This window comes from Sarcophilus harrisii, chromosome 2 (assembly GCF_902635505.1).
Source record: "Sarcophilus harrisii chromosome 2, mSarHar1.11, whole genome shotgun sequence".
In the NCBI taxonomy this organism is placed as follows: Eukaryota; Metazoa; Chordata; class Mammalia; order Dasyuromorphia; family Dasyuridae; genus Sarcophilus; species Sarcophilus harrisii.
The window spans coordinates 5762056-5902272 of NC_045427.1; the positions used below are offsets into that span (position 1 = coordinate 5762056).

At 52.6% G+C, this 140217-nt stretch overlaps 1 protein-coding gene and 1 long non-coding RNA gene across 3 annotated transcripts; both read left to right on the plus strand.

Moving 5' to 3' along the window:
• The first annotated feature begins 9353 nt into the window (after positions 1 to 9353).
• NBAS (NBAS subunit of NRZ tethering complex) lies at positions 9354 to 108365 on the plus strand. Its single transcript, XM_031949614.1, is given in 53 exon segments — positions 9354 to 9774; positions 11177 to 11231; positions 11838 to 11874; positions 12171 to 12248; positions 12787 to 12834; positions 13120 to 13163; positions 17500 to 17633; positions 18281 to 18414; positions 18503 to 18601; positions 26457 to 26595; positions 27372 to 27440; positions 28470 to 28598; positions 29138 to 29201; positions 31030 to 31223; positions 31938 to 32082; positions 32085 to 32173; positions 32406 to 32531; positions 32826 to 32977; positions 33309 to 33443; positions 35295 to 35373; positions 36023 to 36127; positions 36330 to 36466; positions 41660 to 41743; positions 42444 to 42597; positions 43273 to 43458; positions 43728 to 43901; positions 45702 to 45835; positions 47027 to 47089; positions 47214 to 47336; positions 49090 to 49192; positions 51062 to 51285; positions 57478 to 57590; positions 58685 to 58798; positions 61552 to 61665; positions 63104 to 63261; positions 65288 to 65392; positions 69982 to 70149; positions 70699 to 70812; positions 71100 to 71223; positions 73249 to 73325; positions 74170 to 74307; positions 75860 to 76089; positions 76465 to 76575; positions 87913 to 88163; positions 88585 to 88919; positions 89813 to 90031; positions 90866 to 91068; positions 92461 to 92550; positions 94992 to 95187; positions 97272 to 97411; positions 98085 to 98229; positions 103729 to 103857; positions 107657 to 108365. Coding segments are annotated over 53 exon segments (7101 nt in total). The 5' UTR covers positions 9354 to 9660; the 3' UTR covers positions 107933 to 108365.
• Positions 108366 to 131788: 23423 nt separating this feature from the next.
• Positions 131789 to 138367, plus strand: LOC116421219. Of its 2 annotated transcripts, none has more exons than XR_004231514.1 (5): positions 131789 to 131976; positions 132302 to 132473; positions 134094 to 134292; positions 136660 to 136929; positions 137153 to 138367. It is a non-coding gene; the product is annotated as an uncharacterized LOC116421219 (long non-coding RNA). The 2 variants fall into 2 exon arrangements; XR_004231513.1 differs by having other exon boundaries at positions 132363 to 132473.
• Positions 138368 to 140217: the final 1850 nt, after the last annotated feature.

Here is a 140217-nt window from a genome sequence, read left to right on the forward strand (position 1 = left end):
GCCTTGGTATTTACAGCAACAGCATTCCCGGCGCCCCTCGTCTCCGGCTCGCCTGTTACTCAGGGGCTTTCCTGCCTCTCTTGTCCTCCCTCCTCTTACATGCAGAGACTTGGTCTTGTTCAGGGTAATAGCGCTGCCTGTCCAAGACCCCATCCCAAGGGCTCTGCAGCAGTTTGTCTCTACTCCTCCCCCATGGCTCTGTAACTACTGCCTGTAAAGATGCCGTGTGTCCCCCCTCAGAAAACCCTAACGACCCCCCCTTCCTGCGAACTGCCCATCTACATCTCTTGTCCTTTGTCGCTAAACTCTCAGAAAGGCTGCCTACACTGGGGTCTCCACTTTCCCTCTAATATCTCTTCTTAACCCTTATAATCTGGCTCCTCATCCGCCCCAAACTCGGCTAAACTGAGCTAATGTCAAGTCCTATGACCTGTTCTCAGTCTTTGTTCTTTTTTTTCTTTAATAGCCTTTTATTTACAGGTCATATGTATGGGTAACTTTACAGCATTGACAATTGCCAAACCTCTTGTTCCAATTTTCCACCTCTTACCCCCCACCCCCTCCCCCAGATGGCAGGATGACCAGTAGATGTTAAATACATTAAAATATAAATTAGATACACAATAAGTATAGCTGACCAAAACGTTATTTTGCTGTACAAAAAGAATCAGACTCTGAAATATTGTACAATTAGCTTGGGAAGGAAATCAAAAATGCAGGTGTGCATAAATATAGGGATTGGGAATTCAATGTAATGGTTTTTATTCATCTCCCAGAGTTCTTTTTCTGGGCGTAGCTGGTTCAGTTCATTCCTGCTCCACTGGAAATGATTTGGTTGTCAATCCTTGTTCTTAACCTCTCAAATCTCAACTGTGATCCTACCCTCTAGAGGAAGCTTCCCCAAATTCTCTTAATCTAATACCTGCTAATAATTTCCTATTTATCCTAGATTTAGCTTGTGTTGTGTATACTTGTATGCTGGGTCCTCCATTAGGATTGCAAGCTCCTCGAGCACAGACGTTGTCCCCATGCTTTGTATCTCGGTTTGGGAGGCTGCACAACCACCTGCAACAAAAGATCATGCACATGCTCCTTCCGCTTTAGTCTGTGCTCCAGCACCTTGGACCCATCAGTTACAGCGAGTGGAGAAGTTCTGAATGCTGCGGCTAAGTTCACTTTGGCAGAATATTTTCCAGGAATGTCCAGGTGGATAAAGAGATTACCCACATGTAGCCAGAGCTAACTCAGAGTCTGGTAGGTTCCAAAGGAGAGTGTGGGAGGGGAGAGGGATTATTAGATTGGTGAGCAAACTCAAGGTCTAGGGAGCCACTGTGCGCCTGGGAAGCCTGTCCACCAGCCCCATCCCAGGAAACGGAATCGCCTCCATCTGAATTGTCTTAGGAAGATTCTGAAGATCCCTGGTGGGAGAAGAGACCAGATGTCAAGGTCCTTTCTCTGACTCAGCTGCTGAGCATTCCCGCTCTGCTCCAGAGCTCAGCTCCTTTGGGGTGGCCACCTTTGACCACCAAATGCATGCTTGTCAAAAAGATTAAGAACTCACAAAGTGGCCTGAAAAAGTGACACAAGGACACTCTCAAGGTCTTAAGAACTTTAGAAGTGATTGTATGATATGGGAGACACTGGCCCAGGACCCCACAGCATGCCATGCCCTCATCAGAGAAGGTGCTGCCTTCTATGAGCAAAACTGAATTAAATTAGCTCAAGATTTTGCAAGGTGCACAGAGTTAGAGAAGTCACCCCAAATGTTCAAAGGGACTGTTTGTGTCTGACCTGTGACAGAGCATTCTGAGTCATACTGGTCTGATCAGCCACAGTCAGAGACACTGTAACTGGACTCTACCATATGATGTCATTTTGGTCCTCTGAGAATGAATAGCCACCAACCAATCCCCAGTGCTTAGTAAGGAGTCGGGCACATAAAAGGCACTGAATAAATTTGTTGAGTTCTTAACAGCTCTTAACCTTTTCTCAACATTTTCTCAACTTCTGCAGCTTTTGACACTTTAGCCTACCTCTTCTTCTTCCTCTTGGATATGTCCCTTTACTTCCCGTGACATTCATCTCTCTTGAGTCTCCACCTTCATTTCTTACTCCTTTTCAATTTCTTTTGCTGGATTATTCTAATTCCTTCACAAAGTACAGGTTTCCCTATAATTTTGCTCTGGGTTTTCTTTTATTCTTTGTCTAAATTCTTTTCCTTTGATGATCTGGACAAATCCCATAGCTTCAGTTATCATTCTTTATGCAAATGACTCCTAAAGTCTTTATCTGTTCCAAGTTTGTGTTCATTCTTCCTATGACACTATCCATCACATTCTCTGTCCTCCCCCTTTTCTTTTGCCTTCAATCTTTCCCAACATGAGAGGCTTTTCCAGTGAGCTCATCTTCTCATCATATGATCAAAGTATTTAAACTTTAGGTTCAGTATCTGGCTTTCCAATGAATAGTCAGAATTAATTTCTATGTAAGTATTGACTGAGTTGGCCTTTTTATCACCCAAGAGAGTCTCAGCGCCACAATTAGAAAGATCAGTTTTACCTTGTTCAACTTTCCTTATAGTCTAGCTCTCGTAGCTGAACTATATATGGAAAACCCCATAGCTCTTGAATATACAGGTGTTTGTTGGCAGGGTGAAGTTTCTGCTTTTTGGTATGCTGTCCAGATTTGCCACAGCTTTCCTTTCAAAAAGCAAGTATCTTTTAATTTCATGACTGTTGTTACTCTACAGTGATTTTTGAGCCCAAACTTACAAAATCATCAGTAGCTTCCATTTCTTTTCCTTCTGTTTGTGAGGAAAGGATGAGATCAGTTGCTATATTTTTTGTTAGATGTTTAGCATCAAGCCAACTTTTATATTGGCTTGTTAATTCTTGTTCACTTTCTGCCATCAGAGTAGTTTGGTTGTCCTTATCTGAGATTGTTATTTTTTTTTTCTGGCAACTTTAATTCCTATTTTTATTCATCTAGCCTGGCATTTCACATGATGCAGAATACATCATAAGTTAAATGAGGTGACAACGTACAGCCTTGCCTTGTTCATTTCCCAATCTCAAACCAATCCCTTCTCTGTTCTATGGTTTCTCAGGTGACGAGAAAATCCATCTCTTTGAGGACATGCTATATTTTGTTGTGATCCACATAGTCAAAGGCTTTAGCGAAATCAATGAAGCAAAAGTGGATGTTTTTCTGGAACTCCCTTGCTTTCTCCACATCTAGCAAATGTTGGCAGTTTAGTCTCTACTTCCTTTGCCTCTTTAAGAACCAGCCTGCTTTTCTTGAAAGTGTTTGTTCACATATTGTGGCAAAACTAGCTTAGAGAATCTTAAGCATAACCTTTCTGGCATGGGAAATGAGCGCTGTTGTTCATAATTTGAACATTCTGTGTTGCCCTTTTTGTAGGATTGCGATGTACATTTTTAATCTTTTTTCTTCTCAGAAATATTTCATTTTTCAAACACATGTAAAGGTAGTTTTCAACATGCGTTCCAAATTTTTCTCTCTCCTTTCCTTCCCTCCCTCCTCCCCAAGATAGCAAGCAATCTGTTATTTAATAGATAGGTTAAATATGTGCAGTCCTTTTAAACATTTCCATATTTGTCATGTTGTGCAAGAAAAATCAGACCAAAAGGTAACAAAACCACAAGAAAAAAAAAGCAAACAAGAAAAGGTGAAAAATCTATGCTTCAATCCACATTCAGTCTCTGTAGTTCTTTCTCTGGATGCAGAGGGCATCTTCTCTCTCAAGTCTATTGAAATTGTCTTGAATCATCACTTTGCTGAGAAGAGCCAAGTCCATCACAGTCGATCATCACATAATTTTACTGTGATTGTACAGTGAACTGGTTCTGCTCACTTCAGTCAGCATCAGTCCATGTCAGTCTTAACTTTTTTTGAGGTCAGCCCGCTCATCATTTCTTATAGAACCAATAATATTTTGTTACATTTATGTGCCGTAACTTATTCAGTCATTCTCCAACTGAGGGACATCCACTCAGTTTCTAATTCCTTGCCATTATTAAAAGAACTGCTATAAACATTGAATTGAGATGTAAATTGATCTTTTCCAATCCAGTGACTACTCTTGGGTCTTCCAAATTTGCTGGTGTGTTGTGTGCAGCACTGTAACAGCATCATCTTTTACTATTTTAAATATCTCAACTAGAATTTCATACCTCTACTAGCCTTATTGTTAGCAATGCTTCCCAAGGCCCAATTTACTGGAGAAGTGAATGAAGTCAACTTCATTCTCCAAGATGTCTGGCTCTAGAGCAGTAACCACACCATACCAGATAGCAGTAATCCTTAAATCTTCTTGGTATAGTTAGTTCTTTTGTATACTCTTGCCAGCTCTTCTTAATCCCTTTTGTTTCTGTTAAGTCCCTACTATTTTTGTCTATTATCATGCCCATTTTTGCATTATACCTTCCCTAGATATTTCTAATTTTCTCTATTTCCTTGCTTTGCTCATTCTGCCTTCAATTGGGTATATCTTTCCCTTTCTCCTTTTCTTTTTCCCTTTCTTCTTTCCTCAGCTATTAAAAAAAGCCTCATCATTTTACTTTCTTGCTCTTCTTTGGAATGTTTGTTGTTGCTGCCTCTGCCCATAGTTCATCAAACATTCTGTCTACCAGATCTAATCCCTTAAATCTATGAACTTCATTTTATATTTATAAGGGATATTATTTAGGTCATACTTATGTGAGCTGATGGTTTTTCCTGTTTTCTTCAATTTAAATCTGAATTTTGCAATAAGAAGCTCCTGATCTCAGTCATTAGACAGTTCCAGGGCTTGTTTTAACTGACTGGATAGATCTTCTCCACCATTAACTGCAAAGTATATAATTTGATTTCACTATTGACCACCTGGTGGTGTCCATATGTTAAGCCATGTTTTGGGTTGTTGAAAAAATTCACCTTTGCAAAACCAGTGCAGACACAATTAGAAGAAGAGCAATAAACTGGGAAAACCTTTTTACATTCAAGGGTTCTGATAAAGGCCCATTTCTAAAATATATAGAGAATTGACAATAATTTATAAGAAATCAAGCCATTCTCCAATTAATAAATGGTCAAAGGCTATGAAGAGACAATATTCAGATGAAATGAAGACCATTTCTAGTCATGAAAAGGTGCTCTAAATCACTATTAATCAAAGAAATGCAAAATAAGACCACTCTGAGGTACCACTACACACTTTTCAGATTGGCTAAGGTGACAGGAAAAGATACTGATGAGTGTTGGAGGGGATGTGAGAAAACTGGGACACTGATACATTGTTGGTGGAGTTGTGAACTTATCTAACCATTCTGGAGAGCAATCTGGAACTATATCCACAGGGCTATGAAACTGTGCATACTCTTTGATCCAGCAGTGTTTCTAAAGGGATTATATTCCAAAGAGATTTTTTTTTCTTATAGCTTTTTATTTACAAGATATTTGCATAGGTATTTTTTCGGCATCAACAATTGCAAGACCTTTTGTTCCAACTTTTCCCCTTCTTCCCCCCACCCCCAGATGGCAGGTTGACCAATACATGTTAAATATGTTAAAGTATAAGTTAAATAGAATATATGTATACATGTCCATATAGTTATTTTGCTGTACAAAAAGAATCAAACTTTGAAATAGTATACAATTAGCCTGTGAAGGAAATAAAAAATGCAGACGGACAAGGGTAGAGGGATTGGGAATTCTATGTAATGGTTCGTAGTCACCTCCCAGAGTTCTTTTGCTGGGTGTAGCTGGTTCAATTCATTACTGCTCTATTGCAGCTGATTTGGTTCATCTCATTGTTGAAGCTGGCCACGTCCATCAGAATTGATCATCATATAGTATTGTTGAAGAATATAACGATCTCCCGGTCCTGCTCATTTCACTCAGCATCAGTTCGTGTAAGTCTCTTCAGGCCTTTCTGAAATCCTCCTGTTGGTCATTTCTTACCGAACAATAATATTCCATAACATTCATATACCACAATTTATTCAGCCATTCTCCAATTGATGGGCATCCACTCAGTTTCCAGTTTCTGGCCACCACAAACAGGGCTGCCACAAACATTTTGGCACATACAGGTCCCTTTCCCTTCTTTAAAATAGGTCTTTGGGATATAAGCCCAATAAAAACACTTCTGAGTCAAAGGGTATGCACAGTTTGATACCTTTTTGAGCATAGTTCCAAATCATTCTCCAGCATGGCTGGATGTATTCACAACTCCACCAGTTTTCCCACATCCCCTCCAACATTCTGCATTATCTTTCCCTGTCATTCTAGCCAGTCTGACAGGTGTGTAGTGGGATCTCCAAGTTGTCTTAATTTGTATTTGTCTGATTAATAATGACTTGGAGCGTTTTTTCATATGGCTAGAAATAGTTTCAATTTCTTTATTTGAGAATTGTCTGTTCATATCTCCAAAGAGATCTTAAAGAAGGGAAAGGGACCAGTTCGGTCCCTTTGTTCGGTATTGTTCAGTAAGAAATGACCAACAGGAGGATTTCAGAAAGGCCTGGGGAGACTTACAGGAACTGATGCTAAATAAAGTGAGTAGAATCAGGACATCATTGTACATGGCAACAAGAAGATTGTGTGATGATCAACTGTGATGTATGTGACTCTTTTCAACAGCAAGGTGACTTAGGCCAGTTCCAGTGATCTTGTGATAGAGAGAGCCATCTGCATCCAGAGAGAGGAACTGAGTATGGACTACAACGTAATATTTTCACTCTTTTGCTGCTTGCATTTTTTCTTTCTTTTTTTGATCTGATTTTTCTTGTGCAGCATGGTAAGTGTGGAAATATGTAGAGGAACTGCACATCTAACATACATTGGATTACTTGTCATCTGGGGGATAGGGTGGGAGAAAAAGCAGGGAGAAACATTTTGGAAAACAAGATTTTGCAAGGGTGCATGTTAAAAATTATGCATATGTTTTGAAAATAAAAAGCTTTAATAAAAGAAAAAGAGTGTTAGCGATGACTGGCAGGTTATCTTGACAAAACTAATCTCTGGCCTGCTTCATTTTGTATTCCAAGGACAAACACGCCTATTCCAATGATCTTTTGATTTCCTACTTTACCATTCCCAGGCCCCTCTGATAAGTGTGACTTTGGGGGGTGTTATTTCTAGAAGATGTAGATTTTCATAAAACTGATCAATTTTGACCTCTTTGGTACCAGTGGTTGGAGCGTAGCCTTATATGAATGTGGTGCTGAGTGGTTTGCCTTGGATTCAAACAGGTATCATTCTGTCATTTTTGAGATCCTACTCTAGTACTCTTAACCCTAACTCTTTTTTTCAAGCAATATTGAAGGCTTCTTCATTCCTTCTAAGGGATTCTGGCCCACAATAGCACGTGTGTGATCCCCTGAATGAAACTCATCCACTTCCATCCATTTAAATTCACTGATACCCGAGATGGTGATGTTGAATCCCCCCCTCCTGTTTGACCCCATGCAGCCTTCCTCGGCTCAGAGATTTTAGATTCCAGGTTCCTGGGCAAGTTTGATCTTGACAGCTTGAACTTTCTCTTTGTCACCAGTTACATTTGCACCCGAATTTGCTTTTGACTTCTTTCTCTCTGGAACTAGTGTCAGTGTCTTGTGCTCTTCTCCAGTAGAGCCTGCGATGCCTTCTGCCCTGAGGGGTTCACCTTCCATTATTATCTCTTTTATTGGCGTTGTACCGTCTGTGGGATTTTTTTGGCAAAGGTACTGGGGTGGAGCCCTCCTATAAAGACGGCTGCTGTCAATGTGAATCCATTTCCCCATCTTAAATTCTCTCTGGGGCTCACTATGTCTTAGGATGCGGTGCTTCCCATCTTTGCTTCTCAGAGTCCTTCCAGGCCACGCTCTGGCCCCCCTCCTTTAGGAGGCCACTCGTGACTCCCACCCCACACACCTCAGAACACCCGCGCTCTCCCCTGCCTTTGAAATCAGACAACTTGGTCTTAACCGACAGTTAAGACTTGAAGCCAGAACCTGAGCTTGGCCATTATCAGCACCTGGTTCGCGGAGCATCTTTCAATTGTTTGTGAAATTCTCTGCACGCTTTGCCTCATTTGATTCTTGCAGAGCCCGTGTGGTGGATACTGCGGGCCTTCTGGCCCCCATTTTATGGATGGGGAGATTGAGGCTCAGGGCGGCCCCGAGGGCTGGCAGTAAGATTCGAACTGGGTGGAATGACTGCATCACTGCGTCTGCCCCCCCCCATTCCCTGGTTCTGTTCCTTCCTACTCCCTCTAGCTGTTCCCAAGGGAACATGGGGCCCAGCTCCCACCAGGCAGAGGAAGGCCATGAAGGGACTCCCCTGTGTCCACACCGGGAGCGCTCCTCTGAGCCTCAGGCGGCTCCCCACGTGCCCGGCCCGGGATGGGGCCTTCCTGGCGCCCCGCTCCCTGCCAGGGGGACGGCGGAGCCTCTTCCCAGCCCTGCCCTTCCTGCGCCCCCTCCCCGCCGGCCCAGGCCAGGGATGCTCCCCCCGCCCCCCCTTCTGAGGGTCTTCCCAGCGCACGCCACGTGGCTAGGGAGTCTCCGGGGAATTAGAAGCTGGGCGAATCCAAGGACGCGGGAGACCTGCCGTGGGTGGGGCTCATCTGGGCGGGGCCTGCGTGTCTCCGGGTACCAGGCCCCGCCCGCGGGGTCTCCCGGGCTTACTGACGGGAGGGCCACAAGGGAGTTAGTGGCTCCCAGGCCGCCTCCCCAGAGGGGATGACGCCATGACTCCCGGAGGCCTCTGCGGCCTGCGCTTTTTAAAGCTCGGAACGTAGCTCCCCGCGGGGCGGGGGCGGGGCGCGGGGGGAGGGGCGGGGAGGCGCGGGGGCGTGGCCCTTCCTCTGCCGGGGGTCCTACGTGAGCAGCTGGGGCGGGCCGGGTGCGGAGGCTGCCACGGGCGCTTTGTGGCCTCGGGCGCGTGGCTCGGCTCTGGTCATTCCCATTCTGGGGGGGGGTCGCAGCGGTCACTCAATAAATGCGTGTTCGTTTTCTGACAGTCCCTCACCGTCCCGCGGACAAGGTCACAGCCTGCCCGGGCCCAGCCCCCGCCCGGAGGGATTCCGTCAGGGCGGAGCCGGGAGAACCAAGCTCAAAGGCAGCCTGCCCCGCGGGGGTCTCGGGACTTCCTCTCCGCCGGCCCCAGCCCCGGGGAAGGGCCTTTGCCAGCAGGCGCCCCGGCCTCAGGGGCCCCCGGGGCCCCCGGGCGCCTGTCGGAGAGGCGGGGGAACAAAGGAAGGCGGCGCCGGCCTCGGGAGACCGATCGTGCCCGGCCCCGCTCCCTCCGCAGAGGTGCAGCGGCCATAGAGAAAGCCGGCCAGGAGCCCGTGCGGGGGGGCAGGGGCCGGGGGCCCGGGGGCTCTCTGCTCGCGCCCGGAGCCCCGGGCTTCGTGGCGTGGGGGGGAAGCTGCGGGAGGCGGGCCCGGCGGCTGGCAGACACCCCCCCACCCCCCGGGGTCAGCGTCCCGCAGAGGGGTCGGGGGAGGAGCGCTCTGAGAGGGAGGAGGGCAGCCGGGAGAGGAGCACCCAGAGCTCCGGGGACGCCTCCGCCTCCGGCCGGCAGGGGGCAGGCCTGACCGGTGACGTCACCAGGCCCCGCCCCCTGGAGCATGTCCCTCACGGGCAGCCGTAGCAGTTTCTGCCCCAGCCGGCAAACATGGCGGCCGCTGAGCCGAGGCCGCCTTCGGGGCCGGGTTCCGAGAACGAGGACGAGAACATCCTCTATGACCTGCTGGTCAACACCGAGTGGCCGCCGGAGACGGAGGTGCAGGTGAGGCGGGCGGGGCGGGGCCGAGGGGCAGGGGTAGGGGGCAGGGGTCACGGGCTGCGGCGCCGCGGAGCCACGTCATCCGTCCCGCGGGAGGAGCTGCTGGCTGGGGCGGGGGCGGGGCCGGCGTCGCCATGGCAACCGTTCTGCTTCCTTCCCTCCCATCCGGGAAGCTTCTGGGATTGCCATGGCGACCACCCATCGCTCCTGCGCGCCCCCCTTCCCCCACGGCCCTGCCTCGCGTCCGGGCCTCAGTTTACCGGTCTGCCAGGGTTTGGCTCCGGGGGTGCCTTCTGTGTTGTAGGTTTCACGGAACCCCCTTCCAAAGGATAGCCTAAGTCCTAAGGGCAGTCAGGTTCTGAGGTGCTCCCCCTCTAACATCCAGGTTCTAGGTTCTAAGAACCTCCCGGCTCAGTATCAGCTCTAGGGGCCAAGGGCCTCCCGGCCCCGGTCCCAGGTTTTAGGTTCTAAGGGCCTCCCGGCCCCGGTCCCAGGTTCTAAGTTCCAAGGTCCCTCCCGGCCCCGGTACCAGGTTCTCAGTTCCAAGGTCCCTCCCGGCCCCGGTACCAGGTTCTCAGTTCTAAAGGCCTCCCGGCTCAGTACCCAGGTTGTAGGGGCCGAGGGCCCTCCTGTGGTGTTCTCTGGTTCGGTTTTCTTGGGGTCTCTGGGAGCAGCCTTGGTTTCAGTTCCCTAATCCCCGCACGAGTAGCCAGGGGTTAAAGTCCAGATCCTTTATTCTGGCTTTCGAAGTCCCATCTCCCTCACTTGGGGCCCGGCTAGTTTTCTGGGGCCTGTCTGTCTCCTTGGTTCGGAGAACTTGAGCCCCCGCCTCCTTCCCTGGCTTCTGAATCTCCCGGACTGAGGCCTGGCTGAGGCTTCTCCCTATGTGCCCCCACTGAGCACACACCAGTTACATCACTGGGAAACCACTACTTGTTGCAGGATGAAATCGGTGCTAAACCAGATCTAACCACTGACACCTCAATCCCACTGAGTGCCTTGTTTCAAGTTCTGGCCCAAACACCCTCCCGGCCCCGGTCCCAGGTTCTAAGTTCCAAGGTCCCTCCCGGCCCGGTCCCAGGTTCTAGGTTCCAAGGTCCCTCCCGGCCCCGGTACCAGGTTCTAAGTTCTAAGGTCCCTCCCGGCCCCGGTACCAGGTTCTAAGTTCCAAGGTCCCTCCCGGCCCGGTCCCAGGTTCTAGGTTCCAAGGTCCCTCCCGGCCCCGGTACCAGGTTCTTAGTTCTAAGGGCCTCCCGGCCCCGGTCCCAGGTTCTAGGTTCCAAGGTCCCTCCCGGCCCCGGTCCCAGGTTCTGGAGCCCCTCGGGGAAGGGGTGGTCGGGCTTCCTCACGCTGGCGGGGCTGCTCTGGAGGCCTCCGAGTACCTTTGGTGTCCTTGTCATTCCAGCCCAGAGGCCCCAGGAGGCACGGAGCATCCTTTATCATCACCAGGGCCATCACAGGTACGCCCCGGGGCCCTCTGGGACAGCCCGCCCCCCACGGCTCCGGGGGCGCTTTCCGGGCCCCTCAGCACCGGGCAGGCGGGGTTCGGCGGGCAGGAGGCCGGCCTGCCTGAGCCCGCCACAGCGACCCTGGCTGAAGCTGCTCCTCCCCTTGGGGTTTCCCCCTCCTCCCCCCCTTCCTCCCTGTCCCCTTCCTCCCCTTCCTCCAACCCCTCCCTCCCCGTCTTCCTGAGCCTGTACTTGAGGCGGGGCGGGCGGGGAGGCTGGAGGGGGCCTGGGGCGCCGAGGCCCAGCTTGGCCTGGAGTGCGGGTCAGAGGCCTGGCTCTCCCGGGGCCTCCTCTCGCCAGGGTGAGACCACCTGCGGACTCCGGCTCAAGGGCGTGGCCCGTGGGGGGGGGGCGGGGCCTGTGGGGCGGAGCCTTGGGGGGTGCTTGTGTCCCGCAGAGATTGTGGGCGGAGCTGAGCCGCCCGCCCCGTTGGGATGGCTCTGAGCGCCCGCCCCCGGCCCTGGGCCCCCTCGTGGGGCAGCGCGGCCTCTGGGTGCGAAGGGGGCGCGCGTGGGGGCGGGCCCTGCTGGAGGCCCACCGGACCCTCTTTCCCAACAGGTCCCCTGCACTTCCTGCGGCAGTACATCTGGTGCAGGTGAGCCCCTCCCCGCTCCCGGGGGGTCTCCCTATGGGGGCCCGGCAGCGTCACGGGCGGGGCACGGGGGGGAGGGGCTGGCGCCCCGCCTGATCGCTGACCCGGCCCCGCCCGCTGCGGCAGAAGCTTCCAGACCCTGCGCCCAGCCTTTAATGGGGGCCCCTCCCCCGGGCTCGGTGTCCTGGCCTCAGCCGTGGCCTTCCGGGCATCACGGCCCCGGTGGGGGGGGCTGGGGGGAGTGCGGGACCGGCCTTGCGCCCTTTGCCCCCTGACCTTCTCCGACCCTGCCGTTTCAGCCCCACCGCCTTCCTGCTCCCCGACGGGCTGGTGCGCTTGGTCAGCAAGCAGATAAGCTGGCACCTGGTGCTGGCCAGGTGAGCTCGGGATGCCCGCGGACCTGGGGGGGGGCGGCCCCTCCCGGCGCAGTCTGGGATCGTGCGGGGAAGTCAGGCCGCGGGGAGGCGGCGGCCCCGGGCCCCGATCTGGGGGAGGGGGAGCCCGCGGGGTCTCGGCGGCTTCTGCAGGGGCCCCGGCCCGGGCCCCGCTTCTTTTCTGGCCCCTGCGGGGCTCTGGCGGGGGCTCCGTCCCGGGGGCGCCAGGGGGCGTGGGCCACGCCCTCCCTCATTAGGGCGGATTCACCCCCTGGGGAGATGGGGCCCCTCAGGGGCCACGCTGCGGGCCTCCCTTCCCCCACTGTCTGAGCCCGCCCGGCCCCAGGGTCTCTGCTCCCCAGTTTGCCTCGGTGGCTCCGCGTGCCCCTGGGGGGCCGAGGGGGGCACGGGGGGCCGAGGGGGGCACGGGAGGCCTTGGGCCGGGCAGAGCTTTCCTGAGCCGGCCCCGCCCGCGGTGCCCGGATCCCGGCCGGGCCAGAGATGGGGCCGGGGCAGCCCCTCACGCGCTCTCCCCCCACAGCAATGGCAAGCTGCTGGCCGCCGTCCAGGACCAGTGCGTGGAGATCAGGTAATCCCGGCGGCCCTGCGTCATCTCGGGCGGGGGGAGGCCCCGGGCAGCCTGGGCCGGCCTCCGGGAAGTGTAAGGAGCCCGAGGAAAGGCTTCGGGACCCGGATCGGTCAGGGAAAGGAGGGGCCTCCTCTCCGGGGGTCTTTCCTTGGGACCTTTGGGGGCCACAGACTCGGGCTAAGGCCCGGGGTCTCCGCAGTGGCTTCTGGGAATCAAGTCGGGCCCCAGCGCTGCTGCCGAGGCCGGGGCGGCACTAAGGGGGTCTCTGTGTGGCTTGTGCTGCAGGTCTGCCAAGGACGACTTTACCTCCATCATTGGGAAGTGCCAAGGTAGGAGCTCTGGGGTGAGACCGAGCTTTAAGCGGAGCCGTTTTCTCTAAAAAAGAAGGCCCTTCAGCCTCGGCTGGCTGGTAAAGGGCACTCCGGTGTCCGAGAGCCCCCGCGGGCCCGGTCCCTCCACTGGTGCAGGTCGCAGCCGCCCGTCTCATCAGGCCCTCCGCGGCCAGCCCGGCCGAGGGAGGGCCATTGTCTCCCTGAGCGCCTTTGTTTAAAACAAATACAGAATAGGAAAGTCAGGAAAAGGGAATAGAAAAAGTTGTCCTGCTACTCAGAACCTACGGGAGGAGGTGAAACGGTGACCTTCCGTCTCAGGCTGCGCCGCCCGCCGGGTGCAGGCCCCCCCCTTTTCTTCCTCCAGGGTTTCCTTCAGTTCTCTCCGACTTGGCTCTCCCCCCCCTTCCTCCCCCCCCTTCCTCACGCACACACGTGTCCGTGGGCGCTGCCCGTTCCCAGGGCGTGAGCCACCTTTTTCTTTTTCTGTCCGAGTCTTTCCAGAGTTTTCTGACTCCAAGAGCTCATCCACGGGCCCCAGAAACATTCCTTACACTCTCCGGTTGCTTTAAAAAATCCAAAATAACATCGGTTCATGTTGCTGACGGAGAGTCTGTAGTTTCCCTGGTGTTTGGTGGGTTCTATTTTATCTGGGACTTTGACCTTTATGATTACGGCCCTTGCTTTTTTCTAATAAATTCTACTCCTGCTCATTATTATGTTTGTGTGTATCTCTTGATTTCTCCCCCTGCTGGTTCTGCTTGCATTTATTACTTTGCCTTGTTATCATTTTACCTATTCCCCCTCCCCCAGTTTAAGGATCCCTCCCTTATTCTCTCCCTCCCCCTTTCCCCTTCCTCTTTATCCCATTCCCATTCATTTCCTCTTCCTCCTATACTCCCCCTTCCTATTCCCTCTCATATTTCTGAATACATTTAAATGACTTTTTTTTGTTTTTCTCGATGTTTCTTAATTTTCTAGGTACATGTAATCATGCTTTTCAACATGACTTATTTTTTTTTGATTATATCACATATCTTTAATACGGATTTGAGATCTAAGATAGAAAATTAGCAGAAATATAAAGGACAAAAAACAATCTTTAACAGACATTGTAAGATGTCATGTTCCAATTTTGTTCTCACCCTCAGAGCAGCAAACAGCATAGGTTATGCCCGGACCCTCTGATTAAACGTATTTCCACATTTGTCATGAAAGATCAGACCAAATGAAGAGCCATTCCACGATCGATAAATGATCAAAAAATAAGACCTATGTCCCTAAGGCTGTAACATCATGCTTATCCTTTGCCCTACCAATACCACTGCTGGACGTGAATCTCAAAAAAAGATTAAAATAAAAAGGAAATGGATCTCTGTATAACAAAAGATTTATAGCAGCTCTTTTCAGTGCAAACAGCTGGAAATTGATGGGATGCCCATCCCTTGGGGAAATGGCTGAATAAGTTATGGTATATCTCCCTGAACTCGAGCCAAGGGAAATGTGCTCTGTACAAAGTAATGACAATGTTGTGGGATGATCCGCTGAGGATGACTTTGCTATTCTCAGCAATACGATGATCCATGGCTGTTCTGAAGGACTTACGAAAAAGGCTGGCCATACTCCCATTGGGTCTGAATTTATGGAAACATACTTTTTTTAGACTTTATTTTTCTACAATTTTTTTTGGTGGGGGGTGCTGAGATCTATGCTTTCTTTTACAATATGACTTTTATGGGAATGTTTTGCATGACTTCACTTGGGTCTTAATGGAGGAAGGAAGGGAGAGAATTTACAACTCAGAGTTTTAAAAACAAATGTACAACATTTTCTCCATGTAACTGGAGGAGAAATAAACACACGCATATGTATATGTATATATAGATATGCACATACACACACACTTCTCTATATACGTATGTGTGTATATATATGTGTATATACACATACACACACACATATATCTATGTATATATGTAGGTATATAAAGAAAAATCAGACCAAAAGGGGAAAAAAAAACATAAGGTAAAGAAAAAAGAAGGTGAAAAGTACTCTGCTCCGATTCCCTCTCCCTCTCTCTGGTTTTCTTTCTGGATGAGGCTGACGTTTTCCATCCCAAGTAATTTCCAAGGCTTTGCCATCCCACATATATCTGTATTGTTGTCTCTTTAACCCATTCTTGATGTGAGAAGGATTCCCAAACTACCAGCCCCCCTCCCTCCCCATCTAATTCCTCAGTGTCAGTTCTCGTTCTCACCCAGCATTCCTGTAATCTAATTATGGCTCAAAAATCCTTCCCTCCGTGGTTTTTAGACTTACATCCGTTATCGAATCACATACTTGCTTCTATCTCAATCTTTCTCTCAAACTACCCACTTACTTAGACATATGGTTTATATTTCCATGTATAAAACATAAACAGTTTGTCTTTATTGGCTTCCTTGAAATTAATCTTGGATGGTTCCCTGATATTTCTCTTTTATGTCAGATTTTCTATTAAGTTCAGGTTTTTCTGCAGTGAAATCTGAAAGTATGAACAGTCATTGAATACCTTTTTTTTTTTTTGTTCAGGATTTTGCTTTGCTGGGTATGATTTTTTCAGCCGTTAACCTAATTCTTTTGTTCTTATGTGTAGTGTTCGGAGACCTTTGGTCTTTTCCTGTAGCCACTACCAGCTCATAGGTGGTTCCGATTGTGCCTCTGCCATATTTGGATCGGGTGTTTTTAGTGCTTGTGATAGTTTCTCCTTGATCTGGGTTTCAGAACTTAGCAGTGGAGTTCCCATAGGATTTGCTCACGGGATCTCTTTCAGGTGGTGATGGGTTTTTTTTTTTCTATTTCTACTTCCCCCTCTTGTTCTAACACTTTAGGACGATTTTCCTAAATTCTTTCTTGTATTATTGTATCAGGGACCTTTCTGGCTGTTCTGTGGTCCCCAGCTGAGCTGGGAGGGGCTTCCTGACAAGGCCCCAGCCCCTCATAGGTTTGCAGAGGAAGCCGGGCCCTGAAATCCCGATTGGACTCCCCTTCCCCCCCCCCCCCTATGATGGCTACCCTGTCACCTTGACCTGCTTGATTGATATGGTTTTATACAGAAAAAAATCTGTGCCCACTCTCCCTGGCATCGGCTTGGGGCTTGTGCCCCCTCTCCCCAACGCCTGCAGTTCTCTTCTGGCTCATGGCAACGGCCAGCCAGGTTTTGGGGGGAGGGAAAATCCCTTTGTCACTTCAGCTGGCTGGGGGGGGCTCTTGGTCTGAAGCGAGAGCTTTCCCTGACTCCCATGTCCTGAGGGAAACTATGGATGCCTCTTCTTTCCCCAAAGGTGTGGAGATTTCTGGTGACCAACGAGAGCTTTTGTGCTAGTCTAGGGCTCCCTATCTTTTCTGGCTGATGGCTCCTCCCCCCATCTCTCCTGGCTGATGGCCCCTCCCCCCATCCCTCCTGCCTGATGGCCGCCCCCCCCCCCTTCTCTCTGTGTGGGGCTCCCCTGGGGTGTGTGCTCCCACCTGCCTCCCGCCAGGAGCTCCTGCTTGGCCTTGCCCCCCGCCCCCTTCTCTCATTGTGCATCTTTTGATACAAATATTCCTTCCATGGAAGTGCAGTGCAAGTGCCCCCCACCCCCACTGAGAGCACTCAGGGAGGAGTTGGGCCCACCAGAGGGAGGGGGCCCCTCTGGGCTCGTCTGTGGCTTAGCAGGGCAGTGGGTCTCTTCTCTCCTCCATTTCCAGTCCCCTCCCCCCACTCTCCATGGACCCCTGGAGGCACCGATGCCCCCTCCCCCTCCTGGAGCTCAGGCTCTGGGCGTCCCTTCTTCCTTTGCCAGGGAATTCTGGGTGGGCTGCGCTCTGGACGGGGCCTCCTGCACCTCTGTGACTAGAGGGCAAGGGCCAGCTCCTGCCCTTTCTGGCCTGGCTGCGTGTGGCCTGGGGCAGCCACGGGCTTCTGAGGAGACTTGGGCCGGGGGCACCAGGCGGGCGCCCCTCACAGTCCCAGGCCAATGTGCAGCCCCCGGTTCTTCATGTGGGGAGGCTCCTTCTCCCAGCTCCCTTCTCGGTGCCCGTGGCAGGGCCCAGCCTTCTCCTGGGAGTCCGCGCCTGGGTGTGGGGGGTGTTCTCGGGGTCCCCAGGCCACGTCTCATGCGCCTCTTCATGGGAGCATGAGGCTTGTTCTTGCCAGAGGCTCCAGGCACTGTGGCAGGGGCTCGGGTATGGTGGGTGGAAGGGGCAGCCCCTGCCGCTTCTGACAGGTCAGACCACTGGGAAGCTGGGGGAAGGGGGAGGCTAGGCCCAGCTCGGCTTTGTTAATGGAGCTGAGGGCCCTCTTCTTTCTCGGCAGTTCCCAAGGACCCCAACCCCCAGTGGAGGCGCGTGGCCTGGAGCTATGACTGCACCCTGCTGGCGTACGCCGAGAGCACGGGCACCGTGAGGGTGTTTGACCTCATGGGCAGCGAGCTCTTCTTCATCCCTCCGGTATGGCCTGAGCCTCTGCTGGGGCCCGACCCAGCCTGGGCAGCGGGAGCGAGGAGGGCTCGGGGAGTCTCGCCTCCGATCTGGAGCAGGCTTGGGTTTGCACTGGGCCCCTCCCTACCCCCTCAGCTACGTGGGGGAGGGTCTGTGGTGGACGTGGCTCTGGGCAGGGAAGAAGCACAGGGGACTGCCTGGAGGGGGCAGCCCGGGCACAGGAGGCCCTGCCAGGAGACGGCTGGGCCCTTGCCCTTTAGGCAGCACAGAGTGAGGTCGGCCTTTGGGTCCCAGAGTCTGCAGGTCGTGTGGCTGGCGCTCCTCTGTGTGTTGTGGGCACCTCGCGGGCCTGGCGGGCCCCTGGCTGCTGTTGTGCTTGATCCTGACGGAGTTGGAGGGCACGGGGTGACCGCGTGCTGCCCATCAGGGTCTGAGGGGAGGATGTGGCCCAGAAGGCAGCGGTCGGCCTGGCCGTTTCTTTCCCGGGGGCCCTGCTGCTTTGGCCCCGGGGCGCCCCTATTAACCCCGAGGGAACGGACCTGCCTGGCTGTGCCAGATAGGGTCTGGCCCAGGTCTGGTCGTCCCTGGTCCTGCTGGGGCTGTCATCAGGGGCGCCCGGTCATCCCCGTCAGGAGCAGTTCTCTTCCCTTCTGCAGGCGCCCAGTTCTCCGAGAGATCTCAGCTACGCCATTGCTGGACTGATCTTTTTAGAGTACAAGGCAAGTGCCCAGTGGTCCGCGGAGCTCCTGGTCATCAACTACCGGGGAGAGCTGAGAAGTTACCTCGTGAGGTGAGGGCAGACTCTGGGGCCCGGCCACTCCCCCCCCCTCCCCGACTGGGCCCTGTTCTAACCCGGGCTCCTCTCTCTCCCAACTCAGCGTGGGCACCAACCAGAGCTACCAGGAGAGCCACAGTTTCAGCTTCAGTAGCCACTACCCCCACGGAGTCAACACCGCCATCTACCATCCAGGCCACAGGTGAGGGGGGGCTGTGTGCAGACCCTGGGGGGGGGTGTGGTGAACGAAGCCGGTCCGGAAACCTTGGGAGGGCCCCCTGCCTGTGATCCTGCTGTCTGCCAGCTTTGAGAACACGGTGGCCTAGTGGTGTGTGGGGGGGGCTGCTGTCCAGCCCCAGGTCACGGGGGATTTTGTTCTCCAAGCATCCCTCGTTTTCCTCGGGAGCTCACGGTGGCGTTGGGAGGAGGCGGGAGGGAGAAGTTACCCGCCAGGCTCATGTGACAGAGAAAGAGTCAGCACAAGTGTTGGGGGGCGTTGGGCTTTATTTGGGGACAAGAACAAGAGGCCTTTGCTAAGATGGAAGTCTTTTCATAAATTTGAATCATGTTATTGTGTGTGTTAGAAAAGTGGTTCAGGCTTTTCCTTGAATCAGAATGATTTCTTTTGATAATAGAATCACCCCATTTTCTTTGGATGGGAAAGCCATGGGGGGCTCCTTTTCAGAGGATGGCCGGCTTCTGACAAAGAGGGCGGCTTTTGAACATCAGTCTTAACATTGCACACCTTGTATTTGTCATGCATGATTTCCCTTTAATTCTAACATTTGAATTTTGTGGCTAGAACCAGCCCTGTCTCGCTTTGCTCTGCAAGCTCGGCTGTCCTGGGTGACGGGGACCAGGGGCCCGGGCAGAGCCGGCCCGGAGTGACCGATGCTGCTCGGCTGGGCCTCCTTGGGTTTGCCGTTAGTTCCTTAGGAGCCCGCCTCCCGAGCTCTTTCATTCTTGGTGCTTGTTCAGCCTGTGTCCATTGTGACCCTTCCATTGGGTGCGGTGTTAGGTGATGACAGTGAGACGGGTTTGTAACCAGGGCCCCTGAATCCTGGCTCCTCCGTGGGAGCTGTGGAGCCTTGGACAGCCTCTGAACCTCTCAGCCTCACGGTAGGGATGACGGGAAGCCTCCCTCACAAGTACCGGCATTGCCCCTTGCACCCTAGAGAATCTGGCCCTGTCCGGGGCTGCAGCTTCTGTTTCTGGGTCACAGATCTCGAGGTGGAGGGCATCTCAGAGGCTGTGGAGGCTGGCCCTTCAGAGAAGGGGGGTGAGGACCAGGGGAGGTAAGCATCTTGTCTGTCATTTGTTGCCTTCACTCCTACACCTGCTGCTGAGGGAAGGTGGAGACCCACACAGCTGCTCTGACCAGGCCCATTACAGGTTGATGTTATACAACCTCCCCCTGGGCCCTCTCATCTCCTCACCCTCCCAGCCTCCGCAGCAGCTCTTTGGCCTCTTCTCAGCCTTCCTCAAGCCTCCTACAGCTCCTCCTGTCTCACCTCACATCTTGACTCATATTTTACAGAAGAAACTGAGACTCAACTGGCCTTGAGCACCCTCTTCTCCCTCTTCCTCAGGCACCCCCTGCCTCTCTGTCCTCCGTCTCCCCATTTCACATGATGGAGTGGTCTCGCTCCTGACCAAAGCCGACCCCTCTCACTGCTAAGATGATCCCCTCCCAGCCCATTTGCTCCAGCAGTCTTCTACTTCCCCTTCTCCCCATCCTCTCTCCCTTCCCCCATTTGTTTCCAGTTTCTCCCTCTCTGCTGGCTCTTTCCCTCTTGGCTATTGACATCCCTAAATCTCCCTCATCCTCAAAAACCCTCCCTGGTCCTTCCATCCTTGCAAACTATGGTCTCTCCCTTTGAGAGCTAAACTCTCTTTTGTAGCTAAACTCGAAGGATTCTCCATTGGTGCTTCCGTGCTCCTCTCACTTTCTTAGTCATCCCTTACAGTTTGTTTTCTGACCTCCCCATTCCACAACTGCGCTCTCCAAAGGGACCGGTGAGCTCTTACAAAATCCAGTGGCCCCCCAGCCTTCATGCTCTGTCACTCTTCTGCTTCATATGCTCCTCTCTCTTATGTTTTTGGGATATTCTTCCTCCCTCTCTGACTCTTCCTTGTCTGTCTCCTTTGCTGGATCCTCCTCTAGTAACCACAGAGGCCCCCAGGACAGGACTCTGTCCTAGACCCTATTCTCTTCTCCCTCTAGACTGCTTCCCTCAGTGATCTCATAAGCTCCTATGGACTTAATGACCGTTTCTGTTCTACGCCATCGATCACTCTGCTGACCTCTGATCTCCCGTCTCCAACTGCCTTGCAGACATCTCCAACTGGGCCTTCAGGAGCATCTGAAACACATGTCCCTAAACATGGCTTTCTCTCCTACCTCCCCTGTGACCATCAAGAGCAATACCCCCCTCCCACCCCATTTCCTCCCTGTATCCACTAGGCCTGTGGATTTCACCTCTGCAGCATCTCTGGTCAGGTTCAACATCTCTTGTTGGTTGTAGCATCTCTGGTCAGGTTCAGCATGTCTTGTTGGTTTCACCTCTGCCTGCAGCATCTCCCTTCTCTCCCGTTAGCTGTCCCAAGCCTGGTACAGAACCTTGTCCTCTCATGCCTGGACTATGGCAGGGGCTGCTGGGGGTTTGCCTGCCCCAGGTCTGTCTCCTCGCTCCCATCCTTTCTCCATCCATCCACCAAAAGGGATCTTCCTAATGTGCAGATCTGACCGGATCACACTCCCTGCTCAACAGACTCCTACTGTTCCTCACACTGCAGTAGCCAATATAAAATGCTCTGCTGGGTATTCTAGACCTAGCCTCCCCCCCTTCCCTTTCCAGTTTTCTTACTCCTTCCTGTCGGCTGTGTCCTCTGTGAGCCAGTGACATCAGCCTTTTCTGTTCCTTAAACAAGATGCTCCATCTCCCGACTCCTGGCTATGGACTCCAGACACTTGCATTGACTGTTTCCCATTCCTGGAATGCTCTCCTTTATTTTTTCCTGTTGCCCTCCTTGGCTTCCTTTCATTCCCAACTAAAATCCTGCCTTCTACAGGAAGTCCTCCCCAAGCTCTCTTCATTCAGTGTCTTTTCTCTTTGAATTATTTTCTGCTTATGCCAGTTATATCTTACTTGTGCATTGTTGTTTGCTTATTTTCTCCCATATTAGATTGTGATCTCCTCCAAGGTGGGGACCATTTTTTGCCTCTTTTTGTAAACCCGGAATTTAATTCAGTGCCTGGAACATTAAGTAGGTGCTTAATAAATGCTTATTGACTCACTGACATATAAAGTGCTTGGCAAACTTAAAGGGCTTTATAAATAATAACATATTTATAAATATAGATATAAATGTTGCTATTATTATTGGATTATGAAAACTAGAGAATGACTTTTGACCATTTTAAATGGTTCCAGGATGATTTGGTAGACCATATGCAATTTCTAGCCCTCATTTACCTTCTTGCAGAGGGGAATGGATGTTTTTAGAGTTTCTTGTATCAGTCACTAAAAGAACAGCTAGATATAATAAAACTGTGCTAGTAAATTTTTCATAGATACTCAACTAGACCAAGTTTATTGTTTCATGGTGGAGCTCTTCTGGGAAGACTCTTAATGCTTTTAGCTGGGCTTGTAGGTAACAATCACGGCATTGCCATTTACTCCCCTCATGGAGGGTGATGGCTGTCATTGCTAACGGAGGAATTATTGGCAGCGGAGAGCTTAGTGTGCGACAGTATGCTTGGAGAGCTGGCGTATCAGTAATAGAGTTGACCCCCGAGCAGAGTGGATATTTCTTTTTGCTTTTTAGTTTTTTAGTTTTTGACATTTGATGGCATCGTTCCTCTTTAGAGCTCAGAGCCAACATTGTTCCCAAGGGAGAGCAGCCCTTTTGTCGGATGTTCTTTGGATGTGATTATAAAGGGCCCTGGGGTCTTTGGAGCCACACGATTCTGTATTTTAGAGACAATTGCTTTTGGACCTGCTCCTGTTGGTTCCAAGTGCAAGATAAGAATTAGCTCGTGCATTTTGTGGGCTAGGCTGATACTTGACTGGAAGGTCTTGAGCAATGGTTCTCAAAATCTGGTCCAGAGCATCCTGGAAATCTCTGAAATCCTTTCAGAGAGTCTACAAATTCATAATTAGCTTTTATTTTTAATGTGATCAATATCTATAACTATAAACCACATAAACAAAAACTCTTTGGACAAATCCTCAATCATTTTTAATAGGATAAAGATATTGAGAACAAAAGTTTGAGGACCACTGCTCTTGAGTTTGAGCCTTGTGTAGATATCCAAATACACCTGGCTCACCAGATCTTAGTAGCAGCTTCTGGCTTCCTGCCAAGTGTGAGAACAGTATGATTCCTTACCTTTTCTTTTGACTTCATAAAACATTGTGTGACACAGTTTGATAGAACATCACTTAGAAGTGGTCCTTCATCCCAATAGCCTTTTGGAGTAGCGATTGGGTCCCTCAACTAGGATGTGTCGCAACTGCCTTAGGTTGACTTAGAGACCTTTTGGCATTTCCAATTATGTTTTACTTGTGATTTATTTTTCCCTCTCTGAGAAAAGATTTCTTTTTTATTGTTGTTTAACTTGAGGCAGTAGCTTCATTTCATCTGTCACTCAGTATCATTTGTCCTAAAAAAAATCTTTTCAATTATAATTGTACTTCCTTTGGATGTGTTGAGAAAAGATTTATTGAGATGCAATTTTTCAGAGATTGTTTGAGCCAGGCTAGGTTTCTGCTGTTGCTGCTCTTGTGGAGAAGCCTCCTGCAATTGGCTTTTTGTATTTTTGCTTCTCCGGGGCCGAGTCTTCTCCATTGGAGTGTAGATCATTGAGTTCTGTCATTGGATCCTGGCTAGCAGCGACCTTAGAGATCATTTTCCCATGTTGTAGATGAGAAAGCTGAAGTCTAGTGAGGGGAAAGAGTCCACGGCTCACAGAGGCACCTGCTGACAGCATTAGATGGTCCCCGGGTCCGTTGCCTTTTCCCCACTGTGTCGGGATGTATGGTTTAATTCCCAAAAAGGACTTTCAGAGGTTTTGATAAATGGAAAAGATAAAACCGTGTGATTTAGGAAAGGTTGGAAAACAAAACCCTTCGAGTGTTGATAAAAATCCTTTCTCTTAATGTGTAAAAGAAGACTTTCTCCCCCGTAGCTGAGGCCTGTTGGAACACATGAGGATGGAGGTTTTAAACTGACCCAGATCAGGGTTCTTTCTCTCTTGATTAAGCTGAAAGAATGGAACCACGAGTTTAAAAAGCCCTCTATTGAAGTGGGGAGCGCAGCGTGTGGAGGATGGCCGGCTGCCCGTTTGGGGCTCAGGAGAAACAGTGTGAAGCAGGGGGAGCATTTGAGGTTCTTTAGAATGCCACCCCCTTTTTTTTAATTTTCAGAATTTAAAAATTGCATTGATAGCCTTCAACATCCACCCTTGCAAACCCTAGCGCTCCAAACTTTTTCTCCCTCCTTTCCCTCATCCCCCCTCTAGACAGCTCCCCTCCGCCGCCCCCCAGCAGATCCAATAAGGTCAACACTTTGTCTTCTCAGTCTCTTTGGGAATTCTAGGGGGAGGCTGCCCCCTGGGATCCCAGTCAGGACGTGCATAGACCGACCTTGCAAACGCTTTATCTGACAGATGGATAAAAAAAACGGAGGTTTTGAGAAGAAGGGAGCGCTTGTTTTGGGCAGAGCTGGGACGAGGAGCCTGGTAGCTTAGGGACCCCAGGCCGGCGGTGGCTGTGGGGGCCTCTCCTGAGGCAGAGCTGTGCCTTTAGTGCTTTTTGAGCCCTTGTGGCTTTCTCTGAGTCTTTCAGAGAGAGAGCTACCTCTGAGAGTGGCAATAATCACTACTTCTGTGATGCTCTGGACTTGGCAAGGCCTTTGAGGCCTTGGAGCCCTGGGAAGAGTCAGAGCCGAGCTAACGCGTCTGTGCCATCGGGCGGGGGCCTGCCTCTGGCCCCCCTGCTCCTGCCTGGCCCTGGGCTGGCAGACAGTTCTGGGACAGGCTCCAGCCTTCCTGCCTGGGTCCTCGTGCCTAGAATGGATCCATCCCTGCTTGTTTTGTCCCTCAGGGATACGAACCCAAGGATTGAAAGGTTCCGGATCACACACTCACTGTTTTTATCCTTCTTTGGGTTCTACAGGAAGGAGAATCTTTGCTCCCCCATTTAGCGCCTAATCAAGCGCCGTTCCAGCAGTCCTGAGGGGGCTTCTTGTCGCAGGGCCCCCCATTTCTGCCTCCCTCTGTAGGGGCCACGGTGGGTGAGGCTCAGGGCCGGCTACAACATTGATTCCCCCTTTGGCTGGTGGGGACCCCTGCTTCCCCAGCCCCACCAGGTGGCGCCTTCTGCCAACAAAAGGGGACAGTTTGGTGAGAGCCCGATGGATTCTGGGGCCCTCTTAGGTCGGAGCCCTCTGCCCCTCCCCCATAGTCGCCTGCACTTATTTTGCTCCGTGTGCTCCATGATTGCCTCCATCCCTTGAAGGAGGACGCCTCCTCCTGGTCACAATTGTGAAAGGGCTCTTCTTTCTCCTCTGATTTTTCCACTGAAAGGGTCGTCTTTCCGTTCAGTGGAGCTGCTTTTCATAGATGGCCCAGGGTAGAACCTCGTTTCCACCGGATCCTTAACAGGTTTCTTCAGCAGCTTATGTTCCATAGGGAGCGATCCCCTCAGTGACTGATGCTGACCGAGCACTGGGCTGCTCTAGTCACTTGTTTTTGCATTTCTCTCTCTTCCTCCCTCCCTTTCTCTGTCGGTCTCTATATCTCTGTCTCTATGCCTGTCTGTTTCTGTCTCTTCTTATTTCTCTCTCTCTGTGTCTCTTTCCATCTCTGTTTTTCTCTTGTCTCTGTGTCTCTGTTTCTGTCTGTGTCTCTTTGTCTCTCTGTCTCTGTCTCTGGTGTATTCCTCTGTGTGTCTCTCTTTGTCTCTCTCTCTCTGTCTCTGGTGTGTTTCTCTGTATGTCTCTCTCTGTCTCTTTGTCTCTGCCTCCCCTTCCCTCAATCTCTTTCCATTGATCAGCATTTTTACTTTTTAGCCAGGATTGCTGACAGTTCCCATGCCGTGTCCCATGCTCCGGCCCATCAGATTGCCCAAGATCCGTCTCATGTTTCTTCCTTCCAGCCCCAGGCCTCTTTACCTTCCTCCATCTTGCACCCATCTGCTTGCGACATGGTCCTCTGTCTCTCCGTCCCCTTCTTCCCCGGACGCTCTCCAGCCCATCCTTTCTCACACGATTCCTGTGCACTTTTCTTCCTGTTTGCATGGAATGTCTAGTTTAAAAGTCCATGAAGAGCCGTCCTTGGAAAACTGGGTTTTTCCAGAGCCCTCCTGGTCCCCGAATGCCTATTTTCTGGTTGGGAGCTTTTCAGAACATTGCCTCTTCTTCAGGTTCTCCGTTTCTAGGAGTGTCAGCATGTTACTGGGAGTCTAAGAAGCCGCCTCGTGGCCGCTGGGGCAGGACAGCAGTAAGATCGAGGCCCGTGGTCCATGGACGTGTCGGCCCATCCCCGGGTGCCCCAGATCCTCATTGGGTGCTCCCATTTTTCATCATTTTAATTTACGTGAACAAAAAGGGAGCATTCTGGCAGTGTAGCTGGGATGTATTTTCTCCGATGGCCCAGGGAGGGCAGACCCACGATCGCATCGATGTTGGGAGCTTTGGGGGCCGTGTTCTTTGTTCCAGTCCGGACAGGTCCATCTCCGTGTGGCCTCAGATCAAGGATGAGTGACCATTCCAGGAAGTCCTGCCTTTCCTCCTTGGCCTGTCTGATATTGAGGAAGCCCCATTCTGCTGAAGGGGGAGCCCCATGTGACTGTGGGAATGGTGGCTGGTGTTTGGCCATCTTGGAGGGGCCGTCTGGCCTGTGCTGCCCCTCCGTTGGGCTGCTTTGATGCCCGCTGTGGCCTGTGGCCCTGGGCTTGTGGGCCGGATCAGACGGATCCCCCGACGCCTCCATGCCTGCCCTGGAGCTGAGGTGTAGAATGGATCATAGAAGGGACTGCCTCCTCTCCATGCAGGCTGCTGCTGGTGGGCGGCTGTGAGACCGAGGAGGCGGGGCCCTCAGAAGCCCGTGGCTGCGGCCTCTCCGCTTGGAGAGTCTTGTCCGGTTCACCCTATTACAAGCCGGTGAGCTGCAGCGGGGACAGCCTTGCCGTGGTGAGTAACGGCGGCCGGGCTCGCTGCTTTGGGGGGCTCTGTTGGCCCCCCGAGAGTCCCACCACGGGAACCAAGGGGGGAACATGTGGGAAGCCCAGAAAACCCTCCTGGTTTTGTTGCATGTTGGGCTGATCCAAGGCTCTAGTGTTTGGCTGCAGAAAGGAGAAGCAAAGGTGCCAAGGGCTTGGGGGGGGCTGATCACTCGCTCCCTATTTATGGGTGACTATTGGCAGCTTTGTGCTGGGGGCTTGGGATGAACCCCCTCTCCTAGCTTTAGCGAGAGAAGCTGAGCTAGTGGAATGGTGGGCGAGGGCCGTGCATGAGGGGCGCCTGGGTCCCACTGCCTGGGCTGCAGGCCTGTGGGCACCGAGGGGGGCAGGGGAGCCCCCAGAAGAGGAAGTGCTCCATGGCCACATTGAGCTTCTATCCTTTAGTTAATCTGCATGTGTTATGGGCTGCCCATGCGCCAGCTCTGTGCTGGAGGGGACGGGGCAAGGCAGGGTCCGAGACAAGAGGCGCTCGCTCTCGTTCGGCCTATGCCCTGGGTGCGTCGAGCCAGACAAATGGGGAACCTCGCCTTGGGAGCTGGTTCATGTCACTGGGCAGACGCTCCCAGTGAACTCCCAGTCTTGGGGAGACTGCCCCGGGGCCTTCTGGGAAGCCTGTGCCAGGCCCATGGCTTGTCCTGGGAGGTGACCCTGGGGCTCCACGGGCTCTCCTGGCCATCGGCCTCTCAGTCATCCCTGCCTTCTGTGATTTCTTCTTCTGTTTTCTAGGCACCAAAGAGACTGGGGCTGCTGAGGATCTTCAATGTGAAGCTTTATAGCCGACAGGGACAAGAGCAGGTGAGGCCCGAGATGTGAGGGATCACATCAATCCCCGGGGGGCCCTGCCCGGCCCTGGCTCTGCTTGGCCTCTGGGGCTGGAGGTGCTGCCTGGTGCCCCGGGGCGCTGCCCAGTGTGCGGTGCCATGTTCCCCTGGGCTGGGGGCACTGCCCAGAGTGGGGCGCCGTGTTCCTCTGGGATGCACCACTCTTGTCCCTCGTGCCAGGCTGGTGGCTGCCGAGGGGCAGAACTGAAGCTCAGAGGCCTGTGGTGGTTATTAGGAAGGGGATGGAGCCGGCTACCCCCCCTTTCCCCCCGGCTGCTGGTTCTTGCCATGCACTGGTTCTTAGCATGCTGTGCCCTCTAGGGACGGCTCCAAAAAGACCCAAGAAGGTTCAGGTCTTGGGAGGCAACAGCTTCGAGTTCGATTAATAAATGAGATAATGGTCGGTGGGGGAATCCAGGGCCTGGGGAGGCGGGCCGGGGTCCTTATTCACAGCTGGGGCCTCCGGAGCCAGAGCTCCATGACTTCTTAGTTACTGCCCCCAACTTTGAAGAGAGAACTGGAAATGGTTTCCTTTGTAGCTTCTTGTGTGGTGGACTTCCTAGTATTGACTCTGATCCACTTGTGGGGCTGAGGGGCCACTTGGGGAGCCTTCAGGCCCCGAGAGACGTGAGCCGTATCTGGGGAGGGCAGAGAGCAGCTCCAGCAGGGGAGAGGGTACTGGCCCAGCATCGGGAGCTCACCGGGGGCTCAGTCAGTGAATGGAGACAAATCCAGACGTCGCATCATGGCGCCGTCCTAGAATGAACAAGCGGTTTCCATGGCTCTGGGACCTCGGGCCTGGTTTTTCTCAGTTTTACTGCTTCCCCAGTGATCTTGGTTATGATGACTGGAGGGCACAAACCCACAATCTCCACGGGGTTCCCCAGTCTAGCCTGAGAAACCCCTTGGGCCCCGTTAAGTAGATAGGGATGGCTAGAAAATAGTATGATGGCCTGCCCAGGACTCTCTTGACTCAGCCTTTGTCCCTCCTGCTCCCGGTCAGGACGGGATCTACAAGATGAGCCTCTCTCCCGATGGGACGATTCTGGCCGCCATCCACTTCTCTGGAAAGCTGAGCTTCTGGGCTGTCCCTTCGCTCCGACAGCTGAGGGAATGGCGCCAGGAAGAGCAGGTAATGCTCCTGGGACAGCTCCCGGGCCTAGTGGAAGGGAGATACTGTCCATGTGGAGCCAGTGGACTCTGTCATTCATGCCCAGCACCGAGGGATTCTGGGTTCTCAGCTGAGATGGTGAGCCCAGGCCTGTCCTGTCCAAGAGCGTTGGGCCTGGTTTGGGCTCTGGGGATATTGGAGGGAGGTTTAGGGAGTCAGAGCAGGGCCTGCCCTCAGCCTCCACATCTGGAAAGGAAGGCTGTCCTGTGGGGGGGAGGCTTGGGGGGAGGGGGCTGGGACCCCCATGGGCAAGAAAACAGGCATTCTGGACATGGGGGACAGGTGGGAAATAGAGTATTGGGGGTGGGGTGGGGTGTGTGTGTGTGTGTGTGTGTGTGAGAGTGTGTGAGAGAGATAAAATCACCTTGACCGAAGGTGGAGTGGGGGATGCCCTGGAGTGGGGAGGCAGCCGGACCCCCTTTCCCCAGGCCCGAGGTGATGATGGCCTGTAGGGAGCTTGTCTAGCTGCAGCCTGCGCTGACTGTGATTTTTGTTTTCAGCCGGGCTATGATGCAATCAACCCCAACTGGAGATTCTCCACTGAGAAAAGGAAGAAAATTAAAGGTGAGTTTGCAGGGCTGACAGCAGGGGAGAGAAGGGGAGGGGTACCCAGCGCTTCAGGGCCTTTGTGGTCCCTCTGGCCCCACAGTCCCCGCCCCGAAGCCACTGTCTGAGGTGGATCGCGCCCAAGATGTCCAGGGGCCCAGCTTGGGCTGCTGGCCTCCAGGGACTTCTCAGCTTCTCAGTCACATAGACTTGTTGGCACCGAGAGCCTTTGTCCTTGGTCTGAGATTCATCAAGATGCATGTGGATTCATTCAGACATTTTAACAGTCCTTTACCTCCTGTGTGACCCAGGCTCACAGAGTGCTGGAGCCCTACCCCGCCCGTGAGTGGCTCACGGTCTGATGGAGCAAGAAGTTACTTTAAAATTGTCTGGAGAAAAATGTTGGGAGGATTTGGCCGGATCCTGGCCTGTACTTTGTCACTTTGGCTCTGCCCTGCCTCCTACCTCTCACAGCCTCTTTACTGGACTTCTCCTCCCCAGCTTTCATCTGGCTTTGTTTTAGAATCACGCTTCTCTACTTGTCCTGAAAGTTTTGCAAGAAAAGTATGAAAAAAGAATTAACAGTTTGATATGAGACAAAAAAAATTTTAAAAAATAGCATCCTAAACAGAATTGGTCAAATGAAAAGAAAAAAAAGCACAGAAATCCACTGAAGAGAATTCCTTAAAAAACAGAACAAGTCAAGTGGAAAAAGTTCCAAAATTCACTGAAGAAAACAATTCCTTAAAAATTAGAATTGGGCAACTCCATGGGATAGCAAGAAACCATAAAACAAAGTAAAAAGACTAAAAAATTAGAAACAAATTGGAATATCTCATTGGAAAAACAAATGATCAGGAATAGTCTGCATGGCTGACAGAAAGGAGGACAGATTAAGGGAGGAAATAGTCAGAAGCAAAATAGAGTTTTGAGAAGGGACAGAATAAAAAGAAGATGATAAGCAGAAGTAAATGGGATGGAGGAAAGTAAGTTAGTAACCTCAGCGTGAATGTGAATGGGTCAGATTCACCCACGAAACAGAAGCAGTTAACTGAATGGACTAGAAACCAAAATCCAGAGACATGTTTATAAGATGCAGCTTGAAATGGGGCCACACATGGAGTTAAAATAAAGGGCTGTAGTAGAGTCTCTTATGCTTTAGCTGAAGTAAAAAGGCAGGCAGGTAATCATGAACTGATCATGAAGAAAACTACTTTTTGCTAAAAGTTCTGTAGATAATGAAGTAAAATTATTTTTATGGCAAATTTCTCTGACGAAGTTCTTTCTTCCCCTCAAATATATGAGGAACTCAAATTTATAAAAATGAGAGCCATTCCTCAATTGATAAATCATCAAGAAAGAAGAACAAACTTTTTTTTTTTTTTAAAGACAGCAAAATTATCTATAATCATGAGAAAATTACTTTTGATTAGGGAAATGAAGATTAAAACTTTAACCCCTGAGGTATCACCTCCTGTCAGAAATGACGAATGCCGTCAGAGATGTAAGAAGATGGGTTCATTAATGAGCTGTTGGTGGAGTTGTAAGCTGGGCCAGCCGTTCTGGAGAACAACTTGGAACTCTGCCCAAAGGACAGACAGCTGTGTGTGTACCCTTTGACCCAGCAATACCCCCATTAGCTCTGTAGCCAAAAGAGATGAAAGAAAAAGCAAAAAGACCTCTTTGTACCAAAGCGTTTATAGTAACTTTTTGTGGTGGCAAAAAAAATTGGAAATTGAAGGGATGCTCATTAGTTGGGGAATGACAGAATGAGTCATAGCATGTGCTTGTAATGGAATAGGATTGAGCAGCGTGACTTCCCCTTGGTTGGTCTTCCCTGTCGTAGATAAGGAGTCCTATTACCCACTGACCGACGTCAGCTGGTGGGCAGGCAACGCCGTGACCCTGGCGCGCTGCTCGGGCGCCCTGACCGTGTCATCGGTGAAGACCCTGAAGAACTTGTTGGGGAAATCGTGCGAGTGGTTCGAGCCCTCCCCCCAGGTGACCGCGGCCCACGACGGCGGCTTCTTGAGCCTGGAGGTAATTCTGGGGCTCCCAGGAGAGCAGCTGGAGGCAGGCGGCTTAGAGGAGGTCTAGTCACTCGCCCCTTGTGGAATCTGTCAGGCGGCACTTAATTAGCCCACACTGTGTGCCAGGCTCCGTGCCAGGCTCTGGGGATGTAAAGATAGGCTGAATCCGGCCCTTGCTTGCAAGGCGCTGCCAGCTGGTCAGGGGAGAGGGGTGGGCACTGTGTGAGCCAGGCATCCGGGGAGAGGGGCAGCATCCTCAGAGGGAGGCCCTGAGCTCAGGGAGGCCTGAGGAGGACTTCCTGCCCAAGGGGTGAGTGAGGAAGGAGGCCGAGGGCTCAGGGCTCAGAGTGGAGAAGGGAGGCTTAGGGCACAGGCGGAGAAGGGTCCAGGGCAGCCAGGAGGAGGTCTGGGGGAGGACAGGCACAGGGGGGCTCAGGAAGGCCCGTGATTGTCCAGCAGCCGTGTGCTTTCCTGGAGGCTCTGGTTCCTCCGCAGGGGGCCCAGGAACCGTGACGGGTCCTAGCCACGGAGCCTTTGGGGGGCAGCTATGCCCAGAGCTGGGGTCCTGTGGCTTTGGGGGAGGCATGAGGGGTGTGGGGCAGGCGCTGGCCTGCAGATTGAGCTTTCCTCAGGCCTGCCAGGAGGTGTCCATCTCCTCGTGGGGCTCTGCCCCTGGCCCTGGGGAGCTCGGGTTCTCACAGCCTGTGCCGGCTCCTTCCCGCAGTGTGAGGTCCGGCTGGCCGCCAAGAGACCCCGCCTGGAGGCCCGACCGGGGGAGAGCGAGGAGGCCGATGGGGACTCGGACTCGGAGGACAGCCGCCTGGGCGCGCACCGCCACCTGCAGGGGCCCCACTTCGTGACGGAGATGGAGCCGCTCCCGCGAAGCCTGCGTCCTCACCCAAGAGCTACCGCCTGGTCAGCTTGCGGTCCACCACGCCTGAGGAGCTCTACCAGCGCAAGGTGGGCGCCAGGGCCTGGTGGGATCTGGGCTGGGGGGGCCCTTGGGCATGGCCGGGGGGGCACAGAGGGAGCCCTAGGTGCCCTCTAAGGCCCGGGGGCTCCTTTGTCTGGCTGCGTCTGCCCGCCTCCCGCTGCGGCCGTGGGGCACTGAATGCTGTGCTGCAGGGGGCACAGGGGAAGGCAGGCCCTGGGCACGGGCGCGGGTCACTGACGCGGGTGCTTCTCGTTTAAGATCGAAAACGAAGAGTATGCGGAGGCCTTGTCTCTGGCGCAGGCCTACGGGCTGGACACGGACCTGGTCTACCAGCGGCAGTGGCGGAAGTCCAGCGTCAACGTGGCCTCCATTCAGAACTACTTGGTGAGGGGGCGGGGCTGGCGACAGCTAGTGGGGGGCAGGGAGAGCGTGTGCCCGTGTGTGTGCCCGCACACCTGGCACCTGAGGAGCCGCCCTTTTCTGCCCTCGCCTGTGGGGGAGGAAGCAGCGCACTCCGTCTTGGCGCTTTCTCCGTTTGGCTCGTGCCTGGTTTTGGGCCCACCAGTGACCTGTCCTGGAGGACGTGTGTCTGAGGCCCCGGCCGGCAGAGGGAGGGGCTGCTCCCGTGGGCTGGGGACTCCCGGCCTCTTGTCACCCGCGTCTCTGCTTGGCTCCCAGAGCAAGATCAAGAAGCGGGCCTGGGTTCTCCACGAGTGCCTGGAGAGAGTCCCCGAGAATGTGGAGGCCGCCAAGGAGCTGCTGCAGTACGGCCTGAAGGGCACCGACCTCGAGGCTCTTCTGGCCATCGGCAGGGGCGAGGACGACGGCAGGTGGGGGCCGGGGGCTTTCCCCTCAGCCAGGCTCCTCAGGTGCCTGTGGGGGCTTCTCCCTCAGCCGGGCTCCTCAGGGTCTGTGGCAGCTAATGATGTGGGGCCGCCTTTCCCCGTCTGCGCCGCTGTGCCCGCAGCCCCGGGATGGGCCTTTGAGGCCCCTTTCCCCACTTTACATACAAGGAGGGTCAGGGCCCTCCGGGAGAGGTGGGAGACCCCAGGGCCCCCAGGGGCTGCCAGAGCAGGGCTGCTCCGGAGGCAGAGTCAGTGGGTCCGTGCGGGGGGAGGGTCTCGGGGATCAGCCCCGCTTTGAGGTCCCTCCTCCCCCTAGGTTTATCCTGCCGGGGGAGGCCGACATGGCCGAGGTGCCTTATGCAGACCTGCTGTCGCCTGCGGGAGAGGCTGAGAACGCGGAGGGCAGAGTGCCCGGGCGCCCGGAGCTCCTCCGGCTGGTGAACTTCGCGGAGTAAGTCACATGCGCTGGCGCCGGGCCCTGGGCCCCTCCCTCCTGGGCCCCCTGGGGCTCCGTCCCCGTGTCCTCCTCGTGGCCCAGACTGAGGGTCCGGCGTTGTCCAGTCATTGGGCGACCATGGAAACCTGCGGGGGGACCCAGGGGCCCCTTTCCCTCTGTTCTTTTTTTTTTTTTTTTTTTTTTTTTTTAATTTAATAGCCTTTTATTTACAGGATTTATACATGGGTAACTTTACATCATTAACAATTGCCAAACCTCTTGTTCCAATTTTTCACCTCTTACCCACCCCCTCCCCTAGATGGCAGGATGACCAGTAGATGTTAAATATATTAAAATATAACTTAGATACACAATAAGTATACATGACCAAAACGTTATTTTGCTGTACAAAAAGAATCAGACTCTGAATTATTGTACAATTAGCTTATGAAGGAAATAAAAATGCAGGTGTGCATAAATATAGGGATTAGAATTCAATGTAATGGTTTTAGTCATCTCCCAGAGTTCTTTTCTGGGTATAGCTAGTTCAGTTCATTCCTGCTCCATTAGAAATGATTTGGTTGATCTCGTTGCTGAGGATGCCCTGATCCATCAGAACTGGTCATCATCTAGTATTGTTGTTGAAGTATATAATGATCTCCTGGTCCTGCTCATTTCCTCCAGCATCAGTTAGTGTAAGTCTCTCCAGGCCTTTCTGAGAAATCATCCTGTTGGTCATTTCTTACAGAACAGTAATATTCCATAATTTTCATATACCACAATTTATTCAGCCATTCTCAACTGATGGACATCCATTCAGTTTCAGTTTCTAGCCACTACAAAAAGGGCTGCCACAAACATTAGTGCACATACAGGTCCCTTTCCTTCTTTATAATCTCTTTGGGATATAATCCCAGTAAGTAACACTGCTGGATCAAAGGGTATCACAGTTTGATAACTTTTTGAGCATAGTTCAAACTACTCTCAAAATGGTTGGATTAGATTCACAACTCCACCAACAATGAATCAATGTCCCAGTTTTCCCGCATCCCCTCCAACAATCATCATTATTTTTCCTGTCATCTTAGCCAATCGACAGGTGTGTAGTGGTATCTTAGAGTTGTCTTAATTTGCATTTCTCTGATTAATAATGACTTGGAGCATCTTTTCATATGACTAGAAATAGTTTCAATTTCTTCATCTGAGAATTGTCTGTTCATATCCTTTGACCATTTTTCAATTGGAGAATGGCTTGATTTTTATAAATTAGAGTTAATTCTCTATATATTTTGGAAATAGAGGCCTTTATCAGAACCTTTGACTGTAAAAATATTTTCCCAGTTTATTGCTTCCCTTCTAATCTTGTCTGCATTAGTTTTGTTTGTACAAAAACTTTTCAGTTTGGTATAATCGAAATTTTCTATTTTGTGATCAGTAATGATCTCTAGTTCTGCTTTGGTCTTTCCCTCTGTTCTGAGCCGGGGTCAGGCTGCCCAGTCCCTCGGGCCCTGCTGAGCCAAGTCCAGGAGCCCGCTGAAGGAGGCCGGAAGCTTCTCCAGAGTGGGGGGCTGTAGGAGGGGACCGGGGCTCAGTGGGGGGTGGAGTCCGGAGGCAGGTGTCTCCCTCCCCCTCAGGGCAGCGATTCCTTGTCACCCCTGGGAAGGAGATCGTTTCCTCCTGAGGCTTGTTCCTGCGGGGCTCTGCCCTGGTTAAGTGAAGACCCGCACCCAAGGACCCTCCCCGGCCCCTTCCCCGCCCCTCCCCGGCCCTCCCCCATCCTCCACCCACTCCCCCAGTCCATCCCCCTCCCCTGGCCCTTCCCCCTGCTCCTGTCCACGGAGGCCCTGACCTGTCCCTCGGCCGCAGGTTAACGCTGGAGCAGAAGGAGCTGTGCCGCTGCCGCCTGAAGTTGCTGACCTACCTGGACCGGCTGGCCACGTACGAGGTGAGACCCCGCGGCGTCGGGCCCCGGCAGGGTCACCGTGGGCCTCGCCGGGGGCCGGGGGCCTCTGGGAGCCGCTCTCCTGCTCGGGATCCCCGCCCTCGTGCGGCTGCTCCCTTCTGTCCCTTCTTGGTCCCCCCGCCACCCGCAGACCTGCCCCAGTGATTCTGGGGGACCCAGTTTCCTCGTCTAAAACGGGAGGAAGGGAGCCGATGGCCTCTGCGGCCTCCTCCTGGCGTCACAGTTCTGGGTTGGCCGGGCCGCTGGCCTTGGGAAGAGTTGATGGGGTCCTGTCACCGGGGGCTGCCTGGGGGGTCTGCCGGCTCTGGGGCCTCCCTGCCAGTCCGGGGCAGCTTGTTCCCCCCTACCTCCGGTCCAGGCGGGTCTCCTGGCAGCCCTCGTGGGGGTCCGGCCTCCGGGCCTGGCAAGCAGCCGCCCTGTTATTTGTTCTGTGACTCAGGGGCCCCTCTCTGGACTGAAGCCCCAGCTGCCCACCTGGAGGGCCCCGGGCGCTGTCCCTGCCTCTCACTGCGGTGACGAGGACGGCTTCTGCCCCACAGTCTCTGGGGCCCCGCATTGGGTGCATGAGCGGCCGCCGACCTCGGTTATGGCCCTTTCCCATCGCGGGCTCATGAGCTCTCTGTTCCCTCAGGAAATCCTGGCGGTGGCCCAGGCGGCCGAGCCCAGCTACGACGCCGAGTTCTTCAAGAGGTTCCGAAACCAGAACATTGTCCTCTCCGCGAGAACCTATGCCCGGGTACCTTGTTGTGGGGCTCCCCGCAGGGCTTATGGGAACATGGCGCCTGAGGAGAGCTGGGGGGGCAGCTCAGCACACCCCGAGGGGCAGGGGGGGCAGGCGCACATTCTTGGGGCCCTCGGGGCCTCGGGGCTCCCTCCTCCCTCCTTGACTTCCACCCCTCCCCTCCCCGGCCAGTGCTTGACCCTGACTCTTGGTACAGGAGAGCAATGTCCCGGCGCTGGGCATCCTCTTCACCTACCACGGGGCCGAGCTGCTGGCGCACCGCCTGGCCATGCTCTCCAACTTCCCGGAGACCACCTCTCCGCATGAGTACGCGGCCCTGCTGCCTGAAGCCTGGTGAGGACCTTGGGACCGGAGCTTTGGGGGGGGCAGGGCTTTTAGTGGTGCACCGCCCTGAGAGCCCTGCCCGGGATGGGCGGGGGGACTGGCCGCATCCCCTGCTCAGTGACTGGATGAATCAGGGACACGGCAGAGTGAGAAGCCGGGAGAGGGGCCAGCACGGGGTCACTCTCCTGCTCACTGCCGGCCTGGGGTGTGTTAGGGGCAGGTGGGTGCCGATCTGCACGGAGAGCCTCGTCCCACAAGGAGCCCTCCATGGTGAGGTCATGGGTCAGAGCAGTGCGGACCCCTGTGGTGGCTGGGCCATCCAGCCCATGTAGGATGGGAGCCCGGGAGCCAGGCACAGGTCAGGACTGGGATGATGGGGGATTCTGAGCCCGAGCGGTCCAGTGAGAGCCTCTGGGCAGAGCGAGCCCAGCCAGAAGAGACCCGGTGAGCTCCCAGAAGCCCTGTCCCACAATCGCTCCCTCTGCCTTGGTCTGACCGGGCCCAGCCCGGGGACAGTCGCCGAGGGAGCCGCTGACCCGGCCTCCATGCTGAGCTTTCTGTTGCGTTCTTGCGCCTGGGCCTCCCCCCATGCGCCCTCCAGCGGGCCCAGGCGCTCGGCCCTCCGATGTGAAGATTAGGGGGCAGCATGTTGGGAACCTTTGCTCTGAGCAGGCTGGAAGGGCCCTCCAGTGGCTGAGCGGCCTCTGGGACATTTTCCCTGGGATTTCTTGGCTCTCTCTTTGTAGCCAAGACTTCATTACTATGGAAATACGCCTCCATAATACCCAGGAATCCCTTGCTGGCATCGTATTCAATTAACATCCAGAGCGGCTCGGACTGTGCCCCCCGGCCCCCCCTCCCCACTCTCCCCCCGCTGCTGATACCAACGGCCTCCACGCTGTTTCTGTAACAAGGCACCCTATGTTAGGGAAAAATTCCTCCCTGTCCTGCAGGCGCAGTCTCGGGGTAGCTCCTGGCTCGGGCGGGGCCAGGTCTCGCTTGGTACAGTGAGCTCCGGGCTCTGCAGAGCAGCAATAGGAGAACGGGCTTTCTGGCCCATCTACGGGGGCTTGTGGGGGCTCCTGCTCTGTGCCTTTGGCAGCCTCCGGCTTGGTTCTGGGCCGGGGTCTCCCAGTGCGGCCCTCCTGAGAGCCGCCTCCCGGGCTGCCCTGAGGCAGGAGACGATCCAGAGATAAAAAGGGAGGTTCATGGGGGCCCGCCGCTCCCCACCCTGCGTTCAGTTTGCAAGCAGGCCCCTGGTGTTTGGCCTCTGGTTGTGGAGGCTGCGTCGCCTTGGTGAGCCGGACTCTGAGAGGGCTGGACTCTGAGTGGGGCGGAGTCTGAGAGGGGCCGGGGATGAGAGGGACTGGTTTTAGGGCCGGGGGAGCTGCCACTTTGACCTCTTTAGGTGAGGGGGAGGAATCACTGGTGGGCGCAGATGCCCCCTGAGGTCCCTTCTGCCCTCCAGGCCCGGCTGCCTTGGCTGCCCTCCTTCAATGCCTTTTTCTTCACCTTATTTCAGACGTCATGAATTTCAGAGCACTTCCCCAGCCCTCGATCTGCTCTCTTAGACCTCCCAGCAGCCCTTGGGAAGATGTCGCAGAGGTTATTTTTCTTATGTTAGACATGTGGCAGCTGAGGTTTTAAGGGAGAGTGAGTGTTGGGCAGGACTTGCACTCCTGACTTGCGTCCAGCATCCTGTTCACTAAAAGGATTGTCTGTTCCGTGGTTAGTTATGTTTGCTTTAGCCAAGGCGGCTTCCGGGGAGTTTGTGCCCTCCTTGCTGCTGGATCCAAACGTCAAGGATCCTGCCCTCACGTGGGCCGGGATGGGTTTGCCGTGTTTAATTGATGGGCTAAGGGGGATTTGTCAAGGTCCAGCAGCCACAGAATAATGTCAGACAAGGGCCTCGTCATCATTCGCTCCGGGGAGGGGCCGAGAGCCGCTCCTCAGCGTCAGCGCGGAGCGGGAAAACTCCGGGATTCACGTGTGCGCTCCCTGGCTGGGTTTGGGGTCCCATCGGCGGGTCTCACTCAGTGCCTCCCTTAGCGCCGTCCCAGAAGAGGGCTCTCCACTGGCTGCCGGCGTTTCTTGTTGAAATTTGTTCTGCAGAATGAGGACCAAGTCTTAGCGTCACTGGGTGCGGAGCAAGCCCATCCTGACCAGTCCCCCACTGGCCTCTCAAGGAGAGCCCTCTGAGCTTTTCCCAGCCTCTGGGCCTTTCCTGGCCTCTGGCTGGGGCAGTAAAGCCTCAGGATGGAAGAGGGGCCCTCCTCGCTACCCCAAGGGTGTGGGCCCATCCCTGCCACTCCCACTCGCTCACCACGATGGCTCCTGACCCTTCTCCTCAGGCTGAGGCTGCGCGGTCAGCTTCTGGCCCTCTGTGGGCCCACCTCCCACCGAATCTTGGCTGTTCTTTTGTTTGATGGGAACCCCCTGAGATCCCCCCGGCTTCCTTTCCCCACACTGGATGACTTTTCATTTCCTGTTAGATCACTGGCGAGTTCTCGGTCTGCCTGAGCTGTTTATCATTGGGAGCCTGTGTGTGTGTCTAAGGGTGTGAGAGTGTGTGTGTGAGATTGTGTGTGTCTCTGTGTGTGCGAGTGAGTGTGTTATATGTCTGTGTGAGAGTGTGTGTGTGTGATTGTGTGTGACTGTGTGTGTGGGTGTGTGTGAGAGTGTGTAAGAGTGTGTGTGATTCGTGTCGAGCTCTCTGTTTTGGGAACCTCAGCCTTTCTTGGAGCGTTGCATTTCAGTGGGTCAAAGAACCCACCGATCTGATTCTCTGACTCGGGGCAACTTGGCCAAGCTCCGATGCTTGCGACCCAGCCCTGTGCTTCCTCTTTGTTTTTGGGGGCTCCAGATTTGCCGCCTGGGACCCGCTGGCTTTGCTACCTCCTGTCCTGTTCCTCACGTTGGGAGCTGTGAGGGATGCAGCAATCACGAGGCGGCTCTGACGGGAAGGATGCTCCCATTAAGCAGAAGAAACTCTTAGTCAGTTAGCCCAAGGACTCCGTTTTCCCACATAGCGGGTTTTTTATGCTGACATTAAATACAGCGTGAATTCGATGACCCTTTTTGGGGTAGAGGGAAAAAAACGAAAAAACTAAAACCAAGCAGCCCCACGTTCGCATCACTCCGTAATCACAGCCTAGAACCTCAGGGGGTCGTCTGCCACAAACGGAGCATCCCAGGTGAGGATGCGCTTTGTTCTCGGAGCTCCTGCCCACTTGGTGTCCTCCTTGCCGCTGGAGCGTGACCTTAATATTCCTCCCAATAACTGGGTTGATCAAACACTTCTGTGTTAGATGGAGCAGCCCAGCGTCCTGCTGTGTCGGGCTGGGGCGAGGCACCGCTGGTCCTGACTGGGTCTCCTGGAGCCCTCGTGGCCCCAGAGAAGCTGCCGGGCAGTGCCTGCGGCTGTGACCGTTGCCATCCTGCGGGTGCCTTCCGGGTCATGCCTCGAATGATCTGTGGCTGCTGATGCTGCCTGGAGCCTCTCTCACGTGCACGGATTCTGTGAGTCGCTGTCACTGACCTCCGGCGGCCATAGCAGGAGCGCCTCCGACTGGACCCTGGGAGGCCAGTGTGCCCACAGAAGGTCCGGCAGCCGGCATGGTGGAGCGCCTGCTCCTCCAGGCCCACTGTCCCTCCCCGGGGCCCAGCCCGTGCCAACGAGAAGCGGCCCATCTTGAGGGCCGCCAAGCCCGGCCGTCGGTCTCCCCTCATCTGCAGTGACAGCTTCCTTTGGCGGAGGCCGTGAATGGCGGGATGGCTCCTGGCGGGTCATGTGACACCTCTGAAGCCCACGTGGCTTCTCTAACACCAGTGGGGCTTGTCTGACCCCAGACCGGTTGTCCGAGCAGCAGTGGTGACACAGACAAAGGCGGGGACCACACAGACGACGGGGTGAGAAGGATGGAAGATGCTGGTGTTGGAGCCATCGTGCCCTTTGGGAGCAGCTTTTCTCGCAGCCATCTTGTCTGATCTTCCCTTTCAAAGTAATCTTGGGATCCCAGAGCTTGGCTTTGGAAGCGATCCTGAGACTTCTCCGATGCCTTCAGTTCCCAGAGAAGGAATTTGGGAGAGAACACAAGGTAGCCGGGCCACAAAGGGCATCGAGTGCCAAGCAGAGTCTGGCCCTCGCTCATAATGGGGACGGAGCCTCTGCTGAGAGGGCAGGGACGGGCTGACCCAAGTGTGGTGGCTGAAGAGAAGGTGGGGAGGGCCCTGAGCCAAGCCAAGCCCGAGGCGGAGCCGAGGCGGGGAGAGAAGCGCCCGAGAGATGCTGCCCTGGGAAGGGGGCTCCTGGCCAGGATGGCGCCTGGGGAAGATGGGGCCCAGATCACAGGCCTGCTGGGTCCCGACGGTTGTAGGGAAGGGACTGTGGGCACGTCGCCTTGGAGATCCCCAGGGAAGGGGAGACGTGGTCGGCTGGGAAGAGGCGGCCTGAGAGACTCGGGAGAAGGGAGGTCCTGGGGAAGAGGGCGATCGAGTGACAGCCGGAGGCTGAGGAGGGATGAAGCTGTCAGCCATCGGGCAGGATTTGGGTGCCTGATGGGGGTGGGAGGGCTGTCGGGGGGGTCTCGGCTGTCGGGGGGTCTCTGTTGCGGATCTTCCCAAGGTGCGTGGCTCTGCTAAGGCCTCTGCCCTCCCCTGGTCTTTCAGCACCCCTCCTCTGCCTCCACTGGCTCCCTAGCACCCCTAGGGCACGTTCAGATGGGTATTTGGGGCGGGAAGCCCGTCCCCACCGGTGCCTTCCTGCTTGTCCAGTGCTTGTTACCCCCGCCCGGCCTGCGTTTTGCGCCCTTTGGCTGCCCCCAGACCCGCTCAGTCTCCCGGGCCTTCTTCAAGGTGACTCATCCCCCTTGGAGCTCACTGTGCTCCCACTTTGGGCTGCCCCAGGACTGTCTCCTCTCTGTCTGCAAACCCCAGGGCTCCGAGTCTGGCAGACTGGGCCAAAATCCTGGGCCGGCTGGGTGACCTGCGCCATGTTTCCTCCTCCGTCAGGCTCGCCCTCACCCCTCCGGGCTCTTGGGAGAATAAAGTGGGCGGATGCGTGTCAGGGTTCCTGCAGATCTTGGGGCGATCGGGGATTTTATGTGATTACGACTGTTAAAGTTTCCTCCCGTGGCTACCAAAACCAGGCGCTCAAACGCTTCTCAGACCCTAATTTCTTCCCTCTCAACATTTGTCCTGAAGCTTTGTTGCTGGTTCCTTGGCCATTGTCCCATGGCACGAACAGAAACACCGGGAGAAGGATTGGTGCGAGGAGCCGCAGTGCAGGTAGGTCCATGGCCGGGTGGTGGTGGTGGGGCCTCATTCCTGGCTCAGGCCCCTTCTTGGGGCCCCCAGACTCGGGCTCGGTCCTGACTCACTGGTCGGAAGCTCGTGCCAGCCAGGGCCCCCCCCCCCCCCCCCCCCCTCCCCCCCCCCCCCCCCCCCCCCCCCCCCCCCCCTCCCCCCCTTCCCTGGAAGCTTCCCATGGCTCTCGGGTCCGGCATTAGGCTGTCGGGGGCCTTTGGCCCTCTGGGTCTCCCCATCATGAACCTCCACGAGCGTTTTCTGCCTCCCGAGCCTCCCAGAACATCCCAGGAGGGCTTTGCCTTTGCCCATTCGCCCCTCGAGGGTCTGTAGGATCGTGGGCCCCGCCGCCCAGTGTTCCCCGCTGTGGCCCTGGGGAGCGTCGTCCTGGCGTCCAGGCCTTCCGGGAGTTCCTGCTCCCCGGCTGCCCTTCTCTTGAGTCAGAGCAGCAGGGGAACAACAGGGAGTCTGGGGCCTGTGGAGGCAGCATGGGGTCCATTGTAGAGATGGGGAGTCTGGGGGCTACAGAGACAGCACAGGTCCCTTGTAGAGACAGGGAGTCCAGGGTCCACGGAGGCAGCATGGGGCCCATTGTGGAGACATGGGAGTCCGGGGCCCATGGAGGCTGGCCATGGTGCTTTGCGGCCGGCCCCTGCCTCCCACGCGCCCTCTTGCTTTCCAGGACGGTGGTGGAGCCAAGCCCCCCTGACGAGGGGGGCTTCCTGTACGAGGCGCAGCCCGAGCTGCTGAGGTACCGCACCGCCCGCCCCTCCATAGAGCTGGTCACCGACTGGTACTGCGCCCGGGGCCAGGAGATCGAGCTCTATGCCCGCCAGGTAAGTGCCCCCGGGCTCCTTATCGGCCCCTCCTGCCCCGGGGGCTTCCCAGGTGCCTCTGGGGCCTCCTGTAACAGACACTCTTATGGGGCTGCAGGGGCTCGAGTCCAATGCTTCCGGGAAGCACCTTCTCTGCCTTCAGGGCTCAGTACAGACGGGGTGGCCCTGGCCGGAGGGAGGCGCTGGCTCTGGGCCCCGGGTGTGCAGCACGATCCGTGGGGCGGGCCGGGCAGTCTGAGCGGCCGGGAGCCCGTCTGCTTTGGGGTGTGGGGGCCCCCCAAGTGCACGCGGGTCTGGCTCCAGCGCCTGGGAGTCCTCCCCAGCCTCGGGCGGGCTCTTGCTCCGGGGGCAGGATGGGGTTTTCTCCCTGCCCTTGGAGGCTGTGGCTGGGCCGAAGCTCGCTTCCCTCCCCAGGGACGTCTCTTCCCTTGGTGTCTCTGGCCAGGTTCTTTTGGTCGGCGCAGAAAGCGCATGGTCAGCCCCGGGTGGAGCTGGCGGGGAGGTGCCCAATCTGGTCACTCCCTTGGGCGCCCAGAGTTTGCTCGGGCCTGGGGGGGCTCCCTGGTGGGTTTGCCCTGATTGGCCCCTTTGGTAATCTGTCAGCAGGTGGGGGAGCAAACGGGATTGGTGGGGAAGGCCCTGCTCCCGTGCTGACTCCTCCCTCTCTGTTCTCAGGTGGACTGCGCCCTGTCCCTCATCCGCCTCGGGATGGAGAGGAATGTTCCTGGTCTCCTGCGGCTCTGCGACGACCTGGTGACCCTGGAGACCCTGGTGTATGAGGCGGGCTGCGACCTCACCTTGACCTTGAGGGACCTCCAGCAGATGAAGGCCATTGACCAGCTACGGCTCTTGATGGACAGCGTAGGTCTCCCCCCTCCCCCATGCCCCCAATCCCCCTCCCCGCCTCTGCAGTTCCCATCCAGCCAGGGCAGTCCCCTCCTCGGTTTCCATGGCAGCCCCCTGGGTAGTGGGAGGCCAGAGCTGTGACTGTGCACTGGGGCTGCTCTGGCAGCGACTCCTGGGGGGGTTCCCAGAGATGCCCGGGGGGAGGGGCCGGTGTAGAGCGTCCAGGCCGGCCGGCAGCCCCACAGGCGGCCACCCTCATCGGTGCCGTCCCCTTGTGCTCGCAGTCTTCGGAGGAGAAGTTCGTGACCAACGCCTACCAGTGGATGGTCCCCCTCCTCCATCGGTTCGAGAAGCAGTCCCCGGGCGCGGCCAGCCAGCTGCTCAAGGACTACTTGGTGGCCATGGCCCAGGGGGACCTTCGGCCGGCCCTGAAGATATTCCAGCATTCCAAACCGGATGTGAGTAGCTGGCTCCTGGGGAGGGGCCCTCCCGGGGTGTCAGAGCCTCTTTTTCCTGGGAAACCTCTCCCAGGTGTCCCCGGGCCAAGGGCAGGGGCGGCGCGCCTTGCCCACACAGCTGAGCCCTCACGGGGCGCACGTCTCTCCCCTGGCCGGGCAGCGGCTTCCTGGTAATTCTCCTGTCCCCTTCTGAGCCCAGGCCAGAGCCCTTGGGGCATCGGAGCAGGTGCCGGCAGCCTCCACAGCTTTGCCAGCCTCCCTGATCCCATCCGAGCTCCATATGGTCTGTGCCCGTGGAAGGGAGGCGCAATTATTAAGCCCTTACTGTGTGCTAAGCCCTGGCAGTGCAGGCACGAGCAAGCTGCCTCTGTCCTAGTGGGACAGAGTGTCCTAGGGGGCAGCCGGGCCGGGCTCTTGGGTTGGCAGTTGCCCCGGGGTAGGGGCAGAGAGCTCCCTGGCCTTCCTGGCTCCCCCTTTCTGACCAGCCCAGTCTTCCTCCTCTGCTTCCTCTTGGTCCTTCTCCTCCCCTCCTCCTGATCTCCCTCCTCCCCTTTCTCCTGCTTCTCCCCCCCACCCTCAGAGCTGGGACAGAGGCTGAGGGTTGAGACCTGCTCCTGCCTCTTCCCAGTGGGGGTCTGGGGCCGGGTCGTGTGACCCCCTGGGGCCTCAGCTCAGTGCTCGGGCCAGGCAGGGAGAGTCAAGGCTTTCTGGGGCCTCTTTCTTCCCAACCCCATGTGCTGCAAGGGGTTTATGGGTGATGTTCGCGATCTGCTTCCTTGGGCCCTGGATCTCCTCCACGTGGGCGTTCCTCTCCATGGCGCTTACCCAGCAGGCCCTGACGAAGCTGTGTTGGATTTGCAGGGCAACTTGCCCTTCTTTTCTCCATCACGTTCTCTTTTTAACCAGGGCCGTGTCTTTTGTTCTCTCCATCCTTTTTGTGGTTGTTGCTGGCTTTGGAAAACCCAGAAAGGGACCAGGGAGCTGGGAGGGGCCCAATATGCTTCCCAGCCCTTCCTTTAGGCCAAAGGTTTTAGAAAAAGGGTTCCAGAGCTCCCCTGCAGTGCTATGGACAGTAAATCTACCCGGAGAGCTGCTTTATATATGGCTTTTTTAATTTAACAGTTGTCAAAAACGTCTTCGAGATTCACGATTCCGCCGTGATGCTTTTGCATCTTCACAGAGAGCGGCCTAAAGCAGCCGTTTTTCTCGGCCTCTGGGGTGGTCTCGGCGCCTACGCTGCTCTGGGCAAGGCCCCTTTTAGTGCCATTTTGAGCTGTGTTGCAGTCCTTTTCAGATTGAATTCTTCCATCCTGGGCTGTGTATCTAAATGAATGATTTATAAATAATAATTGAAAAAACAACAGGTTTATAATATATGCTGCTGCAATTTCAGAAATTATAGGCTATATATATACATTTCTAATTTAATCACATAAAAGATGGCTTTAGGGTTGGAAGCGTTGCTTTTAATGAATTGCCATTTTAATGCCTTTTGCTTATCCTGAGCCAATTCATCCTCAGTGGGTCATAAATTGGAGAGTCTGTTTTCTGCAGATGCAAAGCTTAGAGGTTAGAAATTAGCTTCTCTGACTGGTTCGGTAATTAAAACAAGATTTCATTTAGAATTATTAAAGACGTCAAAAGTCTATAAGCAAAAAAAAAATCAACAGATTGGTTTTTATGGCTGATGAATGGCACTCGTCGGGAGTCTCTGGACAGCGCTCTTCCCCGGCGGCGAGCTGACGGTAAATCTATTGACAGATGCTCTGGGGTTGAGTCCAGCGTGCCTTGTTTCCCCAGCTTCAGCAGAAAATCATCCCGGACCAGGATCAGCTGATGGAGATCGCCCTGGAGTGCATCTATAACTGCGAGCGGGATGACCAGCTCTCTTGTTGCTATGACATTTTGGAATGCCTTCCTCAGAGAGGATACGGGTAAGGGGCCGCAGGGGGCCGCCGGCCCTTCCGCTCGTGGCTTGTCGGGCAGGAGCGTGTGGGCGTGGTCAGCTGGGCACTGAAGCCAGATGCGAGTGCTCCCTGGGGATTGTCGTGATGAAAGCTTGAACCTCGGGCTCGGGCCGGCGTCGGCCTCCTGAGTCACGCGGGTGATTTTAGTGAGGCTAGAGGCAGAGCGGAGAGGGCCCCGGAATGCGCCTCTGAGGGCCTGGAGTAAGCCCAGCAGGTCTTGGTTTCCCCCTCACACAACTTGCGAGATCTGTTCCAACGCTGCCGTTTGAGATCCCTCTCGCCCTTCCCTTTGCCGTTTTATTGGATCCGCCAAGATGAGCCCCAGGTGGCGGCTCCCACACAGTGCCAGCCTCTTGCCCCCTTCTCCTTGGCATCCTGGCTGTGCCCGGGAATTAAGTCAGCCTTTCTCGGGATCATTCTCAGGTCGCCCCCACATCTGGGGGAGGCTCAATTAATGGGGACGTTTTGGCCAAGAAAAGTCATTCAGGGAACTGACCTTGAAACCTCCTTGGGATCCGCAGGGTCTCAGTCCTTGGGCCGCAGGGACTCATTCGAGACCTTCTGTCATTCATGGACGATTATGGAGGCCCAGGGTGGGATCTTCTTAAGGAGCCTCTGGGCCCGTGTCTGCTTCCGGGTCTGCTTCCCTTGGGATTTTTCCTAAATCGACAAGGATTCTTGAGTGTTCACTACTGTGGGAGTCATGCAAAGGGCTGGGAAGACCCAGAGAAAAGTGGAGCCATTTCCAGCTTTGGGGAGCTTCCATTTCCTAGGCTCTGGTGTGTGCGTGTGTGTGTGTGCGTGTGTGTGAGATAGTAACACGGGTGTACAAATGGAGCTTAAAGCCACGTGTGGGCCTGTGTACGTACAGATATTCAGATTGTGCACAGAATGAATACAGGGCCGGGGGGGGGGGGGGGGGGGAAGGGGTAGGGTGACTTGCAGCTGGGAGAAATCAGGAAGTGTCCATGGAGGGGGGGCTCAGGCAGAGCGGAGAAGGAAGTTTAGGGGCCTGGGGGCAGCCCAGGGCACACAGGGAAGCAGTCTTCGCCAGTCTGGGGATCAGCACCAAGGACAGCGGAAACCTCTCTTGAGTCCTCTCAAAGGCAGAGGACCAGGAAGCGGGACTTCCTTCTCATCCCTCCCGGCCTCTTGTAGACCTAAAAGCCCAGTGACGGCCGCTCTGCATGACAAGGTGGACCAGCTGGAGCGGATCCTCAGGTAAGAGAAGCTTCAGACCTGCAGAGGGTCGTGCGGGGCCTTGTCTCTGTTCCCTGGCAGCGGCCTGGATGGGGGCGCCCCGGCCCGAGTCCCCTTCACCCTTCTATCATTGTGTCATCCTCAGCGTGTCCGAGCTTCTGGAGAAGCACGGCCTGCAGAAGCCCGTGTCCTTTGTGAAAAACACCCAGGCGCACGCGGAGGAGGCCCGCAACCTGATGATCCGGCTGACCCGGCACACTGGGCGCAAGTGAGTGAGCCGGGCCTCCCCGGGGCCCTCGGGCCTCCACAGGCCGTTCTGGGCAGACTTGGCCGGGGCCCTTTGAGGGTCCCAGGTTGGCCCTTCTCCCTCTTAGGGTTGGAACCGGGTTAAACAAAGGGCATTTGTTGGCCCGGAGGAGCACCTCCTCCTCATGCTCAGTCTCCCAGAATCCCCTTCTCTCTTGAAGGCCTTGCCTTCTGCAGCCCGCTGTCAGGGCGTCCTAGCGGAAGCCCTCGGTGCTCCCCTGCCTGCCTCGTTCTCACCCCCTGTGTCTGTGCTCCCATTGCCTTCTTGGTGCTTCCCATGGCAGAGGGCGAGCCCTTGTGGGCGGGGCTGGCCCCTTTCTTGGTGTGGGGATCCCAGCCCCTCCCACGCGCCTCCCACAAAGCGGCCCCGAGGAGTCGGAGGCCAACGCTGGGGATGGGGCTGGTTGGGGCACAGCTGTCAGGGGGCCCTCTGCTGCTGAGGGAGGGGAGAGGAGTGTCGCATCCGGGGGTGTCCGGGGCTGGGGCGGAGGGGCTGGGACCCCAGGCAGGATTCCGGTGCCGCTGTTCTACAGCAGTTTCCCTTTATAACTGAATCAGCTCCCCCTGGAGCCGGGCTATAGATGGGTGGGGACGCACCGAACTCTGACTGGCTTCCGTGGGCTTCCCCTGTTTCCTGCTGTTTCCCTGCTCCTCAGAGACCCAGGTCGCACTGGATTCTGGGACTTCTCCAAAAGTTCATTTTCAGGTTACGAAGGAAACAGCCTGATTTTGTGAGAAATCAGGTCAGAAGAATTAGAACCTTTGCAGAAAATGCAATTCAGGTTTGGACTTTTATCATGGTCCAAATCAGACATTTGAAAGTAGCCCCCTGTTCCCCAGCTTCAACAAATAGGGACTTTATTTGTCAGTGACTCAGTTTCCTTAGCTGTAAAGTGGGGATGACGGTGAGGATCAATGAGCTAATTGCCAGTGTCCGGCTCATCATGGCCGCTCCTGTGACTGGTCATCATAAAAAAAACCTCTGAGAGAACAATCTGGCCTCCTGAGAGCCCCCAATCAGGAAGCAGAGAATTCTGGGTGTGGAGGAGTCCCCTCCCTCCCCCCCTCCCCCCAGGTGCCTAATCCGACCCGGGACTGGAAGTGAGCTGGCCCTTGTGCTTACCGTGTGTCAGCCCTGGCAGGGCCCTGGCAATGCCCACAGAAGGGACAGGCCCGGCCCTGCGGGGGTTAGGGGGCCTGGGGGGAGGGGGGCAGGTGAGGGCTGGTCGCAGGGCTGGGGCCAGTCTGCAGAGGGCGCCTGCTCGTCTCTGAGGAGGATAGGAAAGGAGTCAGCTGGGGGAGGGGCCGGCCCAGGTGGGGGCTGCTTCCCGTGGGGCGGAGGAAGATCCGCTGGGGAGGGGAACAGGAATGGGGGAGCGGCCAGAGGAGTCAGGAGGGCAGCCTGCAGAGCACCCCCTCTGGCCCCTCGGGAAACACGGGCTGGGGTATCCCGGCCGGTGCCCTCTGGCGGCCCTGAAGGGAGCTGGAGGGCGGGAGGGTGGGGGTGGGACACTGGCCGGTTTTCAGACCCTCCCCAGTCGGTTCTCTCTCATCTGACAATCCGGTCCTGGGGCCTCTGGAAAAGCCAATCCTCTTTTAGTGCCCCTTTGTTCCGGGTCCTTCTCCACCCGGGGAGGGGGCTGCCTGGGAACCACGGCAGCGGGCCTGGCGCCCATCGGCCGAGAGTGAGAAATGCTCGGGTCTTGTCTTTGCAGGCAGCCCCCGGTCAGTGAGTCCCATTGGAAGATGTTGCTGCAGGACATGCTGGCCATGCAGCGGATGGTCTACACGTGCTTGGAGCCAGAGACTTGCTACGAGGTCATTATGCTCTTCTCCCTTAACTGAGCCACCCCCTCATCGCGTTCTGTCTGGGAGGTGGGGGGCTCGCTGGCCGTTAAATGGGGCCTCTCAGAGGGACCCCCCCCCAAAGCTCTCAGGCCCTGCTGGGGGACAGGCCTCCTGGCATTTGGTCAGAAGCCGTGGCTGTGCAGCCACAAAGTCGTGTGTGTGATCGCTCCCAGCGGGCGGATGCTGGGCAGATGCCAGCCAGAGCCGTGTTGGGGGCCCTCGCTCAGGTGTCCCCGCTCGCCCCGCGCCCTCACCCGGGTGTCCCCGCTCACCCCGTGCCCTCACCCGGGTGTCCCCGCTCACCCCGTGCCCTCGGCCGTCTCTCAATGCTGGGGACGTTGCACCGGGCCCACGCCCACACGGCTGACGGCCGCCTCCCGCTGAAAGGCGCTGCTTCTCCACGCCTGCCTGAGCCCGTTTCCAGCACCCGCTGGCCTCGGATGCTCTGTTTGCGCTGAAAGGGAGACTAGAAATCCCCTTTTGGGAGAAGGGGGACCCGCACCCCGGGCCTGGGACAGAGTGGTCAGTGTTTCTGAAATGCTGTGAGCGGGAGCTAAGCCTCTCTGCTGTTCTGCCCTGGGGGTGGGCCCGGAGGCACTTTCTTCCCGGCATCCTCCATCTCGGGAACTTGCTCTTTAAAAGTTTAATATTATCTTAAACTCTTTATTGTGGCTTCTGGGCTTAATTGCTTGTGGCCGTCAATCTCCTTCTCCTGGGAGGGCATTTGAAAGCATATTAAAAGAATTTTGGAGAAGCTGTTACAGTGGTCCCTGGGAGGTGCAATTAGGGCTTGAAACGCCATTCCCCCCCCCCCCCCCCCCCAGAGTGGGATTCTGGGTAAGGGAAAAGCGCACCACGCTCTGCCACGGCTTCCTTCGGGTCCCCCTGTGTCCATTTTCTTGAGGGAGGCAGGGACTCAGACATGAGGCAGTTGTGCTCGTGGCGAGGTCCCCGTCAGAGCTCAGGAGGATACGTTGGAGGGTGGGTGGGATGTGGCACCGGAGAAAGCCGCCGGTTCTGGGTTCAGATCCTGCTCTAAAACTTAGCTGGAGGCACATCGATAACCCCCCGGGTCTCAGGCTCCTTGGCTGTGATGTAAAAGAGCCAGAGTGGGCGGCAGCTCCGGGTCTGGGATTCCCATCCTGCCACTGTGGGGGATGCACGAGGGCCCGGGCGGGGACAGGGACTGAGAGATGCTCAGCTGAGGGACCATGGAGGCCCCCCAGCCAGCAGGGCAGTGCTGCTGCCTCTCGTCCCAGGGCAGGCTGCCATTTAATCCTCCCAGAGGCCGGATGATTCGGGGGCTGCATGGGAAGAAGGGGCTCATGGTGGCCATGAGCGCCCCTCGGGCCCCCTCTGGCTCCGTCATGTGCCGCAGGCCCACGGCAGGGCCCCCTCTGGGTTTGGGGAAAGGGCAGCCTGGTGGTCTGGCTGCTGCTTATTAATTCCCCGTTAATTGGCATCGAGCAGAACACAGTCATTCTCACATGAAATCCTGCTTCCTTCAGGGACTTGTGTTTTCTCCAGACGCTTTTTGGCAGCAGCTGCAGCAGGCAGCTCGGCGTGGGCGCTGGATGAGGGGCATCGGGCGGGCCGAGCTCATCCCCCAGTGGGAGATAATCCGGCAAAAGAGCCGGCTGTGGGAGCGGTGGCGGCTTCCCGCTGCTCGGGACCCTCCGCAGTCAGAGCTGGGGTTCTGGTGCTGGGATGGGGCTTGTTTGGGCCCCCTGGGGGCCAGGGTCCCCCCCTCCCTCCAAGCTGGCATTCAGGGAACCGTCGTCCGGGTTGGGAGGTTTTCTTTGTCGTTCCTCTGCCTAATCCGGCCCCCCTTCTGCTCAGATCTTCACAGAAAGCCTCCTGTGCTCCAGTCGCCTGGACACATTGCACTTGGCGGGCCAGCTGATGCAGTGCAGTGCCGGCGGGGGCCCGGGGAGCAGCCCCCCCAAGGCGAAGGTGCCCTTCAGGGTCGGCTACGAGAAGAGCGTGGCCCTGGTGCTGGCCGCCAGCCGAGAGTACTTCAACTCCTCCACCAACCTTGCCGACAGCTGCATGGACTTGGCCAGGTAGGGGCTCCAAGTAGGGCTTGTGTTGTGTTAGAAAATGGGTCTTTTTTGGGGCCTTGAAGCGCTGGATGGAGGGCCTTGAGCGGCATTAAGGATGTGGATGTTAACAGGCCCCTGGACCCCCCACCCCTGCCCGCTCACCAGAAACCCTCTGACACCCAAGTCTTGTCATGGGCCGCCCCGTGGGCAGCTCATGGAGGGAGTCTTTGCAATCCCCTTTCCTGGACATTTCCCAGTGTCGGGGAGGAGCCCTGAGCCCCAGAGAGAGCGGGGACAGGCCGGGGCCCCCGCTTACACGGGACACCCTTGGACAGCTCCTTGTTTACCCTTTGTGCAAACAAGGGGCTAATGTTAGCTTAGCCCTCGGGGAGGCCTAGAGACTGGGAAGCTCCTTAAGAGGCTGGGACCTCCCCAGTGTCCAGGCCACGGCGTGCCCCTGGGCTGCCTGCCAGGAGTCAGTCAGTCAAGCATTTATTAAGCTCCGTCACTGGTTTTCTTGGTCTTATGAGCATAGGGATCACTTGCCTGACACTGAGCTGCTGAAGCACAGGAGGAGCGGCTTCCTGCACGCTCGGCCACCCTCATTGTCCTGGGTTTGTCCGGTGACCGGACCAGAGTCTCGCTGTGGTCAGCAGCTAGAACCCACCCCCAGAGCTCGTTCTGCAGGGAGGACTTGCTCTGCAGGGAGGACTCGCTCCGTAGGGAGGATTTGCTCTGTAGGAGGACCCACTCTGTAGGGAGGACTTGCTCTGCAGGATGGGCTCCCTCCTGCCCCAGAGAGGGCCTGGCCACAGGTCTCCCCCCAGATCACTGTACTTGCTACAGTAATGGTCCGGTGTTGATCTGTTTTTCTCCAGAAGGTTTTCTCATCATCTAGAACTAGAATTACCATTTGGAAACCGCCCCAAGTTTAAACCAATAGCCCACAGCCACGCAGAGAGTTTTCCTTGCAGGTGATTGTCAGCTCCCTCAGGGTCTCCAGATAAAACTAAAGGTCTCCGTGGCCCTTTCAGGCCCGCTCAGCCCCTGCTGCTCAGTGGGGGTGCCAGGGGAAGCTCCTCCTTCTGGAGTGCCCCCTGGAGTGCCAGCCCTGGCGCTGCCGGCCTCAGAGGAGGTGCTTGGGCAGTGCTTGGTGATCGCTCAGTGAGAGGAAGAGGCTGGGACGGCCATCGATCCTAGTGGCTCCCTCCCCCCCTCCCTGGATTGGGGATCCCCTCCTCAGTGTGATTTCCATAAGGCAGCTGTTTATTGCTTCTCTCTGGGCCTCAGTTTTCTCATTTGTAGACTGGGAATGACATAATTAAACAGACCTTTTCTTAAATGGAAAGGTGAGGTGGCCCTTGGCAGGTCCCTGGAGCGCTCCTGTGGAGGCTTCCCAACCCTTCATTTCTCTGACGATTTTGGAGGTCGTGTTACTTTGCATGGTCCCAAGAGGGGGATCATCTATAAGATGAAGACGCAGTTTCTTAAGGGTCTTCCTCCCCCACTTTGACATCCTTGCCCTTTCTGAATGAACCCGTCGCACATCAGCGTATTGTCATTTGCCCTCATGTGCTACTGTATTGTGTGGGGGGCCCGGATCCCCGGGCCCGTTGCCTCATTTAAGCCCAAATTTCTGGGGCCGGCCGGCTCTTCCTGGGCCCGAGCCAGCAGGAGACGATGCCTTTTGCTTTCCCTAGGAAGGTTTGAGAGAAACTTTATTTTCTTGGATTGATACTTTCTCTGGGAGATAATCATCTTTCCTCCAACTGTGTTATTAAACTTGACGAAATTGTTTAAAGTACTTAATGCATTTTCCCTTCTCCCTTAAGGGATCATATTTTTTCCTCCATATGAAGAAAGCCTCCCTGTCCTTTGAGAGCCAGGGTTTGTTTCTCTAATTATTTTGGAGGGGTCGGAGTCTCCTCCCCCCCCCGCTTTCTGGGCTGCTCCCAGCCCCAAACAGGCAGAGCTTCCTTTTTTTTTTTTAAATTTAAAGCCTTTTATTTGGATATATACATGGGTAACTTTAAGCATTGACAATTCCAAACCTCTTGTTCCAATTTTTCCTTTTCCCCCACCCCTCCCTAGATGGGGATGCCAGTAGATGTTAAATATTTAAAATATAACTTAGATACACAATAAGTATACATAAAACATTATTTTGCTGTACAAAAGAATCAGGCTCTGAAATATTTACAATTAAAGTTGTGAAAATAAAAATCATTGCATAAATATAGGGATTGAATTCAATGTAATGGTTTTAGTCATCTCCCAGGTTCTTTTTTCTGGGATAAGCTAGTTCATTCTTCTCTCCATTAGAAATGATTTGGTGGATCTGTTTTGAGGATCCTGTCCATCAGAACTGGTCATCATATAGTATTGTTGTTGAAGTATAATGATCTCCTGGTCCTGCTCATTTCCTCAGCATCGTTGTTTCTCCCAGGCCTTTCTGAAATCATCCTTTTGGTCATTTCTTACAGAACAGTAATTTCCATAATTTTCATAACCACAATTTATTCAGCCATTCCAACTGATAAATCCATTCATTTCCAGTTTCTAACTACAAAGGGCTGCCACAAAATTCGTGCACAACAGGTCCCTTTTTCTTTATAATCTCTTTGGGATATAATCCCAGTAGTAACACTTGGATCAAAGGGTATCACAGTTTGATAACTTTTTTGAGCATAGCCCAAACTATTCAAAAATGGTTGGATTTTTAAACCTCCACCAACAATCTAATGTCCCAGTTTTCCCGCATCCCCCAACAATCATCATTATTTTTTCCTGTCATCTTAGCCAATCGCAGGTGTGTAGTGTATCTTAGAGTTGTCTTAATTTGCATTTCTTGATTAATAATGACTTGGGCATCTTTTCATTGACTAGAAATAGTTTCCAATTTTTCATCTGAAATTGTCTTTTCATATCCTTGACCATTTTCAATTGGAGTGGCTTGATTTTTTAAATTAGGTTAATTTCATATATTTTAAATGAGGCCTTTATCAGAACCTTTGACTGTAAAAATATTTTCCCAATTTATTTGCTTCCTTCTAATCTTGTCTGATTAGTTTTGTTTTAAAACTTTTCAGTTTTATAATAAATTTTTTTTTTGTGATCAGTAATGATTCTAGTTCTGCTTTGTCATAAAGACCTTCCCCTTCCAGGTCGGATAAACTATCCTGTTTCTCTAATTTATTAATAATTTCATTCTTTATCCAGGTCATGAATCCATTTGACCTTATCTTGGTGCTTTAAGTATGGATCAATGCCTAGTTTCTGCCATATTAGTTTCCAATTTTCCCAGCAATTTTTATCAAACAGTAAGTTCTTATCCCAAAAGCTGGGATCTTTGGCAGAGCTTCCTTAGAAGCAGCAGCTCTGGGCTCTTGTCATCCGGGAGAAGGTCACCCATGGACAGCCCCAGGCCCAGCAGCAGGATGGGGAGGGCTTCCCAGGAGGCCCCCCCCCGCCCCCCGCCATGGCAGGAAGCACCCTGTGCTGGAAGATCCCAGTTCCCGCTGGGTTTTCCTTTACCGTTCCCAGCGGCTTGTGGACTGTCTGTCTGGTTTTTCTGTGTGCTGCTCTGCTGGCCACCCGGCCCTCTCCTCTGCTTCCCATTTGTGGAGACCGTGGCATGCAGACACCTGCAGGCTTGTCAGAAAGTCCCAGAATCCCATGGAGTGTGCCAGCCCAGAGGGATGGAGCCCTGGGCTTGGCTCTGGGCCCTGCCCTTTGCCCCTGGATCTCCTTGGCTGGTCTGTCTTCTCTCCTGTGAGGTGGCTGTGGCGGGGGGGGCAGCCCCCTTGTTCCAAAACTGGGTCTGCCCTTCCCTGTGTGGCAGCTTGGTCTCATTGCACAGACAGGAGATGCACGAGTGGCAGGGTCAGGACGAGGAGCCTGGGGTCAGCCACCTGAGCGTCCCCGGTGTCTGAGGGGGGATCTTGGCCCCTCCGACGCCCAAGAGCCTCTGCTGCCCCAGGTGGGCCCTTACCTGTGAGGCCCTATCTTAGGGGGAGTGGGGCAAAGAAGGGGAAAGCCTGTGCTCTCAAACATGGGCAGGCTCCTCCTCAGCAGGCTGCCAGTCAGCCAGCCACCACACACCAAGTGGATGCAAAGTAAAGGCAGAGGGAGGGTTAGACGTGGTAACTCAGCTGGAGCCATAGGTTGCCCCCCAATATAAAGGCCTCCCCTCACATTTTGGAGTGGGAGGAGCCCACATGAGCTCAGGCCTAAGAGAGTAACCACTGGGCTAGAGAGCAAGCTGGAACACACGTGCCGGGGGTAAGAGCAGCCATAGGACCGGCAGCAGTTTGGAGGGCACCCAGTCCAGAGAAGTGACCATTCAGATGGTCAGGGTGAGATCGCAGGGACTGCTAGCACTGGGACCCTCTGACCCAGGTTGGCGCTTCTGGAGCTCACATGCAGTTCCGGGTCATGGTAAAAAGAAAGAGAGAAAAGCATAAATAGGAAAATGGATGGAGGGAAATACAGTAATCATAGCTGTGAATATGAATTGAATGAACTCACCCAAGAACAGAAGTGGGAGAATGGGTCAGAGTTCAGCAGTGTTTATGAGTGACACACTTGGGAAAAAAAGAGACACAGAGTTAAATAAAGGACTGATGCAGAATCTCTTATGCTTCAGGGGATTAAAAAAGGGCGGGGGGGGGGGTAGGAAGCATGATGTCAAAGCAAAAGCAAAAAGAAAACCTAATTAAAAGAGCTAATCAGTGACTCTGTGTTTTCCTAAAAGTGACAATGAAGTAATAGAAAACTTTTCATATACTTGATAAGGGCCCAAATTCTCATAGAAAACTTTTTACAAGTTTCTCTGACAAAGGCCTAAATTCTCATCCAAAACTTATTACTAGTTTCTTTGAAAAAGGCCGAAATTCTCATATATATAATTGAGTTAAATTTATAAAAATAAGAACTGTTCCTCAATTGATTTATTAATCAATAATACTAATAGAAAATAATAATAGATAATAGAAAGAGGCCGTTTTCAGACTGAGAAATCAAAGACATCTTTATTCATATGAAAAAATGCTCTAACTCACTATTGATTAGACAAATACTAATGAAAAGAAATCTGAGGGACCACCTCACATCTATCAGAAATAACAAATGCTAAAGGAAATAAGGGAAAGTAGGCACACTTATGAATTGTGGGTAGAGTAGCGAACTGGTCCAACTGTGCTGGAGAACAATTAGCAACTCTGCCAAAGGGTTATCCAATGGAGCAGCCCCTTTGACCCAGCCAAAGCACTGCTAGGTATGTATATCAAAAATATCAAAGGAAAAGTATTTATTAAAAAAAAAAAAAAATTATAGCACCTCCTTTTTTTTTTTTTTTTTTTTTTGCTTTAATATTTTTATTATAATTTTGAGTTCCCAAATGACATCACTCCCTTGCGTCACCCGCCAGCCATGGTAAAGAATCCGATATTGGTTACACATGTGCAATTATGTAAAACATTTCCCTATTAGTCATTTTATACAAGAAAACTTGAGAAAACCATGAAAGTGGAAAATAGCATGGTTTAGTCTCTATTGAGACAATGTCGGTTCTTTCTCTGAAGGCCGACACGAGTCCTTTGGGATGGTCTTGGATCGTTGTATCGCGGAGAATAGCTGCGTTGTTGAGAGTTTTTCCTGGGACGATGCTGCTGTTACCGTAGTCAGTGTTCTCCTGCTTCTGTTTACTTCACTCTGCCTCAGTTCATTTAAGTCTTTCCAGCTTTTTCTAAAATGATCCTGCTCATTATGTTACAGTTATATCCCACAGCTTGTTCAGCCCGTCCCTACCTGACGGGCATCCCCTCGATTTCCGATTCTTCGCCGCCCCAGAAAGAGCCATTTAGCAGCAGTTTTTACAGAATTGGAAACTAAAGGCATAGGGACACTTGGCAATTGAGGGATGTCTTAACAAGCAGTTATATGGTTGTAATGACGCACTACTGAGCCATAAGAACTGCCTTGTTTCAGACGACCACAGCAAGACCTTTGTAAACAGATGCAAAGTAAAGTGAGAGGAAGTGGATACTCGCTGTGCAGTGGCACAGGACCCACCCGCCATGACCAACAGTGATCCTAGAGCGTTCCAAAGGACCCGGGGGGAAAAGGCCTCCAGAATGCGCCGATGAGCTCCGAGTGCCACCCGCAGGCTCTGGGTCTCTTTTTCTTGTTGCATGCATGTGCTTCCTTTCCTAGGGCCTGCTTGCAGCTGATCACTGATTGTCCGCCGGCCGTTCAGGAGGAGCTGGATCTCATTCGTGCCCTTGGGTACCTTGAAGAGTTTGGGGTGAAGAGCCTTCCCCTGCAAGGTGAGACGCCTCTTTGGGCCTCCTGGGAGCGTGTTCTGCTGGGCCCCAAGCCAGGCCCCGTTCGGGGTTTTCTTGGCAAAGATCCTGGACTGGCTTTCCCATGTCCTGCTGAGGCTCGTTTTACAGATGAGGAAACTGAGGCACACAGGGGCAGTGACGTGCTGGGGTCGCCCAGCTCAGAAGGGTCTGAGCCTGGATTTTCCCTCGGGCCTGGCTGTGCCCCCAGCTGCCCTTGATGGAGGGCCTCTAGAAGAGACAAATGGAAAGTCTTCGGGAGCTTTGGTGACTGCCTCATGTGCAATACTCTAAAAGCTGATAACAGGTTTCTGTGTCCGAGGCAGCGTGGCCTTGGGGATGGGGAAGGCTGGCGCCCTCTGGCCGCCTGGGCCTGGGCAGTGTCACTGCTCAGGAATGTTCTGTACCGGGCACATTGCTGGCTGGTCCCGTCCTGGCCCTGTGCCCGCTGGGAGGTCAGTGGGACTGTGGGTGGGCAGCTGGTGGGGCAGACTGATGGGCGGGCCCAGTGTCCTGGCTTGTCACTGACCGGCCCGTGGGCGTGCATTGCTGGGCTCCCGGGGAGCCGTGGGCGCTCCACCTAGAACCGTATCACTGCCTCTGTGCCCCCCAGGTGGGAGGCCCCCACTGGGCATGAAGCCCCGCAAGGAAAGGGGGCGGGAAGGCGGGTGCTCCCTGCTGGCAGGTGCTGGTCGGGCGGTACATGGCGGCCTAGGGGGGGCAGCCCAGAGGCCAGGGTCCCAACGCCAGTGTTCCCTCGGTCCTGTGTTCTCCTGCCTTGGGAGGAGGGAGAAGAGAAGCGGGAGGGTGACTGCCATAGGCCTTCACTGGGAACTGGCCTTTTCCACCAGACGTGATTCGGCTGTTGCTCCCTGACCCATGGCGCCGTCCCACCCTGGCAGTGGCCTCTGCGGCCCTAGGTGCCCACCAGGCCCATCAGGCCTCTTGTCCAGGCTGGACACCCTCGAGTGCTCTGGTGGAAGGAGTCCTGCTGGAGAGCTCCGCACTCCCCCCTCCCCTGCCCCCTGGTGCCCCTGGCCGGCCCACTGTGACCCTCACTCTCCCCTTTTGCCTCGCAGTGCGCCTGTGCCCGGACCGCCTCGGCCTCATCAGGGAGTGCATCGCCCAGGCCCCGACCTGCTACCGGCAGTCCGCCAAGCTCCTGGGACTGGCCGCCCTGCTCCAGGTGGCAGGTGAGTCTCTGGGCCAGGCCCTGGGCGCCTCACGGGAGTCAGGGGCGTCTTGGGGACCCTGGAGGCCCCTCGTGGCGGGACGGGCCCCGGACAGTGCTAGTTCCCATAGAGAACGCTGGGAGGTTGGTCAGCCTGCTGCGTCCCGGGGTGCTGGGGACCCCCTGGTGTCCTGGAGGCAAAGCAGGCCTGGGAAAGATGTAGACGTGGGGGAGGTTCTTGCAGACTCCAGCTTTCCCTGGGCTGGGGAGAGCTGACGGGCCTGAGGCCTCCTTCCGTGGGACGCGCTCTGACCTCCAGCCCTCTGGTAGGAGGGAGCCGGGCCCCCGGGGCTGCCCCTGCTGGTGGCGGCCTTGTGGGCAGCTTGTGCCCCCTGTCTCTGGGGCGGCTCGTGGCTGGGAGGAGCAGTTTGGCCCATGAGGGCCTCTGGGGACCCAGGTCTGGCTCCTCTCCCCCCCCCCCCCCCCCCCCCCCCAGGCCTCCCTGCTCTAGGCCCAGACAGAGCAGGCGCCATGTGGCCCTCCTGGCCCTTGGGCAGCTCCCTCCGCCAGCTGGGTCCTGACCCAGTGTGACTGACCCGGTGTGACCTGCCCTTCTCTGGGCTGCTCCTTCATTTTCTCGTCCTGGTGAAAGTGCGCACTCTCTCAGAAAACCCGTGTTTTCCACAATATCGCTCCTGTAATTTCTCTAGAATTTTGCCTTCTCAGACAAGTCATACGAATTTAGCGTTTATGTGTTTTTTATTACGAGTTTTGAAATCTAGTGAAACTGGGACAGTCGGGGCTGCCTCTCCTTAGGTGTCGGAGCTTTGGCCCTGACTGGGTGCTCCAGGTAGATGGAAAGCTAGGCGGGGCAGGCCTTCCACAGCCATTCCCTTGGAAATGGGTTTTCCCCCCGGGGGGGGGGGGGGGGGAATTAAGGAGTTGAGAAAAGCTAGTTCCATTTGTGCCAAACACTTGTTGTGACCAAAAAAAAAGGAGCATAAATTGATCTAATAATAGAAGTAGGTGGGGGAGCCGGTGATTCGGTATTGTTTTTTGGGGGGAGGGTTTTCAGAACAGGGATGGCTGAAGCTCGGGGCTGGTGTAGACACCCCTCCAAGGCCTTTTAGTGTGGATGTGTTGAGGGCTCTCCTTTAAGAAGATGCTGCTTTTAGGCACCTGCAAAAGGCCTTTAGCTTGTGTGTATGTGTGTGTGTGTGTGGGGGGGGGGTGGGGCAGGGACCTCTGGGGTTGCATGTGAACAGGAATATTGCAGGGTCCAAGCTGAGCTTTAGGACACTCAGGTTAGTGGCCAGAGGCAAAGCAGGTGAGGGCCCTCGTCTGGGGGCAGCAGAGTGGCCTGGCCATGAGAATGGGGCCTGATGCCCGACTCTCTGAGCACCTCGGGATTTCCAGGTTGCTCAGGACCAGGTGGATTTGGTGATGGCCCAAGAGATCACTGCAGGTTAACCTCTTTGTCCTGTTTGCCGGCCTTGCTGTGTACACAGTAAGGGCTCAATAAATGCTTGCTGACTTGACTTCTTGCCCAGGAGAGAGCAAAAAGGAATTTGCTCTCGGGCCAGGATAATGGAACCCAGGTAGACAAAAGCAGGAGCTCATGCAGAAGTTGTTGGGAGGCCGCAGGGGTATTCCTGGGGAAAAGGCCCATTGTCCATCGGGACTCTCACTGTCCTGGACTTTCCGGAGACCTTCCTTACAGTGAGGAGAGCTGTCCAGAAGCAGAAGCTTGGGAAGCTCAAGCCGTGGCTCTCCCTGGGAATCTGTGGGCAAAGGCTGGGTGGTCGGAAACTTCCAGAGCCGGGGGCAGGAGGGGTCCAGCCTCCTGTCTGCCTGAGGTTTTCTCCGCAGCACCCCCACGTCAGAGAACTGGGAACTCTGTGAAAATCTCTGCACGTTGGCATAATAAGCACAAGAATGAAATCGTCTTAGTCCCGGGAGCCAGAAAACGTGACTTAAGAACGATTTGTATTTTTTTTTCCTGGGTAAAAGCCAGTAAAAACACGTTAATTGCATTTGCCTTTACATATGAAGCCGTAATGACTTTGCTTTCTACCCTGTTGATCGTATCACTATAGAAATGGTTTTGTTAATCCACGATGGGAGAAAAAACGGAGACTCCCCAAAAACAGAAGGTCTCTATTTGTGCTGCCCGCGATTAATGACTGCTAATTTGCAAGAACATATTTATTATAAAAGACGTATCATCCGTTGTGTATTGCCTAGCCCTTTCCCCAGTAATTAGCCTCCTGCAAGAAACCATTAAAGATTTATTTTGATAATTGCATTACATTGTATCCTGCAATGTTCTTATGATTATGCTTAGAAGAATTACTGTATGAAATATATTTTATAGCTTCTTAAAAATCTCTTTCGAGAGTCACTGACCTCAGCCCAGCCCCTCTGGCCGGGAGAGATCACCGACCCCCTGGGCCAATTCCATCCCATTAACTGGGTTATGCATCCCACATATACATCTTCAGTCTCTGACTTAACTTAAGCCCTCCTTGATTCCTGTGACCTAATGGTCACAGGCCTGGAGGCTCAGGCCTTTGCTGAACCTGATGGAGACTGGACTGTGGTCCTGACCATCTGGCCTTGGGGCCGGAGCTCCGTGAGTCCAGCCACAGGCCTCGGGCCCATTGCTCTCCTCCGCTGATATCTTCCCAGGCACATAATTGATCTCCAGTTACTCTGAAAGATGATATGACTGAATTGACTTCATGCTAATCACCACAAGTTCTCCTTCTCTTCCAGGGGAGGATCATGAAGAAAGGAAGGGACAGGTTTTGGTGCTTTTGGTCCAACAAGCTCTTCATTTCCAGGACTACAAAGCTGCGAGCATGCACTGTCAGGAGCTGATGGCGGCAGGTAATGTGGACACACCCTGGGCCAGCTGGGCCGGGCTTGCTCTGCTGGGAGTGATGGGAAAAGTCTGGCCTCTGGCAGTCAGTCCCCTACTATGTTTGGAGCCTAGGAGACACCTTACACTTGACCCTCCTCTCCAGCTGGGGCCACTTGGTCAGCCAAGATGGTCTCTGGTTCGTGCTGGGCTTCACTAGGTGGGGGTCGAGTTGGTTTTTTCTGGGCCATGTTAAAATTGTTTCAAGAGTCATTTTATAGTGAATTGTTTATCCTTCTTTGATGGCTTTGTTATAAAATGAATAAATCCCCCATCATGTAAACACCTACTGAACTTTCCTGTCCTTTTCGTTAATTTTTTTCTATTAGAAGTTAATTCAGAGTATATACTTTCCAAATGTTTGACATTTCCAAATTGAACCAGAAAATGTAGTCTCTGTGGAGGCTGGCAGAGCGTCTTTCTGGGGCCATGGCTTCTACCCTTAGGTAGATGGATGGCCATTACCTAGATTGATCAAGCAACATTGTAATTTGGAGTCCAGAAGGGGGGCCGGCCCCTTACTTGAAGGCTAAGTGCCCCTTTAAAGAATTTGGGCTTGCTGCAGAATTGCTGGCCAGGCCTTTTGGGCTGTGTCCCATCTCCTGTTTGAGGGGCATCCCGTTGGAAGGCCCCTTTTAATCAGCCACCCCATGGACCATTTCCTCCTAGGTTTTGGGACACTGAGTCCCAGACAGTTCTTGCTTTCTGGGGGAAAGGGCTGTTGGTTTTGGGCCATAATGCTTTATCTTCCACTGGATAGAAATTATCTTCCTGTTTGAGTAGTTTATTTATTTATATAGTTTGGGGGGAAATTATTCTGGCAGAAGCTTTGGTCTTTGATGTCCAAATTATCCTATTATTCTTTAGATTTCCTCAACTCTCTTGTATTGATTGGACTTTTTGATGGAAACAGAGCAGGAGGATGCAGGTGCTGCCCCTAGACCTGGAGCTGGAAGAGGGCATCCTCAATGTCTTAACAATTAATAATGATAATAGTAATGATTATAAGTAATAATGATAATAACAGCAGTAAATTGATAATAATAATAACAGTCACAACAATAGTCATAAGAGCAACAATAATGACAACCACAACAATAACTTTAACAATGACAATGATAATGATGATCACAACAATTATTATAGCAGCATTGATGATGATGATAACAGTGATCATCATCTTCATCTGGGAACCAGCAGAGCTTTTTTGTCTTGTTCCGCTACTCATTGGATCAGCTTTGAGCTGAGTCGATGATTGGTCACTTCATTAGAGATGTGTTAGCTTGGTCAGACAGGCCTTTGTGCTTCATAAAGTTACTCAGCTTTGTCCTGGGAGTGAGTTGCTCCTCCCCTCTGGTTGGCCCGGAGAGGTCCCAGAATCTTTTCTTGTGCTCCTTCCCTTTGCAGGCTACTCTCCGAGCTGGGATGTCTGTAGCCAGCTGGGACAGTGTGAAAGCTTCCAGGACTTGGCCGCTCGCCAGGAGCTCATGGCTTTTGCCTTGACACATTGTCCTCCCAGTTCTATCGAATGTCTTCTGGCAGCAAGCAGTTCTCTCCAGACAGAAGTAAGTCTCAGACAAGGTTAGGTTTAACTGTGTCATAAATTCATTTTGTCAGACATTTGTTAGATGCTCTTGTGTGGGATAGTCATTAAATATTAGATACCCAACCTGTATGGTCGTCTCTTGTCAGTTAGTAAGCCTGTATTAAGCACCTAGGCTCTGTGTTCAGCATTGGGGACACAAAAAGAGGCAAAAGACAGTCCCTATCCTCAAGGAGCTTTCAATCTAGTAGGAAGACAACAAGCAAATATGTCCAAACTACCTACAGGATAATTGGAAATAATCCTCAGAGAGAAGGTGCTTGAATTAAAGGCTTTGTGTTGAAGGTAGGGTTTAGGGACCAGAAATGCTATAGAGGTGAAATAGACCAGAGATGCTACAAAGGTGAAACGGACTAGAGATGTTGCAGAGGTGAAATGGACCAAAGATGCTGCAGAGGTGAAATGGACCAGAGATGCTGCAGAGGTGAAATGGACCAAAGATGCTGCAGAGATGAAACAGACCAGAGATGCTGCAAAGGTGAAACAGATCAGAGATCCTACAGAGGTGAAATAGACCAGAGATGCTGCAGAGGTGAAACGGACCAGAGATGCTGCAGAAGTGAAATAGACTAGAGATGTTGCAGAGGTGAAATGGACCAAAGATGTTGCAGGGGTGAAATAGATGCTGCAAAGGTGAAATGGACCAGAGATGCTGCAGAGGTGAAATAGACCAAAGATGTTGCAGAGGTGAAATGAACCAGAGATGCTGCAGAGGTGAAATCTATAGGCCTTGCCACCATATTGAAAGTGGGGGATGAGAGAAAGGGAGAAGTCCATGGCTCTTAAGTTGGGTGCCTGAGAGTATAGGAAGGTGTTGCCCTTCACTGTAGTAGGGAAGGTAGGAAGAGAGGAGGATTTGGAGGGAAAGATGATGAGTTCAATTTTGGACCTTTTGAGTTCCAGGTGTCTACTGGACATCTTGTTTGAGACAAACAATAGGCAGTTAGAGATTTGAGCCTGGAAGTTAGCGGAGGAATTGGTAGATCTGAGAATCATCAGCACTGAAATGGGAATTAAATCCATGGGAACTAATGAGATTACTCAATGAAGTAGTCTAGAGGCAGAGAAGAGGGTCCAGGACAAAGCCTGAGGAACAGCATGGTTAGAGGGCATGATCAGGAGGAGATTCAGCAGAAGAGATTAAGAAGGGGGGCAGCTAGGTGGTGAAGTGAATAGAGCACAAGCCCTCAAGTCAGGAGGACCCGAATTCAAATTTGGCCTCCAATACTTACTCGTATGAGTCTGGGCAAATCATTTAATCCCAATTGCCTCGTGCTCCTACTCACCTCCAAAAAGAAAAATGGGAAAAAAAGTTTGAGACTGAAAAGGAGCAGTCACAAAAGGAGGAAGAGAACCAAGAGAGGTTGGGGTGGGTGTGTCCTGAGAATGTCCAGGAGAAGAGGCATCATTTCCGTTTGTTGATGAGCTAGTTAAGAATCAAGTGTCCCTTATTAAAAATTAGGGAGCAAGAGATCCAGGAGAGGAGGAGGGGTATGCGCACAGACTTTTGATGGTCTGTACTGTTTTCTGGTAGACTTCTAGAAATATGGAAAATCAAGAAAGGCCCATCAATTAACCAGTTTTCATCCAGCACTTCCTGTGGGACATGTGTTGTGTTGGCCTATGAAGGTACAAAGAGAAGGACAAAGTGGTCCCTTGTTCATTTTGTATCTTCTATGGAAAAAATGTTGGGAAATTCAGTTACTTGACCCAGTGACTAAAGAGCTCTTGATTCAGTTCCTCATTGTCTTTCATAAGCTGTGTTCCTGTCACTCCATAAAGAGAACTCCACATGTCTAGAAAACACAGGGAAGGAAACATGGGAGGAAGCTGAGGAAGCTCTCACGAGAGAGCTGTTGTTTTCCCCCAGAGCTGAGATTCGTTCTGCTTATTAAAATCAAAATGTGGTGACTGTAAACTGGGAGGAGAGGCGGGATTTCTCCAACTTCCTTTCATGCCGACACAGCCTGTCATCTGGTCTTCAACAGATTCTTTATCAGAGGGTGAATTTCCAGATGTGTCCATCGGAAGGAGGAGAAAATCCCAACGTTTCCATATTGCCGGCACAGTGTCTTAACAAGGGGCCTCTGGAGGTAAGTGGTGAACCCAGGCTGAAAGGGGTAAGAGAAAGGGAGGGAACAAGCATTTATTAAGCACTTTTGTTGTTCGATCGTTTTAGTTATTATGGAGTTCTGTGACACCATTTGGGGTTTTCTCAGCATTTCCTTCTCTAGCTCATTTGACGGTGAGGAGACTGAGGCAAATAGGGTTAAGTGACTTGTCTGGGATCAGCAGCTAGGAAGTGTCTGAGGCTGGATTTGAATTCAGGAAGATGAGTTCCTGATTCTAAATGCAGTACTCTACCCACTGCACCACCTAACTGCCTTATTAAGTGCTTACTGTGTGCCAAACACTGGGCAAAGTGCTTGTAAATGTTATCTCGTTCAGTCCCTATGACCACTCTGGGAGGCAGGCGTCCTTGTTACCCCTTTTTTGTGGGTAAGTAAACTCTTCCTTGGTGTGGAGTCAGGGAGTGGAATGGGACGTATTGTGATTCCAAGGGAAGCCCCCCTTGGCTGGTTGGGTCTCAGTGAGCTGATCACATGGAGACAACCCTAGCCTGATGAAGGAGGTCCAGTGATGGGGGAGGTGGGTGCCCACAAGATGCTTCTGTGACATGACAGTGGTCGTGGCAGCTTCTCCAAGGGTCCAAGCAGCGGACCATTCCCCGACATGCGTAATTCTGGGAGGGGCACAGCGGTGCAGCCTTCCTCCCAGAGCGCCAGCTCCTCTCCTCTGTCTCCCTGAAGTCTGGAAGGACTGACCCAGTGACCAGGGTAGGCCTGGGTCTAGGTGAGATGGCAGCACATGCGTTTAACAGTTGCTTTGAGAAAAACAGACATAAAATGGAAAATCCTGCATGTCCCAAATCTCAGATGAGTGAAATAGACTCCTTCTTCCCCTCTTCCTCCTCCTTTCCCTTCTCCTTTTCCTCCTCCCCCTCTTTTCTCTTCCTCCTCTCCCCTTTCCCTCTTTTCTTCTTCCTCTCTCCTTTCCTACTCCTTTCCTTCCCTTCTTCCTCCCCTGCTCCCTCTTCCTTCTTTCCCCTTTCCCTTTCTTCTTTCTTCTCCTCCTCCTCTCCTCCTTCCTCCCCCTTTCCTCTTCCTCCTTCCTTAGGGCCTTTTGCTCCCCAGACCCTTTCTTCCTTCAGTCTGTCTCTTTCTCCTGCTATGGCTTCTCTCCCAGTCCTTCTAAATGTCTGGGTTCCTCCCTGTGCAGCCCCATCTGTAGGTGAGGGAGTCCTCCCACTGCAGCTCCTCCATGCGTCCTCCTCTCCCAGAAGAACTAGCCCCTCTCTTAGGCCCTCTCAGGCTGAGCTGTGGCCGTGCCTACTGCCCAAATGACCAGGATGTGTCCATCTGGCCCTGCGGCCGCCTGGGTCCCCTTCTCTGGGCCAGTCTTGGTCCTCCATGCTCTGCCCTTCCCTGATCCTCAGATCCCTACCCCCCCCCCCCCCCCCCCCGGAGCAGCGTGTGGCCCCTCTGGCTCCGCCCTGGGACGTTCCCCTGACCCGAGGTGCAGGAGGCTTCAGCCCCAGCTGGGGGATTCGTGCAGTAAACACGTCTATGAGGGGTGCCATGCCGCGGCTTGGAAGCAAGTCGCTGGTCTGATGCCAAGCAGCTTCCTCGGCTTGTCTTCACTTGGATTCCATTCCATGGCTGTCTTGTAGCTGCCTCCTCGGGGCCCCGGGCGATGCAGCTGCTAGCGTGGGCCATTCCAGAAAACATGTATGTCCTGCTGTTGGTCTGTCCCTTAGACCGGGCCCACCGCCCTCTTCACACTGTGTTTGTTTTTTTTTTAAAAAAAAAAAAAAAAAACGGGGGGTGGGAGAAAAACAAAAGGGAGGGAAAAGAAAGAAAAAAAAGGGGGAAAGGGAAAGGGAGAGAAGAAGGAAAGAAAGGAAGAGGGGGAAAGGGGGGGGGAAAGGGGGGAAAAAAAAAAAAAAAAAAAAAAAAAAAAAAAAAAGGGGGGGGGGGGGGGGGGGGGAAAAAGGGGGAAAGGGGGGAGGGGGGGATCAAATCAAATGGGCCAGGGGTTCTTGGTTTTTCCTGCCTCAGGATCCCAAATTTTCCACAGGGTTTTCCGGAATTTTGGGATGGGGCCCCTTTTCCTGGCCCCTCAGCTGGCCCCCTCTTGTCTTGGGTCCATTTCCAGGGGTAGTGGGGCCGTGCTGCTCCCCTGCTTAGGAAGCTGCAGTTTTCTGGCCCCTCCTAGCACAGGCACTTCTTCCTTGGCTTAGGCCACTGACCCCCCAGGCACGCTGCTTTCTTTTCGGTCTGGGGGTTGCCCCCTTTCTTGGCCTGGGCTGTCAGCCACAAGCACTTTCAGTGCTTCTTCCATGCCAGGCTCTGAAGGGGGAACAGCCGCTTGTGGACAAGCACATACGTGCACGTGGGCAAGACCTTGTGTGGCCCGGAGAGCCGCCATGGTCAGACCTTGGAGCCGAGCTTGGAAAGACCCTGCGGGTGCTGAGGGCAAGCCAGAGTGGTCAGCTCAGAGGCCGGGGGCTGGGAGTGGTTTGGCTCAGCCGTGCGCCGACTAGACACTGGTCAAGCGTATTCATGGACGGGTTGGACAAAACGGTGGCTGCCGAGATCCCTCCCAGAGATACGGGCACAGAGCCAAGTGGTGGGTCGTGAGCTTGGGGAAGCCACTGGGAGCCAGCAGATGCTCCTGAGCAGGGTAGAAGCAGCGTCAGTCTTAGGCTTTGGGGCCAGATGGGAGAAGAGAGGCTCGGAGGTGGGGCCTAATCAAGAGGTGTTTCTGTTCCCATCCTGCCTTCTGACTCCCTGCTGTTCCATTCCTGACTCTCCTGGGCCCTTTGTTCCTTCGAATGAATTTTGTCCAGTTCTACATGGCCATCCCCTGATAGTTTGATTTGTAGAGCACTGAATTTGTGTATTTAGCTGATATTGTCATTGTTGTTTCAGTTATGAATCATGAGTGTCTTTCCAGTGGTTTAAGCCTTTCTTCATTTCTTTAAAATTTTTAAAAATAAGTTTTATGTGCACTTTGGTAGATTAAAATCCAAATATTTTGGGTACTTTGCAATAATTTTAATTCTTTCTCTTTTGGCTTTTGTTAGCAAAAGTTCCTTTGGATTTGTTTTATGTCCCACGACTTTGTTGAAACTATTATCACTTCCTTGAAAGTTTTTATTGCATTTTGAATTTTTTCATTGAGCCAAAATATCCTCTGACTATACAGATCATCTTGCCTCACATTTGCTATTCTTTTTCGATAAATGATAAAGTAATGACTATCCTTATTTTACATTATATTCTAGGGAGACGGCTTCTAGCCTTTTTATGTTATAGATAATGCTTGCTTTTGGTTTTAGATCGCTGCTTTTGATCATTTTCAAGAAAGATCTTTTATTCTTTTTGCCATTTTAAGAAATAAAATGAATGAATTCTTCATTTTATTGAAAACTTTTTGTGACTATTGTTATATGATTTAGAATTGTCTTATTGTCATTATAGTTTTCCTAATATTGAACCACCCATTTGGGCCTACTGTAAACCCTGCGAATTTCATAGAAAAATACTTTTTTGAACATATTACTTTATTTCTATATATATTAATTTAATATCAAGTTAATGTGTGATATTGGTCAAAATTTTCTTGGTATCCTTCCCTTGCTTAGGGAATCAGGATTCTAGTTTTCTTCAAAAAAGTAGAATCATAGATTTCGAACTGGCTGGACCTGAGTTTGGCAAGGTGCCTTCTTTTTCTGGTTTCATGAGCTCCCTTACCCCTCCCTTTCCCCGCCTTTCCTGTGTGTGTCTCTCTCTCTCTCTGTCTGTCTGTCTCTGTCTCTGTCTCTCTCTCTTCTTTTTCTCTTGTCTCTTTCTGTCTCTCTCTTTGTCTCTCTTCTCTTTCTCTCTCTGTCTCTCTGTCTGTAGCACAAGGATTGTCATTTAAATATCTAATTGCCATATGAATTCATCTCATCTCAGTGTACTTTATAATAGTTTATTTATGTCTTGTTTAATTTTTCTTTCTAGGACTTGTTTTCTTTTTGTTACTCTTAATTTTATATTTTTGTGAACCCTCAATTTAAAATAATTTGTTTTGCTGGTGCGTGATTGTGTATAAGAGTTTTTAATACCTTTTTTTTTTTCCTGTTCCATTCATTGCAGAAGAATCCTTTTTGCTTTTTTGATACTAGTAGTTTATTTATTTTTCCTTTAAAAAATCAAATTAACTAATTATTTCTATATTTTGTCTTGTTTCATTTTCCATCTCAGTCTTTTTAGAAATAGGTATGAATTTAATTTTCCCCCCGATTACATGTTCAAAGTTTTTAAACAGTTAAAAACATCTTGAGCTCCAGATTCTCTCCCCCCCCCCCCCCCCCCCCCCCCCCCCCCCCCCCCCCCCCCCCCCCCCCCCCCCAAGACAGCAGGGTCTCCACGCACAGTCATGTAAAGCGCTTCCCTCTTAGTCCTTCTGGACTTGAGTAAGAGGCTGGGCTCGGTGACTGCCCTGGCGGGGCTGCCGTGAGACCGGTCCCTCAAGCAGGGGCCACACGGAGCCTTCCCCTGCCGAGCCTTAGTGTCCGGCCGCGCTGACCCCAGCCCGGGCTCTACGGTCTCAAGCTTCCCTCTCCCCTGGGCAGGAGGAGGCCGGCCCCCCCAGCAGCCACTCGGGGGACCTTCTGCACTGGACCACGGCCACCACCAGGAAGGTCCTCTCCAACACGGGCACGACCACCAGGGCCGTGCTGCACGCCGTCAGCGACGCGCAGTGGTGGAAGAAGTCCCTGGCGTACCTGCGGCCCTTGCATGTAAGGGGCTGCCCGCGAAGGCTCCCCCTCCCTCCCCTTCCCTAGGGGTCCCGGGCCCCGAGTTCTCCCCCAGCCCACCCGCCCTCTGCCCGGGCCCCGGCCCCTGCCACGGGCTCATCTTTCAGAGCCATTCTTCTCCCTCCTGGGTGGGCTGTTGGGGCCGTGCTCCTGTGGGTGACCTCGGAGCCTGGGACGTGAGCTTTCCAGCAGCTTCGTGAGCGCCTGAGGCGCAGCAGGGGCCTGAGCTTTCCCTGGCTGCCGTGCCCCCGGCCGCCCAGCCCAGCTACTCCCACAGGATGCCCCGGGCACATGCCTGGCGTGGGTGCCCTGGCTCCCGGGCATGTGCCCGCTGTGTGGGTGCCCTGGCTCCTGGGCGTGTGCCAGCTGCTTGATGTCTGCTGGGCCCGAGCTGCCCTCAGGCAGGGCTCAACCCCGTGTTTCCCCATTCTCTCTCGTTGGGTCACAGACGGGGATGCTGCCTGTGTCTGGGTTCCCCCGATCCCCTGGGCCGAGCCCCTGACGCTTCCTCTTCCACTTTGACCCCCTCAGGGCCAAGACTTCTGCGACGTTTATGGCCGGGGCGCGGGCGCCAATGCGGGCCTGGAGAAGCAGGGCTGCCATCCCTTCTACGAGTCCCTCCTGGCCAATCCCTTTGTCTCCGAGGTGAGTGCGGCCCTGAGCGCTTGTTCTGACCTCCTCAGGGCACCAGAGGGCCTGGGCTTCCTGAGGGTGGCCGCAGCCCCAGGCCCTGCTGAGGGAGGGTCTCGCCCCCGCTGCCAGGTCTGGGGGTCACTCAAGGGGGTTTCATGGGTCCCCCAAATAGTCTGTTTTTGGAAATGAGGCTGTTGGCCAAACGGCCCCGAAAATGCAGCCCCAGAGGGCGTGGCCCCCGAAGTGAAGTCAGCGCCCCCCCAAGGAAAACCCCTAACCTGGGCTCCTCGTCCCCCCAGGCTGAAGTGACCTACACCACGTACCAGCACACCGGCGCCGAGAGCTTCGCCGAGGTCCTGCTGCGGACGGGCAAGCTCGCAGAGACCAGGAGCGAGGCCAACGGCGGCTTCCCCACCACTGAAGGTAAGAGGGGGCCAGTGCCCGCCCCTGGGCACCGAGGCCTTGGCCCCTACAGTCCCCCCCTTGTGGCAGTCACGGCCTGGCTTCCTTCCGGCTCCTCCTCTGGGGCCTGGCAGTCGGAGGCAGGGCTGGGAGTGGGGACATGGGGAGACCCAGCAGGGGCCTGCGGCGTCGCTCACTCATGGGAGGCAAGAACGGGCTGATCATGCACTCAGTTGGCGGCTAATAAATGTGCAGCCCCTGTTAGGGAGGAGCCACCTTCAGAGCTTGTTCTTGAGGGGCCCAAGGCCGGCACTGAGGCGGGCTCCAATGCAGGCCCTTTGGGCCTCCGTCTATCTCTGGGGAGGCCGTGGCAGTTCCCGGACTCGGCCCCTGCGACCATCTCAGAACATCAAGCATTTGTCAGAAGCGAGAGGTTCTTTGTCAGAGAGCGAGCCGCATCGAGAAGGGGCAAGGATGCTCCGGGCTGCCCGGGCGCTCGCTCGGCTCTTCCTGAAGCCGGGATCCCTCGCCCCGAGTCCCTGGGAGTTGCGTCCGGATCAGACTGAGCCGCTCTTTCCGCGAGGATCCCTGGCCTTGCGGTGGCCCAAGTTCTTCTGGCTGTGTTCTTCTCTCTGTGTCCGTTCGTGGGAGTCTTCCCGGCTTTTCTGGAGCCACCACCTCCCTCCCCCTCTCCCGCGGCACCGGAGGCTCACAGCTTGTCAGCCATTTCCTCCCTGGTGCTCGTCCCCTCCAGTTTCTCTGCTCCCACAAAAAGCTGCATTTATATCATCAAATAGATCCTTTTCCCTTTTCCTTGGATCTCTTCTGGATACAGACCAGACCTCATGGGGGCCAGAGAGCAGGGCGGCCTCGGGGCACAGTTGCAGCTGCTGCCCGCAGGGCTCGGCAGCTCCCCGCTTCTCCAGCCGTTCCCCATGTGCGATCTCCTCTCCTCTCTGGCATCCCTCATGGTCCTTTCTGTGCTCTTAGCTGGCGGGACACACCAGGCGCACTCAGAGTATTTCCCGTTGCTTTCCTCTGATTCCGTTTATCTGGGCACTGGATTCCTGTAACACGGACTGCGGGTTTGCCCTTTTTGTGTCTTGGTCACCGGGGCTGGCTCGCCGGGCCCGGGCTCCCCCTTCCGGGGATTGGGCTGGAAAACGGCTCCCCCTCAGCGGGGCCGAGGCCGTGTGGCCGTGGATGAAGGTGCAGCTGCCTCCGCCTGGGAAACCCTTCCTAGGGCTGTGGGGCCTCCGGGAACTGTTGGGGAGAGTGGAAGCTCTGCCTTCATGAGGAGGACCTGAGAAGGGAGAGCGCCCCGTCCCTGGTCCGGGGGGTCCCACTTAGGCCTCTGTTTGTGGCTCCTTTCCAGTGCTGGACCTCAGGGTGCAGGAAGGTCAGCCTGTTGGTTGGCCGTCAGTCGATCAGTCAGCACTGGTTAGGGGGCCAGCCTGGGCCATCCCCACCCTGCGCTCCCAGGCAAGCCCCGCCAGGCGGAAGGGCCTGGGCTAGGAGTCTGGTCCCTCATCTGGGACTGGCCTGGCCAGGCCTGGGCACTCACCAGGACACTGGCTTTCCTCTGCCTCTGTGACCGTGTAGGAAGGCCACCAGCTGGGCAGCGTGGCAGACCCGGAACCATGTTGTCGTCTGCCCTCCTGCCAGCTGTGCCCAAGGTTGGGGGAAGGGATCAGGGCCGGGGTGCTGCCCCCGAGGAGCCTTTAGTCCTGCCCAGGGGGAGAGGGACATCCAGCCCAAAAATCAGTGAGAATGTTCTAGAGATGATTCTAAGCTAGGGTGGGGCTGGGGGGGGGGACTCCAAGTGTAATACAGGTGGGGGCCAGCCCCCTGTGAGGGGTGGCCTCCCCTGGCTGTGGCCCCCCAGACCCCTGTGGGGCACAGCCCCCATGGAGTTTCCCCCACACCAGGGCCCTCGCCGGGCGTCCCCAAGCCCCCGCCCTCCTGGGGTGGCCCCCGACCAAGGCTCTCGGGGATGGGTCACCCGCTGCCGGGCCGACAGTCACCCCGCGCCGCTTCTCTTTTCAGTTCTCCTCCGGCTGGCCAGCGACGCTTTCCCCCACGACATGACCCTGGCCCTGGCCTATCTGCTCGCGCTGCCGCAGGTGAGTGGTCCCAGGGCGGCCGAGGCCCCTCCCAGGCTCTGACTGAGGCCAGCAGCGGTCACATGGGCGAGGGCCCGTCCGGCTCTGAGTCCAGCTGCTGGGCTGGGGCGGGAGCAGCAAGACTTGGACGGGAATCTCGCCCCCCGCGCCGGAGCCCAGGGCCTGGACGGGCCTTTAACCCCTTAGAACCGGGCATCTTCTCTGGGGCCGAGAGAACAATGGTGATGAAAACGACAGTGGTGCAGGTTATCACCCGTGTACAATAGTGAGCACGGGGCTATTGCCAAGTTCAGGTGAGCTCGGACAGGACGAGCTCCCCCAGTGGCCGCAGTCTCAGCCAGGGAGCAGCTCTCACATGTGCCTCCTGTGCCCAGCTGGGGGCCCAGGGGGCCAGGCAGGAGCAGGGTTGTCCTGGGCTCCAGAAGCCCCGTACACTGGGGTGCAAAAGCCATGGAGACAGTGCAAGGTTCTCAGGGAGGGGGCGGTTGGGGTGCAATGGGCCGGAGGAGGGGGATACAGGAGGCAGCAGCGCAGAGGGAAGGAACCCCGGGCAAAGTGGGGTGGGGGGGAGATGTAGGGAGCCGGGGGGGGGCAAGCTGTGCTGCAGGAAAATGCCCCTGGCAGCAGTGGGACAGGAGACTGAGGGAGGCCGGGGCAGGGAGAGCCCGAGAGCCGGGGGCCTCCATGGAGAGCCCCTGTGAGGTACCCTCTGACAAGGCCATGGCCCAGAGCCATCCGGGCTGACATCTGCCCTTGGGCTGGGCCCCAGCGGGGTGGTTTTGAGCAGTGGACGGTCCTTGTGGGTGCCACGGGCTCACGGTCAGTCGCTGCCTCTCCCTCGCAGGAGGCAGATGCCAACAAGTGCTTCGAGAAGCAGCCGCCGTCGGCCCTGTGCCTGCAGCTGGCCGCCCTCTACTACAGCCTGCACATCTACTCCCTGCTGCTCCCCTGCTTCAAGGACAGCTGCCATCCGCTCTACAGGGTGAGTGCTAAGGGCTCCCCCCGCACCCCCACTGGTCGTGCCTCCCACACCGCCTGCTAGGGTTCGAAGGCGGTCAGACAGGGGAAGGATGGGGGCCCAAGGAGTGCAAAAGCCCCCGCTCACCTCGGTGGCAGGGAAGCCGGGGGCCGGGACACTGAGCGGTCCCTCTGGAGCCGGGTCCTCTTCCCGCCGGGAGGCCCCTTCCACAGGTGACATTTCCCTGCATGAATGAAACAGCCTTCGGGGCTCCAACGTCCCCTCTAGCTCTTCTTTAATTCCCCTCTTTACAAGGCTGGAACGGAAAAGAAAGTAATTGGTTAGCGTCTGAGAAGGAGCTTGGCTCGTTAGTCCTCTGCCCAAGTCCCTCCTGGGCCGTCCTGGTGACTGATGGAGCTGAAGCAGAAATCTGGATCAGGACCGACCCATTGACCTCCACCCACTGCTTATGACCTGTTCGGTCCCTTCTTTCCTTCCCTTCCCTCCCTCCTTCCTTCCTTCCTTCCTTCCTTCCTTCTTTTTTCCTTCCTTTCCTCCTCCTCCTCCTCCTTCCTTAGTTTCCTCCTCCTTCCCTCTTTCCGTCCCTCCCTCCCTCTCTCCTTCCCTTCCTCCCTCCTCCTCCTCTTCCTCCCTCCTTCTTCCCTTCCTCCCTCCCTCCCTTCCTTTCCTCCCTTCCTCCCTTCCTCCCTTCCTCCTTCCCTCCCTTCTTCCTTCCTCCCTCCCTCCCTTCCTTTCCTTCCTTCCTTCTTCCTTCCCTCCCTCCCTCCTCTCCCTCCTTCCCTCCTCCCTCCTCCCTTCTGTTCCTCCCTCCTTCCCTCCCTCCCTCCCTCCCCCCTTCTTTCCTCCTCTCCCTCCCTCCCTCCCTCCCTTCTGTTCCTCCCTCCCTTCTGTTCCTCCCTCCTTCCCTCCCTCCCTCCCTCCCTCCCTTCTGTTCCTCCCTTCCTCCCTCCCTCCCTCCCTCCCTCCCTCTCCCTCCTTCCCTCCTCCCTCCCTCCTTCTCTCCTTCCCTTCCTTCCCAAATGACTGTGACTGTCACCATTGCCCAAGTCTGAGGGATGCTGTGCAGCTGCTGGGTGGGGAGGATCCGGGCGGAGTTTAGGAGGGCTCCTCATCCTCCTGGAGCCTCAGGGATTCTGGGATAAGATTCCTGCCCACCCAGTGCCCAGGGACCCACACCAGGGCCTGAATAAGGAGAGCGGCCGGCCGGGTAAAGCTCCTTAGGGATGGTGGGGAGCAAAGGCTCTGAGCCCTGGAATGGGGAGGTGAGACCTTGGGCTCCTCCCAGTCTTGCCCCTTGAGCCCAGGAGGACCTTCCGATGCCGTGGACTCTGATGCCTTCACTTGGCGGATGAGGATCCGAGGCCCAAAGGGAGGGCCCTGTGTCCGCAAGTGGCCGGCCCTGGACGCTCAGGCCGGTGTTGCTGCTCCTCCGTTCCCAGCCTCCTTTCCCAGTCTCCAAAGTGGGGCTGACCGTCTGTGTGGCCCAAAGGCGGGGGCAGGGGTCCCTGAGCCGCGGCCGGCCTGACCTCTCCCCCTTGTTTCCCGGGCGCTGCAGGCCGATCCCAGTGAGCTCATCCGCACGGTCACTGAGTACGTCTCCGGCCTGGACGGCCGGGCCTGGCCCGAGGAGCTCGCGGGGCTGGTGCAGCAGCTGGCCTTCTACCATGAGCGACTGCTGGACCTCACCCAGGCCCAGCTGCTCCAGGGCCTGCGCAAGGGCGTGGATGTGGCCCGCTTTGCTGCCGACGACCAGTACAAGAGGGAGACCATCCTGGGGCTGGCCGAGTGAGTGTGTCCTCGTCCCCTTGGCTCGCGGCCTTTTGTGGGCTCAGGGGTGGGGGCAGCAGCCAGTGGGGGCCGTGGGGCGGGATGGGCCAGATGTTGGGCTCTGCGGGGGCCGGCTTCCATGGAGGACGGAGGGGAGAACAGGGGAAGGGGGCTGGCAGTAGTCCCCAATGTCTCCCAGGACCTGGGAGCTGGGCTGAGCACTCTTGTGAGACCCCGACAGGAGGCCGAGGACCCCCGAGCAGGACCCTGTCAGTCGGTGCCGTCTGTGGTGCCAGCTCTGGGCTCTCCCAAGGGAGCGGCGTCAGGTGAGGGTGGGGGTCTCGCTGGCACTGACGGGTTTGTCCTTCCTCCCTTGGGCTGCCACCCATGCAGGACCCTGGAGAGCAACGTCTACAACGTGGCCCTCTCCCTGGCCCAGCGCTACAACGTGCCACGCTGGGAGCTTTACATGACCCACCTGGAGTTCCTCTTCACCGACAGCAGGTAGGCAGGTTCTGGCTCCTCCAGGCCCTGGGTCGTTGCCGGTCTGTAGTTAGACTTCAGGGAGGCATGGAGGGGCTCGGGGGGCTCAGGACTTTGGACAAGTGGACTCCTGGACTTGTGGAGGGGCTCTCGCTCCCCTGCCCCTGGGTTCAGTCTGGCCACGGCCTGTGATCCGGCTTCTCCCCACAAGACACCCCCGCTCCGGGCTCAGCATTTGAGGGGAGCGGCCTGGGGGCAGCCAGAGGGCTGGGGGGGTCAGCGTGTAACCCGCGGCAGATTCTGGTCCGTGGAGATGTGGACGCGGGGAAATGGAGAAGGTGGCGCTTCCAGAGCTCTGTGGGTCAGGAGCCACTCGGGAACCCCGTGACTCCCCCCCAACATGGGTCTGGTCCCTTCCCTCGGCTCGTGCAACTGCGCTCTACCTCCCCCATCATCCCCTTATTGCTGTCGCCTGGGTCACAGCAACAGACGCCTTTGGCGTCCCTCATCTTTCAAATATGTTGCTGTCTCCTCCTTCCCTTTGGTCTTGCTGGTCCGTGGACCCCAGGATGCCAGGGCTATTCACTGGGTCCTCTTGGCTGGGATGCTACAGAGGTTGGCCATTTTACAGATGAGGAAACCGAGGCAGACGGGGCTAAGCGACTGGCCCAGAGCCCCCTAGCCAGGGAGTGTCTGAGGCTGGATTTGAACCCAGGGCTTCCTGATGTCAGGGCTCTCTCCACTGAGCCACCCGGCTGCCATCCTAAAACAGTGCTTACTTGAGCCCCAGGTGGCTAGAGTCAGGGCCCAAGTGGATCCAGGGAGGATTCTGTCTTGGGCTCTCAAGAGGGTCATAATTGGGATGGTGGAGCACCTACTGTGCTCCCAGCACCTTCTGTACAGATGTAGTCTCCCCAGGAGACAGCTGGTGTCATGAAACCCATTTTCCAGATGGGGAGGAAGTTGAGACAGATGGGGGGGGGTCGTCACCAAGCCACAAGCATCCTCTGAATCTAGGGCGGGCGCTCTCTGTCCGCTGCGCTTGGTGACTGCATCCAGCCCCAGAGCAGCATGGAAGTACGGGGGGGGGGGGGGTCCCCTGGCAGGGGAGCTGGAAGAGCAAGCGTCCCAGGGGTTGAGACCAGGCTCCCCTGGAAGGAGGGGCAGCGCCAGCTGGACACACACTCTGCCCCCCCCATTGGCTGGTGCCCTGGGTCGAGGTTTACATTTCCCTTAGTCAGGGCTCCCCATGCAGGAGCGAGCAAGCACAGACTGTGGGGAGGGGGAGGGGGTTTCCCCCCCCGCCCCCCCGACTGTGCTGTCCCTGCCCAACAGGAGGGTGGCTTTGGCTCTACAGCCTGAGCATTCAGCACTGGTCCCAACACCAGGACTTTGGCAGCTCTGGACCCTGAGCTTGGATTTCAGTGTGTCCGTTCTTTTCTCAAGGTCATCAGGTTGTGGTGACTCCGGGCCTTGTCTCATGAATGGAGCCAGAGCAGACCCACGTGTCATGTCTCCACCTTGGAGCGTGGTCCTGCTCTCTCCTTCCACCTCCCCCTTTGCTTCCCCTCGCTCCTGGGCTTGGCCCGGAGGGTCCTTCTGTGCCCGTGCTCAGGAGCGCCGGGAGCCCTTCCCCCCCGTGATGGTAAGCTCAGTCTGTCAGCTGTTCTCGGCCGTTGTATTTCGGGCTTTTTGCCCCTTCCTGGTGGCAGCTGATAAGTCTTGTGTGAGTTTGGGCGTGGCAAGCTCCCTGATCCTGGGGCCGTCCTTGTGTCTGCTCGCGGGCCTTTCTCTTGTTTTCTGGAAGCTCTGAACTTCGCCTTTTGGAGCTTTCATTTTGGGGTTTCTCTCAGGAGGTAACTGGTGGACTCTTTCTTCCTCCACTTCTCCAAGAGATCGCGGCAGGTTTATTGTAAGATTTCTCATAATAGAATGTGGGAACTGCCTTTTTTGTGCTGCTGTCCAGGCAGTCTGGCAATCCTGGCGTTTTCTCTCCCGATGGGGTTTCTAGGGCTGCGGCTTTTGCTCTGAGAGACTTTTCCTCTCTTTTTTCAGTCTTTAACATAATTTTCTTCTCTTTTTTTCATCACTTTCCCCTCTTTTTTTCAGTCTTTGACGTCATTTTCCTTTCTTTTTTCCAGGCTTTGACGTCAATTTCCCCTCTTTTTTCAGTCTTTGATGTCCCTTTCCCCTCTTTTTTCAGTCTTTGGTGTCACATTTTTCTCTTTTTTTCAGTTTTTATGTCATTTTCCTCTTTTTTAGTCTTTTTCATCATTTTCCTCTCTTTTTTCAGTTGTTGACATCATTTTCCTCTTTTTTCAGTTGTTGACGTCACTTTCCCCTCTTTTTTCAGTCTTTGATGTCACTTTTCTCTTTTTTTCAGTTTTAACATCATTTTCCTCTCTTTTTTTAGTCTTTTTCATCATTTCCCTCTCTTTTTTTAGTCTTTTTCATCATTTCCCTCTCTTTTTTCAGTCTTTGATGTCATTTTCCTCTTTTTTCAGTCTTTGATGTCATTTTTCTTTTTTTTTCAGTCTTTGACATCATTTCCCCTCTTTTTTAGTCTTTGACATCATTTTCTCATGTCCTGTGACCTCTTGGGGAATCCCTCCTTCCGTTTGAGCTGGTCTGAGTTTCAGGGAGTTTGTGGCTTGCCCACGTTTGGTGCCCTGGCGTCCAAGCTATCAATTCTCCCTGCAGTTTTTCTTGCACAGCTCTCATTTCTTTCTGACTTTTCCCTTAACCCCTCACATTTCCTTGCTGTCTTCTGGGAATCAGGGCTGATAATATCCCAGCTGAGTTTTCCTCTGAGATTTTCTCTGAGTTTGTGTCTTGAGTCTCCCGTGGCCGGAGTAGTTCATGATGACGAGCATCTTCTGTCTCCTCATTCCTCCAGCCTGTGGCCTGACATTTGGGTATGGACACTCTGGCCCTCGTGGAGGTTGGTCCTGTTGCTTATCTCTTGAGCTTGCGAGTTACTCTGCATCTCAGGGACAGGTTGGGGACCTTGAGCTTCCATTGCTCCCAAAGGGTCCTGATCTGGGGCTGCCTGCCAAGGCTGGGCACTGGACAAGAGTAGACGCTGCTGACCCAGGCCCTGGGGGCACTTTGAAAGCTGTGATGGTCCATGGAGTACAAGTGCAGCCTCCCCTTTGGCTTGAGATTCCTGGCCTGCCTCCCAAAGCCTGGGCTGGAGGCTAGAACTGAGGGGCTGCTCTGCCCCTGGCGCCCCTGCCTGGGAACATTGGTGATCAGGAACGCTCCTCCCTCTGGCTGCTCTGGGCCTGTGGCGTGGAGCTGGGCAGGGGCCCCCCACAGTCAGTTTGCAGCTGTCCTGAGGCAGAGTTCTGCTGTGGGCCCAGAGGTGCTCCTCTTAGCCTTGCTAACCACCGGTTAGGGCTCGATGCCCCTGCCATGCTTTCCAACTCTGAGCTCTCTGTCTTTCCTTTGGTCCCTAAAAGTGTTCTCAGAAATTTCCTTGTGTTGATGGTTGTAAAGTTTCTTTTTTTAAAGTACCAAAGGTTGCCTGAGCGTATACGTGATTTCATTTAGAAGTTAAACCAGTGGGAATTAATTGCCAAAACAGAGCTCAAAGGAACCCGGAAGGCCTCTGTCAGCAAACACTGGGCGTGGAGATGCAGCCGCGTCCAGAGGTCAGCGCCGTCCAGAGGAGAAGCGTCTGTAAGGGTGCCCAGGGGAGGACGTGCCGCTGGGAGCACCCTGGCTGGGAGAGCCGAGGGAGGCTGGGGAGGGCTGGCCTGTTCTGGGACAGCCGAGCGCTACCTTGCTTTCTTTCTGTTTTTAAAATAGTATTTTATTTTTCCCAACATGTGCAGAGACAGTTTTCAGCATTCATTTTTGTAAAACTTGGTGTTCTAAAATGTTTCTCCCTTCCCTGGCCCTCTCCCAGACAACAAGTGATCTGCCAGAGGCTAAATAAGTGCAGGCTTTTAACCCCATTTCCATATTTGTTATGTCATGCTAGAAAAATCAGACCAAAAGGATAAAAAAAACACACACACAAGAAAGAAAGAAAAAGGTGAAAATCCTATGCTTTGAGCCACATTCAGTGTCCCTAGTGCTTTCTCTGGCTGTGGATGGCATTTCCATCCCAAGTCTGTTGGAATCGTCACATCACTACTGCTGAGAAGAGCCAAGTCCATCAGAATTGATCGTTGTATAGTCTTGTTGCTGTGTACAATGATCTCCTGGTTCTGCTCACTTCCCTTAGCATCAGTTCCTCTAAGTCTCTCCAGGCCTCTCTGAAATCATCCCGTTGGTCATTTCTTACAGAACAATAATATTCCATAATATTCATATACCACAATTTATTCGGCCATTCTCCAACTGATGGGCATCCACTCAGTTTCCAGTTTCTGGCCACCACAAACAGGGCTGCCACAAACATTCTTGCACATACAGGTCCCTTTCCCTCCTTTAAGATCTCTTTGGGCCCAGTAGTAGCACTGCTGGATCAAAGGGGATGCACAGTTTGATAACTTTTGGGGCATAATTTCAGATCACTCTCCAGAATGGCTGGATCACTTCACAAATCCACCAACAATGTATCAGTGTCCCAGTTTTCCCACATCTCCTCCAACATTCGTCATTATCTTTCCCTGTCATCTTGGCCAGTCTGAGGAGTGTGTAGTGGTATCTCAGAGTTGTCTTATTTTGTGTTTCTCTAATCGATAGTGATTTAGAGCATTTTTTTATATGACTAGAAGTAGCTTTAATTTCTTCATCTGAAAATTGTCTAATTCCTTTGATCATTTATCCGTTGGGGAATGCACTTATGTCCTTATCAATGTGAGTTCTCTCTGTATTTTAGAAACGAGGCCTTTGTCAGAAACTGGCTGTAAAATTGGTCCCCCAGCCCTCTGCTCCCCTTCTAGTTGTGGCTGCATTAGTTTTGTTTGTGCAAAAACTAGCCCAAGGGCTTTCAAGGAGAAACCTCATTTGGTCCTGACTACAAATGAGAAATGCAGAAACGGGCCTGACTCCCAGCTTCTTCAGCTCTAGAACAGGGGCCCCTCCTCCATATGTCCTGACCCCTGCACCCTGTCCCCAGGGGCTTAGAGAGGAAGCAGAAATGGCCACCGAGTGCACAGGTGAGACCAGCCCCGGCTTGGGAGATGAGGGGGCCTCCAGTCCTTCCTGTGGGGAGGACAGGATTCAGATGGACAGACAGGTGTCCATGGAAGGTGCTCTCAAATCGCCGTGGTTGCAGTCACTGAAAGGCTTCTTTGTAAGCCTCTGTTTAACCAGGGTCTGCCAAGAAAGAGACCTTCGGCCCTCCGTCCGCTCCAGACTTCCCTTCTTACCTGGAGGCCCTGCTCATATGCCCGTGCCGACAGGGAGCCGAGTCAGCACCTCTAGAAGGGGACAAGAGCAGAACTTTTACTGATGGAGCTCCTTGGGGTCCTCCCAATAGCCATTGGGCTGCAGATGGGGAAACTGGGGCCAGACACAGGGAGGGATTTGGCTGGTCATGAGCATGGAGCCCGAACGTTTGCTCACTCTAATTGAGGCTCACTGTTTCTCTTCTCTCTTCTCTGTCTCTGGTCTCTGTCTCTGTCTCTGTCTCTCTGTCTCTGTGTCTTTGTCTCTGTCTCCCTGTCTCTCTCTGTCTTTGGTCTCTGTCTCTGTTTCTCTCTGTCTGTCTCTCTCCTTCTCTTCTTCCCCCCCCCCCAAGTCTGTGCAGCCTCATCCTCCCTTGCTTCCCCCCTCCCCGTACAAGGTGGGCTAGCCCGAGCTCAGAACCCCGAGGTTGGAGAAGCTGTGGCCTGTAGGGCAGCTTCTGCTGGGCGCTCTCTGAGGTCCTGGGGGCCGGTTTGGGCCAAGGACTGTGGGCCACCTTGGGGGGCTTCATGGGGGTCGGCACCATGCTCTCCGAGCCTCAGAGCAGCCTAGTCCTGCGCAGCCCAGCGGGCATCACTGCCGGACATTGCAATCCGTCCATCTGGCCTTCCTCTGCCTGGGGGTGCCCGGCCCCATGAGAGGCTGCTGACAAGTCACTGACGGCTGGGATTGCGGAGGATGGGGAAGCGAGGGCAGCGGGCGCTCCCTTCCCCGCGCTGCTGGTTAGTATTCACTGCAGATTGCGGCAAGACTAAATACATTTAAATAAATTATTTGTCCTGTAATTGCAGTGCGCCCTTCCCCCCCGCGCTTTTTGTGAATCCGGCTCCTTCCTGGCGTGATTGACAGCTGGAAGCCATTACAGAGCCCTTAATCACGGGCTCAGGATTAATAATTCATGCCCTGTGCATTGTGTGCTGCTAAAAGCCAGTTTATGCCGATAGTTAATCTTTGATAGTCAAATATTCCCTATTTGTGTAAGCCGCTTTATGACGGAGCCTGGTGGGGAGTGAGGCCCTCAGCTCTGGCGGGGGCCATCATTTCTCTGGCTGACGGAAAGCTGGCCGTGACCGCCCGGCACCCGCCGCAGCCCCCCGCGCGTGGATCCATGGGACGCTTTTTTGGACTGCAGCCCGTGCTCCAGTGGGGGGAGAGCAGCTTCTGCCGGGGGAGGCCGATGTGTGGCCATTGATCACGGGCGTCTGTGAAAGCCGCCGCGCGCTGTGATTTCCTGGAGGAGGAGGGGTCTGATTCGTGGTGGGTCAAGAGAGGATCCCCCCTGGAATAGGGGCCCGAGATCGCTAATGACAGACTAAATTGTGGGTTCATTAAAACCTGGGGAAGGAGAATGGGGGGCAGTTTTGCACTTTTTTTCTGAGGTTGAGATCACTCTCCAGCTGGAGGAGTTAGGTTGTGTGGCAGATCCACTCGTGCTGTGGCTCATGGAGCGTCAGGGTGAAGGATGGGCCCGGTTCCCTTTGGGGCAGGGGGAGGTCTTACGTCTCCTCTGGGCCAGGCCTGGGTCGGTTCTGTAGTTTGGGTCATCTCTGTGGGGCTTGGACGGCACCGGCTTTGTGTCTCAGGGAGGTGCGGATGGAGTTCGTGGAGTTCGCTGGCTTTTCTGCAAGCTCCACTTCCCGCTCCTGCCGTTTTCAGACTTAATTTGAAGTGTTTTTTAGTGACTTTGGGAACAGAACGATTTTGGGTTAATTCCCGATACATCTGGACATTCGGCTTTGCCTTTGTGGGCAAGACCTGCAGTCTTTCCGTTTGCATTTGCCAAAGACCCAGGGATGTTGTCCAGGAGAGGTGGGGCTGGCCAAGTTGCTTCATCTCCATTTCCCATCAGTCAGATGGGCCAGTGCTGCAGTCATGGCACCCCGCCTTGTCAGGGGGACCTTTGCAGGGGCAGGCCGCAGCTATGCGGTCCTTCGATTCATGAGAGAGTCCTGGTTAGTCCCTCCTCCTCGTCTCTGAGGAGTTGGGCCTGTGACAGGGAGCCAGCCTCCCATTCTCTGTCTCATGGCACGGGGTGACCGACCAAACCATCTCCCACTGTGGTGATGTGGGCTGGGGCCACGCCACCGGGGGCAGGGATGGGCACGGTGCCCACCTGCCCCTGCTCCCACTCTGGTCTGCCCTTGAGGGCCCGGAAGCTTGGAGGAGTCTGGACATGGCAAGAATTTGGTGACCCTGATGAAAACATCCCCAAGCTTTTATCAGTCATTGCTCCATCTTGTGACTGTGGATTCTGCCTTCCAGTGCCCGCCCTTCGGTTTGTGATGTTCCTAAGGATGTTTGCACTTTGTTTCCCATCAGGAGGCGGAAGGTTTAGATGGTGATTCTGGCCTCCGGTGCAGTGGGATTGGTTATATGGTTTCCGCTGTTTCCTGGCTCTTGGCTTTGCTCCCTGAGCCCGGGCTGGGGAGGGATGACTTTCTGTCTTTGGGACGTGGTCCTGAGCACCACTGGGGACCTCTTGGTTCTGTGAGTGGGGCCCCGTGACTTGGGGCTTGGAGGCCTCCGTGGTCCACTCCTGGGTCCCAGCCTCCCGTTAGCACCATCTTGGGTCACACCCAGCAGATCTGGCCCCTTGCGCCCGCTTCTGATCTTGCTGACTGACGTCTCCTTGTCCAGAATGGGTCTCCCCAGCCTCTGCCCATCTGAAGTGTTCCGAGGATGGCGGTCGATCTGCTTTTGGTACAAATCCCACCAAATCTGCCGATGGGCTTGGTTAGGAACAGAGTGAGGTTTTAAGATGATGCTTCCCAGCTCCTCCACACGCCTTTCCCGGTTCCCTGAAAACCTTCTGTCCTGCCACAGACTTTCTTAAAGGATCCTAACTCGAACCCTCTTCCTCCCCATGCCCCTCTCCCTTAGATTGTGTTTTTGGTGTATTTGTTGTATCTTCCCTTCCCCCACGTACAGTCTCTGGGGTCTCTGTAGAGCGACCTTCCTAGAGGCGTTCTGGCTCCTCCAACACTTTAGAATCGCCTGGGAGAAGGTGTCCGCTAAGCTCTGATGAGGCGGCCATGTCTGCCTTGGTCCGGATCCTCGGCTTGCCCAGCTGTCCCCGGCACAGATCCCTAGGGCGTTCTACTGCCGACCTCCTGTCCCTTTGTGCTCAGTTGCTCAGTTGTCCATTTGCACCCTCTTCGCACAATGCTTTTTTCTTTTTTTAGAAGTATATGTTAAATTTTTTTAAAATAATAGCCTTTTATTTTCAAAATATATGCAAAGATAGTTTTCCATACTCATCCTTACAAAATCTTGTGTTCTGTCTTTTATCCCTGCCTCCTTCCCACCCTTCCCCTAGAAAACAAGTAATTCAACAATGTGGGTTAAACATGAACAATTCTTTTAAACACATTTCCACACTTCTCTTGCTGCATTAAAAAAATCAGATCGAAAAGGAAAAAAGTGAAAAAGAAAACAAAAAACAACAACAAAAGAAGTGAGAATGCTCTGTTGTGATCCACACTCAGTTCCCACAGTCCTTTCTCTCAATGCCGATGACTCTCTCCATCACAAGATCATTGGAACTGGTCTGAATCACATTACTGATGAAAAGAGCCTCGTCCATCAGAATTGATCAGCATGTAGTCTTCTTGTTGCTGTGTACAGTGTTCTCCTGATCCTGCTCACTTCCCTCAGCATCGCTTCCTGTCAGTCTCTCCAGGCCTTTCTGAAATTCTCCTGCTGCTCATTTCTTATAGAACATCAATTGGAGAATGGCTGAATAAATTGTGGTATATGAATATTATGGAATATGATTGTTCGGTAAGGAAGTCTCTAATCATTAGTGCTTTAGATCATTTTTTCATATGACTAGAAATGGCTTTTAATTTCTTTGTCTGAAAATTGTCTCTTTGTATCCTTTGGCCATTTATCAGTTAGACAATGGTTGTGTTCTTATGAATTTGAGTCAATTACTTAAATATTTTCCTAAATGAGGCCTTTATCAGAGCCCTTGGATGTAAACATTTTTACCCCAGTTTTCTGTTTCCCTTCTAATCTTGGCTGCATTGGTTTTATTTGTACAAAACCTTTTTAATTTAGTATAATCAACATTATCCATTTTGCATCTCATAATGTTCTCTAGTTCTTCTTTGGTCATCAATTTCTTCCTTCTTCACATATCTGAGAGATAGACTATCCTTTGTTCTTCTAATTTGCTTTTTTGTTCTTCATGTCATCAACCCATTTTGATCTTGGTATATGCTGTTAGGTGTGGCTCAATGTGTAGTTTCTGCCATACTAGTTTCCAGTTTTCCCAGCAGCTTTTGTCAAATAGTGAATTCCTATTCCAAAAGTTGGGGTCCTTGGGTTTGACAAACACTAGATTGCTATAGTTTTTGACTATTTTGTCCTGTGAAGCTAACTTATTCTACTGATCAACTAGTGTATTTCTTAGCCAGTACCAAGTGGTTTTTGTAACTGCTGCTTTATAATATAGTTTTAGGTGGGGTATGGCTAGGCCACCTTCATTTGTTTTTTTGTTTTTTTTTCATTAATTCTTTTGAAATTCTTGACCTTTTGTTCTTCTAGATGAATTTTGTTATTATTTTTTCTAGCTCTGTAAAGTCAATGTTTGGCAGTTTGATTTGTATTATTTTAAGTAGAATTGTCATTTTTATTATATTGGGCAAAATAACTCCTAATTATTGCTCTAAGTTCCTCTTCATTGATGGAAAGTTCTCCCTTTTTCATTTTCGATACTAACAATTTGATTTTTTTCTTTCCTTTTATTAATCAAATTAACTAAAGCATCTATTTTTGTTTTTTTTTTCATAAAACCAACTTAGTTTTGTTTATTAATTCAATACTTTTCTCACTTTTAATTTAATTTTTAGAATTTTAAGTTTAGTATTTGATTGGGGATTTTTAATTTTTCTTTTTCTAGCTTTTTTAGTTGCAAGCCTGATTCATTGATCTTCTCTTTCTCTGTTTTATGCAAGTGAGCAGCCTCTAGAGATACAAAATTTGCCCTTCTTACCGCTTTGGCTGCATCCCACAAATCTTAGTATGTCGTCTCATTATTGTCATTCTCTTGGAAGAAATGACCGATTGTTTATAAGGTTGGTTGTTTCACCCCCTCATTCTTTAGGATCAGATTATTTAGTTTCCAATTTTTTTTGTCTGTTTTCCCCGGCCCTTTATTACACGTGTCATTTTCAGTGCAACATGATCTGAACAGGACGCATTTGCTCTTTCCTCTGCTCTATGTGGGAGTTTGAGGGTTTTCTGCCCTAGAACATGGTTGGTTTTGAGCAGGTTCCACATCCTCCCACGGAGCTTTGCTACCATTGGGCGTGAGTCTGAGGGAGGCCCCTGGGCCTGTCCTGCTTCGGGGTCTCCGCCAGCATTCCCCGGCTTCCTCAGTGGCCCCTGTGGCTCTTCCCCCAGGCCCCGGCTCTCAGGGTTCTGCTGTGGTGGGGTCTGGGCTCCGTCCTGGGGACCACGTGGCCCCAGCAGGGCAGGGCTGGCTTCCTGATGGGGACTTGTCCCCTAAGCTTGTGTCCTTTTTCTTAGACACTGGACAGCGCGGGGCCGGCTCTGGGGGTGTCCGCTGGTCAGCTGCTCTGGCCTCGGCCTTTGGCCCGGGGGGCAGGGACCAGCCTTTGGGGGTGGCCGAGGGTTTGTCCTCGTGTCCCCAGGCTCACTTGGGGCGCAGACGGGCGTCCTCCATTGCCTCGGAGGGGCCCCCGAGGGCTCGCTCTCTGCCCATATGAGGTCAGTCGGGCGATGTCGTGTTGCAGCCTCTGCCCCCAGGTGGGGCCGTCCTCTCTCCCTCGTCCCCCCGGCGACCTTGGGACCCCCACCCCCAGCGTTGTTTCCTGGGTGGGTTTCAGGAGCAGCCCCTTTGTGTCGTGGCCTGTATTGGCAGGGCCCCCTCCATCATGGCTGGCTTTCCCTGCCCAGGGCTCGGAGGCCTCCGACAGCCCGGCCTCGGACAGCCTGGCCTCCAACAGCCCGGCCTCTGTTTTTGTGTCGCAGCTTGTCCACGGCAGAGATCGAGGGCCGGGCCCAGGACCTCGGCCTCTTCGAGACCCTGAAGACCGAGCCTGAGCTCTTCCACGAGCGCATGGCCAAGTACGTGTACCCGGGCATCGGAGGCACTGACCACGAGCGGCTGCTCTACTTCTTCAGCCTGCTGGCCGCCTGCGGCTGCCCGGCCTTCGGGAGGCCGGCCCTCGCGCCCGACATCCACGTGCGGCTGCTGAAGAAGCTGAAGGTGGTGGCGGCAGGTGAGGGCCGGGGGCGGCCAGGCCTGTGGCCTCCGCATTTCCCCTCCTCTGGGAAACCCTTAGAAGGAAGAATCCAAAAACAGAAAAAAACCCCGGAGCCAGTCACCCCGTGGGAGTAATCACCCCCGTGCCTTATTCTGGGCCTGTGGGGGCTCTATGCTCCTACCCTTCTGTCCCACGGTGGCCCCTCCCTGATTGCCTGGCCGGCTTCCCTTCCCCCCTCAGGAGTGACCCGCTGCGGCTGAGTGGGAGCTCCCGTGGGCCCCGCCCTGTGCAGGGAGGCCGCCCGTGGCCGCCAGTCTGGGCCCAGGGGCACGTGCTCTGGATGGGGCTGGGGCCTGGTCAGTGGGAGCCAGGGCCCGGTCAGTGGGAGCCGGGGCTGGTCAGTCCGAGTCACTCGCCGCTCCCTCCTCCCGCCAAGGTCTGAATTACAAGAAGCTGACGGACGGGACGGCCCCACCCCTGGAGGCGCTGGAGCCCGTGCTCACCAGCCAAAACATCCTCTCCATCTCCAAGCTGGCTTCACGGATCCCCGAGCCCGACGGCTCCGCACTCTCCCCCAGCTCTCTCTACACCATCTGGCTGCAGAAGCTCTTCTGGAAGGGTGACCCTCAGCTGCTCAGGGAAGCCCCCAGGTCCGTGGCCGACTGGCTCCACGCCTACGACGCCTGCGCCAAGTACTTCGACCGCCTCCACCCGGGCGACCTCCTCGTCGTGCTGGACGCCATGACGTTTTCTCCGAAGGCGCTGACCAAGGTAACCCCACAGATCCCTGGGAAGTCAGGCTCAGGCCGGCCCCGGTGAGGCTCCAGCAGCGTGGTGCTGGTGTTAGGGCCCCCCCAGGGGCTGCGGGTAGGAGAGCTGGGGTCTGCTCCGTGCGCATTCAGCATTGGCTGAGAGAGAAGGGCTGCAAGGCGGGGGGGCAGTTACTGGGGCTCAGCCTGGGGGCAGCCAAGCAGGTGGAGCATTCGTCTCTGGGACCCCCAGCTTCAGGCGGCCAGGCTCTGGAACCCAGAGGGGCGGGGGAAGCAGCTCACATGGTCCCACTTGGAGTGGGCTCCCGGCCTGGCCCGGGGAGGTGTTCGGTTACGTGGGAGGCCCCACGCTGCCATAATGGACAGGCTTCCTGGGCAAGGGCGACTTCAGCCTGGAGGGGGAGGGGAAAGGGGAAGCGGCCAGGAGCCCGGGGGTAGAAGGTGCTACAAGACTGAAGAAGGCAAGGGGCCGGACCAGGGAGGGCTTTGAAGGTTGAGGGTTTTCTCCTTGATCCCGAAGGTGGGAGCAAGTACATGCTGACTGAGGCAGCTCTAGCTCTGGGGAGATCCCTCTGTCAGCTGGGCAGGGAGACCCCCGGCAGTTCCGGGAGTGAAGGACCCCAGGGCCCAGGCGAGAGGGGCTCATGGTCCAGAAGCAGAGACGCGAGGCCTGAGGGACCAGGGGCAGTGGGGGTGTGGAGGAAACATGGGCTTCAGTCCTGACGTTAAGGAGGACAAGAACGGGGGGGGGGAGGGGGCTTCTTCTGGGGGGGGGGGGGAGGTGCCGAGGAGCAGACGAGAGCAGGCCCCCTGGAGGCCCCTGACCCCTCTCCCCCGGAGGCCCCTGACCCCTCTCCCCTGGAGGCCCCTGACCCCCCGCTTTTGTCCCCCCAGCTGACCGTGGATTCCCGCACGGAGATGACCCGGAGGGCCGTCGGCACGGTCAAGCATTTCATCGAGAAGCACAGGAAGAAGCACCCAGAGCGCGATTCCGAGGACCCCACGGCCTCCACCGGCCCCTATGAGGACGCCCTGAGACACCTGGAGCAGTCCCTGGCTCACCTGCAGACGCTCCACCACGGTTTCGTTGCCTCCCTGAGGAGCAGCGAGCTGGTGAGGGCCCTCGGCCCGGCCCCTGCCCCCGGAACGCCCCGGCTCGGATCCGGGCCTTGGCCGCCTGCCCCCTGCCCCGGCCTCAGCCCGAGCCCCCCAGATGGAGGAGGCCACTGCCCTCGGCCGAAACGCTCCGCCTGCTTGGCTGCCCCCAGGCTGAGCCCCAGTAACTGCCCCCCCCCCCCCCCCCCCCCCCCCCCCCCACCTTCGATAGTGACCCTCAGCCAGGACGCCCGCTCCCGAGTCCTGAGGACAGAGGATTCCCGCTGCCGTCATTTGTGTCTGCTCGAGGCTTTGGCCATTAGCCCCCGGGGAAAGGTCGGGATGGAGGCCATAAAGGGGCCGGCCTGGAATGGGGGCATGAGGACCTCAGAGACTTCAGCCTGGAAATCAGCAAAGGGGGGCTCGCCCTGAGACAGGCGGCCGGCCCTTGGGCTCCCAAGGGGTCCCTCAGGGCTGGGCCCCCGTGCTTACCTCCCAATCGGCTCAAGGCCTGCCATATAAATGTTGCTCTTTATGTGGGTGCGCGGTGGGGAGGCAGGGAGGCCCCCTCCCACACGGGCAGTGTCCAGTCCAGGGGGTCTGAGTGAGTGTGTGAACATGGGCAGACGGACGGAGGGAGGGAGGGAGCCTCTCAGTGGGGCCGATTCTCCTCGCTCTGTGTGAGCATCAGGGTACCTGATACCCTCCGGCTCTGTGACCCCCCCGGGTGCCTCAGCTCCCACTGTGCTCATCGGGGGCCAGCCCGCCTTGTGGCCTTTGCTCCTCCCTTGGAGCCCAACAGTTGCCCCCGGGGTGGGGGGCTGCTCACATCCCCTCTGCTTGCCCCCACAGGACGCGCTGCGGCGCTACGCCGACCGCTACGACCTCTCCCGGTCCGAGAGGGCCAAGATTGAGGAGCAGGCCGTCGCCATGTGTCTGGACGGGCAGCCGCTGGCCATGGTGCAGCAGCTGCTGGAGGTGGCCGTCGGCCCCTTGGACCTCACTGCCAGGATGGTCGTCCGCGGAGCGGTCGGGCGTGTGCTGTCTCTGCTGAGGTGAGTCGGGGGCGGGCGCCCAGAGACATGGCGGGTGTGGGCCGGAGCCCACATGGGGCCATGGTCTGTGACCCTGAGCCCAGGGCCCCTGCGCTGCTGCGAGACCTTAGGGGCAGGACCCGGTCACGTGTCGGAGCAGGACTCGCTCCATGTCTGTGGGGCTTGGGGCTGCCTCTGTTCCTGGGCGTGTCCCGGGCTCTGGGAGGGAGGGCCCCTGGCTGCGGCCTCGGGCACGTGAGGGTGACCGCCAGGGCTGGGCTTCCTCAACAGTCGTCCCAGGGCCACTGTGTGTGGGTGAGCCTGGTGCTGCCCCCCAACACGGGAGGGAGGAGGCTCAGCGGGTCCTCTGCGGCCTTTCGGAACATCCTGCCAGGTGCAGAGGCGGGCCCCACCCGCTGGAGAGGCCGGGCCCCTCTATTAGGGCCGGCAGGAAGATCCCGCCCCGGACCCCACAGAGCCAGGTTCCCAGCCCAGCTCCGTGAGGTCCCTGACTACGGACAGCTCCAGGAACACTCATACTAATGGGGGGGGGTGGCGGAGTCAGGAGGCTTCCTGAGGGCTGTGGGGGGGGCAGGGTATGGCCGGTTGGGGCCAAGGCTTGTGATTCTTTGGGGAGGTCCGGGTGGAAGCGGAGGCCCAACCTTTGAACCAAGTGGGTCTTAGCAGGAGAGGAGGCCCAGTCTTGGGCCCGGTGGTCCTTGTGAGAGTGGAGGCCTGGCTTTGCACCAGGTAGTCCTGGTAGGGTTGGAGGCCTGGCCTTGGGCCACTTGGAGGCTGCTCAGATATGGCTCTGGCATGGGAAGAAGGAAGCAACCTCAGTCCATGTGGGGTGGTCCGCTGGGCAGAGCCAGGGCACGAAGCTGCCTCCTCTTTCTGCCACTTCCTTAGGCTCCATCCCCTGGGATTTATGTATTGGAGCCACGGGGGTAAGGGCAGTGCTCAGGGGACATTCTTTGGTGCTGTAGGGGGGGGGGGTCCCGAGTGGGCCAGCCGTGGCCGGGCTCAGGAGGCCCGGTGTGGGTGAGCTTGGGGCTGGGGCAGGGAGCTGCAGCCTTCAATGGGAGGCCGGGCCATCATCTGCTCGCCGTCCAAAGGGAGGCTGCTCTTTGGGGTGTTGGTGCAACTGTCTGAGGAGAAGTGGGACACGAGCTGCAACAACAATGTGCCCTTGAGGGCCTCCTTTGCCTGCTGTAACGGGGCCAGAAGGTTCACAGCGCCAGCTCCTTCTCCTCTGGAGCACTCTTTGTGATTCTCTGCCGCTCCTGAGGAGCTTTGGTGAGAGGCCAGAGCCTCCCTGCCGCAGAGCTGGGAGCGGCGAGTCTTTATTACTCTCATTATAGGCACACACGCCATCGCAGTAAGTTCCTTTCTCCTTTTCTTTCCCTCGGACAGTGGCGGAAGCTCTGACCCACTGGTGCCCGGCGACCCGCTGCAGGTCCTGGAGAGCATCATTTCTTCGGTGCACACAAGTGTGGAGAAAGGGTAAGTGAGACGCCCACCCAGCAGGGCCTTCCCCGAGGCTCACGGGGGTCAGGACCCAGGACAGCGCCCGGGAGGCCTCTGGCCTGGGAATTGAAATGGGGGATAACCATGCTGAGCACTTGGTGCTCTGGCTGGTGCCGGGCAGCCTGTTAGGGACTGGGAATGAGGAACAAGGGGAGCTGCAGCCGGCCAGCTTCCCCGCAAGGCCCCCTTCCCCGCAAGGCCCCCATTTATGCAGATTTCTGTGGGGCTCATTTGTCTTTATTAAGTTACTTTTCTTTTATTCTTAAATCTTTATTCTGCAAAAAATCAGGACCAGCTGGGACACCTTTGCCCCCTCCCATTTGGGTTTTTGGGAAAAACCATCAGTCTGTGTGAGTGTGAGTGTGAGTGTGAGTGTGTGCATGTACCTGTGATTTCAGCAATATGGAGAGCCTCCAGCCTCAAAGCCCCCCCTCCAGCTTGGACATCCCCCCCCTTCCTCCCCAGCAGCTAAGGGCCACTCTTCAGAAATTTCTCCTCTTGGGAGGAGGGAGTTTTAGTAGCTGGGGGCCAGTCTTGGAATCAGGACAAGCTGTGGTGAGGTCCTGGGCAAGCGTCCCACGGCCCAGCACTTGCAATGCCATCCGCTGCCCGCCAAGGTACCGGCCCATCGACAGTATGGCATTATATGGATATGTGTGCTTGCACCCTCCCCCCTAGAGGGAGGTTAAACTGGGATCACTTATGTGGGAGGTCCTCGAGGAGACCAGAGCTCCCACAAATACTCAAGCCAAGTTCTAGAAACGCTCCAGAAGGAAGAAGAGTGAAAAAATCCGCAAAGACAGACAGCGGGAGCCCTCGTGCCGGGAGCCCTCATGCCGGATGCCTGTGGCCCCCTTGTGTCGTCCTAGCATGGAGTCCCCGCTCGTGGCGAACGAGAGACTTGGAACTGGAGGCAACAAGTGAAGGCGATCCAAAGGGGAAGGGAAGCCCGCGAGAGACCCAGGAGAGAGGAACTGGGGCAGACCCAGGGAGAAGAAGGGCCGGTCATGGGGTCTCACGACCAGAAGGGAAACAGGAGACAGAGTCGGCTTCTACGGGAAATCCGAGCTCTCAAGGAAAAGACTGGACACAGACTAAGTCGTTCAGAACAGGAAGTGGAGAATCCTTACATAATAACGGACTCCTCAAAGTAGGAAAGGATCGGACACTTTGCAAGACTATGAGGCAGCGGCTGTGAAGCAGAGAAAATTTTGGTATGATCTAGAATAATTGTGCGTGATCATGCAGGTGGTTGAAGGGCGAGGTGTCAGCCTTTTACGGCATGGAGGACAGTCAAATATTCTTGAATAGACTAGAATAGAATAGAAACCTCGAAATGTAGACACGGCAGCCAAAAGAACCTAGCAAGACGATCAACTTGGAGAATCTGTAAGGAGCGAAATAATGATAGTAACACATTTTAAAAACTAAACATTAATGATCAAGTTGGATTAAAAACACGGCAGCATCAGTTTAATACGAAGAAAACGATAAACATTATAGTACTTGATATTAAAAACAAAAATAATAAAAACTGCGTGATTATGTCAATAGGAACCTAAGAAGGGCTTTGGACAAAATTTAACACTTTTCTGTTAAAAATTCTAAATGCAAAATAATAAATGAGCCTGTCCTTAATATGGTAATCAGTCTAAAAGCAAGAGTTAGCAGGATTAAAGTGGATTAAATGGATGAAAGTGGATTAAAAATGCAAGAAGCCTTTTTAGGAAGGTGAAGGATACAGCGAGGATCCCATAGCTGCTACCGCTGCCGCCGCTGTTGGCTGTAACGGTTCTGGAATATTAGCTAAAGCAGAAATTGAGGAAAAAGTGATTGAGGAAATAAGAGGCGGAGAAGAAACTAAATGTGCTTTTTGCAGATGACATGATTGTTTTCTTAGAGACTTTTAGTGTTTCAACTAAAATAATGGAAACTAATAACTTCAGTAAAACAGCAGAACATGAAGTAAGCTCCCGCCATTTCGGAGAACGAGCGGGCCGGCTGCTTTCCAAGGCACGCAGCAGATGTGAAACTTAATAGAAATAAAGGATTGCTCGCACAACTGGGGTGTATTTCACATGACTGGACTGCGTTAATAGAATCTAGAAATTTAGTGCCCTGCCAAATGATGGGCAGCTGAGTGACCCTGGGCAAGCCACCTCCTCTACTTGTTTCAGTTTCCTCATCTGTAGAATGGGGAGAGTGGGCAGTCCTCTAGTATCTCTAGCCAGGAAGCCCTGCTTTAATGGCAGGTCCAGGAGTGCTCGGGCTGCTGTGCAGGATGGGGCGGCTCTGTCCCATCTACGTGGGGACAGGCCCAGGGGTCCCAGGAGGGGGCGTGAGGGTCAGCCATGGCTCGCTGTAGCTTCATGGGCGTTAAAGGCTGTGAGTGATCAATTGTTGCTCTTGCCATGCAGGGAAAACCTCCTTTCATCCGATGACCTGCTGGAGTGGTTCCGGCCCTTCTGCGCCGACGACACCTTGCCTGTCAAGCCACGGGTCCAGGTCTTGCAGAGCATGGAGCGCTCCTTCCAGCTCTCGGACGAGGACAGAAAGCTCCTGGTCTTCTTCCGCACAGAGGCCATTCTCAAGGCCACCTGGCCCCAGACACAGGTGAGCAGCTCTCCTCCCCTCCCCCTTCCCATCTCCTTCGGCACGCCCCGATTGCCCTGTCTCCCCCTCCCCCCCAACTTTGTCTGTCTGAGCCTCCCTCCCTCCCTGTGCCATTCATACCTCCCCAAAAAACAGTCATATTCCTCCCACACACATTGCGCTTATACAGACGCGCATGTGGGATTTCTTCCAGGGGGTTGCAAGCTCCTTAAAGGCAGGGACTGTTTTCCTTTGGTCTTGATTCTCTTAGTCCTGTTCTCAGCAGGTAGCAGGTGTTTAATAAGTGCTCGTTGAGGGCAGGTGTTTGCTAAATGTTCATTGAGGGATGTAGTAGGTATTTAGTAGGTGCTCGTTGAGATATGCAGCAGGTATTTAATAGGTACATGTTGGGGGTGTAGCAGGTGTTCAATAAGTGTTCATTGAGGGGTGTTGCATGTTTAATAAGTGCTCATTGAGGGGTATAGCAGGTGTTTAATAAGTGCTGGTTGAGGGGCTGGTAGGTAGGTCTGAAGTCCCCAGGGCATGAGCACCTGCTGGGGCCAAGGTGGGGCAGGTGGGAGGTGATGCTGATGGGGCCCGAAGCATCATTGGGTAGGATGCACGTTTCAATCGGGCTCCCCATGGGGGGCTCCTGTGCAGGTCTGGGCTGTTTTGGAGGCGGCCCTCCAGGGCGGCTCCTCGGGCCCGGCCCCGTATTCTAGGAGAGCGCCCCCCGGGCCGGGGCACTGCCCTCTCCGCTGCCTCTTCTCCCGAGCCGTCCCCCCTTCTCTGCCTTCTGGGTCTGGGCCCGATTTCAGGCAATGCAGAGGCTGAAGGCGGCTTCGTAACGAGCCCAGATAAGGGGAGGTTATGACGTGGCCAAGCCCAGGGACCCGAGAACGGGGGTCGCCGCCTCCGTGGGCCAGGAAATCCTCTCAGCCAGACTTTGCATATATTGGAGGGACTTCTTCTTTAATTACACTCTCGGGGGGCTGGAAGAAGAGCCCCTCAGTGAGGTGCTGGGAGCATGGCCAGAGCCCACCGATATTATTGAGGTGCCGGGAGCGTGGCCAGACCCCAGCCAGTGTGGGGACAGGGCGGTGGGCAGTGGGTCCCCCCGGGGCCCAGGCGGGCACTGCCCACCTCCCTGGCAGCCAGTGTGACAGCGGCCCCTGCAGGGGCTCCCTTGTTAAAATGTGAGGAGCCGGGCCTCAGGGGCCTGGGGGGGGGGGGGGGCGGCTCAGGCCGCACTGATCCCTGCGGGGGCTTATCTCAGAGGCTCAGGTTTTGTAATTTTCTGCTTAACTGGTGCGTGAAGAACAGGGGTCAGAATCCAGCTGTTTCCTCTAAAAATTGCTGGGCTCCAACGCCGCGAGCGCTTTCCTTCTGCGTGGCCGCACGGAGGGCACCGGGGCTTCGCCATGTCCCCTTGCCACCCGACTATATCTGCACCCGGGCTGTGACCGATGCCATCGGCTCCTGGCAGAAGCAGCCCCGGGGGGCTCGGCCGAGCGTTGGGGCCGCTCTTTGTCTCTGGGTCGCGGGGGGAGAGGCACAGACTGGGCGCTGTTCCCCCCCCTACCCCCGTGTCCTGAGGTCTCCCCTGCGTCTGACACTCCCAGATCCGGGGGCCCTTCCCGGCCCACCCTCAGTCGCCATGGACACGGGACGCGGGGCCCGCTGGGCTTGGGGAGGAGCTCCCTGAGCCAGGATGGTTGCTCGGGGTCTCACAAACACTGAACAAGATGGCGAAGTCCCGGGGGCCCCCAGAAGAAGCAGGGAGGGGGAGGGGCCCTTCTCACCCCCTTCTCCAGTTCTGGCGTTCCGGCTGTGCCAGGGTTGCCACACGCGGGCGAAATGAGGAGCTTTTCCCAGAGGAGTGCGGGCACAAAGCGGCGGCTTTGCAAGGGTTCAGCGAGCTCTGGGGCAGGGCAGTGCCCTTGGCCCGCTGGGAGCTTGTCGATGGGAGGCATGAACACGGGTGGGTGCAGAGGGTAGGCCCCAGGCTGAGCCTGGAGGGGGCTGCTCCCCGGCCCGGGCTCCTCCACAGGCCCCCTCCCCACTGGTCCCCCCACCCCCCGCGCTCACGGCCGTCTCCCCCACAGGTCTCCGTCGCTGACATTGAGAATGAGCAGGGACGTTCCTCCCTCTTCTTGGGCCTCCTGGAGGCCAGTCACGAGCGCGTGGAATTTCAGCACCTGGCCTTGCTCCTGCAGGCCTGGCCCCCCATGAAGAGCCTGGACCAGTGAGTATGGGGGCCCCTCCTTTAACTGTGAGGGAAACTGAGGCCCAGGAAGGGGCGCCCCTGGGTCTTGTGCCCTCCTCCCTCTGCCCAGGATAAAGAGCTGATTGTGTGTGGTGGAGGTGCAGAAGGAGGGAGGGTCCTGAAGCCCCCTCTGAAGGGGAGTGGGCAGGGGGTGGGCTCTGGAACCCTTGGCACAGGAGAGGGCTCCTTCTCAGGGGGGCCTGGGGTCATGTGGATGGGGCTCCCCCCAGTGAGAGCTGCTTGTCCAGCAGAGGCTGGTGGCTTGTGGGGCGGCCCAGGGGCTTCCAGGATAGATGTGGGGGCCGCGGGGACCACGTGCTCTCGGAGATCCCGCCCAGGGCTGAGGCTCTGGGATCTGCCCTGCTGCCCAGCCCTTCCTGCCCAACCCTCCCACCCTCCCTGCCCTCCATGCCCTGCCCACCCTCCCTGCCCTTCCCCGGAGCTGTTTTGGGCAGGCTTGCCCTTGCCAGGTGGGAGGCGGGTCTTGGGTGGTGCTTGGAGAGCCTGAGGCCCTATGATGGGGGCCCCTCTGCAGGGAAGTGGGGGCCTGGCCCAGAGCCCTCGGGGCGGAGCCGTGTGCCTGCTGGGGGGGGCATCCACCCCTTGGGCCCTGCCCCGTGCCCACGCCCTGCCCGCCTTTCCCCCCATCCAGGAGTGGCCAGGACCACGGTCCCTGGGTGAAGCTGGCGGCCGTGATGCTGTCCCGGTGCACGTCGGAGAACAAGGAGGCGCTGGGCCAGGACGTGCTGGCACTCTGCCGCTCTCTGTACCACACCCCGCAGATGCTCCCACTGGAGGTGAGTGCCCATGAGCCCCCCAGAGACTCCCTAGAGCCCGACTTGGCATCAGCCCCCACCTCCCCTGTCACCCCCTGGCACCTGCACTTGGAGGAGCCTGAACTCTGGAACCTCCAGCCCTAGGACCTGGCTTAGAGCGCGCCGTAGCCGCCCTTCACTGCCCTCTCTGTGCCTCCTCGTAGTGACTGTGCAAGGGGCGCGCGCGGGGCCGTGGACCATGTGAGCGAGGGGCTGGCGGGACCAAGGAAGGGGCGGGAAAGCTGGGGCAGGGGCCGCCCAAAGGCCGGGCTGTCAGCTCCCCTGGTGCCTCAGAGCAGGACCCGGGAGAGGAGGCCCTCAGCCCCACTCAGGAGCGGTCTCCTGAGACTTGGATCTGTCCCAGCAAAGGCCTGGAGCCCCTTGGGAAGCCTGGGGAGCCCCCGCTCAGAGGCCCTGAAGGGGGGGGGTTGGGGCATGGCAGCAGCCGGGAGACGCCGCTTCTGGGGCTTGTGTGTCTGGTCCTGAGGCAGAGTTACAAACGAGTACGAGACGTGACCCCCGGGCACGGAGACAAGGTGCCCGAAAGGGACAGGAGCCGAAGGCAGAGGAGCCAGCGGGCGAGCGCGGCCTTCCCTGTGCTGGGCACGAGACCCTGGGGCCTCTCGGGGGGGTCCGTCTGGCCTTTGGGGGCGAGGGATGCTTGTGGCCGGGAACAGTGAAGATGCTCATGGAGGAGCCCCCACAGGGGTCAGCATGGCGAGGACCCGAGGGGCCCGGAGAGAGGAAGGAGCCCAGGACCATCCCTGGCATAGGAAGAGGGAATGGAGGAGGGTAGGAGCATCCCTCGTGCCCCCAGCATGACGCCATCCGTCAGGCTTGTTAGGCCTCAAGGAGGCCCCACGAGGCCCAGAGCCGAGAAGACCTAGGCTTGAGTCACCACAAACTTGGGCTGAACAAGAAACGGCTCCTGCGCTGAGACGTGGGAATCGGGACCAAAACCACCGGAAGCCTTTGTGGAAGCCAGGGCAGACGTGGGGGCCTCCGTTGCCCTGGTGGCCGTGTTCCCCCAGCAGAGAGAGTGCCCTTCATTCCCTGGCGGGTTTTGTGCCCCATCAGTCTGACCAACAAAGCACCGCGTTGTGAAATATCGTGACGGTGACAGTGCACCTGGAGGAGCAGAGGAGAAGGTCCGGCCTCATAAGAGGGCCGCAGGAGGCCGCCCGGCCCCGGCCTCAGACCTTAGCGCAAAGCAGTCAGCCCCGCGGTGTTTGGTGCCGGCTGTCGGGGGAAAGCTCTTCTCGGGGGAACAGAGCAGCAAAACGGGCCCAGGGACAAGTGAATGTGCAAACCCCAGAATACCACCTACGGCCACTGCCAAGAGATGATCGAAAACTGAAGGGCAGCTGGAAGTCCAAGGTCTCAGGAAACTCCCAATGGAGAGAAATTGAAGCTCAGGGAGGGCAGAGGCTTCCTCATCTTCACCTGGTCCCGCCACTCGCAGCGTGGCCCAGCCCCTCTCCTGCTACGACATGCCTGGGTACGTGGTGCACATTTCGGCAGAGCAGCTGATGGCCGTCGGGGCTCCTCGGACCCCTGCGCCCTCTGTGGCCTGCTCAGCGCCGGTGAGATCGGAGGCCTCAGAACCAGGCTTGTGGCAGGCGGCTCCATGGGCTGCTCACCGAGCACCTCCAAATCCCTAGGAACAGGGTTTAGAGCAATTACTCTGACATGAAGGCTGCCAACGGGGGCTGGAGCAGCTCCGTCTTTGCCTGAGGGAAAACCCCTGTTGTGGGCCCCGAGTCCGAGCGATCCCATCACTCCTTTCTTCTTTTAGAGCAGAGAAAGAATGAAAATTATTTAGTTGTCAGAGGAAAGAAGGAAGAAAGGGAGAGAGGGAGGGAGGAAGGAAGGAAGGAAATGAAAGCAATTAAAAGAAAGAAGGAAACCACAAAATGCTCGGAAGAGAGCAGAAGGAAGTTCAGATATTTGTGCTCTTTTGAATTCCATCTCTCCTTAACAACCAGTGTCCGTGTTTGAAGAGTCGGCGCTGTTCTTTGTATCCAGAGCATCTGCATCCGTCAAGGGGGTCATCAGTGCTAGAAAGGAGCTTCAGGAAGACGGCAGCAAGCAGGTCTGATAGTGGGGTGGGCAGTGGCAACGCTCAGGCTGGGCCTGACTCAGGCCTGACAGCCAGTGGCTGTCCTGGGGGCCCAGAGAAGGGCCGGGGCTGGACCGGGGCGGTCCGATTGCAGAGAGCAGCCCGGGCAGTTGGTATCTTGCTTCTGCTTTCTCTGCTGAGGAGAATGACCTTCCCACTGGAAGTGAGAGAACGTTAATGGCTGGCCGGGAATCTGAGCACAATGAGCAGCAGAATGCCGGGCTGCCCTCGGTGTCTTGGAACCTCCTGGTCCAAATGGGCTCAGAGCCAGCAGCGGAGTCACTGTCAGTGACATCCAAAAGCTCATGGAACTGGGGGAGAAACTCCCACAGGAGGGGAGAAGGGCCGGCATCCTGGTTTTACAACTAGAGTGAGCAGAGTCTGTGCGTTACAGGCCAGTGAGCCTGACCTGGGCTGAGGAGATGCTCTTGAACCCCGAGGCGAGGAAGAGGGGATTTCAAAGATAGCCTGGCTTCTCCCACAGCCAGGCCTGGAACAGTGAAGGCCCTGATAGTGAGGGCAGGACCATAGAGCTGCCGCCACAATGGGGAGTACTGGGGGTGGGGAGGGAGAGCTGCAGCCTGGGCAGAGCTCCCTGCCCCCATGGGAGGAGAAGGGCCCCTCCTGGGAGTTGGCTCAGGCTGCCAAGGCTTCCCCCTGCCCAGGCAGATGGCACGGCTCCTGTGGTAGTGCCCGCCATCCTCCTTCCTTTGCACCGCCGGGCAAGGTGGGAGCGTAACCTGGTTCTCGGTCCCATTTGCATCTGCTTTCTCAGCTTGATACGCAGGCAATAGGGAGGACCCCAGAAGGAGAGCTCAGGTAGAGCGGGAGTCTCATTAGCTTTTTATTGGTGGGTGTCACATAAGTGGGTGCTGAACAGATGGGGAAGGTGCCAGAAACCAAGATGTCAGGGGGTGAGGGCCTGGTCTGGAACCAGATGGAGCCCCTGGTGCCTGGAGGGGCGGGAAGTAGAGAGGAAAGAGCACTTCTGACATGGATGGGGATTTTTAAAATAAAATTCTGGTTTTTTTAGTCAGCAAAATTCTGCCTTACTCCTTTTAATCCCTACTTGAGAAACAAAATCTCTTCCAGTTAAAAAGCTCTACACTTGTGCAAAACAAATCCCGACATAGGTCATGTTATAAAACAACCTCAGCCCGAGCCATCTGAGCCTCCCTTTTCTCTCGGGGGGCAGCCGGTGTGCTTCCTCTGAGCCTTCGGAGCCGGCCTTACGCCCATCGGAGTTCCCGAGCTGCGCACATTGTTTGTCTGTGGTGCTGCTGTTGAATAAATTGCTCTGTTCTCTCATCTTCTGGGTTTTCTGGCAAACCTCTGTTCAGAGGTGGGCTCTGAAGGCCTTTATTTCCTTAAATGCCCATTTCCCTGTCAGATTGGGTTCGGCTCTGCCAGGCCAGCTCTTCTTGGTTGGTTGCCCTGTGAAATGCCCCTTTCCAAGCTCCCCGCTCCTTTCTGGTGGTGGCTGCCAAATCCTGAGTGATTCCGACAGGGGCTTCCTTTCTGGCTGCCTGTGGTGTCTTTTCTTTGACTTGGAAGCTTTGGATTCTGACTTTAACTTGCATTGACTTTGGTTTTCACATGAGGTTTTCTTTTGGGAAGAACCCGGCACCTGCTTTGATCACTGGGAAGCCTTCTGACTTCTTGAAGTGTGATGTATTAGCTCTTTATTTCATGGCTTTCACTTTTCCGGTGATTCTTAACTCACCTTTGTCAGTCTATTCTCCATGCCAGCGGTTTTTGATATGACATAACCTTATGTTTTATTCAGTTTTCAGTCTTTTGACTTTTTAAAAACATTTCTTGACTGGTGGGATCCCCAGCTTTGGGGGATCTTTGATCCATTCTGATTTTTAGGAAGTTACTTTCTTGGGTAAAATTTTATACCACTTGTGTCACTCTGTTAATTCTCTTTACATTTTTTTTTTTTTTGGTATAGCTGTAATCTCACTCTTTTTTTTCCTTTCAGTGCTCTTATTTGGTTTTTTGTTTTTATTTATTATTATTATTTTGCTGAGGCAATTGGGGTTAAGTGACTTGCTCAGGGTCACACAGCCAGGAAGCATTGAGTGTCTGAGTTCAAATTTGAACTCAGGTCCTCCTGACTTTGGGGCTAATGCTCTATCCACTGCACCACCTCGCTGCCCCTCTCATTTGATTTTTTAAAAATAAATTTTAAGCTTTGTTAAAAATTTAATTCTCCAGCTTCTTCTCATCCAGGAATTCTATTGGAACTTGCGCCAGGCTACATTGTTCTTTGAGGTTTTGTGTGCGGATGTTTTGTGACTCGAGTGTTGCTGTTACCACGGTAGTGTTCCTCTGGCATGGTGGGAGTTTCTGATTTGCTCATTGTTGCAACCTGCTTCCTGACTTTGGACTCCGGTTAGGGCTGTACCCTCCCAGATGGACTATCTCAGTGCGATCTCAGCCTGTCCTTCCAAAGCCTCTCCGGCTTCATCTCACCTTCTGTGGAGATCTGGTGTCTCCCGCTCCCTGGTGACCTCTTATACCAAGTTGTTCTCAGAGCGTCTCCCCCATGGGACGTGAGCTTTCTGAAGGCAGCGAAGGCTTTTACCTTTCTTTTGGTACAGGACCAGGCATATAATAAGTGTTTAATAGATGCTTGTTGACTGACTATGTGCTCCCATCGTTATAGGTTTTTCTCCCACTCCTCTTGCGAGCCAGATTGTGTAAATGTCATATTTCCCGAGCAGGACACTGAGGCTCAGTTAGGGAAGGCGACTTGTACAGGCCTGTGTGGAACTGGATCCTGCCCTCTCCCCGGGGAGTGGGCGTGAGTGCGAATCACCTAGCCGAGGCCATTCTGCGCCCAGCCTATCCCAGCATGCTTTACCGGACAGCTCGTCCACGGCCAAATTGTGTCCAAACCCTGTAGTTTGCCCTCTAACCACAGGGCGGGTCTGGTGGTGGGGAGCGCGCCCTGGGCATAAGGTCCCGGTGACCTGAGATTTCTCCGGCATTCAGGGCTCACTGGGTGTCTAACCTTGGGCCACCGTTAGCTTGGCGCGGGCGCTGGGAGCCAGATGTGGCAGCGAGGGACCTGTGCCGAGGGGTTCAGAGTCTATTTCAGGCAAATGCAGTGATTTCTGCAGATACTGTGGGAACCGTTTGCCTTTGGTTCCAGGTTAAGTGTGTTAGCTGGTTAATGCTCGCCTCAGTGGTGCCACCAGATGAACCCTCAGGGGGTAGGAGTCGCCTCCGCTCTCCCTCTCTGTCTTACAGGGGATATTGGGTGGGGGGGTCATCGCCTTAGATTGAGTCTGACTGGCACCTGCTTCCTCCGGTGCCCCCGAGTCTCACAGCAGGCTTTCTGCTTCTGATTTCAGTGTGTGAAGGAGCTAGCTTTGCTGTTGCTCAACCAGAACCTCCTGCTCCCAGCCCTGAAGCTGCTGCTGGAAAGCCAGGACGCAGACCTGCAAGCCCTGGCCCTGGAGCAGATCGCAGCCGTGGCCCAGGTAGGTACTGACCCTCCCCTCCCCCCATCTCTCCTGGAGCATCCCTGCAGAGATTTCTGAACCTCACAGCCTCAGGTAATTAGAACATCCGGCTCCTGTGCCTCAGCGTGTCAGCCATGGCACCCCGGCGCCCTCCCAGAGCCCGTGGCGTCCCAGCACTCTTCTGGAGCCCATGGCACCCCGGCGCCCTCTTGGAACCTGTGGCACCCTGGCACCCTCCCGGAGCCTGCTGCGTCCTGGCACCTTCCCGGAACCCATGGCACACCAGCGCCCTCCTGGAGCCACAGAGACATTTGGGGAAGATGGAGAGGGACAGAGAAGCCAGACTTAGGAGCATGGCAGCTTATGTGATTGGAGCCATGGCCACCTGTTGTCTGCTCTGCTCTGTCTCGTTTTCCCAGTAATTGAAGCTGAAGAAATGGCTTTGAAAGGAGATAGGGCAGTGAGTCTGCTCACCAGGCCAGCCTCTGCCTCTGGGGACAGAGGTTGTTGGCTGTAGCCGAAGCCTCGGAATAAATAGCTGCTGTTCAGTTGGGGAGAGGGCTGTTTAATGGAGACCAGCAAGCACACGGATCATGGGGGAGGTTCCCAGCTCGGCCAGAGCCCATCAGTCTGTCATGAATGGCTCCCGGGCCTGTATTCCCCGATCCTGAAGGAGGATGGCAAGAGATGCTCCTCTCGGGCCTTCTTTGGCGCCAGGTCACAGACTTTCCAGACCTGGTGGGGAGAGGGAGACAAAGGAAGAGACCACCGGTCACACATTGGGCCTGGGGCCTGCCATTGTCCATAGGGAGGGTGACCCCCCATCCTTCTGCCCCCCCCGAAAACGAGATGGCCCATCCCAGCCTCTAGGATAGAAGACCCCAGGGGCTCCATGGAAGAGGCTTGGGATGGCCCATCCCTGAGCCAGAGGCCTTGTGGGGTATGTGGCCCAGTCTTCCTCAGCTTTGGATGGAAGCTCTTCAGGACGTCCCTTCTGCCTCTGAGCAATAAAGAGAAAGAAAGGGAAAGAAAGGGAATGAGGATTGATGTTGTGCCTACTTCATGCCCAGGCACTGTGCTAAGTGCCTTTGAACAGCTGGTATCATCCGGCCCTCACAACAGCCTTGGGAAGCAGGTGCGCTTATGATCCTCATGGTGGAGATGAGAAAACGGAGGCAAAAGTGACTTGCCCAAGTGTCTGAGGCTGGATTTGAACTCGTCTTTCTCACTTCAAGTTTAACGCTCTGTCCACTGCATTTCTTATTATGGTCAATCAAGCATTTATTGAGCACTTAGTGTATGCCAAACTTATTAACACTGAAGACACACAACAAGAAAAAACCCGAGTCCTCGCCCTCAGGGAGCTGCAGTTCTCATGGGACTGAGGGCCAACTACTAAAGACTCCAGAGCTGCCCAGAGGGAAAGCACGAGCTGCCGGGGGTCCTGTAGGACTCGGGGATACTAAGGGGGGGGAGCTCTCCTGGCATGGGATGCACTCCTTTCACATCCGACCATCGCCACGGTGCCGCCGTTACTGTGCCCAGTGCCTCCCCGTTCTCCTCTCCTCTCTTCATGGCTGCTCCTGTGGGCTGTGTTGTGTTTTTCTGAAAGCAGCCCTCATCTTTTACACAATAATACTCATCACAGTCATACAGCCCGTCTTGTTCAGCCATTTCCCAGCTAATGGATGTCCCCTCAATTTCCAATTCTTTGCTCCTACAAACGTTTTTAGGCAGAGCTCCTTTTCCTTTTGGGATACTGGCAGTGGCTCAGTTTGATCGGCCTTTGGGAAAAGTTCCAAATTATTCTCCAGTATAGAGTAGTTCACAATTCTACCAACAGTTTATTAGTGTATCTATCCCCTTCATCTCCTAGAATTTGTCATTTCTGTCGGTGTGAGATAGTTCTTTAGAGTCTTTTTAATTTGAATTTCTTCATTTACTGGTGAGTTAGAACATTTATTTTTAATATGCCTCTAGATAACTTTGATTCCTTCTTCTAAAAACTGCCTGTTTGTATTCTTTGATCATTTATAAATTGGGGAATGGTTCTTATTTTTATAAATTTGACTCAGTATATAGTTGAAAAATGGGTCCATTATTGGAGAAATGGGCTGTGAAATTTTTTGCTATTACTTTATTGTCCATGGTACCTTTTAACCCCTGATTCTCTCTTTCAATTAGGTCTGTTTTTTGCCTCTGCTTTGTCTGACATCCTGATCGCTACTCCTGCCTTTTTCACTTTGACTGAAGCATATTAGTCTCTGCTCCAGCCCTTTATTTTAATTCTGTGTGTCATTGTGTTTCGTATGTCTCTTGTAAACACCGTATTTTTGGATTCTGGTTTCTAATCCATTCCCCAATCCACTTTTGTTTTTAAGGAGAGATTATTCCCTTTACATTTACAATTATTACTATGCGTTTTCCTTTATCTTATTTTCTTTGGTTTTTCTCTAAAAATTGTTTTGTTTCTAACTACTACCTTCCCTCCATGCAACCTCTCCTCTTTTTAAGATATAACTCTGTGTGTGTGTGTATTCTTCCCTTTCTGAATCAATTATGATGAACATTGTCCCCCCATTTCCCCTCCACTGTATAAGCTCTTCCTTGTGTGCCTCTGTTATATGAGAACATTTCCCCCTTTGTACTTCTCTCTTCTTTTGGTACATGTCCTCTGTCCATGTAAACTCTATTCAACTCCTCTAATAATGATAAATTTCCTAGGAGTTACATGTTTATAGGAATGCAAAAGTTAAACTTTATTGAGTCCTTTATGATTTTGTTTTGTTGTTTCTTGATGTCTCATGGAGACATTAGCTTCCACTTGCCCAAATCTCATTTTTAAGGGATCATTTTCTTCAGTGAGCTTCCTTATTTCTTTTTCCACATGGTCAGGTCTGCTTTTTAAAGAATTATTTTCATCAGTAAATTTGCATACCTCTTCCATTTGGCAAATTTCATTTTTAAGCTGTTATTTTCTATGCCTCTTTTACCAAGTTGTTAATTCTCTTTTCATAATTGTATTATATCACTTTCATTTTGTTTTTCCTCTGCTACTCTTATCTCTTTTTTAACTCTTCTTGGGATTCTTGGGACTTGGGTCTACTTAGCATTTTTTTTTTTTTGAGGCTTTGCTTATTACTATTTTTACACTGTTCTATTCTTAGGAGTTTATGTTTTGGTCTTCCTTATCAAAGCAATCATAGTAGTTTCTTTGCTGTCAGGTGTTTAGTTGTTGTTTATTTCTTAGTTTTGTTTTTGCTATTTCCTCATTTCTCCAACCTGTTTCTTGGCTTTGCATTTTATATTAAAGTTAGGTTCTGCTCATCTGGGAGAGGGGATGTACTTTTCAGGCTGCTGTTCTCTGAGTTAGTGTGGGGTTTGGGGGCTTTTAAGGGGGGTGATCCAGGGAGGGGAGGGTCCTCCTGGTCTATGCTTTATTTTTCACTCGGGCAGGACCTCTGTCTGTACTTTGCTTAAGAACTGCACCCCAGGCCCTTACTTCTTTGTGCCTCCCCCCCTCCCCCCAGCATTTCTCTCCATGCTGGGACTACCCCCCCGAGCTGCCAGTCAGGGCATCCGGTGTCAGCCACGGGCCCCCTGTGACTGTCTGCCCCCTCACTGTTTCTGCTTTTGTGGCCACGCGCTCCGGCCTCCAGATTTCGGCCTTGGGCTGAGCTTGCTTAGGCTTGGAAAAGTGCCTCTCTCCGCTGCTCCGGAGCTTGACTTGAGATTATTTTAAAGTCATTTGGAAGGGAACTTCCTGAGCCTCCGGCTGCCTCGGAGCCACCCTTAACTGTCTCTTTTTTTCTTGAAGGTGGATGACTCCAGCTGTGACCCTGAACTCCTCTCCCTGCTCCTGGACGCCAAGCTGGCGGTGAGATGCATTTCCACTCCCTTTTATCGGCCCCTCGTCGACCACCTCTTGGCCCACCAGAGAGACGGTCCCTGGTCCGTGGATGAGACGGCGCGTCAGCTGCGGGAGGCCGGCCACAGCGTGGAGGCTGGCTCGCTGCTGCTGGCCTCGCGGGGGGTCTACAGCGCTCTTCGCACCTTCAGCGCCGCCCTCGGCGCTGCCCGGGACTGGATATGAAGCCTTCCCTCGAGCCGCTGCGTCCAATGGAGCACTTCTCTGCGAGAGAAACCCTGTGGCCAGAAACTGTGCGGTCCTTTTCCTTGCCTTGTCCCCGTCCTCCCCAAGCCCTGCAAATAAAGCTGGACATCCCCAGTGAGCTGGGATGGTCGCCGGTGCCCATTTCTTTCTCTCCTGGAACGTAGCCCGTCCTTCCTCGGCCTGTGCAGGAGGGCCGGACCTTCTCCTGACTTAATGTTCCTGCCTCTCCACTGCCCACATTCCTGACCATGCTGGGCTCATTCATCTGCCGACCAGTGGGATTCTTAGTTCCATGTTTGCTTTTATTCTTTTTATTGCCTGCATATATTAATAGCACATCAGACCTATTATGTGCAGAGATTTCCTCCTATTCTACTCCCCGCAAAAGCTTTTCAATTTCATGGAGTCAAAATGCTGAGTGTATTTATTAATTTATTTAGCTAGTTATTTATTTGCAATTGCTTCTCTTGCTCTTTGGTAAAGATTCCCCCCAGCCCTAGCTTTGGAAAGTGCCTTATACGACTCCCTCTTTTCCAGCTGTCTAACTTTTAATATTTTGTATTTCTGTTTGGATATATTGTGGAACATGGTATGAGACGATGCCCTAACTCCGATATTAGTGCTTTGCTAGCAATTCTTCTCAAATTGTTACATCTCCCGGAGGATCTTGGGACCAGCCTGAGTCCTTGGTCTTAGTGCAGGAGGCGGGAGAGCCACCGGGATGGTCAAAGATAGAATGCCCCTCTTCCAGGCCTTCTTAGCCCTTATATACCTTCTTATAATTACATCATTACAGCATTCTGAGCATGTGTGAACTAGAGAACCATGACATCACCATGCTCAGTGCTACGTATATGGGAACTAGAGAACCATCATCTCATCAATTCCACTGAGTTGACACCTTGTTTCAAGTAGACTTCTCCAGAGTTCCGGCCCTCTGCATCTTCCCAAGTAAATTATATTTTGGGATTCATTGAGTTCCGTTACTTCTGGTTCTTGTGCAGTGCCTTGGATTGATCTACTCTGCTTTTTCACCCGCTCCAGACAGTCCCGATGCCGGCTGTCTTATGGAATACCTTGACATTTGCAGAAGCTTTTCCATTTCTTCCCCGCCATTGTTTGTCTTGACAGTTTAGAAGTTTTTGTTCCTCCAAGTAAGGTTTGCTGTTGTTTTATCTACCCCTTTACGCAAAATATTCTCTTGACAGTCTGGGGGGTATAGTACTGTATCTGCAAATTAAGTGAAGTTCTGTCACTCATTATTTTGGCAAGGCCCGTCCATGAGTACTCCATTTTTCCCTCTAGGGATTTACAGTGGTCTTTACTCCTCTAAAGGGCATGTTATAATTTTGTGATGATTTATGTGAATAATATACATATATGTATGTATGGGTGTGTATATGTGTATATAGAAACATTTATGTATACACACATACATATACATATATATTCTCAGTGAGGGAGAGAAAAATTGATGGTCTATGCTTTCTAGAGCCCCCATGCTGGGGTGCCAAAATATACCATCCGGACTAGCTCTCTGGGGGACCTCGGGACCAGCCTGAGACCTTTGGTCGGAGTCCGTTTATTTCAAGTTCTCTCAGCCTTAAATACCTTGGTGCCATTACATCACCACAGCACACTGGGCATGTGCTAACTCGAGTATGATTACATCACTACAGAACACTGGGCATGTGCTAACTAGCACCCTGCTGTTATTGTGTAATTGCCTCTTTTACTGCAAGTATCTCTGCTTCCAGTAGAACACAGGTTGTCGTTCCCCCTGTTTTCTCAGGAAGGTCGAGAGCCCTTAGGGGAGATGAGAGCCGAACCAGGCATTGTCAGCAGGTTCCCTCTGGGCTGAAGAGTCTTATACCTTACCCAGAGTTCCCCCACTGTCTGGGGCTCTCTACAGGTCCAGACAGTTCATGCAGTTTGTAGTTATTCTGAGTGAGATCCTCTTTCTCTTCCCCCATTGCAGTTGTTATTTTTCACAGATGAACGAGCTAAAGGTGAGAAAAGTGAAGGGCTTAGCCGTGGTCACACCACTGTCCAGTGTTTGGGGTGGGATTTGGACTTGGTTCAGCAGGACTTGTTGGACTCTCCCCACTCCCTGATGCTGTGGCCAGATGGCGGCAGCTGCGTTTTAGGGATAGAAACAAGATCTGGATCAGCCCTAAGTCACAGGGTAGTCAGGCCTGGGCTCCTCTGAGGCAGGGCGCTGTCCATGGTGCTGGGCTGGCTTTTCTGCCTCCGGGCTCTTTGTCTCAGGACTCCAGCACCTCCCAGGCCCTTCAGCACAGGGAATTGGGGCGGTGAATGCTCTGGGACTGGGGGGATCTTGTTTTTGGGGTGACCAGCGAGGTGAGGGGAAGCCCTGGTGGCTCTGGGACACTGGAGAGGCATCGGCCAGCAAGCATTTATTGTGCACCGGCTCTGTGCCCGGTCCTGGGCTTGGCGCTGAGGTCAGAAAGCCCAAACTGAACCAGTTCTGCCCTCGAGGAGCTTCCATTCCAGGGAAGAGTCGCCCAGGGGGAGTCCCTGCTGTCTTTTCCTCTCCAGGTTTCTGCCGTCAGCTACACAGCCAGGGTGGGGGGGTGGTCTTTGGACAGATAACCCTTAGACATACTTTGACTCATACATGAGTTCCTCCTGCCTCCCTCCTTCCAGGACACCCACCCCAGACCCCTTTGTACCTCTCTGTGGGAGATCTGTCCATGGTACTTACCAATGCTCAGGAGGTGCCTTCATTTCTGGGCTGCCCAGGGGCTCTCTCTAACCCCTCATTTGGGATGTTTGACCCTAGGAGGCCACAGGAAAGCTCCGGACTATGGACAGGTCTCGTTTTTCCTCCTCTGTGAGATGGGTAGAGGGGAAACGGCTGAGCCTTGAGATCCCTCTTGGCTCCTGTGACCTTTTCCAGCTAAAGATTTCCTTGACCTTGTTCCTGACGCCACCAGGCCAGCACTAGAACCCTTTGGTTCTCTGTGATTAGTTCCTTGGCTCCGCCAGTGTCCCAAGGACTGCAACCCCGGAGCATTGTGGGGAAGAAGCTGGGCTCCCACTGATGGGCTGTAGTTCACAGCTGGCTAACTCTGACCAGCCCAGCTCCTCCTGTTTGAATTCTGGGCCAGATCTTAAAAGATTTAAAAACATTTCTCCCTGGGCTGAATGGACGCTCCTTGAGGGCAGAGCCAGCACTATGCACTTCATGGTGTCCATCACAGAGGTGGGCACATAGTAAGGGCTGTGCCATAAATGTCCAGTGATGGACCAGATCCTGAGTCTCTCCTTACATTGCAGGGCTGGGGTCATTAGAGAAGCAGTTGGGGTCCCAGGAACCAGGGTTACATTCCGGGGGAGCACCAAGCCCAGAGCAGAGTCCGGAGGCCGGGGATGGGGACTTGTAGGGCTCTGGGGTGACTGAGGGCCCCTAGAGAAGGTCAGGGGATTCCCAGCAGGCAGCAGTCCCAGACGGGCCTTCCCAGCCCGCTCCGTTTCCCTTGAGTTTCCATGGGCTCCCTGGGGTGCCTGGCCATGATCCCCCATGGTCTCTCCTCCCTCTCCCAGCCTGCTCCCCTCTGGCTGCCTGAAGCTTGGCTCTCGTCCCACCCATTCTCCCTGGCTGAGCCCCCCTTCCATCTCCTCCCTGGGAATCTGGGGTCACGGAGTTATACGTTAAATACTGTAGTTACACACGACATATACGTCATGGCAGGTAAACTGTGGTGGGGAAACAGACCCCACAGCCAGCGTGGGACAGCTGGAGGGGGCGGGGATGTGGGGGGATGTTCCCAGGCAGAGTCCCCAGCTTCGGGCCCATTTCTCTGCGATGGGTCCCTGTGATTGACAGGCTGTCTGCCCGTTGCCATCTGAGCCCCTGGGGCCAGGGCCCGTCCTGCCCCGCTTCTGTCCCCAGTTCTGAACGCGGTGTCCTGCCCAGCGCCTCCTCTGGCCCCTTCTGAGACCCTCTCCCCTCTCCCGCCTCCAGCCCCGAGGCCCGCCGGAGAACCCCAGGAGATGAGCCCCGGCCTGGCGGACCTCCTGTCCAGTCGCGGCCCGTGGCTTCTCCTGCGGCCCCCCCCCCCAACTGTGGGCAGTCCGCACGGGCTGAACCAGGCCCGAGCAGCCGATGAACCAGGCCCGAGCAGCCGACTTAGAGGAAGAAGAGAAGGCCTGTCTCCCTAGCTGTCCGGAGCAGAATGCGGCGTGGGCCCGAACGCGCCTCGGAGCAGCTCCGGGGGTCAGCAGCTGGGGGGGGGGGGTAAGGCTGCCTCGGCAGGGAAGAGAAGAGCGGGGAAACAAAAGGCGCGTCTCATCTTTTGGGAAAGGAAGACGGGCTGCGGAGAAGGGAAGAAGAGCCGTTGGGGGGAGGGGGCGGCCCCCTCCCTCCCGGCCAACAGCGCAGGGTAATGACTCGGGGCCCATCCCGCGGCTGAGCCGGCTCCGAACAAGAAGACCGACAAAGGGGGGGCTCGGGAGCTGGGGGGAGGGGCGGGGGGCTTCTTTTTCGAGGAGACAGTTTCTTTCCTGCCCCAAAGCCCCAGGAGTGTGAGCGTCTGGTGAGCCTCGGGCTTCGGGGGCGCAGAGCTGCGGACTCGCAAGCTTTTGTCGCGGGGCCGCCGGGGCCCGGAGCGGGGAAGGGCTCTGGGCCAGGCCCAGCGGGCGTCGGTCCCGCGCGGCGACTCCCGGGACTCTGTTCGGGACCCTCGGGACTGAGAGGACGCGGGTGTGCGGCTCCTCCTCGGTGCCAGAGCCTTAAAACCAACCAACCAACCGCTGATGAAGCACCTTAGTTCATTGAGACAATTCAGTGCCTTCAGATGCGGAGTGACCCACTCGGCCCCCTGAGGCGGGCGCCTCCTCTCCAGAGCCCCTCCGATGTACCCGGGGGCCAAGCGGGGCAGGGGGGGGGTCACTGTCTGCCAGAGCGCGGTGGGATCATAGATTACCGAGGGATCACGGACTCGGGGCAGGATCATGGACTCAGGGCGGGAAGGAGCCTTGACAAAAACGAAGAAATGTCCCCATGGGCAGAGGCGAGCTTGGGTCTGGGCTCCAGGGACAGCCAGTGTGGAAGCCATGAAACCAGGGAAATGGTGTCGTCCGGTTGGTGCCACCTGCAGCGCCCCTGGTCCCCTGCAGCCCTAAATCTCAGGCTGGGCAGCGGGAGGTGCAGTGGAGAGTCCTGGGCCTGGGGAGCTGCGCTCAGACCTGCCCTCAGAGCAGCCGGTTTGGGAGCTTAGCCAGAGAGCAGGAGGCTGGATGAATGCCCAGCGGTGGTGAGTGTGGGCCAGTGTCCTGGGGGGCTGTGGAGTTGGGGGAGGAACAGGTGACAGGGGGTCCCACTTCTGGGCGGGAAGGAGAGGATTCTGGGAAGATGGCAGAGTAGGTCGGTAAATTTCAAGCTCTCCTCATTTGCCCACAAATAGAACAAATGTGAACTTCAGGGTGAACACAGATTGTTGAAAAATCAAGATGACTTGGGGCAGAACAGGGATTTTACTGGTTCAACCCAAGAAGATCTGAAGAAAGACCTTGGGCAGGGGATTTTCCCGTGTGAAATGCAAACACCTCAGGGCTAGCTCCGCAGAAACAGCAAGTGGGGGGCCCTGGGGCTGCCTGAGTTTGGCTGGAGCCTCAGCAGGAACCACAGAGATTTTCACCTCTCAAGAAAATTGTCCTGGATTGATAGAATATGAGGGGGAAGTAGAAATAGAAAAAATCCACCGATCATCACCTTGATGAGATCCTCTGTGGAGGACACCTAGAAATGTTATTGCCAAATTGGGAGAAAACACCTAGAAATATTATTGCCAAATTGGGAGAAAACACCTAGAAATATTATGGCCAAATTGGGAGAAAACACCTAGAAATATTATTGCCAAATTGGGAAACCCCCAGATCAAAGAGAAAATTTTGCAAGAACCAAAAATTTCTGCATGGAGAATTTCTGAACAGGGAATACGTATTCCATATATTTAAGATTGACATCACAATAAGGTAGGTCAAAAGAAAAATTAGGGCAGAGTTAAGGTAAAAATAGTCATCATATTATAATGAGGTGCAGAGGAAGAATAGACACAAAGAGGGGTGGAGAGCTCATAGTTCTGCAAACTTACATTGGGAATAGGTTAACTAGGCAACACTGTATGTATACCATGAAGGGCAGAGCACCCTCCAAAACTTATAGAGAAATAAGGCGTCAGGGATGGGAGGATGGGGAAGCAAAGGATGAAGGAAGAAGACAAGGGAGGGATCTATGAAGAGTGGGGGGGGGAAATAAAGGTATTGAAAGTCTGGTTTTGTCTGGGGCCAGCTAGCTAGAGTGGGCTGGGTTACTCTGCCCTCACTCACTAATCTCGTTACAAAGTGGAGCTGATTAACTTGCCCAGGGATCAGGGGCAGCTTTCTCGAGGTTTGGTCCGAGGAGTCTGTAATCAGTGTGAAGGACAGGGACAGCAGCAGGGTCAATGGCAAGAGTGATCTTGTTGGGATGGGATGGGATATGAATGGTCTGGTTTAGGGCTGTTACTATAGGCAATCTGCACCCAATCAAAGCTAGCCAATGCCATCTGGGGACAGTTTTCGTTGCTAATAAGTTTTCTCTTATTGAAAAAAATATGTTTTTGTATCTGCAGCTTTTTCTATTCCTCCCAATTCTACCCTCTGAGGCCGACCGGAAGAAGCTTGGTAATCGGCTCCTGTGGGTTTGATTATTTCTGTGAAGAGGATCACCCATCTCTATTTCCAGCCTTTAGCTCACTGTTGAACACTGGTCCTCATTTGCCATCTGCCTGCTGAATTTCTTCCTCTGGAAGTCTGTCCCATAAGCATTCCAAACTCAAGACATCCAGAAAATCTCTATCGCTCCCAAACCTCAGCCATTACTAAAGTTCTCTCTCTATTGAGGTGACCACCATCTTTCCAGTTCCCCAGGATGGTAACCTCAGTCTTGCCTGATTTTTCTTCTCTCTCCCTCATCCTCTATACTCTACTAGTTGTCTTGTCAACTCTACTTTCTTTTTTTATTTAACCTTTTTATTTTTCAAAACATCTGCATGGACAATTCTTCACCATTAGCCCTTGCAAAACCTTGTGTTCCAATTTTTCCTCCTCTCACGCCCTCCCTTAGATGGCAAGTAGTCCAATATGTGTTAAACATGGTAAAAATATATGTTAACTCTCACTGAATCTCCTGCCCCATTCCCCCTCTCTCCAGTCCCAGTTAAGACAAGTCAATCAACATTTATTAACTGCCTACTCTTTGCCAATCACTGTGCTAAGTTCTGGAGGTATAGGGAAATAGACATACATTTACAGATTATAAACACATACAGATAATAAATCATAATTTCATTCAATTAGAAGACCCCCTGTGGGGTTGTGACCCACAGTTTAAAAAGCTGGGACTTAGACTATACTTGAAACTTTTAGTAGAAAACTTTATAGAGAATTTACAAAATCGGGGGCTCCCAAAATGCAGTCAAATCTCTCCTCTAGCTGATAGCACTTTAATGCTTGGAGATGGCCACCATGTCCCTTCGCTCCCATTCCCTCTACTCAGTTTTTTCCCCTCCAGGATATTCATCCACAACTCTCTCAGTGGATCCACCTTTGGTTGGGAATTCACCATCTTGCTCATCTTCCTCTTGATGAAGGCACCTTCCGCACCCCAATTTGTCAATATCCTTCTCAAAACGTGGCGCCAGGTTGGTGAATGGAACTCCAGATATGGCCTGATGGGTACAGGAGACATTTCGCCCTCAACCTTATGGACTCTCTGCCTTTCTCAATATAGCCTGGGATTATAGGAGACCTTGTCTATAGCAGAATATTGTTTGTAAAATATAGATCTATGACTTGTAAATGTAAAAACTGGATCCATGACTTGATGATGAGAATTCTGAGCTCTCAGTCAGAAACTGGTCTTAAGAAACTAACGTTCCCTGATCATCTGTGATTCCCAGGTGCTCCTCGTATCCTTCCCGGGCACTTGTAACAGCTCAATGCTTTGAAAAAGACCCCTTGAAGAAAACCAAAAGCCCTCATGTTTTCACATGGCCTCCCATCAGCGTTCTTTATCCTTCCATGGTAAGGTAGCTCCATAATGATCCCTTCTTGTTAAAGACCATTGCTTGAGAAGCTACGGGAAGCCTCTGTTCTTTGCCGGCAAGAGTCTGCCACAGTTGTTGCTGTGCTGATAAGTGAAAAGGCAGGTGTGTGTGTGTGTGTGTGTGTGTGTGTGTGTGTGTGTGTGTCCAAAGGAGGAGAAAGACTAATGATTCCATGTCTGCATCTTAGGACATGTGCACTGGTCTCCTTTCCACCAACTAGAAATTTAATGTTGCATGAAAGATAGTGAATGAAGGTGATAAAATGGGGAAATAGAACTAGCTGGGCAGAACAGGACTCCTGAATCATCCCCACTATGGGAGGAGATGTGGAGCTGAATAACTTGGATCTGTGGGCTATAATGTGAGGTGGTCCATAAACTCACCCTTTCCCCTTGAGTTAGATGGAATTCTAGAGATCAGGCCAGTCAAATCCCCCGAGACAGAGAATGTTCAAGTTCAAGGACCTTAGAACCTGGAATGCCAGAGTTTGGAGAGATCTTAGAATAGAGAATGTTTGAGTCTCAATTCTACAGTTGGGCACAGGGTTAAATCCAGTAAGAGAAAGAATTCAATTACTAAGGAACCACAGTCAGGATCACACCAGACTTGGGGTGAAACCATACCAGGATATTCCTGAGCATAAAAGATGAAGATTTATTACAAGAATTACCTCACAAAGGGGGGAAAGTGTACTATTAATTGATAAGCATTTATTAAGTACCTGCTCTATGCCAGGTACTGACTGTGCTAAGTGCTAGTGATACAAAAAGAAGCAAAAGAAAGCCTTTATTTTCCAGTAATGAAATGCAAGATTTCCAGTCATTTCTAATGAAAAGACTAGAACTGAATAGAATCTTTGACATGAAAACACGAGTCAACAGAAACCTAGAAAGGTAAATACATGGGAGGGAAAAATGTTTACATTCCCAGAGGAGAAAAAAGGGTCCCTTCAGAATACCAACATCTTTGAGGATTATTGAAATAAGTAAGCAAACAATGGGCTTCAGAGGTTTGATGAACTTAAGCAAAAAAATAAAAGGAAGAGGGAAAAATAGTAGGAATAAAAGAGGGAGGGAGGAGTGGAGATTGCTATTTCATATAATCAAGGTGCATGAGAAATAAGTTTAAACCATGGAGGAAGGACAGGAAGCCGGCACCATATGAACCATACTTTCAGCTGCATAGGATAAAGAAGGGCTGATCACACGCTAAAATGTGTACTAAGAGTTTGGTATTGAAAAATATTAAGCTCAACAGGGAAACAGATGCAGAAATGGAGAAGGGAAAGGAATAGAATTATGTGGGGTTAGTTACAAGCAGGGATGTGCTGGAGCCAATGATTCAAAATGCTGCATAATTTGATGGTTATATTTTTGATATTAACATTTATACCTCAGGGATCACCAAATGCTGTGTCACAAATCAGGCTTGATTCATTTGGGTGATTAGACAAGAATATGATGGAGAAAATGTTAATGATTCAAATTAAATTTAAAACTTTACTCTACATCTATACTTTTTTTCCTGGACAGCTGGTTGTTCAATATTTATTAGCAAAACAAACCCCATCTTTAGAAAATAGATCGCAAAGGGAGTGGGGAGTAACAATCTGTAATTGATATCTAGGTGAACATAAGAGAAGGTTCTTTGTAAAGAGGGATGTGATGGGTAAAGATAGGAAAAAAGCAAAAAAACACATGATGGAATGAAATACATAATGTACAGACACATAACCATGAACGTAAATGGTATATACTCACCTATGAAACAGAATAAGATATCAGAATGGGTTAAAAATAGAATATAAAAGTATATTGTTTGAAAAATAGTTATCAGGGAATTAAATAATGGACCAGAATATAACTTATTAGACTTAAGATGAATTCCAAAAAGCAGGGATAGGAATCATGATCTCATCCTAGTGATGGCAAAAATAGACTGGGTAAAAGAAATAAATGGAAAAACTTGTTTGCTTGTCTTTTTCAAAGAGAACCTATGACATCACCAGGAATTGTCTTGACTTGTGCATAAATTGGATTTAAGTGAGGCAGAGCTGCCCAAATTCATCAGCTTTCCGCTCTTTTTCAAAGTCATCCAAATCCAACTGAAGACAAAATTCAAGATGACTGGCAATGATCTGAGATGCAGAGAATGATCTTAGTGTCCCATTCACAGGTTTTTTGCCCATTGGTTAACCTCAATTTGATTTAGCCTGTCTGTTGAGATGGTTTTACTAGGGGGTCGCCACTTTGCATGCTACAGCTTCTTGGAGTCCTAGGTGGGTGTTGGGTGACTGGTTGGACACCAGAGATGGATGAGTATCCCTGAAAAGAGTTCAACAGCCCTCACTCTAGAGGTGTTAGTTTTTCCTTAATACCCCATGCAACCCCACATGAAGAAACTATATTATTCTTAAAGACATGCATTAATTTCAGTACTTCATGCACACACACACATTCCCCACACTTTCCCTCCACCACAAACCTCCACACACATGCACATACACATACACTGAATGGTAGAACTAAAGACCTAAAGGAAATCCATTTATGAGGACAAACAATAAAACATGATAGATTTCTAGTAATTACTGAATTGGAAGGGAAAGGACTATACATATTCCTCAGCTATGCCAGCACCTTTCCAACAAATGACAATGTATTAGAGCATAAAAATTTCACAAACGAACGAAGAAAGCCAGACATATTTAATGAATTCTTTACTGCCTACAGCACAATAAAAATTCGATTCAACAAAAGACCTTTGAAGAATGTATGAAAAATTAATTTGAGACTAAATAATTTAGTCGTAAAGAGTTGGTGGGTAAAAAGAAGGAATGTTAGAAACAATATAAAATTTCTTCAAAGAAAATGACAATGAAAACACGCCCAAAACTTTTGGGATGTGGACAAAGCAAACTTTAGGGAGAAATTTATATTGCTCAGCATCTTCCTAAACAAAAGATCAAAGATAGGGGTATTCAACTGAAAAAAACCCCAAATAAATAAACTAGAAAGATAACCTTAAAAAACCCTAACTAAACAATAAACAAATGTAAAAAATCAATGTAGCATTGAATTGATAAAAACTAGATCTTCTTTTTAAAAACTAATAGTACAATTAGCTAATCAGATTTCTTACACAGAGAGAAAAACGAAATTGCCAGTATTAAACATGAAAGAGAATTCATAACAAATGAAGATGAAAGGAAATTATCAGAAATTATTGTTCCTACTTAATTATCCAAGAAATGAATAGCTTAGGTGAAATGGATGGATGCTTACAAAAATTAAATTTCCCAGAATAATAGAATAAGAAACCGAATTTAAATAATCTAATTTCAGAAAAAGAAACCAAGTGAACCACGAATGAATTCTCAAAGGAAAAAGGCCTAGGATTTTATTTGAAGAGAAATTGAATCCAATGTTACATACTTTATCTGCCAAAATATGACATCTAATTCCTTCTACTATGAGAGAAATATGTTCTTGATACTTAAATTATGGAGAAATAAAATAAACCGTGAACCAGTGTTCCTGATGAACATTGATACAAAACATGTTAAATACAATATTAACAGAGAGATTATCACAACATATTACAAATATTATATACTATGATCATCTTATGCTAGGAATTCAGGGTTGGTTCAATATAAGGAAAGATATAAACAAAATAGATACTAGTATTGACAATAAAGAAGACATTTTAAAGTTGCATCATGCTAACAGATACTGAAAAGGCTTTTGATGAAATTCAGCATCCATTTCTGTTTAAAATCCTAAAAAATCCATAGGTATAAGTGAACTTTCCTTAATATGGTAAATAGTATCTACCTAAAATCAAGGGTGAATATTATATGAAATAGAGAAAGGCTAGATGCTTTCCAATAAGAACACATAAGATAAAAAGAAAGAAAGAAACTGAAAAGAGAGAAAGGAAGAAAGAAGGCAACTGATTCAGCATAGGCAAAAATAAAACAAAACTATCACTTTCTATAGATATCATGATCTATTTCAAGAATCCCAAAGATTCAACTAAAAATCAATGTAACTTCATCAAAATAGCAAGATGTAAAATAAATTTACAAAAATCGTCAGTTTTTCGGGATATTGCCAAAAAATCCAAACCCAACAACTGTCCCACCCCCCTAGCAGGATGCAATAGAGAAAATCCATTCAGAAGCACTATAGGATGTAAAAAAAAAAAGGCAAACAAACAAATTTGGACGTTTACTGACACATACAGGAACTATGTTAATACAACGGCATTAAACAACTGTTTTTTGTTTGTTTTTGGTGAGACAATTGGGGTTAAGTGACTTGTCCAGGGTCACACAGCTAGTATTGGGTGTCTGAGGCTACATTTGAACTTGGGTTCTCTGATTCCATGGTCATTGGCGTGGATTCACTGCGCCATCTAGCTGCCCTTCCTGCATGACACTTTACAGAAATAAAGACAAACCTGAATGACTGGAGAAATATTTGTTCCTTAATGTTCGGCTGTGCCGATGAAATGAAAACAACAGTACTGCCAAAATTAATTTACTTATTTAGTGTCATAACAAACTACTAACAGATTATAGAGCTGGAGAAAACAAAATTTATCTGGAGGAATAAGAAGTCAAGAATTTAATGGTGAATAATAATAATAATGATAATGATAATAGCACTAGCAGCAACAGCGACTAGTTCCAGATCTCAGACTATACTACAGAGCACTAATCATCAAAGCCGTATGGTAATTATTTAAAAACATAGATCGGTGGATCAGTGTAACAAATTTGTGTATAACATACAGAAGAAAACGAGGATCATAACATTGTGCTTAATAAACCCCAAGACTGAGCTGCAGTGTAACAGCTTAGTATTCCACAAAACTACTGTGAAAACCGAAAAACAGTATGATAAAAACTATTTTTAGACTATCATGTCATATCCTAAAAGAAGGTAAGCTCCAAATGGAAATACGACAATTACAAAAGGTCACATCAGAAACAAATTAAGATGAACAGGAAGTAAATATATATTTTTTAAACTATGGGTTAAAAAAGAATTCAAGACCTAAAAAGGAGATAGAAGTCACAAAAAGTAAAATGGACAATTTTGATTATATAAAATTGAGGATCTTGTGCAAGTAAAATTAATGCAGTTAATATTAGAATGAAAAAATTGGGGGTAAAATGTACAATAAGTTTCTCTAGTAAAGACTGATATCCAAAATACATAGAAATTGATTCAAATACATAAAAAAAGAACCATTGCCCCCAGTAGATAATTAGGTGATATAAACAGGGAATTTTCAAAGGAAGAAATTTAAAGTATCAACAAACAATAATGTTCCAAATAACTAATAATTCAAGAAATGCAGCTTAAAACATTCTGTGATTACACCTTAATCAGATTCACAAAGATAATAGAAAATGAAAATGACAAATGTTAGAAGGGTGAAGGGATTCATTATTGGTTGAGCTGCCAATTGGTTCAATCTTTTTGGAAAGCAATTTGGAATTATACTCAACAGTTCCGTAAATTGTGCATAATCTTTAACCAAGAGATCGTCCTATACTCGTCTATACCTTAAAGAGATCAAAGATAGAGAGAAAGAATCCACATGTACCAAAATATTTATAGCAATTCTTTTTGTTATAGCAAAGCACTGGAGACCAAGGAAGTGTCCCTCAGCTGGACAGCATTGGAGCTTATGTTCATTTAGAGAGAGTGAACAGATTCTGATGTGAATATAATGGAAGATTTTTGTGTGGTTAAAAAAAGACAAAAGAAAGTTTTATAAACACCAGGAATGATTTGTGTGAACTGATGCAGAATAAAGTGATCAGAACCAAGGGATTTATATATATATATATATATTATAATTATAATTTATATAATAACATTGTAAAGATAAATAATTAAAAAACTTAAGAAATCTGTCAATGCGATGACCAATCACATCTAGAGAGACATCTAGAGAGACTCGAGGAGAAACCATGCTGTCCAAGAGAGAGAGAGGAATGGACTCAAAGGGCAGAAGGAGAAATAAACTTTGAACATGGCAAATTTAGGGATTTCTTTTGCTGGCTTATGTTCCCTACAAGGGTGACCCGTCTTTTTAAAATTCCCATTGAAGGAGAGGGGAATATCAATAGTATGGTCAAAATAAGTGGAAAACAATGAAGAAGAAAGTGATTTGGGCACATTTAAAAATGCATAATAATGGGGCAATAAGGTGGTGCAGTGGATAGAGCACCAGCCCTAGAGGTAGGAGGACCGCATTTAAATCTGATTCCATACACTTACTGGCTGTATGATATTGGGCAAGTCACTTAACCCTATTTGTCTCAGTTTTCTCATTTGTAAAATGAGCTGGAGGAGGAAATGACAAATCATTCCAGTATCTTTACTAAGAAAATCCCAAATAGGATCATGGAGAATTGGACAGAACTGAAAAATGATACAGCAACCATTTCAGAAGGAAAAAAAAAAACTTTATATATATACACACACACACACACACACACACACACACACACGTAAGCTTTATATATACATATATGCAAATATATTTAAATTTTAATTGTTCTTTCCATTCTGCTTATTTCATCCCATATCAGTCCACCCAAATCTTCCCAGATTTCTCTGAACGCATCATATTTGTCCTTTACTATCGCACCCAAATATTCCATTACCTTTGCATACACAACTTGTTCAGCCTTTCTTCTTATAAATAAGAACCGTTTTCATTTTACTTGTGTCCCCGGCGCCCAGCAATATCTGACACATAGCAGGTGCTTAATAAATGCTTGTTAATCGATGGTATCCATTTTGCTTTCAGGTCTTTGCTAGGACAATCAATTAGCATTTTGGTGTGTGGGGCCTTTCTCTTTTTTCTCTTAGGAATGGAAGTTAAAGTATAGCTACAGGTTAGTGTTTGGGGGGTTCAGTTCCAGATTCCTTTTCTGGACCAGTTCACATTCCACCAACAATGCATCGGAGCGCCCGTTTTCTGGCAGCCCTTCCAACAACTGCTACTTTCTCCTTGCACTATCTTTGCCGATCAGACCGGGAGGAGGTAGAGTCTCAGAGCTGTTTTAACTTACGTTTCTGAGCTTTTCCCTCTGGCTGGGGCTTTTTTCTCTTTCCTTGCCACCTTCCCATCCGTGTGCTGGTGGTTTCCGTGCCTCCGTGAGTGCGGCCCGAAGGCCCTGGATCTCCCCAGAGCCAGCCTCAGACTGTTCCTCTCTCTGGGGCTCCTTGCGTTCAGAAACGGGTCTGGCCCTGTGTCCCTCGGTTCAGACTAGAGTCAGACTTTTGGAAGGCTGCCTGATCCCCATTTGGGGAAGTCTCATCTGCCCAGTTTTCCCTTCTCTGGGCTGGGACTCCCTTTTTCTTTTCATCCTCATTGAGAAGGCCGGTGCGGAAATCTTGGTGGTGCTTTTCCTTGGACAGCACACCTGCAGTGGTTTCCATAGAAACTGGATCCTGCAGCCCCCATCTGTTCTGTTTCCCAGCCTCATTAGCGGCTCACTGTCTGTTGGCGGAGGTGTGCTCCGCTCTGGGCGGCAGGTAACTTGCCAGGCTACCTGGGAGGGAGTCCTGGGTGCCAGGGACTATTGGGTTACTTAAGCCAAGGCCTTGGCTCAGGCTGTGCAGCTTAGGGGGAGACTCTCACATCCAGACACCCCAAAATGCCCTTCCCAGAGGGAGGCAGCAGACCTCAGTCTCTCAGGCAGAAGACTCAGTCTGAGTCCCGGCTCATGATGAGAGACTAGGAGTCTAGAGACTCCCACGTGGTCCACATCAAAGGTGGGATTAGAACCCAAGGCTGGACTACCAAGGCAGCAGCACCCCCAGGGCCTGGGCTTTTCTGCTTTTCCTTCAGTGCCTCTCCCCCCTGCACTTCCAGTTTAAGTTTAGCAGGTGATGACCTTCCCAAGGAACTTAGGGGTGAGGTGCCATTATTATGCACAATACACAGAAGAGGAAATGGAGGCTGAATGGACCTTGAGTGACCTGCCCAGGGTTCCAGTAAGGGGCTGAGGTCTTCCCTGATCTTAGCCCAGGGCCCTCTCCAGTTCTGCTCTGATGCTTGGGGAAGGTTTGCAGAGAGGCAGCCCAGCTTCCTGTGGGCACGGAGCCCCAGTGGCTGGTGTCCAGAACTTGTCCTTTCCCCTGGTCAGGAGCTGCCCCTCAGACCCTTTCCCCCTTGCTTCTCCAAGGTCAACTCTCCCAGCTCAGCCCCAAGGGAAAGGCTCTGGGTGGAAGGAAGGGCAAGAACTTCCGCTAGAGGAGAAGGCATCATGAAGGCCCCTCAGTGCAAAGAAGAAGGTCGGAGACTGAATCTGAGGAGGACAAAGCATCAGACAGGAAGGAGAAGGCCCTGAGGGTCAAAGGGGAAGACCAAGCCCCGGGCGGGCAACAAGGAGAGAAGGAGGAATGGAAGGGTTGGATGTGGCAATGACATGAAGAGAACTGTGTTCCCCAGGAGGACTGTAGTGGAGGAGTAGTCTGGGCTGCCTCCTGAGCTTGCAGGAAGACATTCAAAGGTTCAGAGAAAGGACGCATTGGATCCCCTGGGTCTGAAACTCCCCAGGGTGCAGCATCCTCCCAGGGCTGAGCAGCTGCCAAGGAATCAATGAAATTCCAAGGCAAGAAGGGAATAAGGGGAAAGGGAATGGGTCTAACGGCTGAGCAGAGACCAGGCATGTGTGGACAGAAGCAAGGTGGCTGGGTGGCCCAGTGGATATCCCAGAGCCCAGGGGCCAATTCTGCTCTTACCAGCTGGGCCACTGGACCTGCCTCTGAACCTCTTTCTGCCTCCATCTTTTCCCCAGTCCATGGGGGGCATCAGCTCAGAGTCTCTGAAGCCAGCCCTGAGCCTGGTCATCGAGGGGAGGCTGGGAGCAGAATGACTGTGCTGCTGAGAGGGAAGGCTCAGGGGGAGCTGCTCAGACACCCCAAAGACTGTGCTGGGGAAGAGCTGAAACGTGGCCCTTCCTCAGGCCGGGCTTTCCCCCCTAAAATTTAGGGGTAACTTTCCCCCTAAGGCAGCCATTCCTCCTCAGGGGTGCAGGGATCGCTCCCTGCCCGATGGAGCCCATGACTCCCTCCAGTAGGGCTTCAACATGAGTAAAGGAAAGTGCTTAGGATCACAAAGGGAATGAATTACATGGAAATACACTTACCAAAGTGCTTTTAAAAAACAAGTTCACTGACGCCAAGGTCAGAGCCCTTGCTTACTTTTGCCTTCCCCTTTCCCAACTTCCCTTTCGGTCTCGGGGTACCCGACCCGTTTCATCTCTGCTGTTCACAATCCAGGGATTGCCTCTGACTCTTCCCTCTGATTCACCCTAAATATCCAATCACTCGCCAAGGGCTGATGATTCCACTTATCTCCTCACATTGTGTCCTCTCCCTTGAAGGAGCCATAGTAGGAGCTCGCAGGGAGGCAAGTTTGCTAAAACCTTTATGAGTCTTATTTCACTGGGGCCTCATTGAGAAGCAGGTGCTTTTATTTATACCCCATTTTATAGATGAGTAAACTGGGATGAAAGGCCCTGCCCAGGATCGTGCTAATGATTAGTCTCCGAGGCAAGGTTTCAGCTCGGGACGCCAGGCTCCACATCTGACACTATGCGCTGGGCCCCTGGCTCCCCTTTTAATGGTTCCCTCTGATGTGGAAGGATGTCTCTAGGACAAAGCCTATGGAGCTGGGTCTGGTCTGGTGATGCTTCACCCTTTTGTTAGGAACTTGAATAAAGGCCCAGGGGTCACAATCAGGGTGCAGGGAAGAATAGCCACACAGTGGATGACCGAGCCTGGTCTGGGGGCAGCAAACCCATAGAAACAAAGGGCTGCCCCCTTTGTTTACATCCTTGTATCCCCATTCCTTGGGTTTTAGTCCCAGTGGGGAGTCTGTGGCCCTCAGAAGCCGGGTCATTATTCACACAAAAGCAGCATCTTCTGCCCAGAAATGGCCCTTCCTGACAGCCTGCCATGTGTGGAGTGAGATTCTCCGAGTCCAGCCCACCTCTTGTGAGCCGGACCGTGAGGAAAGAAGGCTCCCATCGTCCCCCGGGCCGCCAGAGCCAGACGCTTACCTTTCACATCGAGACAAAGCCCTCGGTCTGACTGGGCAAAGAGGAGTGGGAGCGAGAGGGTGTTTGCAGAGACCATGTATTCCCGGACGTGAGCCCTGCAGGAATGCTGACGCTCCTGGGCTCCTGCGAGCAGCCACTTCTGCTCTTGACTTCTGCAATGGCAGGAGGCGCTGCCGGGCCCAGAACCTCGAGGTCCTTGGATGCCACCGGGAGATGCCAGCTGCTGCTACCTGGGGAGTGGCAGCACAGGCTTCGAGCAAGAAGGGATCTCAGGCACCGACACATTCTCCATCCCCGGAGTGGGAGAAGGAGGAGAAGGAAGTGACTTGCCCACTGTCTCAGAGAAGGGCTGAGCTAGAGAAGAGGACAGCAGAAGGAGCATAGGACAGTAAATGTCTGAGGCTTAGCAGACGACTTGGTGAATGCCTGTTTGGTTCATTGCTAGAGCGAGCTGAGCTTGAATCTGAAGTGGGAGGCCCATTCCCAGAAAGACGACATCATGGGAACGAGGAGAGGGAATTCAGCGGCCACATCCCCCGGGATGCTCCAAAATGGCCCCGGTGGTTCCGCAGCTTCTCCTCCAAACCCTCCTATCGGGGGCGGGGGGAATTGCCCACAGCATTATCTCCTTCTATTAAAGGACAGACTTGGTCTTGCTTTGGGGGTTTGTATTCCTGTTGTTTAGCACAATGTCAAGTTTATAGTAAATGCTCAATACATGCGGGTTTTCTCCCTCTCTCCCTTTTCCTTTCCCTCCTCCTCCACTTTCTTCTCTTCCCCTCACCGTTCACAACTCACTCCCTTCCTATCCTATTTCTCCCCCTCCCCCTTTCAGTGACTTCTTGCTCTCCCGGGATAAAACCCACCCTTCTACTTGACTTTTAAAACCATTTACAATCTATCCCGAGCCCACTTCACATTACAATCCTTCCTTCATTCTGAGGTCTAACAAAACCTGTCTTTTCTCTTCTTTATTCATGACAGTCTGTTTCCCATCCTGACTCATCACAGATTGTTCCCACTCCCCCACTCTGTCCCCCAGTTTGGAATATGCTCTCTCCTCCCTTCTGCCTCATGGGCGCTCTAGCTTCCTTCTAAGTCCAACCCAAATGCTCCTTCTTCCAGGAAGCCCACCTTGACTTTCCCAGTCGATAGCTCCCCGCCCCACCCCTGAACCTCACACTGTATAGACCTGATGTAGATATGGGTGTATATATACACATTTATTTAGTAGTTTTTGTTTTTCTGCGTACGACTTGTTTCCCTCATGGAAATGTCATGAGGATTGAATAAAAGGATGGATGGGAAACTGCTTAGGGAAACCAAGTCAGCCCAGTTTTGGGGGAGGGGACTATGTCCTTCGGGGTTGCTGGAGGGAGAGCAAAGAACGGCTGAGTCTTCTTTGGGCTAGGTAAGGGTGGCCCAGTCACCCAAGAGACTTTCCTTGAGTGTCTGAGTCCATTGCAGGACCAGCCACATGCACTGGGCTGTTAGGAGCTACTAGAAGCCTTAGAACCCACCATGTCCCAAAGATTTCTGGCCGTGGTGGCCCGGCCCTTGGCTCAACCTTTGAAGTCCTTCCTTCTTCCTCCGGACTTTATCAAACACGTTCCTCACAACCAGAGCTAAGCAGAGAGCGCAGGGCCCGTGTCCTCACTGGGACAGAGGAAGAAGCCAAGGATCCCCCAGCCCTTGTCTCGGCCCGGTCCGTCTCGGCAGCTTCGGAGCGGGCCCATTCTGAGGCACGCGGTCCGCGGCACGTGGGCCGTGATGGATCGGCGCTCTGTCTCCAGCCAGGGGAGGTGAGCCGGGATTTATCCTCTGACATGAATTTAGTGATTGAAAATGTCACCGGCCCACACTGTTTTTAAATATATCGGGGACTTCAGAGTTGTGGGAAACGCAGAATTTCAGGACGAACAACAACCGAAACAGCCCCGGACCCAGACATAATAAAGCAAACAGGGCTTACTTAGCATTCGTCATAAATCACTTTAAATGCTGGCTCAGGCTCGTCCCCCGCCCAGCCGACCACCCGATTAACGACACGCTCAGGTCTCGGGTTCTATTTTCGCCTCTGCTCCTGACAAAGAGAACAGTTTTCTCTCGGACAAATCTGCTTAGCTTGTAGCTGCTCAGTGCTTACCTGTGCATATGACGTACGTTCTTTCTGGATTAAAATGAGCCCAGCTCTTTAAAAAAATCATGTTGCAAAGCCTTTCCTCAGGAGAGAAGAGCAGAGCTGGGGGAGAGCTAAAGGACTTTCCAATCCTCCTCCCCGCCCACACCATTTTTCCTATGGTCAGAGAAGTGACAGGTAAATCCTCCCAGAGATGCTCAAATGGGCCCATCTGGAACTGAGAAATCACCAAGAGCTTCAAACACTCAAGGGGAGTCAGTCAGTCAATCAACAGACAATTATTAAGCTCTTACTGTATATCAGAGCAAGATGACACTCTGGTTAGCTAAGGAAGGGCAGGGTGGTCTTTGCCCTCTCATGGCTGGCTCCAGGGAGGTGCTAGAGAGAACAGGACCAGTCCCAAGCCCAGTGACCCCCTCCATGGAGTGCTGAGTTCACATTCTCTTTCAGTGGAAAAGTTCTTGGAGGGGAGGAGGTTTAACTCCACCAAAGCTGCTTTCTTTCAGGGAGACTGGATATTGTGAAATGATGAGCATATTCCTGACTTGGAAGGACCGTTAGCTAAAGGTGAACATATAAAATCAATTTATTTCTCTCACCCTTTGTTCTCTCCTGAAAAATATGGATGACAAAGAGTGCCTAGCACTGAGCACTGCATCTTACTGTTTTCTTTAAGCTTTTATTTTCAAAATCCATATATAGATAGTTTTCAACATTCACCCTCGTAAAATCTTGTGTTCCAATTGTTTTCTCCTTCCCTTCCCCTTCCCCCCACAAGCAACAAGTCATCCCATATATGTTAAACATGTGCAATTCTTCTACATCTTTCTACAATAATCATGTTGCACCAGAAAAATCAGATCAAAAAGAATGAGAAAGAAAACAAAAAGCAAGCGAACAACAACAAAAAAGTGAAAATACTATGTGCTGATGCCCTCACAGGCCTCTCTCTGGATAAAGATGCTGTCTCCATCACAAACCTGAATCACCTCACAGCCGACAAGAGCCACATCCATCAGAATGGATCATCATAATCTTGTTGCCGTGTACAGTGATCTCCTGGTCCTGCTCACTTTGCTCAGCATCAGTTCATGTTAAGTCCCTCCAGGCCTTTCTGAAATCATCCTGCTGGTCATCTCTTACAGAACAATAATATCCCATAACATTCACATACCACAATTTGTTCAGTCATTCCCCAACTGATGGGCAGCCACTCAGTTTCCAGCTCCTTGCCCCCACAGAAAGGGCTGCCACAAACATTATTGCACAGGTGGGTCCCTTTCCCTTTTTTACAATCTCTTTACTGCATTTCAATGTAACCCCTATAGATTCTGAAATTATTCTCTCACCCCTCCCACCTTCTACCTTCATTACTAGTACTAGAGGATCAGGCTCCCAGATTGTCTACACCTTCCTATCTAACACTAAGGGTTTCTTCTTCTTCTTCTTCTTCTTCTTCTTCTTCTTCTTCTTCTTCTTCTTCTTCTTCTTCTTCTTCTTCTTCTTCTTCTTCTTCTTCTTCTTCCTCTTCCTCTTCCTCTTCCTCTTCCTCTTCTTCTTCTTCTTCTTCTTCTTCTTCTTCTTCTTCTTCTTCTTCCTCTTCTTTTTCCTCTTCTTCTTCCTCTTCTTCTTCCTCTTCTTCTTCTTTCTTCCTTCTTCCCCTTCTTCTTCTTCTTCTTCTTCTTCTTCTTCTTCTTCTTCTTCTTCTTCTTCTTCTTCTTCTTCTTCTTCTTCTTCTTCTTCTTCTTCTTCTTCTTCTTCTTCTTCCTTTTTCTTCTTCCCTCTTCTTCTTCATCATCATCATCATCTTCTTCTGTTATAGCTTTTTATTTACAAATTATATGCATGGGTCACCTGCATCTTTGATTTCCTTCACAAGCTAATTGTACAATAATTCAGAGTCTGATTCTTTTTGTACAGCAAAATAATGTTTTGGTCATGTATACTTATTGTGTATCTAAGTTATATTTTAATATATTTAACATCTACTGGTCATCCTGCCATTTAGGGAGGTGGTGGGAGTAAGAGGTGAAAAATTGGAACAAGAGGTTTGGCAATTGTTAATGCTGTAAAGTTACCAATGTATATATCCTGTAAATTAAAGGCTATTAAATAAAAAAAAAAATAGATTTACAGGACCTGAAAAAAAAAAAACAAAAAAAAAACCAAATTATATGCATGGGTAATTTTACAGCATTGACAATTGCCAAATCTTTTGTTCCAATTTTCCCCTCCTTCCCCCCACCCCCTCCCCCAGAGGGCAGGATGACCAATACATGTTAAATATGTTAAAGTATAAATTAAATACAATATAAGTCTACATGTATTTTGCTGTACAAAAAGAATCAGACTTTGAAATAGTGAAAACTTCTAAATACTATAGCTCTGGACCCCATCCAGTGTGTTTCCTTCACTGTCATTGTCAGTCATTAGTGCCCCAATGTATTGGCCAGGGTCACTCAGTATCTCTCCAGTATCCTTTAATTGGTAATGAGTATGTAATATCTATTAATTTTTATGGAGGGGGATGTTGATGAGAAGATGGAGCAAGGACAGAAGTACAAACACATTTCCCTTGAACTGGGACATGTTCTCCTCCCTCTGACCTTGTCCTTAGAGATGAGCACTCAGGCTTCAGGTGATTGCTATACTAAACATTCTTTCACGAAGTTCACTTCCTTTTTTTTTTTTTTGCTGAGGTAATTGGGGTTAAGTGACTTGCCCAGGATCACACAGCTAGGAAGTGTTAAGTGTCTGAAGTCAAATTTGAACTCAGGTCCTCCTGACTTCAGGGCTGGTGCTCTATCCACTGCACCACTGAGCTGCCCCCACTTCCTTTTTCTTTTTTTAATTTTTTTTCAGTTTTACTTTTTCTTCCAACAATGAATTGTAAATCTGTGCCTTGATTCTCTAATGTAAATATGAACTTGGCAAAAAATGTATTTCATAGCTCTCACCTACTTTTTTTATTAAAGCTTTTTATTTTCAAAACATATGCACAGATAATTTTTCAGCCTTGACCCTTGCATAGCCTTGTGTTTCAGATGTTCCCCTCCTTCCCCTCCCCCTCCCCTAGATGGCAAGCAAATGGATAATTCTTCAGTATTGACCAAGTTCACTTCCAAAGGCAGCACAGAGGGTAACTGAATTGCTCCCTTGCTTGCAGAACATGATGATCCGGTTTCCAGGTTGCTCTATTCCTGAGCGGGGTCCCCCAGGTCTCTCCTCAGCTCTGGTAGCTGAATGGACTGTGTCATGGACTTCCTGTGTTTTCTGGAGTAGTTTCTTAAAATCTTAAATCTGTTCTTCCCCTGATGCTCTTTCCTGCACCATCAGGGAAGAAATGCAGTGGAGACTGAGGAACCGGGAGGGCCCTGTGTCACAGGTACATGACAGTCTGGGGAGGGAGGGGAGTGCCGAAGCAGCTACTTCTCACCCACCCAAGGCTTAAGGCGGCTTTTCTTTCGCATTTCCACCAGGAAAGAAAGAGCCTGAGTTTGTCTGAATGACCTCAGTCCTGGCTCAGCAGCCATTAAAAAACCCAGCCCTCAGCTCCAAGCAAGCAGAATGACAAGTGTGGAGCTTCCCAGTAATCAGAAACAATCCCAAGATAAAATGGACAATTTTGGTCAAAAGTGAGCTCCCCGTCACTTGAGGCTATTGAATGAAGGTAGGACAATCACTTGCTAGGATTGTTCTAAACAGGACAATCTTTTAGATAAAAGCTTAACCTTTTGCTGGTGAGTCTATGATTCTATCAAATTTTTTATGAACTCGGGGGTAGCACGATCTCCAAGATAATTTATCAGGTAAAACCAGAATCAATGAGCAGACATTTTGGAGATTAGATTTTGGTTCAATAAGAGGCAGTATTTCCTAATGATTAGAGCTGTCCCTGTGGTGCTGGGGGGTGTTTGTCCTGCTACATTTCCCATGAAGCCTGGGTCCATGAGCACTCGCTCTTTGGACCACATTTCCATGACTTCATTTCCCAGGAGAATGTGTCTTGGCGATATGGAACAACCTTCTCACGAGACTTGGTTCTGCTTGTTGCAGAAAGATGCAGGAAGAAGGGGAGCTGTATCCATAGGGATCCCCGGGAATCCCGGATTTCTCCTGAGACAGCCTAGAAACACCCCATCTGTATGGTCCAGGCAAGCGGAGCGGGTGAGTTTTTATGGGGCTCATCTTAGTCTGGTCCCATTCAAGAATTTCTTTCCTCACCTCATTGTTTCCCAGGTTTTTCTTGCCCCCTTCCTTAACTTAACCCTAATTCAATCATTCTTTACTAATTGTTTAGATTAAATTAAATGCTTTACTTTTAAGATATAAACTTCTCATTTGTGCTATTATTAATTTGCCACTTCCGGGTGGATTTTAGACTTAAGTTTAGTCTGGGGGATATCCCCACTGAAAGCGGTCTTAGTATCTACCACAGCTGCTCTGAACTACAGGGATGGTGACCACAAGCCTTCCACCTCCCACTGCAAATCCTGTTTCTTTTTACTATATCTCTGTCTGAAGGCATGTGATGCTGATGAAACTGGTGGCAAAAGGGGAGGTGGAAAAGAGGAAGAGACCCAGTAAAGTGGGGGTGGGGGCAGAAAACAGAACAGGACAAACACAATTTTGGAGGTAGCACAGACGGGGGTGGGGGGAGGGAGGAAAGTCCTATAATTGGAGTCGTGGCCCCAGGCTTCAAATCCACCTTCAGGAAAGTCTGCTCACCCTTTGCACCTCAGTCTCCTCATCTGAGAAATGCAAAGGTTGATTAAATGACCCCTGGGAGCTCTTCTGTGTCTGAATCAGTGAGCTCGGGCACCTTGGGTTCTTTTTCCTCGTGGGTTTTAATGATGGTGAAGACTTATGTTACTGTCAGAACAACTCCATTAACCTTGCTCAGCCTTGCAATATTATGTCTTTAATAGGGATGATATCCGAAGTGCCTACATCACAGGGTTGTTATAAGGATCAAGTGAGATAGTGTTAGGAAAGAGATTGTCACAGTACCTGGCACACAGTAGGTGTTTCATAAATTCTTGTTATTTCCCTTTCACTCTACTTTTTCACTCTTTCCTTTCCCTTTCCTCTTCCTTCCTTCCTTCCTTCCTTCCTTCCTTCCTTCCTTCCTTCCTTCCTTCCTTCCTTCCTTCCTCCCTCCCTCCCTCCCTCTCTCCTCCCTTCCTCCTGTCCTTCCTCCCTTCTTCCATTCTTTCCTCTCTCCCTCCTTCCTCCTTCCTTTCCTCAGTAACTGTGTGATGCTGAAAAAGTCACCCCAACTCTCTGAGGCTCAGTTTCCTCATCTGCAGAGTAGGGATAATTCCTGCCTCTACTTTGAAAGGGTCATTATAAGAAACAAGTGAGCTCATGCCTGTGAGATGCCGGGTAAACACACACTATTCCGTTGTTCTTAGGTCCTCCTCTGAGAGGGCTGGGATGAGGGCCACCTCCCCATCGGGGCTCTCTTTGTCTCCCACTTCATCCTGAACTGTTCTCGGCTCCATGATGGAGAGATTAAACAGGAAGGCTATTTTTCCCTAAAGAATAAAACCAACCAAACAAAAAAATCTCAGCAGAAAAATTCTGATGTGACAAATGAGTTTGACACAGGAAGAAAAGCCAGACAAACAAAGAGTTTCTTACCTTTTCTTTCTTTCTTCTTTTGTAAGAGAAGGGGAATTTTTTACTGGCTCCCTTTGTTCCTCAAGGAGCTCCCAAATGTGTCTTAATTACCCTCATTATCACTTTTCATGCTTTCTTAAGTCTATTATTTGTGCCCATTTTCAGAAACAGACAAAAGCAGCTCAAAGAAGGATGTGATAGAAAAGATGGAACAAGGGCCTCCGACATGGATTTGCAGCCATCTCTGGTTCTCGAAGACTGCAGGTGCCAAGGAGGCTTGGGACCCCAGAGCTGGGGATGCTCGGATACAGAATAAGTGCCTGCCTCGATAATTGTACAGATTGAGTGTGCCTAGTCCTGTAATGTAAGCTAATTCTCAAAAAGCCTTAGGCTGTCACCAGTCCAAATGCGACTATTGCCATTTTACCGAGAGTGAGGTTCAAAGCAGATCAGGGGATTGTGGGAAGAGGGACAGGAAAAGGAGCCCTGGGCTCCACCCTGGGAGATTTCAACCAACATCAAATCCCAATTGTGTTCAGGCTCCTATGCTGGATTACAGGAGAAGCAAAAAAAAATTTGGATAAATAGTCGTGTAGGGAGATATTAGCAATACACATCATTAGAGCACTTAATGATTATTGATAAGTGAATTAGATAAGTAGTCTTAGTCCTGGGAGAGAGATGATGAAATTCACTTGAACCATGAGTGTCCTGGAGTCAGTTTGAACCCTAGAAGAACCAATTGTTACATTTTCAGTGTGAGAACCAGGAGCTACAAAACCGGTCTGAATTTTATTTTTTATGCAAACTAAAGAAAGTGATGAATAAAATATTAATAATGAAGATGAAACTTAGAGTGTGTCATACATACATGTGATGTAAACTGTCCCCCTGATCTTTGGGGGGAGGGAGGATTGAATCAATTCAGGGTCTTTCCAACCCTTCCCTCCAAAGATCATAGGGGCAGTTTACATCACATGTAGCCCCCCTTGGAGAGCTGATTGTTAAACATTTACAAGAATCTCTGGTAGCACTTGTCCCTTTCCTTGTTGAAGTGGAAGACTGTGGGTATAACATGAAATATAATATTCTGTCAGATGTAGCTGATGTGTTCATGGACTTCAATTGTTTCTCCCCCTACTTCCTTCCATCAAAGGAAGCTTCCATGGGAAGGGGGAGAGAGGCAGCTTGGGAAGAACTGGCAGGAGATAACTAAAAGTGATGATAACATAAAAAGTGAAGATATCAGATATAAAAAATAAAAATCCATTTAAAAAAGAGCAGCACAGAATAAGGATAGTGTGAGGTTGGGTTGGGCTGGGGAGAAACTGAAGAAGCTGAGATGAGGAAGGGGCAATCTTGGAAGGAGGAAATTGTGTTAGTGGACCAAGATCGATGAACTAGAATGGTGGCTGAGGAGAGGGGAGAGAAAGAGACTTTTTATACAGAATTAATGGGACTTGAATCAGTATTCGAGGGAGTGGGGAATGGGGCGGGGTGAATTTCATAGCCTGTCTCTCTCTCAACACAGCAGTACCACTCTGGGTAATGACTAACACTGAACCATGTTCTAGTCAGTGCAGTTGGTCTCAGGATGGAGTGACTTCTGAGGGGTCATGGATTGAGGGGACTTCTCTTTGTTAGCAGGGTATCCCCTCCCTCCCTGACTTGCAACTCTGGTCTCAAGAGGGAAGCCCTTTGTTCACAAATGCCCCACAGCCTCCTGGATTCAAAATCCCTTTAAGCCTCGGAGAAGGGCCAGGACCTCCACTGAGCTTCAGAGCTCAGTACATCAGAGAGAAGACCTTCCCTCCCTATGAATTCCATGCTGATCCATCCTGATCGGAAAACTCGGATCAAGGGTCTGCGAGCAGACAGATAGAAGTAGTAGGTGGTGCTCTGGAGTCTTGTTGTTTCCTTTGTTCTCCTTTGTTTTATGTTGGTTAAGAGTGCAGAGCCCCTTTTGACCTTTCTCCCTTCTCCCTTATCTTGTGGAGGATGGAGGAAGATTATAAGCCTCTTATTCTAGCAGGCAGAGAAGTGACCAGAAGTCCTTTTTCTCCCATGGGTGACTTGATGGCTCTTGAAGTGCCTTCTAATTCAAAAGCTACAATTCTTACACCCTCTGATCTGTGTTCCCTATCCTAGGATTTCTCACATTTCCCCTCTCTGTGAAGAGATGGTCGCCTGTTCAGGTGGCTTTTTGTCAAGGCACCAAATCAGGACCTAGGACAGCAACCGAGCCATCATCTATTGCCATCCTCCTTTCTTAAGGACTGGTCCGGCTTCTGTGTTTTAGAATCTTTGCTAAGCATTTCATTTTCATTACACAAGAATCATTCTAGTTAGCTGTCTCTGTCTGAACTGACTCAGAAATTTCTCCTAATAGACCATATGCTGCCTATCTCAACAAATCCTGGGCTTGAATGTTCATCAATGTTTTCACAATTTTTCCTAGTCTCTGGGAATTATTTTCTTCATTAGATATCTTTCTTCTAAGGAATAAAATCTTTATTTTATAAAGTTCAGCTTTCCAGCACTCTAGTGGCCAGTGCTTAGTCTGAGATGTCTTACTCATTTTTGTACAGCTGTCCTGTTCAGCAGACTGGTGAAGGCTAGGGAGCCTTCCTCAGATGAATGATTTTAAGTGTACAAAAGAAAGTGCTTAATATTACAAAGGAAACCAATAATATTAAAATCAATATGTGCTTTTTCCTATCCCACTTCACAGCTCCTATCTGGACATCATGTTTAAGAGATCCTGGCCCCAGAGATTTGAAGTGCAGCAGGCTCAACAACAAGAGACAAGAGAGAAGTTAAATCAATTAAACAGATGGTTCAGTGGATAGAACCCTGGGGAGATCTTGTTCAAATCTGGTCTCAGGCACTTTTTGTGTGATCTTGGAGAGTCACCTTCATCTCTGCCTCAGTTTCCCTATTTGCAAGATAAAGATGATATAATGCCATCCACATCCCAGGGCGTTTTTAAGGATCAAATGAGGTAACGCTTTTAGAGCATTTAGCATAGTATCTGTCACTTAGCAGATGTTACGTAAGTGCTAGTCATTATTATTCAGAATGGCTGAATTTTGGAGCCTGGGTGACTGGGAGGATGGTGGGATTGCATCAAACGATTGCTATCTTAAACTTCTGCCCATTGAAATGCCTCCCCTCCCTCCCTTCTCATGGTTTCTCCCCCCTCTCCCGCAATTTTCTTGTTACAGGAAGCGAGCCCCGGATTCTAGCTTCTCTCCTCTGTCTGTAACCTTGTGTGCTGTGAGGAACTGCACAATTCCAAGCCAAGTCCGTGGGCACGAGACCCCGCTAGATCTCTTTTAGAAGATGCTGCCTGAGCTGTCCTGGCTGGCAGCACCCCTGGGGAGCAATGGGGAAGCTGGGTGATCAATAAACCCAACCAGTCTATCTGTAACCTGGGCTGTCTCAAGAAAATCATTAGCCAGATCCTCAAGCAAGCCCCACACAGAGATAAATTGAGGTTTCACTAATTGTCTCCCCAGAGAGGTGGAAAGAGAAACACAAGTTAAAAAAGATTTGAAAGTTCCCATTTCAGTTCCCCAGCCCCATGTCTGGAGAAGACAAGAAGGGGAAGGTAGAAAGATCAGCCTCATAAAGTCATGAAGTCAGAGACCATCAGAACTCCAGATGGGCTCCAGAGACATCCGGCCCACTCTCTACTAGAACGAGACATTCCTGATCAGTGGACATTTGGCTTTTGTGCCAAGACTTCCAGTGGAGGGACGCTCGTCCTCTTTCCTACCTGCTGCCACTTTTGGCCCGGCTCCCATGGTCAGGGAGGTTTTCCTCTCAGAGATCCACAACTTGCCTGGAACCCAGTGTGCTTTGTCCAGTGTCTCATGCCATTACTCAGAGAAAAGATACAAAAATATGGGCTCAACAATCGTAAGGTCAAAAATTTGAAGCCGGAAAGTGACTTGTTTACATGTATAGAAAAATGGAGGCTGGAGAGTGTCTAGAAGAGACAATCATGACGGGGAAGGGCTTGGAGTCCTGGGAAGACCTGTTGAAGGAAAGGAGCCCTGTTTGTTTATCTCGGAGAAGACTTCCCACCAGTTGGAGTTGTCTTGGGCTAGACGTTACGGGCTCCCTTTCAATGGAGCCAAACTGTAGCGAGATGAAAGGCTCCGTGCTGGTGATTAGAGGGAAAATAGACATCCTTTGGTGATGGAAGATGGATCAGGTGGCAATTAGTGTCCTCTAGGAAGAGCAACTTTAATATCGGGGAGTATTTGTGAGTCTGGAGCGCTGGAGCTCCTACCCCGCAGATACAAAGGGGGTTGGCTGCCTGGGCTCAGCTCGCCGCTTTCTGGTCTTCCGATTTATTGTTGGCCATTAACTGTGGAGCTGTGACACCGGGGAGAAAAGATGAGATGAAAGTGGCAGCCGGGGCTGGGGAGAGATCATTTGGCAGGCCACAGCGAAGCCATTAGCACCTGCTTCTTCCCCAGCTAACTTGGGAGGAGAGATATTGGGAAAGCAATCGGAAGGGAAGCTGGGGAGGTTCTGAAGGAAGCACCAATCATGTGCTTTTAACAATGGGACAAAGGGGATGCATCCCTGTTGGATTTTAGCGTCCCGGAGCACAGAGCTTTGTGTCAACTTCACTCAATAATTGATGTCCCTTAAATAGCTCCTGTTTGGACAGCGCCTGCAGGTTCAGGCTTATTATCTCCTTGGATCCTCCCAATAATCCCGGGCAGTGAGAAATAATCACGTTCCCCAGCACATTTAGCCAGGGCTTTCAGGGGGCGACCACCAAGCTTCGTTCGTTCATTCACTCCCACATTCGTTTGTTCCTTCTTTTAGCCCACAAACAAAAGTGCCTGATGGGTGAGCCCTGCACTGGGGAGGATCCAAGGTTTGGGTCCACACCTGGTGCCTTTCTCATGGAGCTCACGGCGTGGGGGGAAGGGAGACACACATTACATGACACAGGTGTTCAATCATTAGTCGTCATTGCTTTCACTTTTTAATTGGTCACATGGTTATTCCAGGCAATTGGTGGCTAGACCACTGGCCCTAGTAGAGTCCCAAAGACCTAAGTTCAAACTCAGTCCCACCATGTGACCCTGGAGAGTCACTTAGCCTCTGACTGCCTCAGTTCTCAGACTTTTAAAATGAGAGTAATAATACCTCTCTCCCCGAGGATGTTGTGAGGATCGAATGGAATCTTATATGTAAAGTGAACAATAGCTATAATTAATCAATGTAATACCTCCTCCCTTCCCCACCTGCAGTCCCCTTGAAAAAAGGGACAACTTTTGTTTCTTCTCTGTAACCCCACTGCCCAGCACAGTGTCTTGCACAGGGGAGGTGCTTAATAAGTGCTTGTTGGCATGGATTGGGTAAAAGATAAAGTGCTTTGAGAATCTGGGGTAGGGGACAGGTCACTACCAACCAAAATGGTCTGAGACTCTTCTATGATTTTCTAGGGGCCTTAGAAATGATCACATCTGTCCCTCCCATCTCATTCTGAGACCCTGAGAGGGGAAAATGGCAGGTCAGCCCAACATTTGTGTTGAGTGTTATAAGATACGCTTCCTCAGCCGTATTGTTTTCTTCATGCTTGGCTGTCATTGATCCTTGTCCCCCAGTGTCCCCCTTCAGCTTGACCCAGGCCTCCCATTCTCAGCAATGCTGCTCCAGAGTAAAATTTTGGCTTTCCTCCTTTCCTTTGTCACTCTCTCCATTTTCACCACAATCTGGCTTGTCCCAATGGAAGACAGCCTACCTGGTTACCTATTCCAGCCCTCAATGGAGGGCTCATATCCTTGACTTGCTCTTGGTGGGGGATCTGGGACAGCCTTCTTACTGTGGCCATTTCCAAATTCTTCCCCTCTGTCACTCAGTAGCCTTTCTTCTCTTGAGCTTTCCACAATCTCTATTTATCACCCAATCAAGATTCTGGGAACTATTATCTACCAGGCTCCAGGTCTGTCATGTCAAACTCAAATAGACTAAAGATAGGGGCAGCTGGGTGGTGCAGTGGATAAAGCAGGAGCCCTGAAGTCAGGAGGACCTGAGTTCAAATCTGGTCTGAGACACTTAATACCTCCTAGCTGTGTGACTCTAGGCAAGTCATTTAACCGCAATTACCTCAGTGAAAGAAAAAATAATATAAATATATATATATATTAGAATATTACAATATATTACAATTGTGCCACTACTTGTTTGGCCATTACACAATTGATGGGTACGTCTTCAGTTTCCAATTACTTGCCACCACAAAAAGAGATGCTATAAATAA